General features: G+C 38.9%; 4 protein-coding genes, 2 long non-coding RNA genes and 3 pseudogenes across 23 annotated transcripts; 3 read left to right on the top strand and 6 right to left on the bottom strand.

Moving 5' to 3' along the window:
- Window positions 1–12,197: 12,197 nt before the first annotated feature.
- LOC147524285 (metal transporter Nramp2-like) lies at window positions 12,198–22,951 on the bottom strand. 7 transcript variants are annotated; one of them, XM_086602737.1, is made up of 9 exons: window positions 20,721–20,874; window positions 18,678–20,509; window positions 17,937–18,132; window positions 17,748–17,827; window positions 17,324–17,445; window positions 17,070–17,141; window positions 16,873–16,977; window positions 12,411–13,309; window positions 12,198–12,341 (listed from the first exon to the last, which is right to left on the bottom strand). In XM_086602737.1, exons 8-9 carry the CDS (start codon window positions 12,693–12,695, stop codon window positions 12,312–12,314), a joined length of 315 nt encoding a protein of 104 aa, XP_086458863.1. In that variant the 5' UTR covers window positions 12,696–13,309; window positions 16,873–16,977; window positions 17,070–17,141; window positions 17,324–17,445; window positions 17,748–17,827; window positions 17,937–18,132; window positions 18,678–20,509; window positions 20,721–20,874; the 3' UTR covers window positions 12,198–12,311. The 7 variants fall into 7 exon arrangements, with proteins under 7 accessions (XP_086458863.1, XP_086458867.1, XP_086458875.1 ...); XM_086602725.1 differs by lacking the exons at window positions 12,198–12,341; window positions 12,411–13,309; window positions 16,873–16,977; ... (2 more) ...; window positions 17,748–17,827; window positions 17,937–18,132 and adding exons at window positions 21,067–21,203; window positions 21,300–21,440; window positions 21,773–21,872; ... (2 more) ...; window positions 22,332–22,473; window positions 22,677–22,951 and having other exon boundaries at window positions 20,094–20,509; window positions 20,721–20,971; XM_086602741.1 differs by lacking the exon at window positions 17,324–17,445.
- Window positions 22,952–23,627: 676 nt separating this feature from the next.
- On the bottom strand, window positions 23,628–26,285 carry LOC147524284 (UDP-galactose/UDP-glucose transporter 3-like; annotated as a pseudogene). Its single transcript, XR_015219055.1, has 7 exons — window positions 26,032–26,285; window positions 25,858–25,955; window positions 25,638–25,768; window positions 25,445–25,475; window positions 25,238–25,341; window positions 24,974–25,094; window positions 23,628–24,276 (listed from the first exon to the last, which is right to left on the bottom strand). The product of XR_015219055.1 is annotated as a UDP-galactose/UDP-glucose transporter 3-like (transcript).
- A 42,030-nt stretch (window positions 26,286–68,315) lies between these two features.
- On the top strand, window positions 68,316–69,493 carry LOC147524283 (SEC12-like protein 1 pseudogene; annotated as a pseudogene).
- Window positions 69,494–70,681: 1,188 nt separating this feature from the next.
- LOC147524282 (protein FAR1-RELATED SEQUENCE 5-like) lies at window positions 70,682–73,232 on the top strand. Its single transcript, XM_086574136.1, has 6 exons — window positions 70,682–71,162; window positions 71,259–71,966; window positions 72,019–72,032; window positions 72,154–72,511; window positions 72,597–72,667; window positions 72,752–73,232. Exons 1-6 carry the CDS (start codon window positions 70,744–70,746, stop codon window positions 72,766–72,768), a joined length of 1,587 nt encoding a protein of 528 aa, XP_086430262.1. The 5' UTR covers window positions 70,682–70,743; the 3' UTR covers window positions 72,769–73,232.
- A 4,500-nt stretch (window positions 73,233–77,732) lies between these two features.
- LOC147524281 (ruBisCO large subunit-binding protein subunit beta-2-like) lies at window positions 77,733–82,699 on the bottom strand. 5 transcript variants are annotated; one of them, XR_015219053.1, is made up of 9 exons: window positions 82,690–82,699; window positions 82,455–82,593; window positions 82,109–82,359; window positions 79,707–81,897; window positions 79,324–79,519; window positions 79,135–79,214; window positions 78,710–78,843; window positions 78,456–78,527; window positions 77,733–78,362 (listed from the first exon to the last, which is right to left on the bottom strand). XR_015219053.1 is itself a non-coding variant. In XM_086602688.1 (7 exons), exons 5-7 carry the CDS (start codon window positions 79,198–79,200, stop codon window positions 78,234–78,236), a joined length of 267 nt encoding a protein of 88 aa, XP_086458814.1. In that variant the 5' UTR covers window positions 79,201–79,214; window positions 79,324–79,519; window positions 81,740–81,897; window positions 82,109–82,359; window positions 82,455–82,581; the 3' UTR covers window positions 77,733–78,233. The 5 variants fall into 5 exon arrangements, 4 of the variants coding, with proteins under 4 accessions (XP_086458814.1, XP_086458823.1, XP_086458795.1 ...); XM_086602688.1 differs by lacking the exons at window positions 78,710–78,843; window positions 82,690–82,699 and having other exon boundaries at window positions 81,740–81,897; window positions 82,455–82,581; XM_086602697.1 differs by lacking the exons at window positions 78,710–78,843; window positions 79,707–81,897; window positions 82,690–82,699 and having other exon boundaries at window positions 82,156–82,359; window positions 82,455–82,581.
- Window positions 82,700–85,018: 2,319 nt separating this feature from the next.
- LOC147524280 (UDP-galactose/UDP-glucose transporter 3-like) lies at window positions 85,019–87,649 on the bottom strand (annotated as a pseudogene). Its single transcript, XR_015219038.1, has 7 exons — window positions 87,423–87,649; window positions 87,249–87,346; window positions 87,029–87,159; window positions 86,835–86,866; window positions 86,628–86,731; window positions 86,366–86,487; window positions 85,019–85,667 (listed from the first exon to the last, which is right to left on the bottom strand). The product of XR_015219038.1 is annotated as a UDP-galactose/UDP-glucose transporter 3-like (transcript).
- A 2,664-nt stretch (window positions 87,650–90,313) lies between these two features.
- LOC147524279 (uncharacterized) lies at window positions 90,314–114,191 on the bottom strand. Of its 5 annotated transcripts, none has more exons than XR_015219028.1 (4): window positions 113,142–113,572; window positions 111,584–111,641; window positions 94,182–94,914; window positions 90,314–90,737 (listed from the first exon to the last, which is right to left on the bottom strand). It is a non-coding gene; the product is annotated as an uncharacterized LOC147524279 (long non-coding RNA). The 5 variants fall into 5 exon arrangements; XR_015219029.1 differs by lacking the exons at window positions 90,314–90,737; window positions 94,182–94,914 and adding exons at window positions 101,050–101,535; window positions 107,906–108,036 and having other exon boundaries at window positions 113,142–114,152; XR_015219026.1 differs by lacking the exons at window positions 90,314–90,737; window positions 94,182–94,914 and adding exons at window positions 108,237–108,506; window positions 108,594–108,652.
- A 20,446-nt stretch (window positions 114,192–134,637) lies between these two features.
- On the top strand, window positions 134,638–136,375 carry LOC147524278 (uncharacterized). The gene is made up of 2 exons (XR_015196923.1): window positions 134,638–135,597; window positions 135,893–136,375. It is a non-coding gene; the product is annotated as an uncharacterized LOC147524278 (long non-coding RNA).
- Window positions 136,376–137,891: 1,516 nt separating this feature from the next.
- On the bottom strand, window positions 137,892–140,244 carry LOC147524277 (primase-helicase Twinkle, chloroplastic/mitochondrial-like). 2 transcript variants are annotated; one of them, XM_086602620.1, is made up of 5 exons: window positions 139,946–140,244; window positions 139,765–139,859; window positions 138,567–138,622; window positions 138,392–138,449; window positions 137,892–138,297 (listed from the first exon to the last, which is right to left on the bottom strand). In XM_086602620.1, the coding sequence occupies exons 1-5, from the start codon at window positions 140,220–140,222 to the stop codon at window positions 138,121–138,123; spliced, it is 663 nt and encodes a 220-aa protein (XP_086458746.1). In that variant the 5' UTR covers window positions 140,223–140,244; the 3' UTR covers window positions 137,892–138,120. The 2 variants fall into 2 exon arrangements, with proteins under 2 accessions (XP_086458746.1, XP_086458753.1); XM_086602627.1 differs by having other exon boundaries at window positions 137,892–138,311; window positions 139,946–140,204.
- Between the last annotated feature and the right edge of the window lie 3,086 nt (window positions 140,245–143,330).

Here is a 143,330-nt window from a genome sequence, read left to right as displayed (position 1 = left end):
GCCACAGCTCATGACCGTGGCGAATACTTTCGATATTCTTGTAGTGTATTCACATCCAATGAATATCGCTGCGTGTCCAGTGTATACAAAAATACCAACCGACCTCATATCCTTGTCCTCAAAGCTCGCTTCATAGTGACTCGACTCAGGCAAGAAACCGATCTCACGTACTCGTCCCGCGAGCTCGCTTCTAAGTGACTTGAGTCGAGTAAACGATCTCACCCAGAAGCGACCTCCATAGCGCTCAATCCTCTCATCCACAACGGCTCGAAACGTATGTCTTTACTACAACCATCAAGACCGAGACTCCAGGCACGCTTAACAATCAATGTCCTTAACTCGCCATCAAGGCTCGCAAGTGACCTAAATACCTGGATTTGACCTGACAGAGGAGAGCAAGAGGCACGGGCATCTTGCCTATATAAAAAGGAGGAGGAACTACATCTGACCTGATTCAAGTCTCCCCCCAGCAGAGAGAACTTGATACGTAGGCAGTTCATCCATACGAACTCGATCAAATCCAACCACAAACACCATTTTCCCACTACACCAAAACAGTAAATTTGTGACAGCTATTTGGCGTCACTATTATTTTTATGACGCCATTTTGGCGTCAAAAATTTGGCGTCTCAATTTGTGTCACTTTTTTTTGTGACGGCACTGTGGCGTCACAAATATTTGTGACGCCATTTTGGTGTCAGTAAGTTGTGACGGCACTGTGGTGTCACTTTTTTTTTGTGACGGCATTCTGGCATCACAAATATTTGTGACGGCTTGTTGGCATCAATTATTTATGACAACCCTTTTTGACAGGCGTCACAAAATATCATTTAATTGAAAAAAAATAACTTTCGTTTTTGTTTGCCATTCTATTTTTCTTTTTTCTCCCCTTAAATCACCAGATAAATACAACCACAAAACCCCAAACACCAAAATTTGACAAAACATGTATCACAAAATGATGAACACAAAAAATATATCAAAAAATCTACCAACATACCATTTCAATTAATGTAATCACTTGACTACAACTCAAGATCACATATTAAGTATTCAAGTTCATCTATGAGCAAAAAGTAATACAAAAAATTCATCATACATTTGTTTTGTATTCATCAATTCATCATACAAAAGTAATACATTTGTTTTACCCTTTCTCGTCAGTAATAATGATATCTTTTTGTTTCTCTTCTTGTCTCCAAATATCACTGCTCTTCTCATAAGAGAAGGTTTGCACATATTCCGGGCATTAAAGCTAAAGGCGGGTAACCATTTATGGCATTAACGACTGCTGGATGGCCGCTATTTTTGTTCACACCAAACCGTATCTCAATCCGTAATCGAAAATGAGATATGACATATCCAATGAGATCAACTCGGTACATCCCAATATTTTCCGTTACGGTCAATGAAAAGCTCGGCCATGCTTTGCTTCCGGTGTAATATCATGTTCAGTAGCTGATATTCAAGAAACTTCGAGAAATGATCTGGTAGATCTTTCATAAACAAGTACCTTACAGGAGTAAAGTAGCTCATAAGTCGTTAAAAGTTCCAAGAAACAATTATTTTATCTTTGCCTCAACACCACCACAAAAGTACATATAGAAAGAAATAAATTAATTAAAAGCGTCTGATCATCCCATGGAGGATCAAAGACTTGACAATACACAAGTCCTACGTCTTTTGGGTGTCATTTTTGGAATAAATACTTTATGAATTTGTTATAGCTTTTCTCCATAGCTTATCCTTGAAAACATATAGGATTTTCAAAAGACATACAATCAATCACCAATGAGAGGAGACCACTTAAATATGATGAAGCAAATGAAAGCCTTGTTGCATGCAATTCAGAAGGAGGGATAAACAGTAGCAACTTCGTTAGTCTATGTATAGCTTTGACAAAGAGACTTGAAATTCCCTAGCTGATTTAGACAAAGGACGAGACCTCTGACAGCTGTGAGGCAAGCTATATAACAAGAATCAAGAGAGAAATTGGTAGAGATATCCACCTAGTCTACTGTAGCACACAGATATCCAATGTCGACATGCACATGCTTATACACATCTAAAGCAAAAGCAGAAGATATCTACTCCCTTTTCTTCAATTAAGCCTCCTTGAATTAGAGTTCCTTCTCTTTCTTTTTGATATCCTAATTCAAAACAAAGTATCGTATAATGAGTTCAGGTTAAAGTTTAAATAGGGCATCCTAATAAGGTAATTTGTTGTCCTGAAATTTATCTCAGCCTTTGAAGAATCAAGAGGAATATCAACTGTTGCACCAATGCCTTAGGGAGAGAGGTGAAAGCCCCGAGTTTGCAGCCAGGAGTAACACTTCTAGGATTCTAACAATCAAACCAAAATGTTAGCCCTGACATAAAGATAATACATCAAATGAATCTCATAAGCAAACAAAAGGATAAAAAGCGAAAAACTCCAAGTAATAGTAACATATATAACTAACAATTTCTGAAATTAGACATTACCTTCAAACAAAGCAAAACCCCATAGCACCATCTACTCGAATTGAATCAAAACAAGCATATCTGAAATTCCAAAGGAACTAGATACCTAGTCGAAGAAAACCCCATGGAGATCAGATGCTCGATCTAGTGGAGAAGAGAAGCTCGAGAACACCTAGGTTGATCTAATTAAGACAACCATTGCGGATGAGTTTCCCAAACCCTAGAATTGGTTTGTGCCTATCGAAAAGTTTCTTTTCTTTCTTTTCCGGTAAGGCAATGAAATAACACACGAATTCTTATATCTAAACGGAATATTCTTATATTGCAAAAAATGTAAGTGATATTATACATACTTAACTACTTAGATGGGTTGGAACTTTGTGATATAAAAGGTTGGATATAACATATCGGTTATTATGTAAACGACATGACAAAATAGCAAATGATATGAAAAAAATATAAACCGATATGAGAAATCTTGGTACAGAATATTATATTGGTTTTATTAAGAACCAATATAGGGGTATTCTTGTAACCGATATAAAATATGCTTTTTTTAGTAGTGATTCTTATCTTTGGCTCGGTTCCTTGTTGTCTTACCTTTTGGAACAAGTTCACGTGATTTAACTTGATCCTACCTTCTCTTATATAACCTAAGGTCCATGGCGGCAAAGATGCACCAAAGAAATGCACACCACCGGTAGCAAGATGCACTAGCAAAGAAGAATACACCCGATGCAGCAGAAGAAGGCACCTAGCAGCAAAGCGACGCGCACCGGCAAGCAAGCAGGCACCCAACAACAACGGCACCAGCGAAGCAAGAGACGCACCAGCGGCAAAGAATAAAACACCCAAATGGCAAAGAAGATGGAATTCACTTCTATTAAATGAAAGAGTTTGACAGGAATTGTCTTGATCGTCGGATATCCTTAAGAAGAAGAAGAAGTGTTATAGAATGATTTTCTGCAATTCTTACCAGTATGGAATGAGTAAATAATCAAGCTAAAAGTCTCGATCTATATGAAACGGGTTTCTTTTTCAGCTATCCTTACCTAAAGGCACCAGCCGGTAGGGTATCTAACCTATACTAGGAGTCTCAGACATACTTATGAAAGTCGGCGAATATAGCAGCATCTGGGGAAGCACTAACTACTAGTTAGCGGCTATTTGCGGGACTCAGACATGTACCAAGCTAACTAGGACTAGTACGGCTTCAGTACCTAGTCGTTGGTTCTCAAGTTCCAGCTGTTGGGCCTTACTTAAAAAATAGACAAGGAAAAATCCCAAGACAAGGAAGCAAGGAGAAAGAAATGGACAATCTACCCTACAAAGAGAAATCCCAAGCCTATAACTAAGAACTCCCCCATTTACAAAAAAAAATACAACTAACATCAGCTACCATCCTCCCTCGACGGGCCCTTCCATGTCATCCTCGACCTAAATCGGATGTGATCATCCTCCTCACTGTCCATGTCATTTCATGATTCCAAGCCACAAACGTAACTTTTAATTTTGATCCATCAATCTAAATATATTGAGATAATTCAGAGATTACATCAACACCTAGAATCAGGAAAAAAAATACAAAACCAAAAAGTTAATACTAAAACCAGAACTCCAGACCCAACTCCCTCACCACACACACACAATACACCCAACTAATTAACACCCAAAGTAGATAAGCAAGCTAAATAAAACAAAGCAAAAGGTAAAAAAGAAAAACAGACACAAAGCCAAATGTACAACAATAAGAATGTAATTCACGACTCTTAATCAACTAGAGAAGTATCTAGAACATTTTAGAATAACAAAAATAAAAGTGCTTAGCGCAGAACAAATGTGAAGATACCAACCGTGCCATCTGTCGACGCAGAAACTAAACTAGTGGTCATCCATGTGCCAATGGATAAGGCCGTCACTTCTCCATCGTGTTTTCCAACAAATTCGACACCATCAATCAGCTTGTTAATAGGACACTTTATTGCTTCCTTTGCAGAAAATACTTCCTTTTTTCCAACTTGAATTGTATCAATTTTCAGCACATTTTTCGATCCCAACTACCAAATATTCCTGTAAATGGTCAAGAGCAATAAAAATGGGGTTTGAAGATATGAGAAGGAGAGGAGAGGATGTGGTTAGATGATTTTTTTTTATCAAGAGAGTAGAAAAGAGAGTGGGGTTCTCACACAGATGGTTCTCGTTTCTGAATCTGATGCAAATTGGGTGGAGAAACTGTGAAATGGAGAAAACTCCATAGGAACAAGATTATAAACCCTAGAAAACGAAATCACGTTAGAAACCCCAAAAAAAAAATGAAGACAAACAAAACTTATCTTCATCGACTGTAACCTTAAAAGATCGAAAAGAGAGTACCTCTGTTTAAGACGGAGATGTTGGGATAAACAAAGTTGTCGCCTTCAATTCACTGTCGTTGAAATTAGGGGAAGGAGGTGGAATATGAAGAAGTGGGGAGGAAGAACATATTTAGGGCAAGGGGTTTCACTCTTTCAGAGAGTTAAGATCGATAAGAAACCCGATGTCTTTCGAGTTTGACGCTTGTGCGTAACACGCATACCGATTTCAACTTTTTTTTTAGCTAAAATCTCACCTATATGCCACACTAATTTTTTCCGAAATTTTCTTAAAAAATAAAATAACCTTTTGATTTATTGTGACGCTTAAAAACAAATATCGACGCTAATTGCCGTCACAAAATTTCGACGGCATTTTGGAGTCACAAAGCCTCAAAAGCCTCTGTCACAAAAATGCAGTTATGGTGTAATGTCCCCATAAACTACCTACATTTGGAAAGTTAACCAAACATAACCTTTACATTGGCACCGTCTGTGGCTCGATTTCTTGAGTTCACAACCATTCAACTAGAAAAACCTTCAAACAAATCTCAAGCCCATGAAGCATGGATAGCCTACAAGAACAAATGAAGAACATGGCCGCCTAGATGGGAACCATGAACGACAGCATCAACCTCTTACGACAGGAAAACGCATCACTCAAAAGTCAGGTGGCAACCCAGAACCCCAACGGAGTCACAGCTGAGGATGGTATTAACGAAGTGAACCAGCAAATCAACGAGTTGTCCCAGCGAATTGACCAGAGTACTATGAAGAAGGACGCCACTCAGATCGATCAGAAGATGCTGAAAACTTATCGAGCATCCTCATTCACACCGGAGGTAATCAGTAAACCCTCCCCACACGATTTCATTCAGCCACGCTTTGCGATATATGATGGCAGTACGTGTCCCGATCTACACATAGCTCACTACATCCAAAGCCTCGCACTCTACAGTGCGCAAGAGTTCGACTACTTGCAATGCTGCTTGTCTCCTGCAAGTCTGAAAGAAGGATCCCTCGACTGGTTCTACTCACTGGAACCAAACTCCATTGATAGCTTTGAGAAGCTAACCGACCAGTTCGCTAACCATTACGTCCACAACAGACGTAAGAAAACCGACGTCAACTCACTCTTCATGCTGTCTCAGAAGAAAGACGAGTCAATCCGCTCCTTCTTAGGGCGATTCAAGATAGACTTGTTGTCTATAGAAAGCGGCCTCCAAGAGTCCTTTACAACCTTAGCATTCACCAAGGCAATCCGGAAAAATACCTGGCTACACAGGTCGCTCATGAAGGAGCGTCTTGAAAAACTAGAAGACTTGTACACTCGCAGGTGTACAAATATATAAAGCTATAGGAAGCTTTAGATCACGATGATGAAACAAGAGGAAGTCGCGGCAAATCTCGGTGACGCCCCGCCCTAAAAAGTGATTCGCACCACGAGAAAACGTCGGTACCGGGGACGCACGACCACGAAGAGCGAAGTTCGGCCAGGCCGACAAGATCTCCAAGCTACATACTGGAGAAAATAAAAACAGCGGCCTATTACCGACCTGAGGGTAAAGCGCCGAAGACACACCAGAAAGCCATACCGCGCTTTCCACAAAGCAAAGTGCCATGAGACCAATGAATGCATGGATCGAAGCACTACCTCCAAGACCTCATTTACCGAGGCAGCCATATCAAGCACTATACTGATATAGCTGATGGTGACCTGCGCCATAAGCTCATGGCTTGTAGAGAGCGAAGCCGAACTCCTCCACACAACCACAACTGAGATCGCTCCCGCCCTCGAGGACGCTCTATGGACCGATCTCGTCATGATCGTCGCCAACATTTATTTGACAAAGATAACAACAAAACGATCAACATGATCACCTTCCAGGACAACTCTGTCACGTCCACATGGGAGAAAAGGAGACAGGTAGGCGCCCTCCAAGAAGTCTACCAGTTCTCCTCACAAGTGGCTCCTGCCCCACACGCAACTGCTCGTAACTCAGGAGACATCACTTTTACTGAGGCCGACCTCAACAAGGTGTCTCCCACACAATGACGCCTTGGTGGTCCATGTCAAAATCAGCGACTGGACTGTCAAGTGCATCCTGATCGACCCAGGCAGTTCGTGTGACATCCTATTCTACCGCACCCTTAAGGAGATGAACATGCCCAAGTTAGTCATGATCGATCCAATAACCACCCTATATGGCTTCAACGGATCACGAGCCGACCCAATTGGAGACATCATTCTACCTGCCTCAGTTAGGTCGCATGAATACAAGGTTAGCATCAATACGCCGCAGTTCGATGTCAACTCGTCTATAATCGCTATTTTAGGGCGCCGTTGGATCCACAAGATGCAAGCGATTATCAACACTCCATCGGTCTTACGCTTCCCGACCCAAGAGGCATGATGGAGCTCGAAGCAACCACCGATGCCCACAATTGAAATCGATCCTCTCGGTCCAACAAACCTGGCCGGGCTTCACTCAAAACAAGGGAGAGATCGCCAAAACCAAGCTGGCGGAAAACTTCATCTCTGAGGTCAAGACCTTGACCAAGACCCCATAAACGAACTTCATGAGGAGAACACCGGGGCTCGGTAAAAAACGTCCCTCCAGAAGTCCAGACCCTAGAGGTTGTCGCACCCCTTCCGGTTAAGCAGACATCGCAAAAGACCAAGACCCCAGAGATCACTCAACCCACTGAGGCGGATGCTCAGACCGAGCTGAAGGAAAAGGTCAACCTAAGAACTGAGGATGACCCCAAGTTCGTTTATGTAGGAGCTAACATTGATCCTACTCTCAAGGCACAACTTGTAAGCTTTTTATCATTAAATAAAGATGTTTTTGCTTGGTCGTATATCGATATGCCTGGAATTGATCCCAATATTGCATGCCATAAATTAAATGTTAACCCCAATTCTAAACCAGTTCGCCAACAACCTTGAAAGTTATCTTTTAGATTCCAAAAAGCAACAATGAAGAGGTCGAAAATCTCAAAAAAGTTGGTTTCACTAGGAAGGTCGATTACCCTGAATGGGTCGCTAACATAGTAGCAGTCCCAAAGAATAATGACACAGTTCGCCTTTGCGTGGACTTTACTACCCTAAATCAGGAAACTCCTAAGGATAGCTTCCCCTTACCAAGAATCGACCGACTTGTGGACCAGACCTGTGGCCACGAGCTCTTGTGTCATTCATGGATGCCTACAGTGGCTACAACCAAATCCCACTAGCAGAAGAAGACCAAGAGAAAACCTCATTCATGACAGAGCAAGGAATTTACTGTTACAACGTCCTCCCGTTTGGCCTCAAGAACGCTGGAGCGACCTACCAGCGACTCGTCACCGATATGTTCCAAGACATGTTAGGTGACACAATGGAAGTCTACATAGACGACATGGTCGTCAAAAGCAAGAAAGCTGGAGATCACTTAGATCATCTCACACAAGCGTTCTCCAAACTTCAGCGAACTTAGATGAAACTTAACCCTGAGAAATGCCTATTTGAAGCGTCCTCTGGGAAGTTTTTGGGGTATCAGGTCTCACAACGTTGGATAGAAGCAAACCTAGATCAGATTCGAGCATTCTTGGACATGCCCGACCCAAAAACAAAGAAGCAGATACAGAAACTGTCAGGAATGGTGGCAGCTCTAAGCCGATTCATATTGAGAGCATCAGACAAATGCCAACCTTTCCTACAAATTCTCAAAAAGGGCGAACAGTTCTCATGGAACGAGCAATGCCACCAAGCATTCTCTACTCTCAAGGACTATTTGACAACACCACCTGTGCTGGCAAAACCGATTGATGGTGAAATGTTGGGGCTGTACTTAGATGTGTCTCCGACTTAAGCTATCGGTTCGGTTCTTTTCAAAGAGGAACGAATACGAGAAACCGATCTACTTCACAAGCAAGACATTGTTGCGGTGAGAAGAACTACTCCCACATTGAAAAGGCAGTACTGGCACTACTTTATTCAGCAAGAAAATTCAGGCCCTACTTCCAAGCATATCCAATCAAAGTGCTCACTACTGCCACTAAAGAAGATCATCCTTAAAGTCAACAAGACAACTTCGCGATGGCGGTATGGGCGAAGAACTTCGGTGAACACCATATTGAGTTCACCCCAAGAACCTTCGGAAGGGGCGTCGTCGTTGATTTCTTAGCAGATTTCCCACCGACGACTGAAATGGGAACTAGAGGACAACACAACTTCGGCGATATGGTCACTCTTTGTGGATGGAGCTAGCAATCCAGTGGCGGTGGAGTCGAGTAGTCCCATCTTGTCACCGGATGGCTCTATGGTGGAAAAATCAGTTCGCATCGATTTCACGACCTCTAATAATGAAGCGGAGTACGAAGCCCTGATCATGGGACTCCGTATGGCGTTAGAGCTCGAAACTCAGGAGCTCAAGGTCTTTAGAGATTCACAATTGGTCGTTCGCCAGATCGCCCATGAGTATACCACCAATGAAGGTAACCTTTCTAAGTACCTTCAAGTTGTAAATCAATTACCGCCTTCTTTCAAAAAAGTCACCATACACCATTTCCTACGGGAAGAGAATCGCCACGCTGACAGCTTGGCGTACCTCGCGACCCAAACACCGAACTGTGACCCTAAGAAACTAATCATCGAAGTAGTTAATCGACCTGCTTACCAAAATGAGCACGTCCTAGAAATTGCCGACCTATGCCACTCTCTGACACTCAGATGAGTCAAATATTGATGCAACCTATCACAGATTATATCCAGCTAGGCAAATTACCAATAGATCACATCAAGGCCAGACAGGTTCAATACCAGTCAAGTCGCTACTGCCTAGTAAACGACAAACTTTTCATAAAGTCCGCCGGAGGGCCCCATCTGAGGTGCATAAGCCCAAAATAGGGTTAGATGATTTTCGCAGAGATCCACGAGGGAGAATATGGAAACCACACAGAAGGTCGCTCTTTGGCTCACAAAGCGATCTCACAAGGATACTTCTGGCCAAGAATGCAGATCGATGCCAAGAAGTATGTACTCAAATGCATTAAGTGCCAAACATTTGGCCACAACATCATCTAGCCAGCTCGCGAACTGATCAACATTGCTAGCCATTGGCCATTTCACATGTGGGGCTTGGACATCATGGGTCCATTCATTCCACAGAAAAACACAAGCTTTTGGTTCGTCCTAGCTACAACAGACTACTTCACCAAATGGGTGGAAGCGATTCCCTTGGCTCATGTCAAAGAATCTAATGTCAGAAACTTCATTTGGACCAACATCATTACCAGATTTGGCCTCCCCCACACATTGGTGATGGATAATTGCTCTTAATTCAAGGGGAAAACATTCAAAGAATTCTTGGCCAAGTGGAATATCGTTCACGCATTCTCCACTCCCCAATACGCTTAGACCAATGGTCAAGCAGAAGCTAGTAACAAAGCAATTATGGAAAACTTGACAAAGAATATCGAAAATAACAAAAGCCCGTTAAGCCAATGCGGTTAGAAAACATTTTATGGGCTTATAGAGCGGCCATTCATTCTAGTACAGGCGAGTCACCGTTCTCACTATGCTTTCAGATCGAGGCCGTCATCCCCATCTTGGTGACTATTACAACGACTTCGATCTAAGATCGTCCGAATCTGGTCGAGAACAATTCCATTCTTGCACAAAGAGGTCAACTTACTTGAAGAACGGCCGCGACCTAGCAGCCATTCGAGTAGCATCCTACCACCAAACTCTGAGGAAGACATACAACAAGCGAGTTAACCCTCGAAGTTTCCAACCTGGTGACCTAGTCTTGAAAAAGACTAAGGATGACTCGAAACTGGCACCAACATGGAAAGGCCCTTATATAGTGGAACGAGTCGTTGGCAATGGTGCATATTGGATCAAATCCCAAGATGGACAGGCACTTCCACGTCCTTGGAATACTTTCTTGTTAAAGAAATTTTATCAATAAAAAATTCCATTTCCATGAGTTCTTACTCTTAGCATTCATACACATAGTTTTTATTTTGCAAAGAATGCACGACAATCTCTCAATGTTATCAAGTCGACACACAACTTCGCTCTAAGAGAGCGTAAGCGGCTCATTCGAACTAAAACGCTTCTGGGGGCTTAAATGTTCACCACATTAAAAGGCTCACTCGATCCAGTATTACATAGCTCACGGGCTACTTAGCCTTAACACTTCTCGCTAAGTTGGAGACCTATACTTTTAGGGTCAACTATGCATAACGCCTCTCTAAGAGCAAAACATTCAAACAAACGTAAACGCTCTCCAGAGCTCAAACGCTCACTCGAGCCCAGGGCTACATAGCTCACACAATTCTCACTAGTTGGAGACCTATACTCCTAGAGTCAACTCAGTGGAGAACGCTCTCTAAGAGCAACACGCGTACTTAAGCTAAAACGTTCAATCGAGCTCAAAGGCTACTAAGCTACAACACTTCTCACTCGTTGAAGACCTACAATTCTAGGATCAACGTACTGCAGAGCGTTTTCTGTAACAATCAAAATGCTCTCCTGAGCAATACGCTCAGTCGAGTTCAAATGCTTCATGGCATCCTAAGTCTTCCTAGACAACGGGACTTATATCTCTAGGTCAAATTCCTACTGAGATGTCAAAACAACATGCAACAAGCATTCAGACAAAAGTAAGATAATACTTCAAAGCAAGCAAACATTTCATAAGTTCAAAATACGAATTACCTGAACATACTCAGGAAACCAGTTTTTTAAAACTACTGAACTGCCACTTATGTGGAAACCAGTTCGTCCAAATACCAAAATTAAAGCAAATACTAAAGGCGAACTGCCTAGGTTGCCCCAAGTTATCAACTCTTAATGTATCTGGCTCATGCCACGCAACAAAAAGAATAAGGCGAACTGCCCAGGCAAGCCCAGGAAACCAGTTCTATTGTATCACAACCACTTAAAAATTCGAAACCTCACAAAAATCTCACAATAAGAAACATAGATCAAATAACATTGGACAAAGCTTCGGTCTGCAATGGCTCCAAGTCATTAGGAATACCACTCTCAACATCAGCAGGCAGAACGGCAACAGAGTTTTCTGGAACGTCGATAGGCACCTCACTTCGTTCGTGGCAATGAACAATCTTCGATAAACGGAACATTACTAGCATCTCCAGTTACGTCAAGCACACTTATACCTCGAGCCCCACGTTCATGCTCTTCTTTCAATTGAAAGTACGTCTGCTCCAGTCTATCATAATCTTGGCACACAGCGTCATACGGCTTGTCGAGCTTTTCGAGCAATCGATTTGCGGTTCTTAGCATACTCAATGACCGTATTCAACCTTTTCCCTCAATTCGCAATCGAAGTGCCATTGTCGACCTCTCCAACACAACGCGTCATTGTACATTTTCCTTAGACCCTCCATTTCTTTCTTTTCAGCCTCTTGAACGATCTGCACGTTCACCAATTCTTCCTTAACCTTCTCCAGCTCGCCTTTCTCAGCTTCACTTATCTGGGCCGTCTATTTCAATTTCTGATACCCAGCAAGCAACTACAAAAGAAACACCAACGTTAAGTCCAACCACAAGACAGAAAGATGACAAATAAGATGAAAGCTTACCAAGTAATAAGCCATATCCATGGTCCTCAGATTCTCATCCAGATCTTTGGCATCCAGCTCCTTCCTGTCACCATCTAGAACAACTCCATCCAAGATACAACTAGTAATGGGTGCCGACCTGAAGCTGCAGTCAGATTGTTTAACTGCAAACTTCTTCCCCATCCTCTCACTAATGTAGACGAGGTTGCGATCTAGGTCATCACCCCTGCTGCTAACAGAAGCCAGTTTACCACTTTCTCTAGCAACCGCTTTTCCCTTACCTCCCACATCAACTTCCAAACTCATCCCTTTCTCAAAACTATCCAAGTCGGGTATGCTCAGATCGAGCCCGCCCCTGGACCTCGAGCTCCTAGTCGCCTTCCCGCCAGTTTGCTCGGCAAAGCACCCGACCCACTACCAGCAGAGCAGTCGGCGACCCTAGCCACCTTGGTGGCCCTAGTATCAGGTGCATCTGCCTTCCGCTTAGCCAGGATGCTTGGCGGCGAGGCACAAATCCGATCTCCTCCAGGTCTAGAGGCGAGCCCTCCCTCGACCTCTCCTGTGAAACGACCCCCACACCTTCAGTGCCACCATGGACAGGTCGCCTCAGAAACCACCACCGAACCCAGAGGTCCCAGCTCCTCCGGCAGGACGCCCATACCCAGAATAGTTCTTATTCCTTTCTTCCCTAGTAACAATCCCACTGTTTCCCCTTTCCATTGATGACTCAGTAGACGACTCACTATCAATCAGACCACGCACTCGCTTCTTTTGGTTCCTTCTCTTCAAACGTATCTGACGACCTCCCCTCTCCACAAAGTTGTTCGCTACTTCGGGCAGCCTTTTTTGTTTCTGAGCTCAACTTAGCTTAGAGAACTTCTCAATAACCCCAAGTGAACTTCCCCTGGAAACACTGACATCTGCAAAACGTCAAAGAGATGAATCAAATTCAAAACCAACTACCAAAACAGATGAGCAACAGACAACAAAGCGATACATACCAGCAAAATTACAAACCCTAGTTTCAACACTAAACCCAGGGACACAATAATTTCCAACCACCAACAACGGTCACTTTTCCTAGGGTTCGTTGCTAACCCCATCCAGGACGCTCGACTTCCCAGTCAGTGTTTGTAAACTAAAATTGTTGGCCCTGAACCGCTTCACAGCATAGTGCTCCACGATATCAGCGATACTCACCGCTCTCATTCAATAGATCAAATACCCTTAACAAATGCCAGGTATTGCCAACGAACTGGCAGGGCGCTTTCTCACAAAAGTTTAAAAACTCACAGGTTAACCAAGAGAACGGTAACCTCATTCCAGCCCTCAACTGTCCCTCACAAACCACCACCCCATAATCTCCAGGAACGAACTCTGTACTAAAAACGTTCTCTAAAGATCCCAGCTCGTATATAGCCAGTTTGCTAACCGTTATACCACAAGCTTCCCTTAAGTCTACAAAACAATTTACAACGTTCCTATCTACAATTATCGGAGGCAAACCACTAGAAGAAGAAGATGCCATAACAGAACTGGAGTTACTCGCTATAGCTATTACAGATCCTGATCTCACTTCTACCTCCTCACTCTCGAACCCTAACGACTCCTCTATTACTTCGTTAGAACGAATGTCATCTGAGTCAGACATTTTTTACTTTCTCTCTCTTTTCTCAAATAAACGACCTAAACAAGATTACAAGCAAAAAGAACCTTCAAAGCAAGAAGAGAAAACGAAAATGGAGGAAAGACTAACTTGGTTACTCTAAAACCTTTCGCAAGTTCTAAAAAATGACAAAACGATGGCTCTCCAGTTCTCCAAATGCGGTTTTGTACAAAAACCTTTCGGCTCCCAAGGCAAGTCATGATTGCACTCAAACCCTAGACGACCGCGTCCACCTTTTATAACGTCTTTTTGAATTCCACAAAAACGAGGGCGGGGAATTTCTCATTACACCTGTTTGCATCCTCATATGTACTAAACACATGTTATCGTTCTCTCTCGGCCAAAGTCGCCCTTTGCCAAAAAAGCGACTTCTATCGAGATGGGGAATATGTGAAGGAGTAATATTCACATCTAATGAATATCGCTGCGTGTCCGGTGTATACTGAGAAATACCAAACTGACCTCATATCCTCGTCCCTCAAAGCTCGCTTCATAGTGACTTGACTTCGGGCAAAGAAACCGATCTCACGTGACGTTCCCCAGCTCGCGCTTCTAAGTGACTCGAGTCGAAAGCAAATGATCTCGCCAGGCGACCTCCATAGCTTTAATCCTCTTGTTCACAATAATGGCTCAAAAGCGTCACGTCTTTACTATAGCCATCAAGACCGAGACTCGGTGCACGCTTTTTAACAATCAATGTCCTTAACTCACCATTAAGGCTCGCAAGTGACTTGAAGACCTGGATCTCGACGGCGGGAGAGAGCAAGAGGCACGGTGCAACTTGCCTATATAAAGAGGAGGAGGAACTACGGTTGACCTAATTTAAGTCTCCCCAGAGAAAGAACTTGATAATGAGGCGCGCTCTCGTCCATATGAACTTCGGTCAAATCCGACCACAAACACCATCTTTCCCCTAAACAAACCTACATTTGGAAGGTTAACCAAACATAACCTCTACATTGAAGAAGCAAAAGTTAATCTGCAATCGGGTTGTAATAACTTAGTGCCTTCTTTTGTCCAAGTTTGTTTAATCGAAAGTACGACCGAGTTGTATTCTCTGCTTGCTTTATATTAATGAAAGTCCCTAACTCCCTATATCCTATATTTCTTATATATATATATATATATATATATATATATATATATATATATATATATATATATATATATATATATATATATCGGCGGTCAGCGGTCTGCTTACCATACTTTTTATATCATAGTTTATACCACACCCCTTTACAAGATGAATTAAGTGTTAATAATTTGTGGATATGATCTACTAACCATTGATAATATCTCCACAAAAATTCATCCCATTTCGAAATCTCTAACCTAGTTAAAAATCGTTATCAATTTTGATTTTTTTTTTTTCGCGATTCAGATTTTACGATTTTGCAATCATCTTTTGACATAGTTAAACATTATCAAATTAGTTGAAATTTTGTAGAGATGATCTTCATGGTTTCTACAAAAAATTATGTTATAATTAACATTTTACAGAAAGTTGTGGGGCATGGTATAAAAAGTGTGGTAAATGGAACCCTCTTCTATATATATATATATATATATATATATATATATATATATATATATATATATATATATATATATATATATATATATAAAATATATTATATATATATATATATTATCTCGTAATCCATTTATTCTTATATTTTTTTAGCTAAATATAACCGCTTACATAAATAGATACTACTCGTTTAGTACATACATTTCTTACATCCAAGTTCAAGTTCAGAACATGTGCTAAGAGATTGGGCTGGAATGTGTTCTCAGTTCTCACACATGCAAATTTTGGTAGGAACTGTTCTTCCACATCCGCTACTGATTCCCTCTTTTTCGACTCGTTACTCATTCTTTGTCTCACTCTACGCGAAATGCCCAATTCTTTTCTGTGTTAACACCAAATGGGAGTGTCAAAGCAACCTACACCCGGAATTTGGAAATTTGTCTTTGACGTACCCGACCCAACCCAAGCTCAACATTTCAGGTTATAACAGGTTCGTATTTGAGATGCCTCACAATAGATAATGGAGCACAACAACCCCGTTATTTTCGTTAACAAGAACAACAAACCGATATAGGCCGTAAGCCCGTAACCTCTTTGTCATAAAAGAAAAAGAAACCATTGGGCAGTTATCATTATTGTTTGTTTGTTATGGAAAGGAAAATGTTTTGGAGTCCGAGGCTCAACACTCGGAATTGAACATTTTCCTTTTCTCAATTTTTGCGTAACAAACAATAATGGAAAAGGAAAAAAGAAAATAAAATTCAATAAAAAATATGTAGTTTTCTATTCCTTTTTTGACCTCAGAAGTAACCAAATGGACGCATCAAAAGAAAAATCTATTACATTATTTTCTTTTCTATTCCATAGTAGATCGCTCATTAGTTTTCCTATCCTTTCCTTAAGTTAGTAAACAAACGTAACCTAAATTGCTAAATGCAGGGGACATGAACAATAATATGTATATGTACAACCTAGACTGCCATAAAATATAACATTCAACCATTCTAAGTTGCTTTCTCCTTTTGCTAATGAATCTGCTACTAGGTTCCCTTGCCTGAGAATGTGATTATGTGAACCAGCCAAACATGGAGATCGATCGGCTCAGATGGAAATATTATGGCTAGTCTGAAGTGAACCGTATAACAATCTAGGGTATAATCTACAATAAACTTGGATAACACTTCCAAAAGTTATTCCTGAAATTCAAATTCAATAATATCTAAGGTGAAGATAAGAAAGGGAGCATAAGATTGAATGCGCTATAAGTATATGTCGACATATACCTTTTGCTCCTCATTATCAAGAGCATCCCTGATAGCATCAACCTTTGCTGCAACTCTCAACAGGGTGCACCCTCCACCAACTACAATGCCTTCCTCAACAGCCACCTGAAAACCATTGACAACACCAAATTATCGTACACATTTCTCTGTGTTCTCAGTATTCAAGTAAGACAACATTAGCATAAATCAAAAGATACCTTGGTTGCATTAAGAGCATCTTCTACACTCAGCTTCTTTTCTTTTAGCTCAGTCTCAATTTGTGCTCCGACCTAGTGAGTTAAGCAAAAAGTTCGTAGTGAGTTAAGCAAAAAGTCCAGATAAAATTATGACATAATGTGGCATATATAACTTTGTTCCAGTAGAGGTGAACAAAGAATAGCAAACAAACAAAGATATACTATGGCTGAAAAACACAATTGAGGGTCAACTGTATAGAAAATAAAATATATACCTACTAGTCAAGTACGTTATTTGATTTCTTCTAAGCACGCTACTTGTCAAACCCATTGTTGTGCTTTGTTTCCAATCAAATTAAGCTCACTACTCTACCTCTTGCAGCACCAACTCTTATCGCTTCATGAGAAACTTTAGATTAATGATTTTATCAGAATAAGAATTTTGCAAAGGAAACTAAGGTGACGCAAACCTTATAAGGAAAGACTGTGATTAACTTTCAGACTTTTAAAATTGTTACTATTTGCACAATTTTTCTGATAGTTTAGAAAAATATTACTTGAAAGACAATTAAATTTTATAAAGTTTTATTACGGTAGGAGAAGGTCAGATGATGCATGGCTCTATAATGATTTTAAAGACAAATGGAAAGAGACTTAGTTCAATATATATATAGCTATTGAAAGCAGAATCACCGTCACCTGAACTTGCTGGACAACTTCTTGCTCATCGGAATCAGCCAGTATATGCATCTGGGTGTCCTTCATAATGTTAGAGAAAACTGTACAAACGAAAATACAACGTTTATAACATTGGGCAGTAAGAAGAAAATCATAACATTTCCAACTTAAAAATCTAGGTCAAAACGTAAGCGTGTGAAGAAATCTTACATAGGTGATACTCTCCAAATCTTGGGCTAGCAATTTGTCGTCTCAAATGCTGAATGCTCTCCTACGTCGAGCGTAAGAAGAAAACAACTTTAAGGTGGGACACTGATTCTTTTGATGTTGAATCAACTATTTCTACTAAAAACACTTCTTTCTGAAGCAACTCTGATTGTGAATACACAACATTTACAATGCTAACCTGCATATTAACCAAATATAACTCTATCATATGGGTCTAATAAATCATACAGTTATAAATTGCAGGTAATTAATGAAGTCCAAGGCTTTTTTCTTGGATAATTTTAACGGCATAAATAAACAAATCATAAAAAATTATTAGAATAGAAAAACAAATCAAGATGGGGAAAGGGGAGGGTGGGTGTACCGTTTGAGAATCAACACCATTTTTGCTATGTATTCTCACACTGGTGAAATCAACACCATTTTTTGTGCTTGTATCAACGCATATGCAAACAACCATTTCTTTGTTCAATAGGGAATATAGATTAAAGCGCATCTAGTAACTCGTTATGAGAATATATGCAAATCTAAATCTCAGACTTTCAACTTACTCCACTATCTTATTCTACTTAAACAATTGATAGGACTGAGGGTAGACTATTCTCAAATCGAGTATCTGTTCAAATTAGAAAGGAAGGGAATTAATTAGAAATGAATTGAATATAACCTACCTCCTGAGCCAAAGAATTACAGAGATTCTAATCTTCAACCAGAAAAAATTACCTAGTTCCTAAGAGGCTGAGTACAAAACTAATGCTTAGTCTTCACTTTCAAAATCAATCCACACACAGATCACTTCTGTGACTTTATATCCATTCTCAGGTAGTTCTGTTGTGGGATTTGGTGCTTTGGTATTCTGAACCCCAATTTCGAAAGGATATTCCAACTTCTCTTTGACTTTCCCAGATTTTCAAGTTCTTCTTTCATGCTTGATCATTCTTTCTCTAGCTAATTGGACTTCAATTCATAATGGTAGCAATATGGTCATGGCTACCAAAGGTAGCTCCATTAGCATTTTTAAAAACGCATAATTTCCCTAATACAATAATTATTGGCACATCCGAAAGTGCAACTAAAACTGAAGTTCAGAAATCCTGGATTTTGGAAGTTCCAAAAGAAGGTTAATCAACAACCAAAGGGAGTGCTCTAGCAAACTACGGCATAAAATGTTTTATGGTTAGATAGAAAAAATGTTTCAGCAGTCTGTATGTTTCTATCCTCTCCCTCTCTTGTTGTCTCTGCATCTCAGCTGATTTCTAGTTCCACCCACAGCAAATGTCACTCTCCCACCCTCTCTACCTCCTGCTTCCACATTTGATGCGGCCATGTGGGTGAGTTCTACTTCCCCATATTCTGCTCCCGCCATTTGCTTTTTCCTCTCCCTCATCCTGCCTAAAAGTCACTCCATCACATTGCAATGCTCATAAACAAACACAAATTATATTCTAATTTTATCCACCAAACACAGGGTTGTCTGTACGTATGTGAATCCATAACCAACCTACATATTTCTTGTTAAATTAGTATTTGTTGGTAACAAATAATAATACACCATCATTAACGATAAGTGAACCTAGTATTCTTCAAATTTTTTTTTTTTTTTTTTTTTTTTTTTGGTAAGCCTGTTTTAAATGAGATCAGTAACTCTTTGATGCTGGCGGGATTCGAGCCCCAGACCTCTGGTATCATCACCCAAAGGTTTTACCGACTTTGCTAGTCGGCACCTCCAGTATTCTTTATTCCCGGTAGGTGGTACTGTTTTCTGGACATGGTAATAATTCTAGTCGTGCTAATGATTGCTATTATATACCAATTGTTAGAGAAACCAAATACATGATTATTGATAATCATATAATCATTAAGCACTCGATTATTGAAGCCAAATAGATTAAAGAAAAAAAAAATACATTACCTTATCACCTACTAAATAGAATAGTAATAGTCCCCATCTCGATGAATTTATTTAGGAGGAAAGATGCAATAGTGAATGCCTTAGCTGATGATTAGATTATAAAAGCTAGATTTCTAAAAGGGAAAAATGTGTTTACCCATTACTACTATCTAATCTATGAAATAAGGTTTGATTGAAGAGCTGTAAAAAAAAATGGTCAAAGAAAAAACATATCTAGGTGTACCTACTTTTCAGCTTCAATGGTTAATATATGTTGAACAAAATCCGAATAAGAGTTTAAAAAGAACTGAATGTTGTTAAAGGAACCTAAAACTCCTTCAGAAACAAAACAACTAATAAGAAAAATCAACCACCCACTTGATGGGATAATTACAAAGAATACTACATGTGCACATTATACCATACTGCATTGTTGCATTGATCACCTGACAAATAATATTACGGAGTAAAAGTTCTATAAAGATGTTCTAAACCATTGGTGTTACTTGGTAAGCAAGGCGCTTTCCACCTCCAGTTGGAATCGAAACAAAAGCATCATACGCACTCATTATTGCATTAATCACCTCCTTTTGATAGGGTTTCCAAAAGCTTTTTCATTATTGGACTTAAAGAGGAAAACAATCTTGTTTTTGGAGGAAGCTTTCTGCATAGAAATATTAATTGCAATTAAAGAAGGCAGTGGCTATTACAATGAATAAAAGAGAATCAAAACACCGAAACATGAAAAGGCTGAGAAAACAAAGAATGGAAATAATAATATAAACATAAGGAAAATAGAAAAATGGAAATCAAAAGCCAAATCTATTGAATGAAAATTATTTATTGGATGATGTAAACTTGTAAAGTTATCATACATTGTGGTTAACATCTGCATCAAGCCTACACTTCCAAGTAGGATTACCTGTAACCATCTCTACAACATCACACCCAATTGCACAAATATCCGAAGGCACTTCTTAATCGATTCTGGTTACATATAAAGTGGAGTGCCGTCCAAATTCTTCTTCTCATCAGGTTTTAAGAATACATTGTGGCATAATCACACAGCCAACAACCCCTACAGCTTGCCGAATTGTTCTTGAGCTTAGCTTTGGCACTAAAACACCTACATAGAGAAGACAACAGTTACAGCTACAACTTCGGAACAAAAAAAGAAACAAACTGAAATGATTGAACAATAAATAACACTACATTCGATACCTATTAGTACTTCCTTCCCACTGGGATTAGTTTCTCCAAACATCCAAGCAAACAATATAGCCATCGTCGCAATCAGAACCGTGAAAACAGCTTCCAATTTCCACACTCCATAGTTCTCAAGAAGCAGAAATATAAAACTGTACAAACACACAACATTTGATTACACTCAAAACACAAATTTAAGCCAAAAACTAAAACTGTTCACTCAAAAAGATGAAATTTTTTCTGCTTACCAATCAGTACCAGTGATGAGAACACCAGCCCAAAGTGGCAAGTAGCCATGACTCAAAATCTGAATAGCAATAGCACTACCAATAACTTCTTGAATATCAGCACCAATTAAATCCAACTCAGCCATAACCCACAACAAATACCTAGCCCAATTAAATGATTAAAACTCGTTAGTTTGAGATGAGAAAGAAAATGGAAACGATTGATTCTTCAAACATTTTCACTTGAGTAGTGTTCTTTAACCACTCAACAATTAAGGCTTCACAAAATGCTTAACTCATAACCACAACGAGGTAATCGATCCAAGATTCTCACAATTATCAGCGATTTCATAATTATTGAGTGGATCATGGAGCATGTTGAAACTGCCGCATGCTCTTGCACCTCAAGCAACTCTTTTTTCATTCAAATTTGAAAATAGCTAGTAAGCTAAGATATACAAACAATATCCATTTAAATGATACTGTGAACATACTTTTGCAAAAAAGTTGTATTGATTTTGCCTATTTGCATCTCATATTCCTTTGTCTTATATCAGGATTATTAACTATTTTCAGTTATTAATAATCGTTACCCTGCTCAATCATGAAAAGTAAGCAAAAAGATTAGCTATCACTTATCACTTATGCCTTCATAGAGGAAAAGTTGAGTTCAAAGAATAACCTATAGAGCAGCCAACTCAAGAGTCCTAGGAACTGTTATACTTGGACCTGCATTATGTCAACCAAAAGATAGATGTATAAATTGAAATTAATCGAGCAGCATCATGTACAGAAAAATAAATGTAGACTTGAAATTATAAAAATAAAAATTGGAAAAAAAGAAAGAAAGAAAAAGGATCTTATGCTTCTTAAATTTTAATTTCACGTACATGTGAACATTCAATAGTATGTCCTCGACTCTGTGCATCCTTAAGATAAAACATTATTCCCAAAAAGGAGTAATGGACATGGACTGTGGACAACAAAAGACAGTTTATTTGTCTTGTCTTAATAAACAATATAATGTAAATGATATAGACGTTAAGACTGGACCTGTAAAGTGATGTCTTTGACTGCCTTGTATGCCACTGACACATGTCCTGAGTTTTATCCTCTGATGAACAACCATAAGTTATTTATCGTCCAGTCCATGTATGATGGTGACTGCATCCTATGCAGTAGTTGCTACATCGTCCTGATTTGAGGAAATTGATCAAAGGCAATAATCAAACAATTAAAATATAAAAATATAAAAATCTAACAAAGAAAAAATTTCTAGCTTGAAGCCCAAGTGTCTTCATATGAAGTTCTCCATTTTAAGTAATTTCAAACTCAAAATCTAAGACTAAATATCTCTTTCAACACCTATTCGGTCTTTAATGTCCGAGCCATCATTACCACTGTTTCCATGAGAATATCGACTTGGGGAATCTCCTACTTCATCTGCAACACGCCGTCTGTTGTGGCCATCTAAAACTCCACGAAGGAGAATACCTAATATTCCTGTGCAGAGCTTCGGTGCTGGTTCTATTAGGTAGTGTTCTGCCCCTTGCAGCAACACAACATGCAGCTCCCATGATAACTCAAAATGTATATAGATTACAAATCTAGCCAAACAATAGAGATCACATTCACCTTCTTGCAACTATATTCCACATTCTCAAAACTATCAGGTTTCAAAGAAAGCCTCACAACCATGGTTTAGAAAGTAAAAGAGACTACTTCCCATAACGGCCCTATAATCAAGTAAAAGTAAATAACTCCGTGAAGAAATGGGCAAGTAAAAAAAAAATGATCCAATGCAAGAACAGATATAACCAAACAAATAAGGGCAACCTAACTCCATCTCTTGAATTAAACTGATGAACATATAACCCCATTCAACCAAATGCAATAATGAATATCCCACCCCAAACAAAACCAACACGTATAAGTACAATCAACCAATGAAGCTATAAACAAAATTAAGAACACCTCTACTCCAACTCCCTAACTAGACACTAGGGAAGAGTGGAGAAGAAGAGTGATGGCGGGAGAGAACAGAAGTTGGTGGGAAGTGGGAGAGAGAGTACGCAGGTATTTGGGGAGAAAATCGTGGAGGAAATACTTATTTCCTTATTGGATGATTGGGAATATGTTTAGTAACACTGAGCCACTAGGATCGCTGGTAGCTTTTACCAGCAAATATGTTGGTGAACACTAACTAGTACACCAATTAAGAATAGTACAAAAGCATATCCCCAATTAAGAATAGTACAAAAGATCATTTATACATATATCAGCAGGCTACTAGCGCAAGTGGATTATGCCAATCAATTACTGTCTTGACAATGGTGATGCATCAAAGTATAGTACAACCAGAATCACTTGTTGTTTCAGACCTACTCTTAAAATCAAATGATATTTTGGTGTTTACAACTAAGAGACACTGCTGAAATGTGAACAGATGCTTTACACCGCTTCATTTTACATTAATGATCGATTACATTTTCCTCTACTCTTGCAAAACTATCAAAACTCAAGGGAACACTAAACCTTAATGCTTAGACCCATCTATAATAATAGAAACAAAGAAGTATGACGAATTAATATCCTTCCTTACATGGATTTTCTTTTCTTCTGGAGCTTTCTCCACTTCAAATATATCTGGTATGACAGACCGGAGAAGACCATTATGACACTACTCCACTGCTTTGCCGACAGGGGATTACCACTAAGCACTGAAGAAACCACAATGCTCACAAATTTCCGAGTAGTTGTGATGGTGGTGTTGGCAAGGGAGCCAAATCTGCTGATGGTCAAAAAGATAAAGTTCTGCCCAACTGCCCCACACACACAAAAGAGAAAAATATCCCATGCTGCCTCTGGATGATCTCTACAAAACTGGACTGCCTCAAATCCACTTCCACGTGACCAGCTGAACATGTATACGATGTTGTATATGGTACCCCATAAATTCATCCCCAACATTATATCCCAAGCACTCGTTTTAGGGTACCTGTGTAACAGATTACAAACGGTTGAGCTGGGGAGCATGAAGTTATATATGCATTGATGTATTAAATGAATGTGTTTCGAGAGAGTATTCACTACATGAAAATTGATTTGCTAGTGATCTGTAACCCAGAATAGTAACTGTTTGTTATTACTTGTGAAATATCAGATTATATAAGTTTTTTTGCTTCATATAAAACATCCTCATGCTTTGTGAAGTGTAAATAGGAAGTGGGATTAAAAAGTGTTGTCCTAAAATTTGTGCAAATGCAAACATCAAAGGAGTGGTCTTTAAAAGGTTCAGGCTCAAACTTCATTTCAGTAAGTTCATAGATTGTCGTACAAGTACAATGGAGACTGAGATGAAGACCGGGTATTGCTTCACTGCCGGATGGGTAGGGCACATTAAGAACCTTCAATTCTCTCACCATACAGGACTACACAACAAGGCATTTTCTTAGGCATCACCTTTCAGGCTTGCAGTTGCTACTGAGGCTAAAATTTCCTGGCAGCTTGAGTATCAGCTACAATGGCACAAATTATGCATGATGGGCATTGGCAATGGTGATAACCACATTCTTAGTTATATCAATATATTAACAGGGGGAGGGGAGAAAATACGGATGGGAGGGATGAGGTAAATGGAATTTACATAAATTGATATGCACAGAAGTGACTACCCAATTTCTGAACATTCATACCTTGTTGAAATTGAATCCTGAGTGGCATTTGTAAATCCACAAATGCTAAGTTCAGGAAACATAGCCCATATCCAAGAGGTGCATTTGGGTGAGCCAGCTTGCTTATGGTCTTTGAGCTCGCCTATTGTTGTCAACAAAACAGAAGAAAAAATAAGAGTAAAGAGAAAAGCTAATAACTACAACGCAAAGTTTATAAACTGTAATGGAACTTCATATGGATAGTTCTTCTGCTCGTTAATTCAACTCCAAGTACACAGTCCTCACCTTAGCAAGAGCAAATGCAGACACCCCTCCAGCAACAAGGAAAGTGCACAGGTACTCAGGAAAAGTATATTTAATACCATAAACTAGTGCACCCATCAACATAACTGCATGCAGGTCAGAGATCCATCAGTCAAGTTATAAAACGTGAACCACAAATCCTACTATTGTAACAAATTCATATTCGTGGCTGCATAAAGGAATTCATACCTGGAATCATTTTTGAAGATTTAGCCAGGACCTGCAAAGGAATAATAACAATGTGAGTAAAGTTAATATGCTTTTCCATCTAATGAGAAAGCTATATGGACAGAAATGACGAAAGATTTAGTATTAAGATATCAGAGACTTAAAGACCATCACAAATGATGTAGCCTATGGTGAAAATAAAAGTATAACGTGCCTGGGCAGGGTAACTGATGTATTTTAAAGCTTGAATCCCCATAGCTGGACCAATTGTGTTTGAGATACCAGCGCTCCAATAACTCCACCATGGAGCTCCACCACTGCTACTTCTGGACCATATCTTTAGCACTGCACAAGAAAATAAGAGTAAACAAATTTGTTAAGAATAATAGATTCATAAAAAGAACGTCCAAAGGGAGAAACTAAGGAAAACTTACTCATAAAAGACCAAATTAAACAAACTACATTTTGTGCAAGGTTTAGGAATGAAAGATGCTCGAAGCGTTTCCCTTCAGGACCGAACCGCTTGGTTGATCTGAAACACAATATTATTATTATAAACACAGGTTTCAAAGATTGATTGCAATTAACAAGACAAAGAAAAAGCTTACATAGTCTCTTGAAGGACTCCTTGTGTGATATAGGATGACCAGATTCCAGCAATGCAGAATCCCAATAACAATGCTCGCCCAACTCCACTCCCATGCCTTTCCATCCCCGCCTGAAATCTCGCCGGAATTTATGGATCCTGCTGAGAATTACGCTTTTTTTCAGAATTGGAAAAATTGATTTGATTCTTCTTCGTTTCGACAAAGTTGAACTTTATAAAGTACCCGCGAAGAATCACACTGACACGTGGCGATGTTTCATTGCGTAGTTGTCGTCACTCTCTCTTCTTATTGGTCGTTGACACGCGACCAGGTTACTTGGGTTTAAAATGGTCCAAGTTTGTTAGACAAACTATGGGCCTTATGTTTAGACTTTAGACTTTGGTATGGTGGACTGTGATTGCAAAACATGCAAATCACAGCACAAAATGCACGTAGCAACTAGCAAGAAAATCTTCTAGCTTCTAGGTGCAATTTTGAGACAGACTCTTCGAAAAGGTGGTGCTTTCATAATTATTAACAAATCAAACGCCACACAGTCAATTGTCCAATAAGTCAACGACTGAACAAGTTAATTGCACTAGCCTTCTTCGTTTCCGAACCACGTACTCCTCTCATTAAATTTGTTTTTTTTTGGTGGGCCAACAAAACAGAAACCAAAAAAAAAGTCTTGTCACGAAATTAAGAAGAGACATAACGGGATAACCAATTTGCCAGCTTATTCGGCTAATTTGCCCACGCTATTTATAAGTAGTAGAGTAAAAGTGTGCTACATTTGTGCATTGTCTTTCCTGTTTCTTTGCTCACATATATAACACCGGAGAGAGAAGATGAGGAGAAAAGAAACAGCAATTCCACCTCTTCTTAGTAACTATGGATTTTCTAAGAAAAGGAAAGAAGAAGAAAAAAGAAAGATGGGTTTAGTAAGCTACCAGTTGATCTTTTCTTTGATATAATATAATATCAAATTGCCACTCAAAACTATCTCCAACCCATTTTTAAAGTATTTTAGGATTTTAGATTAACAAACAAACGCCAAAAGTCAATTGTCCAAAAGTCAAGACTGAAAAGTAATTGCACTTAGCCTTCCATAGTTTTTAAACCACGTTTGTTTACCCACTTCAAGTTTTTTTTTTTTCATACTGCCAACAAACAGGAAACCAAAAAAATATTCCAAATTAACCCCCGAAAATTTTGAAGAGAAAGCGAAAGGAAAATAGATTTGATAGCTCATTACTACTAATACACCCATGACCCAACAATACAATTATTCCTTTCCATAGCTTTTGCAAAACAAACATGATTATTCCTTTCCCAGCTTTTTCTTTGCTTTTCCATTTACCAAACACATACCATTTAAAATTATTTCCTTCCATTCCATTCCATTCCAAGAAAAGGACCAAGAAGATTTTATTTTAGTTCCTTTCCATTGAGTTAAAATTTAACAAACACACCCATGCAAATAGGTATCCAAAACATGGTACGCTTCAATCCTTAACACTCGTTTCGCCCAAATTCATTTCGATGAAACTAATAACTCTCCATGTTAGTTAGGATAATAAGGAACCGTTGAACAATGGGAACGAGGTTGAGGTACATACTCTGGGATCAAATAGCCGAGAAAGATATCCACAAATGTTCCTTATGTTCATTAGTTCATAGCAAAGAACGGTGTAGTAATGTACTTCTAAACAACTCTCTTCATTGGATAGCTAAGTATAATTATCGTCATTCCGGAGACATTCTTTCATTCGATGTTGGCAAAAAGAGGAATTGGATATAATGCAACTACCTTCTGATCTTAACAACGGCTTTTACAACTGGCTCAGATTTGATGGTGTTAGGAGAACACCTTTGCCTTATTATCGGGGTGATATGGGTAATGAAAGATTATGAAATACAGGGTTCTTGGGTGAAGGTATATAATATAGAAATGGTGAGTTCTTGTTGCTTAATGACAACGACGATCTTCAGTACTATGATTCTTACAAAGAAGCTTTTACACGTATCAAGATTCATGATGGAAACAAAGAACCACTGTTTCAAATTAAACAACCAACATTTCTATAAGGGAGCCTCTTTTCGCCAAAGAATGTTGGCTATCACAAAAGAGGTAACATTATCTAATCGTATCATTGATTTACTTTTAAAGTGGAGTTCAATTCTGGCTTATTTCTTCAATTTTGCTTGTATTATATGTATTTTAATTGGATAGTGGTATTTTACCCAAATACGTTTTGTTGATTCTTCTCCAACTTTGTTTTACTCTTCAGAAGTTGTGGCCTAATAAGACTACATAAAAAGTGAAGTAGATCTTTGTTAGGTTTTCTTTCCCAATATTGTGGTGTCAAAAATCGAAATAGTAAGGTTGACCGGGGATTTGCCTAACGGCCTAACCCTAGCCTACTTATGCCCAAAACTGTTACCTAGATTTAAAATGTTATCAAAGGCAATGACAGCGGCCCTGAGTTTTGGAGGCTCTAGACGAAGTTCCTAAAGTGTGGCTCCTACGGATAAAGATACAAAATGTATAAGCGACAAATTTTTCTATTTTTATTATTTGATAGAAAACTAAGTCCACCGGCCCAAAACAATAAAAGAGAAGAGAGAGGAGGAGACCGGAGAGTCGATTTGAGAATTTGAGAGAAAAATAGCCACTTTACTAAGTTTGTTTGTTTGTTTTTTTTTTTTTGTTTTATTTTCAAAAACATATTTATTTATATGAAAAATAAATCAAACAAATGATTTAGAAGTCAAACGCCAACAAATTGCAACGCTTAGCCCATTCTAAATAGCAAACTTTTTTTTTTTTTCGATAATAACTTATATATATATCATAGAAAACTAGATCATAACCGCACATCATTGTTTGACAAGAGACATCAGTGGTAGTTGACTCACAAAGTCAGCCGATGGTAGATCCATTTTGCAAGCTCATGTGCCTCACTATTTCCCACCCTACCGATCCAACTCAGACTTACAAAACAAAAAGGAGGAGCTTAGGTTTTTTTACATAATCCCTTAAACATGCATACGCCCAAGAACATGAAGGATCTGCTCAGAGCTTGAATGACCTCAAGATACCTCCTTCTATCAAAGACTTCCTTCCACCCCTTTAGCTTTTTGCTAGCAAAATAGCCACCTCTCACGCCTCCATTTCAGCTTCCAGCTGACCTAGCTTTATATCTTCTATCACGCTGCTTTACCACCTTGCCTTCATTGTCCCATCTTGGTGGTGCCACCAGTTCCATCTAGTTGTAGCCTTGTAGGAAGCATCAAACCCATGATAATGTAGTCATTAGGGATGATAGGAAATAGTGTATCTAGAGAAGAATTCTTATCTTGCTTTAAAGAGAAACTAGGGAGAGTTGGGATCTTGTTCTCCGTGACATTCTCAAGAGCCCACCCCGCATAGCATTTCTCCTCCATATCACTTTTTTCTTATAGTTCTTTCTCTATTAGGCCTCTTATGTTCAAACTTAGCTTGCTCCTTTGTTATCCATATGTTGTACATTAGATAACAAGTTTTGATGCCAGCCTACACTTCCACTTGGTCCTTTGTTGACACCACCGATGAATTTTGTGACCCAAGCTCTCATTGCCATTATTCCCTTGGTTCTCCATTCTCAGCAAGAGTCGAGTCGAGGTGAACCACATGGCTCTGTAGACCACTCACATTCAAAAACAAGTGTATATCATTCTCATTTGTCTTAAAACACAGAGGCCAATCAAAGCCCCTTCATTCTTCTTCCTATTTCCAAAGATGTTCCCCATAGGTAAGACATACATATATGCCTTCCACAGAACAATTGAACATTTGTCGGTAGTTTGGTTTTCCAGAGGAGCTTAATGGTCCGAATTGAAGCTAGAGCTATGCCTACCTCTTTTCTCCTTTGTGATAAATTTGTAAGCAAATTTTATCAAAAACTTTCCATCCTTGTCCTCACTCCACACCATCTTGTCCTTGCCAAGGCCCAAAGGTCTCACAATAATGTCTTTATTCTTATAACTAGATGGGGTGAGACAGCCGCAAGCTTATCCTCATCCCACCTGCATCTATCCTCTTTAAACAACTCACCACATGGAGATTATTTAGGTTGAATTTTCCACTCCTAACTCCCTTAGAGTCCTGGGTTTGCCATTCATACAAACCCAAGGATCATTCAGGATAGAAGTGGAGGTTCCACTATGTATCCCCCAGATCAAGCCTCCACTTATTATATTAAAGGTTTTATGTATGCCTTTCCAAAAGTAGGAGGCATATCCAGGAGGTCTCCAAATGTCCCCAATCCAGTTTTTTCCATATATGCTAGCTAGAGTTTTTGTCCAAATGGAGTGTATGTCAGTAGCTGCTTTCCAAGGCAGCTTGGATAGCATAGCAAGGTTCATATCTTTCATCTTCCTGAACCCCAATCCTCCTTGAGACTTGGGTTTACATAAGTTGTCCCACCCAATGGTATGGACACTTTTTTATTCCTTAGTGCCATGCCAAAAGAAATCCCTACATGCTCTGTCTATCTTTTGACCCCTACATGCTCTGTCTATCTTTTGACAAGTAGACTCAGGGAGCATGTAGGTGGCCATAGCATACAAGGGAGTGGCTTGCACCACAGATTGTATCATGGTAGCTCTACCAGCTTGTGAGAGGACCTTAGCCTTCCACCCTTTGATCTTACTGTGTATTTTATCCACCAAATAATCAAAGTCCTCAGCCTTTTTTTGTGAAAGCATGATAGGAATCCCTGTGTACTTGTGTTTTTCGGGTCAAAAGCCCTCATCCTCCAAAAACTTTTTCAACTTTATTTTATTTCTAAAATTAATATTTCTACTAAAAACATACTAGACTTTTTTCTAAATTAATGCTCACTGTAAGCATCACAAGATTTTTTGAAGAATCTTTCTTGAGGTGGCCTCCATCCTCAAGATTGCCTTTTAGTAAAGAATCGATCATCCTCGCGATATAGCAGATGAGTAATAGAAGGAGAGGACCTTCTAATCTTGATCCCATGGATCTTCTTTCCAACTCAGCTTTGGCAATCATCCCGACAAGGCCTCCCACATGATAATAAAAGGTGGGACAGGGGGTCCCTTGTGTCGAGGGCTCCTCCGGGTAGGACTCCATTTTGTTGAGAGGTCTACCATTAAGAAGAACTTGAAAGGTCACAAGAGACAAGCATCACTGATCATGCTTCCCATTTAACATTAAAACCCAAATTCTCAAAAAAATACTCACAATAAGAGACCACTCAAATTTATATCATAGACTTTTGCCATGTCCATTTTCAAAGCTACCCAACATTTATTCCTAGCCTTCATGTGTTTCATTTGATGGAACAATTCACAGGCCAAACCAGTGTTATCCCCAATGTTTCTCCCTTTTATGAAAGCCCCCTGGAAAGGGGAGACTATCTTATTCAGGTGACCTTTAAGCCTATTAGCCAGGATTTTAGAAATCACCTTATAGCTGAAGTTACAGAGGCTAATGGGTCTAAAGTTAGCCACAGCCTCAGGGTTGCTCATCTTGGGAATGAGAGCAATGAAGGTTTCATTGAAAGTAGGATTCAAAATCCCTTTAATGAAGAAGTCCTTCACAAAGGCAGAGATACTAGGCCCTACTATCTCCCAAGCCTGTTGATAGAAGCACCCTTGAAACCCATCAGGCCCAGGAGCCTTCGTGACAACCCATCTTCCCCGACTACTCTCCGTGATGTCATCATTGGTTGGCACACCAAATAATGTTATTCTCCTCCTCGTGAGATGCATGGGTGAAACAGATTGAGAATTCTTTCATTCTTGGTGGGATGGTCGAGCTAAAGAGCTCCCCCAGTAACTATTGATGTTTTCCCCACATCAAAGACTACCCATACTCCAAATGCCATCGCTCACAGTAATTTCTCTATCCTGCTCTTCCGCCTCCTATATATAGTAGACAAATGAAAGAATCTAGTGTTTCTTCCTCCTTCTTGCAACCAATGGGTGGTGGATTTTGTTTCCGTAAGCTCTTCCTTATTCAAATAAAAAGGTCGATTTTAAATCCTTTTGTTTCTTCATAGTTGGTTCGAGAAAAGGGTTTTTTCAAAACCTCCTCCAAATCTTTTATTCACTTTTTTTCACATTGGTGAAGATGTTTCCAAACACTTTTTATTCCAAATCCCAAGGTGTTGTTGAGTCATCTTATGCTTAAGAATAACATTCATGTCCCAGATGTCATGGAGTGATAGAGTTCCGTGCAAAGGTCAATGATGCATGCAGACTTATCCGAAACCACATATTAAAAATCTAAAGGGTTTATCATGCTCGACTTGTTAGCATCATTTGTATTGAGATTAATATTAATGGAGAGATGATCGAGGTAGCATTCACTACATTATTGACTTGCATATGAGGGAAACAAAAGAAGCCAAGCATCATTAGCCATGGCTCTATCTAGCCTTTCATAAATATGGTCCCGGTGGCCTCAATTGTTACTCCAAGTAAACTTAGGCCCTTTAAAACCCATATATCAATAAGCCCCGTGTCATCAATCGATTGTTGAACTCGACCATACTTTTAGTAAAACCGCTTCTACCCCCTATCTTTTCATCCAAAGATGTAATAGCATTAAAATCCCCAAACAAACACACCAAGCCCTGTGGATCAAAGAAGCTACATCCCTAAGCTCGCACCAAACTCTATGTATATTGCAAGCTAAAGGTTCTCCATACACAAAGGAGAAAACCAGACTCATTACTAAGATAATTATTTAGTTTACCCGTCACCGGTTCCGAAGCTCCCATGATGATCAAGTCCACATCCTCCTTCCAGAGTACGACCAAATTTCACCACTACCTCCCATCGGCTGACATCAAAACACCCTTTGTAATTTAACCATTCTACCTATCCTACTAATTCTATCAATGCCTTACTTTAGTTTCGTAAAAGACAAACAATATATGGGTCATATCTCCTATCAAGTCCTTAGTTGTCAATCGCCGGAGGAACTTATTCCCCAAGAATTCCAGCGCGAATCATTTCTAACTAGGTCATTTAGGGACAAATGCCATGAACCCCCTCGAGGAGGACCACACACTTCCACCGCCAGTAGACTCCCCACTAACACTACTAGCACTAACATCCCCAAAGCATCTACTAGTCAGCTTTTTGACCATTTCCTTTCACTCAAGCCGTGATCTCGTTTGTCCCTTGCTTTTCTACTCACCACCGTGAGAGTCATCTATAGCCAAAGGCGCTGGTTGTAAGACCGTGAGGCAAGAGATACTATCCTCGACTCATAAACACATATTCGTAGAATCGGTTGTCATCACATTAATGTCTAATATTTTCTCGCACCCTCCTAATTAAACAACTCAACCGTGATCTCCGTGCCAAAACCAAATAATGTATCAAATGCAAACGATACTATGCGATAGTTAGCCCCATGCACATAACGCCCATGCATTCATCCTCGCTTCCAGAATTCCAAAATGCATCCTAAAAATGAAAAGGAAGCATAAGTATTAAAAGTCAAGTAAATTGAGAAGTCAAATAAATTAGGTCAATTTTGGCGAAAAACATCTAAAAATCCGCTAGGACTTCAAAAAGCAATTTACAAGTAACAATTGAGAAATGAGTAATATAGGCAAAGAAAGAAATGTATATGAAAACATTGAAATCATTTGATGGTCGCTACATTAACCTAATTCTAGTACATGTATGAAGACCAAGATTCTAAGATGTCCATTAAGATTTAATTTAAGGGACTGATGTTTAAGATAAACCGCACCTACCGCCCAAAGGAATATCAAGACTAAAATGTAAAATGATAAGAGGCTAAGAGCCGCCCTTTAAAGAATGTTTAGATCTTAAAAAGATTCATTCTCTCGGGTGGCAAACTGTGGTGTGAAATTGAAGAGAGAGGAATTCAAAGGTTATCTACAACTTGGTCTCATCAGAGCAATGAACGAACTCACCGATTTTCAACCGATTCCATATCGATTTTCAACCGAAGTTCACACCGATTTTTGTATTTCTCGACGGATTCAAAATCGAATTGCACTACTAGCTCATTGTTAGAGAAGTGGCGAAGGAGATCCAATCTCGGGTCTACTTATAAACTCTTGTCACTCAAGAGGAAGAACAAAAACTATCTAATCCTCAACTTAGCTTCAAGGGTTTATTTCTCGAAGAGTATCACATTAATCCAATTTGGATTTGCTTCAAAGAAGATGATTGTGTTGTTGTTGGAAAGAAGACACTTTTGGGAAAGTTGTTGGTGGATAGTAGCTCAAAATCCCTACATCATTCGCCATCATAGATATCTTCATCTATACAAAAATAAATCACTCATTGATTACCAAGACAAGATTGGTTATTTTATTTGATTGTTTCAATCGAAAAGATCCTCACAAGGCTAGTTCCTGGTATTGTTGGTCTTGGTTATCTTCCTACCTTCCTAAAAAGTATTTTGTAGTGGTTTGATTGAGATTTGATTGAGATTAACAAGGGTTAATCCGCAAGAAGAGGACATCGGCGTGAAATAGTGAAGAGGTCTAGGCCATTGTTTAGATATATATATGTTGATCGAGGAGTCGGGTCTCAAAGAGTGCTAAATTTAAAATCTTTTTTTCTATTTCCAATCTTTTTTGTTATTTGTTTGATGGCAGTGTCTGCCTAAGGTGGTAGTATATGCCAAAGTTACGGCAGATCAAAACAATTTCTTTATTTGGGTATTGGTCTTGGTATTCTGTGCTGAGATGAGGAGTTTGTAATAGGTTTTTGATAGCCGTCCGTGAGTCTTTTTGGTGCTAATAGTCGAAAGGGGTTTGTGTTTGATACTGTGTTTTGGGTTTAACAATTTGACAATTTAGTGAATTTGTGATAAGTGTTACTTTGTGAAATCTGAAGCATAGATTGATATCATGTGTGTGTCTTGTTCTGCTGGGTTGTTAGTGTTACTTGATTAGTTTTATTGCCTAGTGTCTTGTTCTAATTTACTCCATCGCTATGATGATGGCTGTGAATTGCCGAGGTATGTGTAATCTTCGATGGTTCAAGTAATACGTGATATCTCGCCGGTGCACATCAACTAGATATCCGATAAAACGCAAATTTACACACGCTTATTGATTTCTAGCCATTTATTTCTAAGTCCGAGGTCCATACCCAAAGTCCGAGGTCCATACCCAAGTCCAAAGTCCAAAGTCCAACGCCCTCGATATAGTCGTGACGCTTTAGTCAAGTTACCTTTACTCACGGGATCGGTAGATAGGTCGAGTAAGGGATCGCCCAAACCTTGTGGGCACCTGGATAGGTTCACAACCGAGTTACAACTTTAGGTGAGTAGATTTTAGGTTTCTTTTAGTTGGTTTTAATTAAAATAACTTTAATGCAAATAATATAAATTACTACCGACATTATGTAGGTAAATAAAAGTAGAGAAACAGGGAGAGAAGTTAATCATACTCATGCAAGAATCATTTTTCAACAGCTTTTATTACTAAATCACTACATCTCTAGTTCGCCTCGCTTCGAGACGACGCCGAGTATTGATCCCTAGTGCATGCCCACATCTCTAGGTCGATTTCACTAGCATAAGGAGTTTCGATAATACCTCATTCATCTCCGTATATTATTTCGCCCGCATTGTCTTCACATCACCGACGATTGAGAGTCAGTTCGACACTGCAGTCGCCAGACATTTTTTCGGTCGCCGCTACAGACCCCCGAGCATCAAGATCTAACTTTGTTGGCCCTCACCCATTTTGGGACCGGATGTTAATTCTATGTCTAATTCCTAAGGTGATTCTAGAATATTAACGAAGTCAATCCGATTTTACACGAAGCAAAGATAACCCTCCCCGGGGGATTAGCTCATCATCATAGAGGAATAATAAAACTTGTCAGATACATTAAGTAAATAAAATGCAGATGTAAATTAAACAAGAAAAGAAACGACCAAGTATTAAGCAAAATAACTTCATCGTATTAAGTACCAAATAAAATGACGTTGCATGTAAAGACCGAAAGAAACCAAATCAGCCAGCTAAAGCGATTTAAAATGCCGGCGTTCTAACGGCGCTAAGCCTTCATATTTATAGCATCATAGATGACCATCCGCGGACCGATTTAATTTGCTTTTGGCCCATGCTAATTGATGGTTCAAACTTTGAGAATCAAAGTTTTGTTTTAATTGTTTTAACTTTTCGCCTTTTGCCGCTTTCTTTCAGGAATATTTCAATTCAAACCACCGGGTTTGAATTGATAATGCGTCTTCTCAGTGGTATCAATTTGAAAACCATCATTTGCCACCGCCTATCTTGGGTAATCTTATAAATTACACAAGTATTATGCATCAAATATTGTTCTCATTTTTGTATCTATTCTACTTCCTATGATAATTGCTTTCAATTTGCTGATTTTATTTCTTTTTCTTCTAGCCTTTTGAAGTCATCCAAAAGTTGAAAAGATTATCTTCAAAGGAAATATCAAGATGCTGCAGCGATGTCGATTCGATTCAGGAGGACACAAATGGAAAAGATATGCGATGTTATAGATGGAAATGTACGCAAATTCCTGATGTTCTTGCTTGAGAATATTTGCAGGTGTTAATATTTTAGATTTTAAAGTTAAATATAAATATGTGTTTTCTAAGACAATCACTATATATAAACTGATTTCTCGCTTATTATTCTTAAATGCGTTGCAGCATAAAGTTTGGTTTACACTAACAAGTAACAACTCTCTATGTAGGAATTGAAGCGATTAAAGGAAATGAACCACCTAAATGTTACCCAATATCAATACCCACAACTTATGTGAAGGCATATATCAATGGACGGCAAGTATCTCAAGTATACTATCGTCTGGGCTCTCCATAACATTTTTAGATGGATTTGCTTACCTTATTGTTTGTTGTGATACCGGATATACGGTGATAGAACCAAGTACAACTGCGAGCACTAATGACCACGATGTTCAATTCAGTCAAAATTCTGATCCAAAGAAAAGTATTGTGAAGAACTGTATGGACCTCTCAACCATCCCGCTTGTAGTGTTCATTGAAGCCTGAAAATTTATTGAAAAGTTATGGGAGTGATGCGGGGACTTGAAGCCTGAAAATTTCTTACTAGTGAACGGGGTGAGGATTCTCCTCTTAAGGCCATCGATTTTTGGAGTCGGTGTTCATTGAAGAAGGTTAGTTTCTATCAAGCTGTGTTTGGCATTGCAAAGTCTAGAATAACTTATGATATGTTGAATGAGATAATTGATGTACATATCTTTTATGCCATCGTTTCGTTTCAAAATGATTGTCAGGCAAAGTTTATCGTGACATTGTAGGAAGTGCTTATTATGGCACACGAGGTATTGGGTGAGAGCTATGGGAAGGATATAGATGTATGGAGTGCGGGTAATTTTATATATTCTCTTGGCAGTGTTTTTTGCACCAAGCACTACCTCAGTTTAGTTAGTGTCATGTCTCCGGTTGTTGAAATCAATGCTCCACAACAATATTGACCGTTTTACTCGGACACTTAAATGAATGAACTGAACGAGACGAGAGGAAAGGGGATATTTGAAGCCATCTTTGAAGGTAAGATTGACATCGAAGTGCACCTTGGCCTTCTATATCGGACGCTGCGAAGGATCTTGTAAAAGAAGATGCTAACATGGGACCCTAAGAAACGGATTAATGCTGCCCAAGCCCTTGGTGATTACCATGGAAAAATGATAGAAGCTCTAATTCATTTACTTTATAGTCCTCCTATTACATCGATCTCATTCTATGAAAACTCAGGTGCTTGTTTCCAAAGTATTAATAATAACTAATAGAGCTATATAAAGTACAGACTTGAAACTTCACTCATATTACATTACTTGATGATCTTCATCCCGGACTCCGCGGTGCCGGTATAATTGCAGATAAAGAGTTGGGACCCTTTGCCAATCTGATCCGTCCGATCCCACTCTTAAGCACTTTTGCACCCCTTGGAATCCGATCGATTGGAATGCAGGCGCGATTTTGTGATATCGTCGATTACTTACATGTTATCGAGAGCCTCTTGGAGCAAAGTTCGTCTTATTTGAAAGATGAAGGAATTCTTTGGTAGTGGGAGCTTTAGTAACATATCTAAGGTTATCCTTAAGGGAAAGGTTTAAGAACTTCAATGTCAGCCTTTGAAGAAATATATAAGGTCCAATCAACTTGGGAAAGTTCGGATCCTCAATTGCGTGATGAACCGGATCTCTATATCGGAAGAGTCATTCCACTTACGCTCATTTATGGGGAGGTTCGGGGAGCCATCTCGAGAGTGGATGACATCTTTGGTAAATACATAAAGTACACGCAGAGGACATAGAGAACCATTTGTCCGATCTATTTGAAGGATCACCGGGAATTTCGGGGAACATAAGGAGAAAATTGAACACATAGCGGCCAGTTTATTTTTTTTGACGGTGAGTCCTCTACTCTTTTGAGGACACGCAATTTTGAATCTAAATGTCTTCTTCTGTTTTTTTTTTTTTTTTGGTAGTTAGTGCTTTTTGTATGTCATTATAGGCAGGATAGAAGAGGAACCATCTTGACCTCTTTCCGGTATACACAATAATTATATACATGTATATCTTACTTATATTAAAACCTTTTTCGGCTAAGTAGGCTTTATGTATTTAAAGTAATGATCACAAGATTACAATAATTTTTTATGGGTGGGGGCATCATTGTGAATGTATGCGATCTGATTAAATTGGACTCTTACACCTCCACCAATCGTTTGCAGAAAACCCAAAATTAGATACTCAAATTTGAGCGTTGTATATGGATAGTGGAGTGTGCCATTTTCCTTGAAGCGGTATTGTGTTTTTGGGCATAAATATGCGGATAGGAAGCTGATTCTTGGGAGAAATTTTGTTTGTTTGTCTCTTTTGCTAAAGTTATAAAAGGGTCCTTAGCAATAGTTCAACTGTTTTACATCTTCACATTCACCTTGGTAGTTCTCTGATTTCCAACAATTAAATTCTCATTTCAGACTTTGAGAGAGCATTGAGGAAGTTAATCGATTATTAGAAGCAAAGGAAAATGCTCTTGATGGGTTGCAACACTCTCTTTTGAGAAAGAACGGTTTGGACATTCAAACATCTTTTGAAATACTTGGGTAATGCTTGCTTCGAGAATTTGTGGGTTCATCTTGTTATACAATTATTATCCCCATCACACTACTTATGTGGGGGTGTGTCATCAAAGAGTCGATTAATGAAGGCGAACAACAAAAAGAAATATATTATTAGTTTTATGACATATTTCACATATTTTGGCGGGGGACAAACATAATGCGGGTGGTGCTACAAGTTTTGGGAGACTTCGGTTGGATCGTTTAGCTACCAAAGATCAAACTTACCAAGTACATCACTAGCCTGAACCTCTTTCCCGTAAGAGCCCGACTTACGATGTTAAAGGTCCGACCACGAGCCTCTCCAACTGTGTAGATTGCTGCATGAGCAATTTCACAATGAACCGATAGGACTAGTAGTGTGATTTGCAATGGTCACAAAGATGATTTGATTTGCCTGTTCCTGCACCATCTTAAGAAAAACAACAACTATAAGTGAAAGATGAAAAACCGAGAAACTTGAGGTTTTGTGGTGATGGACTTCAACCGAGGAGATCGGCATGCTCCATGCCAAGTGCTCATGTCGTTTAACGTTACGTAACTTATTTTCACATTTTGTTCAAGATGAGATGATTGACACCCAGCGATTGTTACGTGATGTTTGGTTTGGCTAGCTATTCAGATTGTTGTTGATTTCCCCTAAATTTGCACGATGTTACTTTCTTTCGGCAATTGGAGGTTGAAATCCTTGGAGCGAATTCTATATATCGTGGTGAGTTCCTTTACATGATTATATGGGATAAATGTATACTATTGTGTAGACCTTTAGGCATTTAAAAGAATACTATTACGATGTAGACTTTGGCGGGGATTAATTAGAACAACATTCCATATGTAATGGTTAGTACTTTCTCCTTCATTTGATATTTGTTATATTAGATGATTTTCATTTCTAATGATTGCTTTTAAATATTGTAGAAATATCTTCAAAGCCTACTCTAAAAGGCGAGGATCATGAAGAGGTACAAATGAGGAATATCGTCATCGAGTTTAGGCACTATATCACGATGATGTTTTCATTTTTTTTCTTAAGAGTCATTCTAAATAGTGTTTAAAATTTTAAAGAGTGTTATATTTGTTCTTTAATGTAAGTTAGGATGCCTAATGGGATCTATGTTGTAAAAAAAACCTTATGCCAAGTACATATTGAGTATGAAATATTGAATTGTGGATAATTAAGATTCTTGTGGGTTTGATTGGAATGATAGAATTTTGTATGAACGGCAGGTGATGCGAATTGTATGAATTTTGTATGGTGCTAGAATCAAAAATTTTATCCAACAAAAGACATTTGCCACGCCATAAAGCGTGGCGAAATTTTAGATACACTCCACAAAAGACATTTGCCACGGCCTAAACCTGTTGCCAAATTATAGATCCCAGTCTACAAAAGACATTGGGCACGGGTCGTGTGAGGAATGGCTACGGTTTAGTGCTGTGGCAAAAGGAGACATTGACCACAGCCCTTGTAACGATTTATATCCGTGGCAAAAAATGAAGCTATACCCACAGTCTTTAGCCGTGGCCAAAGATTAGCCACAAAGATTGGCTCTGATCTTGCAGCAGCTATAAGCCGTGGCTAAAGGTCTTTTGCCACAGCTCATGACCGTGGCGAATACTCGATATTCTTGTAGTGTATTCACATCCAATGAATATCGCACACGTGTCCAGTGTATACAAAAATACCAACCGACCTCATATCCTTGTCCTCAAAGCTCGCTTCATAGTGACTCGACTCAGGCAAGAAACCGATCTCACGTACTTGTCCCGCAAGCTCGCTTCTAAGTGACTTGAGTCGAGTAAACGATCTCACCCAGAAGCGACCTCCATAGCGCTCAATCCTCTCATCCACAACGGCTCGAAACGTATGTCTTTACTACAACCATCAAGACCGAGACTCCAGGCACGCTTAACAATCAATGTCCTTAACTCGCCATCAAGGCTCGCAAGTGACCTAAATACCTGGATTTGACCTGATAGAGGAGAGCAAGAGGCACGGGCATCTTGCCTATATAAAAAGGAGGAGGAACTACATCTGACCTGATTCAAGTCTCCCCCCAGCAGAGAGAACTTGATACGTAGGCAGTTCATCCATACGAACTCGATCAAATCCAACCACAAACACCATTTTCCCACTACACCAAAACAGTAAATTTGTGACGGCTATTTGGCGTCACAATTATTTTTTGTGACGCCATTTTGGCGTCAAAAATTTGGCGTCTCAATTTGTGTCACTTTTTTTTGTGACAGCACTGTGGCGTCACAAATATTTGTGACGCCATTTTGGTGTCAGTAAGTTGTGACGGCACTGTGGTGTCACTTTTTTTTGGTGACGGCATTCTGGCATCACAAATATTTGTGACGGCTTGTTGGCATCAATTATTTATGACAACCCTTTTTGACAGGCGTCACAAAATATCATTTAATTGAAAAAAAAAAATAACTTTCGTTTTTGTTTGCCATTCTATTTTTCTTTTTTCTCCCCCTTAAATCACCTGTATAAATACAACCACAAAAACCCCAAACACCAAAATTTGACAAAACATGTATCACAAAATGATGAACACAAAAAATATATCAAAAAATCTACCAACATACCATTTCAATTAATGTAATCACTTGACTACAACTCAAGATCACATATTAAGTATTCAAGTTCATCTATGAGCAAAAAGTAATACAAAAAAATTCATCATACATTTGTTTTGTATTCATCAATTCATCATACAAAAAGTAATACATTTGTTTTACCCTTCTCTGTCGTAATAATGATATCCTTTTGTTTCTCTTCTTGTCTCCAAATATCACTGCTCTTCTCATAAGAGAAGGTTTGCACATATTCCAGGCATTAAAGCTAAAGGCGGGTAACCATTTATGGCATTAACAGCCTGCGGATGGCCGCTATTTTTGTTCACACCAAACCGGTATCTCAATCCAGAATCAGAAATGAGATATGACATATCCAATGAGATCAACTCTGGTACATCCCAATATTTTCCGTTACGGTCAATGAAAAGCTCAGGCCATGCTGCTTCCAGTGTAATATCATGTTCGGGTAGTCTGCATATTCAAGAAACTTCGAGAAATGATCGGTAGATCTTTCATAAACAAGTACCTTACGGGGAGTAAAGTAGCTCATAAGTCGTTAAAAGTTCCAAGAAACAATTATTTTATCTTTGCCTCAACACCACCACAAAAGTACATATAGAAAGAAATAAATTAATTAAAAGCGTCGATCATCCCATGGAGGATCAAAGACTTGACAATACACAAGTCCTACGTCTTTTTGGGTGTCATTTTGGAATAAATACTTTATGAATTTGTTATAGCTTTTCTCCATAGCTTATCCTTGAAAACATATAGGATTTTCAAAAGACATACAATCAATCACCAAGGAGAGGAGACCACTTAAATATGATGAAGCAAATGAAAGCCTTGTTGCATGCAATTCAGAAGGAGGGATAAACAAGAGCAACCGTTAGTCTATGTATAGCTTTGACAAAGAGACTTGAAATTCCTAGCTGATTTAGACAAAGGGGTGAGACCTCGACGGCTGTGAGGCAAGCTATATAACAAGAATCAAGAGAGAAATTGGTAGAGATATCCACCTAGTCTACTGTAGCACACAGATATCCAATGTCGACATGCACATGCTTATACACATCTAAAGCAAAAGCAGAAGATATCTACTCCCTTTTCTTCAATTAAGCCTCCTTGAATTAGAGTTCCTTCTCTTTCTTTTTGATATCCTAATTCAAAACAAAGTATCGTATAATGAGTTCAGGTTAAAGTTTAAATAGGGCATCCTAATAAGGTAATTTGTTGTCCTGAAATTTATCTCGCCTTTGAAGAATCAAGAGGAATATCAACTGTTGCACCATGTTCAGGAGGGAGAGGTGAAAGCCCTGAGTTTGCGGCAGGAGTAACACTTCTAGGATTCTAACAATCAAACCAAAATGTTAGCGATCTGACATAATACATCAAATGAATCTCATAAGCAAACAAAAGGATAAAAAAGCTTAAAAACTCCAAGTAATAGTAACATATATAACTAACAATTTCTGAAATTAGACATTACCTTCAAACAAAGCAAAACCCCATAGCACCATCTACTCGAATTGAATCAAAACAAGCATATCTGAAATTCCAGTGAACTAGATACCTAGTCAGCAAAACCCCATGGAGATCAGATGCTCGATCTAGTGGAGAAGAGAAGCTCGAGAACACCTAGGTTGATCTAATTAAGACAACCATTGCGGATGAGTTTCCCAAACCCTAGAATTGGTTTGTGCCTATTGAAAAGTTTCTTTTCTTTCTTTTCCGGTAAGGCAATGAAATAACACACGAATTCTTATATCTAAACGGAATATTCTTATATTGCAAAAAATGTAAGTGATATTATACATACTTAACTACTTAGATGGGTTGGAACTTTGTGATATAAAAGGTTGGATATAACATATCAGTTATTATGTAAACGACATGACAAAATAGCAACCGATATGAAAAAATATAAACCGATATGAGAAATCTTGGTACAGAATATTATATTGGTTTTATTAAGAACCAATATAGGGGTATTCTTGTAACCGATATAAAATATGCTTTTTTTAGTAGTGATTCTTATCTTTGGCTCGGTTCCTTGTTGTCTTACCTTTTGGAACAAGTTCACGTATTTAACTTGGATCCTACCTTCTCTTATATAACCTAAGGTCCATGGCGAAAGATGCACCAAATAGCCGGCACCCGGTGATAGCGATGCGCACTAGCAGCGGCAACACCCGATAGAAGCAAAGAGAAGCGGGCACCTAGCAAAGAAGAAGAAGACGCAGCACCAGCAGCAACTTAGCACCAACAACGGCGGCACCAAGCAAAGAAGAAGCACCGGCGGCAGCCAGGGCACCAGCACCCGGCAGAGCATGGAATTCACTTCTATTAAATGAAAGAGTTTGACAGGAATTGTCTTGATCGTCGGATATCCTTAAGAAGAAGAAGTGTTATAGAATGATTTTCTGCAATTCTTACCAGTATGGAATGAGTAAATAATCAAGCTAAAAGTCTCGATCTATATGAAACGGGTTTCTTTTTCAGCTATCCTTACCTAAAGGCACCAGCCGGTAGGGTATCTAACCTATACTAGGAGTCTCAGACATACTTATGAAAGTCGGCGAATATAGCAGCATATGGGGAAGCACTAACTACTAGTTAGCGGCTATTTGCGGGACTCAGACATGTACCAAGCTAACTAGGACTAGTACGGCTTCAGTACCTAGTCGTTGGTTCTCAACTTCCAGCTATTGGGCCTTACTTAAAAAATAGACAAGGAAAAATCCCAAGACAAGGAAGCAAGGAGAAAGAAATGGACAATCTACCCTACAAAGAGAAATCCCAAGCCTATAACTAAGAACTCCCCCATTTACAAAAAAAAATACAACTAACATCAGCTACCATCCTCCCCTGATCAGGCCCCTTCCATGTCATCCTCGACCTAAATCGGATGTGATCATCCTCCTCATTGTCCATGTCATTTCATGATTCCAAGCCACAAATGTAACTTTTAATTTTGATCCATCAATCTAAATATATTGAGATAATTCAGAGATTACATCAACACCTAGAATCAGGAAAAAAAATACAAAACCAAAAAGTTAATACTAAAACCAGAACTCCAGACCCAACTCCCTCACCACACACACACAATACACCCAACTAATTAACACCCAAAGCAGATAAGCAAGCTAAATAAAACAAAGCAAAAGGTAAAAAGAAAAAACATTACACAAAGCCAAATGTACAACAATAAGAATTTAATTCGACTCTTAATCAACTAGAGAAGTATCTAGAACATTTTAGAATAACAAAATAAAAAAGTGCTTAGCTTGAGAACAAATGTGAAGATACCAACCGTGCCATCCGTCGGCCGACGACCTTGAGAAACTAAACTAGTGGTCATCCATGTGCCAATGGATAAGGCCGTCACTTCTCCATCGTGTTTTCCAACAAATTTGACACCATCAATCAGGTTGTTAATAGGACACTTTATTGCTTCCTTTGCAGAAAATACTTCCTTTTTTCCAACTTGAATTGTATCAATTTTCAGCACATTTTCCGATCCCAACTACCAAATATTCCTGTAAATGGTCAAGAGCAATAAAAATGGGGTTTGAAGATATGAGAAGGAGAGGAGATGATGTGGTTAGATGATTTTTTTTTATCAAGAGAGTAGAAAAGAGAGTGGGGTTCTCACACAGATGGTTCTCGTTTCTGAATCTGATGCAAATTGGGTGGAGAAACTGTGAAATGGAGAAAACTCCATAGGAACAAGATTATAAACCCTAGAAAATGAAATCACGTTAGAAACCCCAAAAAAAAATGAAGACAAACAAAACTTATCTTCATCGACTGTAACCTTAAAAGATCGAAAAGAGAGTACCTCTGTTTAAGACGGAGATGTTGGGATAAACAAAGTTGTCGCCTTCAATTCACTGTCGTTGAAATTAGGGGAAGGAGGTGGAATATGAAGAAGTGGGGAGGAAGAACATATTTAGGGCAAGGGGTTTCACTCTTTCAGAGAGTTAAGATCGATAAGAAACCCGATGTCTTTCGAGTTTGACGCTTGTGCAGAACACGTGCGCTGATTTCAACTTTTTTTTAGCTAAAATCTCACGCCTATATGCCGTCACCAATTTTTTCCAGAATTTTCTTAAAAAAATAAAATAACCTTTTGATTTATTGTGATGCTAAAAAACAAATACTGACGCCTAATTGCCGTCACAAAATTTCTGACGGCATTTTGGAGTCACAAAGCCTCAAAAGCCTCTGTCACAAAAATGCAGTTATGGTGTAATGTCCCCATAAACTACCTACATTTGGAAAGTTAACCAAACATAACCTTTACATTGGCACCGTCTGTGGCTCGATTTCTTGAGTTCACAACCATTCAACTAGAAAAACCTTCAAACAAATCTCAAGCCCATGAAGCATGGATAGCCTACAAGAACAAATGAAGAACATGGCCGCCTAGATGGGAACCATGAACGACAGCATCAACCTCTTACGACAGGAAAACGCATCACTCAAAAGTCAGGTGGCAACCCAGAACCCCAACGGAGTTGATAAGAGCCCAAAACTGTAGTTTTAACCCCTTAATAATCATACTGTTAGACCAATTATGTGAATAATAAGTAAGAGTTAATACTGATTAAGTGTTTTTTATGCATTTCAGGCTTCAAAGTCCATTATGTGCAGAAATGTGCCACTTTAGCGAGATAAAGGAGCAAAAGTCAGCAGAACTTCCGAATGCCATATCTTTGGACTCAGACCTCGGATTGAGGCCTACCTTATGTCAAAACGACCGGCTCGGAAAGAGCTTTGCAATGGTCTAAGCCTTGACCCAATCAGAGGAGCAGAAGTGGACGAAAAGTTTGTAGAAGCCAACTGCAGCTGAAGAGGCCTTTTTGGACTGAAAGAATTGGGTTTTGGGCCTGATTCTCTGGCCCAAACCATAGCTCCAAGCCCATGCACGATTTTTGGATCTGAATGTATAAAAACAAAAGCTTAATTCTTTGTTAATGGTAGATTAGATAGTAGAGAATTAGGGTAGATAGCTTAGAATAGAAAGTAGCCATTAAAATAGTTTCTAGATCTAGTTTTATTTAATTGTTTTTGATTAAGCTTAGTTTCAAATCTAATTCATTTTATTAGATTAAACCTTGAATCTTGTTCCTCATTTGATTAGATCAATAAAGAAGTATTATTCAATTTCGGTTTTGTCATTTCCAATTCTAGATCTAATTTCAATTCATGTCCTTATTTCAATTTAGTCATTAAATTAGATTTCATTATTGTTTAATTAAGTAAATTTCCATGCTTTATATTATGTTTAGTTTTAATATAAATGGAAATGATTGCGGAATGATTCAAGGCTAAACCTCCATTAGAGGGGGTTGTGAAGCCTTGATGAAAGCTTGAGTCCGATTATCGTAGAGTCGTCGTATTTTCTATTCCACTCTAGAAATGATTAGTTCACCATGAGAATGGGTTTAATTGTTCACATGCTAGTTATGATTGGTAGAAATGCCATGTATAATTAGGGATTAGGAATAACCAATTGTTACGTGAAGCGATTCAATTCGGATTTGACGACGATTCGTCGTTAGTGGATTAAGTTGAGTTAAGGTGGAATCAATCCCCCTCTAACTCCGTATCATAGAATCAACGTAGCCTTCCCATAATTATTTAGATAATCGACTAGTTGCATCTTGTGGGTAGTTGCATCGTAGTATAATTCCCTTCGTAAAACTCTCATAGACTTAAAAACGACTAGTTAGATTAGAAAACATCCATGCTAGAGCACTAGGAGTGGAACGAACTTATCTACTCCACTATATCTCATAGGATTGAGAGTAGAAATCTTTAATAACTCAAGCACGTAAAAGAGTAAAGTTTAGTTTACTTACGTTGTGAATTCATAGTTCATTTCGTAGGTAGACTATTCAATTTCACTCTTATCAAATGGCGCCGCTGCCATCTTAGTTGCACTTTAGCATTGTTTTCATAATAGAATTAGTAATTTTTAAGTCCCATTTCACCCACCCACCCTTGTTTGATTCATACTGTGGTTGCCGTTTCAGTTTTGGAAAAATTCATGAGAAAATATAACGACCGGCGCAAGAGGAGAGCGACCACCGCTATATGTTACTGGAATTTGATCAATACACCGGCGCCAGCGCAAAGAGCGCGACCAGCTAAGTTCTTGGACTTCGAATTTACATAGAAGCGCCAGCGCGCCTTCTCTGAAATTTCAGGATTTCCACAGTTTGATTCGAACTTCGAGTTGTCAAGTTTTTCAGTGTTCTATTCTCTTATAAACGAACTGAACACGCGTGATACAAGGCGCTATTCATAAGCGAAGCAAGGGCCTTAATCAGGTATTCCTTTCTTCCACACCCGCGCATCCTGTTAGAGGTTTATACTAGTACATCGAGAATTGTTTGGAGTGTTGCATGTTTAGTTAAGCTCGACTTAGCCTTGCATGAGATTAAGGTGCGGCGAACAAAACACCTAACGTAAATACACAACAACATCAACAAACAAGTCTATCTAGTATACCACAAACTACACCTCTAGCTACTATATCACACACACTACCCGATATAATGGGGAAGAAAAGAGACTCCTCTCGGACTTCTACAAAGCCTTGAGCGATAGCCCCAAATCTTGCATCGTTCTAGCGGACCCGGTAAATGGGATTTTAGAATCCCTCCAAATATTTTTAATTTGTTACCCGTTTTTCATGGTTTAGACCATGAAAAACCTTATCAAAGACATCGCGTAGGATTGAACAAGTCCTAACAACATTCCACCATCCTACGGTTGGTGCGGAACAAATTAAATTTAAAGGGTATTCCCTTTCACCTTAGCCGATAAAGGCGTCTTGGTTAAGCCTTGGCGCCTAATTCGTGGACTCATGGGCTAAACTTGTTCATTTGTTTATGGAACATTTTTACCCACCCCTAAAGACGGATGAGATGCTTTCCAAGATTCATTTTTTTTCGACAAAATCCTCATGAAACATTTTCGGAGAGGCTTGGAATCGTTTCACCGATCTGCTTATAGAGTGTCCACATCATAACTTAGCGAAAAGACCGCGTTAGTTCGTGCCTTTTTTCAAAGGACTTCTACACCACCATAAAGAAGTCCTAGACATAATGAATGGGGGTAGTTTCTTAAACAAAGGAGCCTCGGAGGCTTATAAATTTTTAGAGGATCAAACTAAGCGAAATAACAACTGGGGGGGTAGTGACGATTACTCCCGCTCCGCTAGTTCTTCTTCTACAGTTAAGGCTACCAGTATGTTTGAGGTTAAATCAGATCCTGAGCTTAAAACTCTAATTGAATCCCTCACTAAAAGGTAGATGCCATTTACGTACAACAAAAGCCAATCCCGTCATGAATGTAAATTCAAATCCATGTAGTTTCATTTGGAGCCACGAGCATCCCGAATCACTGTCTTGTCTATTGCATATGAACAATCTTGTTCCATTAATAGTGAACCTAGCGCCCCTTGGAGACAAAATCCCAACGGATGGAGAAATAACCAAAAGCGTCACACATCAAGGGTACAATAATCAATATGTTAGGCCCTCCACGCAAAGCTTTAACCAAGCCCCACTAAGACAAGGACAGGGTCAGGGTAATTTTAATAATTATAACAACCAAGTGCAAACTCGACAAGGTCAAGCACAAGGTCAAGGTAATTATACTAATTATAATGCTAATAGAGGTATCGTTCCGGTAAATAATAACTATCAAAATCCACCTATAAATAATTCACGGGAAATAGTTCCAGTCACACCACCTGTGACTACTACACCCACACAACCGGATCGGCTCGACACCTTTATACAAGTGAGCCAAAAACTTTTCCAAACCATGGATCAATCTAACCAACAGCTTCTACAATCCGTTACTAATTTAACCCAACAGTTGGCTCAAGATAAAGCCCAACCCAAAGGTGTGTTTCTAGGTAACGCAATACCTAATCCTAAAACAACAAACACAGCCTTTGAGGTCACCGATAATACTAGTAATGAATATGAAAATGTAGGTGAGATAAATGCCATCACCACTCTCCGTTCTGGCAGAGTGGTTGATAACAAGGTAACTATGCCTATAGTTACCCCACCAGTAGCCCCTACACCTACTCTTTTACTAGATACCGAAATAGAAACTGAAGAGCCTACCACTGTAGAGGTACCAGTTACAACACAACCTAAGAAACATAAAGCCACGGTTAAACATCCAAGTGATACCATTGCTAAATATCGACAGAAACCACCGTTTCCACAAAAATTAGCCATGTTAACTAGAGATACAAATTACGAGGAGATTAGGGACGTTTTCAAGAATCTAACTATAAACCTTCCTTTCCTCGAAGCTATAAAAAGCTACCACACCATGCTAAGTTTCTTAAGGAATTGTGTACTACTAGGCGTAAGACAAATATACCAAAAGGCGCTTTTTACCGCAGAACAATTCCCAACCTTATCTGAACATAATGGAATTGTTAAGTACAAGGACCACCGGTAGATCCCTCTTGCACAATGCACCTTAGGAGATTCCTATCGACCACGGCGTTATTAGACACGGGGGCTAGTGTTAACTTACTCCCATTTTATTTGTATAGACAAATAGGTCTAGACAAGATGCAACCCACTAAAATGGCGTTGCAATTAGGCTGATCGGTCTATTAAGTATCCTAAGGGTGTAGTCGAAAATGTGTTGGTAAAAGTTCAGGATTTCTACTATCCGGCTGATTTTGTAGTCCTCGATCTGAGGAAGTTAAGCGACTCTGTCTCGATTATTTTAGAAGCGTCCTTTCTTGGCAACCGCCAATCGCTCATTAATTGCGTGATGGTTCAATGTCCATGTCTTTTGGCCATCTTCTTTGTTGAAGTCAATGTTTTAAAACAAGGACACAGTTACCCGATTCGTCTCATGGATGGAGAGGTTAGCATGATCGAGAGCTTTGCTCGAGATTATTTCAACAACACGTTCCCGATAGTCATATGCCCAAAATTCTTTCCTTTGGAAAGTCGGACTCAACATTTTCATCCCTACACTAGTCGATACACATATTATTGATGAGGGCCGGGATAGATGACTTTTCAAAGATGTAGAGAACTACCATAGTAATGTGGATATGACCAATCTAGATGGGGAATTTGATGAGTTTTTTTCGAGTAGGTGAAAATTCACCCTATCAAGAACTAACTTGCACAACATCCACCTCGATTCCCCTCCTTCCACCCTTTCAAAGGAATATCGAGTTTGCACTTTCGATCCTTTTGTTTCTCTGTGCTTCATAATTTTTTAAATCCTCCTAGCAAAAGCGGATCTTGAAGGACAAACTATTTGACACCTTCATTTTCAGAATTGAGACAGTCCCTACACACACAATGAATGAGTTCAGTGCCAAAACCACATCCTCATTGTGCACAGGCTGTCTTTCTAAAACTTATCCATATCCACCATATCCTCCACAACCATTCACTTTTCCACACTTATTTACTAAAACACCCACGCATTCAAAAATGAAAAAGAAGGTGCATGATAGGTTACACAATAGGGTTATCCGACTTCGTTTGGATTCCACTAGGCTGCGTCGTAGGAAATCTTGGTGCTTGATTGTGTTTGGATATGTTTTCTGTGGTATTTATTTATGGAATGATCCACAACTATTTCGGTTGTTGATATATGATCAACTGCATGTTCATACATATGTTTTAGATAAAGTCTTGAGTATCGACTATAAGCGACTCAAATTTCTGTGTTGGTGCATTTTCTTTCATTCCAATATATTGGTGAGTGCACCATTAAGGTAACGGGCCCTCCTATGGAGTGTGTGGCTGTAAATCTTTGGATCCTAAGTCCACGGTTCACATAGTTCACGTTTTCCACTCTTGCATGTTTTCTCGGATTTTTTAGTCATGTTTCTCTATGGTGTGAATTATGTCTTTATTGCTTATTTTTTTTCCTTCTAAAACTAAAATAAAAATAAAAAATAAAATAAACATAGTAATCTAGGAAGTCTCGGGAATCGACTTTAAAAGACCCTTTGCTAAAACAAATTTTCTAAGCCGTTGTAAAAATTTGTTTGGGGGTGGGGTGTTAAATGTTTCCATACTAAAATGTTTTATGTCCCATTAGAGTTGCTTAGGCCGTTTTATTGTATTACGATTCGGATTGACATGATCTATTCATTTAGATTTCATTCGTTCACATAACTTCGTCATGCCGCACTTCGAGGCGTTTTCCACTATCTCGTATGTCATCCGAAGTCGGAATAGAGTGTTTTATGGATCATTGGATAGGAAATTCTCTCCTGATCATTTCCATATCTCATTCGCTTAAAAATCGGACCCGATAGCGAAGCGGGAATTTTGATTTGAAATTAGCGAAAAAAAAAATTGAAAAATCAAAAATTTCGATTTTGGGCTTGGGCCCAAACCAGCGCCATGGATGCTGGCCTTCGGCGCTCTTACCTTCTCCGCGAACAGTTCATCGCGTTCTTCATCTTCCACGCCATTAGCGCCAAGCTTAAAGTTCCAAACCCTAGCAAAAATAAAATTAAAAAGAAAATCCAATAAACCAGCGATATCAAATCCTAACCCAAATCTTCTCTACAACCAAACCACCACAACCCCACCGATTTTAAGCACTAAAACCACGAAATTTATAAAAATTGGTCTTTGCGCCACCACTCCATCACCACCACTGTTCTTTAGGTCGGTCAAGCTAATCCACCACCACCACATCATATTTAGACCCTCACTCCATTCAAACACTAGATGGCTCAGCGCCGAATCATACCGGAACAAGTTTTTCCTTTGCCGACCATTTTCGGCGCCGTTTTCACGGTGACGAAATGGCTAGTAAAACTGGAATAGTCTGCGGTACTTTCGACCAAGACTTCTACCATGAAGACTTGGTCGGCGGTTCTACAACACCGGGGAGTTGGAGGGGTAGGATTTTTTGTGATGGTCGGGGAAGAAGGGAGTTATCACGGGCTGTTGGTTGAGATTCTAGGCATTCGCCTAGAATCAATCTGAATGCCACTTTACGGGATCCCGGTTTGTGACGGGGTAGAGCCGTTGATGGCGTTCTTGTCATCAATGGGAGTTACAATCCAAACTCCCATTGTGTTCGCATGAGCATCCACCGGGACCAACCAGCTTTCTCTTTCGATTGGATTGGTCGAATGTCCTAAGGCAAGGACAAGGTCGATTGACATCGGTCGACCTGCCTCCCGTCCTATGGGTACTCGGGGGGCGAAGTATGATTTCTGCATCCTGCAGGTTTTCTTGAACATTATTAGGGGTTGGGAAGGTCTTTGGCACCTCTCCACGTGCTTATTACTAAGATCATCTTTGAAGATGAAAGCAACTCCCGCATCACGAGGAGGATTTACATTACCACCGCACCGTAACCAGCGTATCTATAGGGAGTGTGCCCAACAAGTTATGGAGGGCTGAGGATAGAGAGGAAGAAGAAGAGGAAGGCTGGGGGACGGCCGAGGATGATTGAGGAGGAGGATGAGGAGGATGGGACTTGCTTTGATACGGATGCCTTCCGAGGTGTTGGTGCGATCTTTGGCGCATGACTATGCTTCATAGGGGCATCGTTCACTCAACACTCTCTGTGCAGACCTCGGACTCGACGGCGACCATTCATCACAACCGAGATCCGCACCCGGAGGAGGAGGATGAGAGATGGGAGCGGCGAGGGCTGAGATGGAATGGAAGCCCCGGTTTAGAGTGGATATGCTATGCGCTTCCCACCTCATCTGGACTCGCCTCGAGGACACACTACGAGGCATGGCGTCGTCGGCGAAGGGCGACTGCTTGCTGGACCTTCACGGAGCCCGGGAGCCACCACTAGAGAGCTGTGCCCTCGGCCACCCGCTGGCGAGGTGTTTAGAAGGATGAGGAGTGATAGTGGTAGTTATTTTTGTTTTATAAGTTGTTGTTTTATTTACTTTTTGTTGTTTTATTGTAATGTAACTTTTATTTCCGTAATTTGAATTTTGTAAGTGAAAGGACCTCGAATCAAAATTTTAATATAAGGGGTTATTTTCAGTTAGTGTGCTTGTTTCATTTTGACCCCACCTTCCCAACTTGTTTGGGGGTGGTTTTATCATTCAAGCTGTATTTTTATAAAAACCCTAGTGTTAGAATTCTTTGCGGAGTAAGGTGAAAATATGGAGTTTAGGCCTATCTATGATTGAGAATCATTGTAGGATGAAATCTAGATTAAATAGGTACATTCAATCATAAAATCCAAATAAGAATCTTGGGTTTGAATAGAATCCGGGATATGAGTTGTTTCCGTTTTGAAGTTTGGAAATTTTAGGATTTCCGAGCTGCCGTAATTAGTTTTGGCAACTTTCCGATCCATTCTAGCAACTTTAAACCTATATAAACTTGATACAATCTACCCTCACAACTCACACTACACCTAAACTCCATCACTCACCCTTCACACCCAGCGATTCCCGTTTTCGTCTCCATTTTCACAAAAGCTGCACCTTTCGGCGCCAGCCCTAGTTGGCGACTCTTTACTACACTTCTGTCGAGAAAAATTTGCTTTCGAGGCGCCAGCGCTAAAGTCAGACCGACCAGCTAAGTTCTTGGAATTCTAAAATACAAAAAATACTGGCGGCGCCACGACTTCGGGACCAAAAATTCCAGTTTTTAGCGTTGTGCCGGTCGTTTTGCAACTATTCCATAAGCGTAGTTTTGAGATGACATCTCCCATAATAATACGGAACAGTCTTTGAAGATTTGTTCCAAAGCACTACTTACGGTGCTTGGTTTTGAGGTGATCACATCGTTGGCTGGGAACCTCTTATGGTAAGACCGGTGAACTTTATTCTCCGGCACTTGCATCTTATTTTTATAATAACTGCATTTTCTTTGAGAGACCGGATGGAGAACAAGTGTTCTCCATCACCATTAACGATGAACCAATGGAAATTACCAGGTTCTTGCTAGCATTTGTTCTTGGACTTGCTATGCCCGCTGAGATACAAGACCCGTGGTGCTATTGGGTCGATAATATGCATGTCTATACTTATGAGTCTTTGCACGAGGCTTATGGGGCAGGCATTTTTCCGTATTGAGGACCAAAGGGGACTATAGCGTTGCCCTTGGTAGCTTTGTCCATGAACATAGGAACTGTTATGTTTTGGATTATGCTAAACATTTTAGGGAATGGCGTTTTTCTTACGTGAATGGCGCCACTTTGCGTTTTTCCTTGCTTTAGCCAATGGGCCTTGGTTCTATGACCTTCCAGGACTTTGATGTCTAGTTTAGCACGCCCATACCATGAGGCATAAGTACCTTCTTATGCTGTTTCTAATTCCGCGTATTATGCTATGTTTCTTTCCTTTTTTGTACACGTTTCGCGGATTGGATTAAAGGTAGACGCGGTCGCGACCCACCAATAGTATTATTCGATCTTTCCGTGCAATGACTTGGCATGGGTGGCGGATACAACCTCACCAGGTTGCACCCCTACACCCCATCGGACCAAGTGGCACTTAATAGGTTAGCAACCATAGATGATAAATGGCGTGAAGCACGGCAAATTATCATAGCATGGCAAGGCGAAGGAACCTCACTTCTTTATAGAAGTAGAGGATGGCGAAGATGACGAATAACAACGGAGTGGAGGTAAGTTTTAGTTACTGTTGAGTAATGCTTATGTCCCAAGCAATTTAATTATGTTAACCCCATAATGGGTAGAACTCTTATAGAGTTGTGTCGGTTTTTATTTCCTATATTAGATGCGTTCTAACTTTGTTTTGCAGATGTTCACGAATTTCCGCAGCGTTTCAATGGTATTTTTCCTACCCTCTTTATTTAAATGCTTTGAGGACAAAGCATGCTTTTTTGTTTGGGGCATAGAAACCGCGTGTAATTAAGACATCTATTACGATATAGATAGACATAATATGCATTTGTTTTCTAGTTAAAATTTCAAAATGTTAAAAATATAAATAAATAAGTCATGCTATACACTTAGGAATATTGGTATTGTTTCTTTCTCCATGCTTTTAACAATCTAGAAGTCTCACATAACATTTGCATCGAGAATAATTGTTAGAAACTTAGGTTATCGTAGGTAATAATCTTTGCATCTATCTATAAATATATTACATGAGTATCTATGATTGTTAGCGATAAGTTTTCACGAAATCTAGGCTAGAGTACTTATTCTACAAATCTGTGAGAATATAGCCTAAAGCCTTATATGAGCGAAACATTTGAGAAATGACACAAGGGAGAAGTAAAATCGGATAGAGAAATCACACGTCCACTTGCTTGATCACTAAACCATATCCTAAGTGAGAATTTAGGCGCTCTTTGGATCGATATAGCCAGAAATTCAAACCTATGAATTATTTTCGCTAGTCGCCACTCTGAGCCTTTCATTAGCCCTTCCATAAACCACAATTCCTTTACCTGTTACAAAAAACAAAAAAAAACAAAATAAAAAAACAAAAAAAAAAAAAAGAGAATAAATCAACCTACCCAATTTAGAATAAGTCCGGGAATAGAATGAGTGAAGAAAGAAGAAGAGAAAAACACGTGTAAACAAAAAATTGTTAGTTGCTTGAGGAAAATAAAGAAAAGAAGTTTCCATCCAAAGAAAAAAAAATAGAAATAAAATAAAAGCTCAAAAAAAATAGAATAAAAAGGGAGTCAAAAGCCAAAGAAAAGAAAAAGAAAAATATGGCTAAGGATGGAAACAAAGTATAGAAGCAAAAAAAATAACAAGGTTTTCTCTAAGTTACATATCTGAAGACTCTATTATCTCGGACTTGTCCTTTTGAATATCCATTTCCTTCCTTCTTAAACCACCTCCTAATCCCGTAACACCTAATAAAGACCTCTAGCTCGATTAGGAATAGGTTAGTGTGAAGTAAAGTGGCGGATGTGTTTGATCGACCGGCTTCCTTGTTGTCATTGAGATTGTAAGGTAAAGTGTACCCATTGTACCTTTGGAGTAGCCAAACTTGAGTGGAAAAATCAGAGTGTTGTTTCTTGACTATTATTGTGAGAAGAACTTAAGGGCCGCTATTCGAAGTTCTCGAAACAAACCCGCTAAACATTTGATAGTACTACTCATTGTATATATGTTTATTGTAGATGATTGATTATTACGCATATATTAACTTAGGGTTTTGACTGGTTATTCTTGTGTAATTGCTAGAGATGTATAGATAGTTGAGCATGAATAAAGGAAACAATAGTTTTATTTTCTTAGTCGTTGTAGTATAGATGAAGTTTTTGTGAGTACCTTCTTTGGAAAACTCTCACGAGGCTATAACTTCGTCCACTAGGGAATTCCTAGTGGTTTAAGGCCTTGTTGCATATGGTCAATGCAATGCGCACTCAAATAAAGCGAGATTAGGTAGAACTCCATTTTTGGTCACTTATTCTAATTTCTCATCTTTGCTTGAGGACAAGCAAAATCTTTGTTTGGGGTGGTTTGATAAGAGCCCAAAACTGTAGTTTTAACCCCTTAATAATCATCTTTGTTAGACCAATTATGTGAATAATAAGTAAGAGTTAATACTTGATTAAGTGTTTTTATGCATTTCGGGCTTCAAAGTCCATTATGTAATGCGAGAAATGTGCCACTTTAGCGAGATAAAGGAGCAAAAGTCGTGAGAACTTCGAATGCCATATCTTTGGACTTAGACCTCGGATTGAGGCCTACCTTATGTCAAAACGACCGGCTCGGAAAGAGCTTTGCAATGGTCTAAGCCTTGACCCAATCAGAGGAGAAAAAGTGGACGAAAAGTCTGTGGAAGCCAACTGCAGCTGAAGAGGCCTTTTTTGGTGAAAGAATTGGGTTTTGGCACGATTCTCACGGCCCAAACCATGGCTCAAGCCCATGCACGATTTTTGGATCTGAATGTATAAAAACAAAAGCTTAATTCTTTGTTAATGGTAGATTAGATAGTAGAGAATTAGGGTAGATAGCTTAGAATAGAAAGTAGCCATTAAAATAGTTTCTAGATCTAGTTTTATTTAATTGTTTTTGATTAAGCTTAGTTTCAAATCTAATTCATTTTATTAGATTAAACCTTGAATCTTGTTCCTCATTTGATTAGATCAATAAAGAAGTATTATTCAATTTCGGTTTTGTCATTTCCAATTCTAGATCTAATTTCAATTCATGTCCTTATTTCAATTTAGTCATTAAATTAGATTTCATTATTGTTTAATTAAGTAAATTTCCATGCTTTATATTATGTTTAGTTTTAATATAAATGGAAATGATTGCGGAATGATTCAAGGCTAAACCTCCATTAGAGGGGGTTGTGAAGCCTTGATGAAAGCTTGAGTCCGATTATCGTAAAAGTCGTAGTATTTTCTATTCCACTCTAGAAATGATTAGTTCACCATGAGAATGGGTTTAATTGTTCACATGCTAGTTATGATTGGTAGAAATGCCATGTATAATTAGGGATTAGAAATAACCAATTGTTCTGCGAAGCAGTTCAATTCGGATTACGACGATTCGTCGTTAGTGGATTAAGTTGAGTTAAGGTGGAATCAATCCCCCTCTAACTCCGTATCATAGAATCAGCGTAGCCTTCCCATAATTATTTAGATATGTCGACTAGTTGCATCTTGTGGGTAGTTGCATCGTAGTATAATTCCCTTAAGTAAAACTCTCATAGACTTAAAAGCGACTAGTTAGATTAGAAAACATCCATGCTAGAGCACTAGGAGTGGAACGAACTTATCTACTCCACTATATCTCATAGGATTGAGAGTAGAAATCTTTGATAACTCAAGCACGTAAAAGAGTAAAGTTTAGTTTACTTACGTTGTGAATTCATAGTTCATTTCGTAGGTAGACTATTCAATTTCACTCTTATCAGGAGTCACAGCTGAGGATGGTATTAACGAAGTGAACCAGCAAATCAACGAGTTGTCCCAGCGAATTGACCAGAGTACTATGAAGAAGGACGCCACTCAGATCGATCAGAAGATGCTGAAAACTTATCGAGCATCCCCATTCACACCGGAGGTAATCAGTAAACCCTCCCCACACGATTTCATTCAGCCACGCTTTGCGATATATGATGGCAGTACGTGTCCCGATCTACACATAGCTCACTACATCCAAAGCCTCGCGCGACTCTACGGTCGCTAAGAGTTCGACTACTTGCAATTTGCTTGTCTCTGCGAAGTCACGAAAAGAAGGATCCTCGACTGGTTCTACTCACTTTGGGAACCAAACTCCATTGATAGCTTTGAGAAGCTAACCGACCGGTTCGCTAACCATTTCGCCCACGGGGCGTAAGAAAACCGGCGTCAACTCACTCTTCATGCTGTCTCAGAAGAAAGACGAGTCAATCCGCTCCTTCTTAGGGCGATTCAAGATAGACTTGCTGTCTATAGAAAGCGGCCTCCAAGAGTCCTTTACAACCTTAGCATTCACCAAGGCAATCCGGAAAAATACCTGGCTACACAGGTCGCTCATGAAGGAGCGTCTTGAAAAACTAGAAGACTTGTACACTCGTGTGTACAAATATATAAAGCTATAGGAAGCTTTAGATCACGATGGTGAACAAGAGGAAGTCGCAGCAATCTCAGACGCTGCCCCGTCCTAAAAAAAGTGATTCAGACCACGAGAGAAGAAGTCGGTACCGGGGGCACACGGCCTTGAGTTAAGTGGCGACAAGATCTCCAAGCTACATACTGGAGAAAATAAAAACAGCGACCTATTACCGACCTGAGGTAAAGCGGCCAGAAGACACACCAGGAAAGCCATACTGCGCTTTCCACAAAGCAAAGTGCCATGAGACCAATGAATGCTGCGGACTGAAGCACTACCTCCAAGACCTCATTGAGGCAGGCCATATCAAGCACTATACTGATATAGCTGATGGTGACCTACGCCATAAGCTCATGGCTTGTAGAGAGAGAAGCCGAACTCCTCCACACAACCACAACTGAGATCGCTCCCGCCCTCGAGGACGCTCTATGGACCGATCTCGTCATGATCGTCGCCAACATTTATTTGACAAAGATAACAACAAAACGATCAACATGATCACCTTCCAGGACAACTCTGTCACGTCCACATGGGAGAAAAGGAGGTAGGCGCCTCCAAGAAGTCTACCAGTTCTCCTCAGTGGTGGCTCCCCCCACGCCTTGCTTTCGTAACTTCGGGGAGACATCACTTTTACTGAGGCCGACCTCAACAAGGTGTCTCCCACACAATGACGCCTTGGTGGTCCATGTCAAAATCAGCGACTGGACTGTCAAGTGCATCCTGATCGACCCAGGCAGTTCGTGCGACATCCTATTCTACCGCACCCTTAAGGAGATGAACATGCCCAAGTTAGTCATGATCGATCCAATAACCACCCTATATGGCTTCAACGGATCACGAGCCGACCCAATTGGAGACATCATTCTACCTGCCTCAGTTAGGTCGCACGAAGACAAGGTTAGCATCAATACGCGCTTCAGCGTTCTGGATGTCAACTCGTCCTATACTGCTATTTTAGGGCGCCGTTGGATCCACAAGATGCAAGCAGTGCCATCAACACTCCATCAGGTCTTACGCTTCCCTGACCCAAGAGGCATGATGGAGCTCAGAAGCAACTAGCTCGATGCCCACAATTGAAATCAGATCCTCTCAGTCAACAAACCTGCTGGGGCTTCACTCAAAAACAAGGGAGAGATCGCCAAAACCAAGCTGGCGGAAAACTTCATCTCTGAGGTCAAGACCTTGACCAAGACCCCCCGCAACGAACTCGCAAAGGAGAACACTGGGGGCTCGGTAAAAAACGTCCCTCCAGAAGTCCAGACCCTAGAGGTTGCCGCACCCCTTCCGATTAAGCAGACATCGCAAAAGACCAAGACCCCAGAGATCGCTCAACCCACTGAGGCGGATGCTCAGACCGAGCTGAAGGAAAAGGTCAACCTAAGAACTGAGGATGACCCCAAGTTCGTTTATGTAGGAGCTAACATTGATCCTACTCTCAAGGCACAACTTGTAAGCTTTTTATCATTAAATAAAGATGTTTTTGCTTGGTCGTATATCGATATGCCTGGAATTGATCCCAATATTGCATGCCATAAATTAAATGTTAACCCCAATTCTAAACCAGTTCGCCAACAACCTTGAAAGTTATCTTTTAGATTCCAAAAAGCAACAATGAAGAGGTCGAAAATCTCAAAAAAGTTGGTTTCACTAGGAAGGTCGATTACCCTGAATGGGTCGCTAACATAGTAGCAGTCCCAAAGAATAACGACACAGTTCGCCTTTGCGTGGACTTTACTAACCTAAATCAGGAAACTCCTAAGGATAGCTTCCCCTTACCAAGAATCGACCGACTTGTGGACCAGACCTGTGGCCACGAGCTCTTGTCATTCATGGATGCCTACAGTGGCTACAACCAAATCCCACTAGCAGAAGAAGACCAAGAGAAAACCTCATTCATGAATGAGCAAAGGAATTTATTATTCTGGCGTCCTCCCATTTGGCCTCAAGCATTTGGAGCGACCTACCGGCGACTTCGTCACCGATATGTTCCAAGACATGTTAGGTGACACAATGGAAGTCTACATAGACGACATGGTCGTCAAAAGCAAGAAAGCTGGAGATCACTTAGATCATCTCACACAAGCGTTCTCCAAACTTTAGCGAACTTAGATGAAACTTAACCCTGAGAAATGCCTATTTGAAGCGTCCTCTGGGAAGTTTTTGGGGTATCAGGTCTCACAACGTTGGATAGAAGCAAACCTAGATCAGATTCGAGCATTCTTGGACATGCCCGACCCAAAAACAAAGAAGCAGATACAGAAACTGTCAGGAATGGTGGCAGCTCTAAGCCGATTCATATTGAGAGCATCAGACAAATGCCAACCTTTCCTACAAATTCTCAAGAAGGGCGAACAGTTCTCATGGAACGAGCAATGCCACCAAGCATTCTCTACTCTCAAGGACTATTTGACAACACCACCTGTGCTGGCAAAACCGATTGATGGTGAAATGCTGGGGCTGTACTTAGATGTGACTGACTTCGCTATCAGTTCAGTTCTTTTCAAAGAGGAACAGAACACAGAGAAACTGATCTACTTCACAAGCAAGACATTGTTGCCAGCTGAGAAGAACTACTCCCACATTGAAAAGGCAGTACTGGCACTACTTTATTCAGCAAGAAAATTCAGCCCCTACTTCCAAGCACATCCAATCAAAGTGCTCACTGCTGCCACTAAAGAAGATCATCCTTAAAGTCAACAAGACAACTCGCATGGCAGTATGGGCAGAAGAACTCGGTGAACACCATATTGAGTTCACCCCAAGAACCTCTCAGAAGGGCCAGGTCGTCGTTGATTTCTTAGCAGATTTCCCAATTGACGACCTGAAATGGGAACTAGAGGACAACACAACTCGGCGATATGGTCACTCTTTGTGGATGGAGCTAGCAATCCAGGTGGCAGTGGAGTCAGAGTAGTCCTACTGTCACCAGATGGCTCTATGGTGGAAAAATCAGTTCGCATCGATTTCACGACCTCTAATAATGAAGCGGAGTACGAAGCCCTGATCATGGGACTCCGTATGGCGTTAGAGCTCGAAACTCAGGAGCTCAAGGTCTTTAGAGATTCACAATTGGTCGTTCGCCAGATCGCCCATGAGTATACCACCAATGAAGGTAACCTTTCTAAGTACCTTCAAGTTGTAAATCAATTACCGCCTTCTTTCAAAAAAGTCACCATACACCATTTCCTACGGGAAGAGAATCGCCACGCTGACAGCTTGGCGTACCTCGCGACCCAAACACCGAACTGTGACCCTAAGAAACTAATCATCGAAGTAGTTAATCGACCTACTTACCAAAATGAGCACGTCCTAGAAATTGCCGACCTATGCCACTCTCTGACACTCAGATGAGTCAAATATTGATGCAACCTATCACAAATTATATCCAGCTAGGCAAATTACCAATAGATCACATCAAGGCCAGACAGGTTCAATACCAGTCAAGTCGCTACTGCCTAGTAAATGACAAACTTTTCATAAAGTCCGCCGGAGGGCCCCATCTGAGGTGCATAAGCCCAAAATAGGGTTAGATGATTTTCGCAGAGATCCACGAGGGAGAATACGGAAACCACACAGAAGGTCGCTCTTTGGCTCACAAAGCGATCTCACAAGGATACTCGCCAAGAATGCAGATCGATGCCAAGAAGTATGTACGCAAATGCATTAAGTGCCAAACATTTGGCCACAACATCATCTAGCCAGCTCGCGAACTGATCAACATTGCTAGCCATTGGCCATTTCACATGTGGGGCTTGGACATCATGGGTCCATTCATTCCACAAAAAAACACAAGCTTTTGGTTCTAGCTACAACAGACTACTTCACCAAATGGGTGGAAGCGATTCCTTTGGCTCATGTCAAAGAATCTAATGTCAGAAACTTCATTTGGACCAACATCATTACCAGATTTGGCCTCCCCCACACATTGGTGATGGATAATTGCTCTTAATTCAAGGGGAAAACATTCAAAGAATTCTTGGCCAAGTGGAATATCGTTCACGCATTCTCCACTCCCCAATACGCTTAGACCAATGGTCAAGCAGAAGCTAGTAACAAAGCAATTATGGAAAACTTGACAAAGAATATCGAAAATAACAAAAGCCAGTGGCCAATGCAGTTAGAAAACATTTTATGGGCTTATAGAACGACAGCTCATTCTAGTACAGGCAAGTCACCGTTCTCACTATGCTACGGTACTGAGGCCGTCATCCCTACTGAGCTGACTATTACAACGACTCGATCTAAGATCGTCGAATCTGGTCAGAACAATTCCATTCTTGCACAAGAGGTCAACTTACTTGAAGAACTACGCGACCTAGCAGCCATTCGAGTAGCATCCTACCACCAAACTCTGAGGAAGACATACAACAAGCGAGTTAACCCTCGAAGTTTCCAACCTGGTGACCTAGTCTTGAAAAAGACTAAGGATGACTCGAAACTGGCACCAACATGGAAAGGCCCTTATATAGTAGAACGAGTCGTTGGCAATGGTGCATATTGGATCAAATCCCAAGATGGACAGGCACTTCCACGTCCTTGGAATACTTTCTTGTTAAAGAAATTTTATCAATAAAAAATTCCATTTCCATGAGTTCTTACTCTTAGCATTCATACACATAGTTTTTATTTTGCAGCAATGCACGACAATCTCTCAATGTTATCAAGTCGACACACAACTCGCTCTCTAAGAGCAGAACGCTCATTCGAACTAAAACGCTCTACAGGGCTTAAATGTTCACCACATTAAAAGGCTCACTCGATCCAGGGCTACATAGCTCACAGGCTACTTAGCCTTAACACTTCTCGCTAAGTTGGAGACCTATACTTTTAGGGTCAACTAAGTGCATAACGCTCTCTAAGAGCAAAACATTCAAACAAACTTAAACGCTCTCCAGAGCTCAAACGTTCTCTATGATCAAACGCTCACTCGAGCCCAGGGCTACATAGCTCACACAATTCTCACTAGTTGGAGACCTATACTCCTAGAGTCAACTCAGTGGAGAACGCTCTCTAAGAGCAACACGCGTACTTAAGCTAAAACGTTCAATCGAGCTCAAAGGCTACTAAGCTACAACACTTCTCACTCGTTGAAGACCTACAATTCTAGGATCAACGTACTGCAGAGCGTTTTCTGTAACAATCAAAATGCTCTCCTGAGCAATACGCTCAGTCGAGTTCAAATGCTTCATGGCATCCTAAGTCTTCCTAGACAACGGGACTTATATCTCTAGGTCAAATTCCTACTGAGATGTCAAAACAACATGCAACAAGCATTCAGACAAAAGTAAGATAATACTTCAAAGCAAGCAAACATTTCATAAGTTCAAAATACGAATTGCCTGAACATACTCAGGAAACCAGTTTTTTAAAACTACCGAACTGCCACTTATGTGGAAACCAGTTCGTCCAAATACCAAAATTAAAGCAAATACTAAAGGCGAACTGCCTAGATTGCCCCAAGTTATCAACTCTTAATGTATCTGGCTCATGCCACGCAACAAAAAGAATAAGGCGAACTGCCCAGGCAAGCCCAGGAAACCAGTTCTATTGTATCACAACCACTTAAAAAATTCAGAAACCTCACAAATCTCACAATAAGAAACATAGATCAAATAACATTGGACAAAGCTTCGGTCTGCAATGGCTCCAAGTCATTAGGAATACCACTCTCAACATCAGCAGGCAGAACGGCAACAGAGTTTTCTGGAACGTCGATAGGCACCTCAGTTCGTTCAGCAACAGCAACAATACTGATAAACGGAACATTACTAGCATCTCCAGGTACGTCAAGCACACTTATACCTCGAGCCCCACGTTCATGCTCTTCTTTCAATTGAAAGTACGTCTGCTCCAGTCCATCATAATCTTGGCACACAGCGTCATACGCTTGTCGAGCTTTCTGAGCAATCGATTTGCAGTTCTTAGCATACTCAATGACCGTACCAACCTTTTCCTACAATTCGGCAATCGAGCTGGCCATTGTCGACCTCTCCAACACAACGTCATTGTACATTTTCCTTAGACCCTCCATTTCTTTCTTTTTAGCCTCTTGAACGATCTGCACGTTCACCAATTCTTCCTTAACCTTCTCCAGCTCGCCTTTCTCAGCTTCACTTATCTGGGCCGTCTGTTTCAATTTCTGATACCCAGCAAGCAACTACAAAAGAAACACCAACGTTAAGTCCAACCACAAGACAGAAAGATGACAAATAAGATGAAAGCTTACCAAGTAATAAGCCATATCCATGGTCCTCAGATTCTCATCCAGATCTTTGGCATCCAGCTCCTTCCTGTCACCATCTAGAACAACTCCATCCAAGATACAACTAGTAATGGGTGCCGACTGAAGCCGCGGTGATTGTTTTAGCGCAAACTTCTTCCCCGTCCTCTCACTAATGTAGGCGAGGTTGCGATCTAGGTCATCACCCCCGCCGCTGAAACCCGGTTTACCACTTTCTCTAGCAACCTTTTTCTTTACCTCCCACATCAACTTCCAAACTCATCCCTTTCTCAAAACTATCCAAGTCGGGTATGCTCAGATCGAGCCCGCCCCTGGACCTCGAGCTCCTGGTCGCCTTCCCGCCAGTTTGCTCGGCAAAGCACCCGACCCACTACCAGCAGAGCAGTCGGCGACCCTAGCCACCTTGGTGGCCCTAGTATCAGGTGCATCTGCCTTCCGCTTAGCCAGGATGCTTGGCCGGCGAGGCACAAATCCGATCTCCTCCAGGTCTAGAGGCGAGCCCTCCCTCGACCTCTCTGCGGAAAGAAACCCCCGCGACCGCCCGGTGCCACCATGGACAGGTCGCCTCAGAAACCACCACCGAACCCAGAGGTCCCAGCTCCTCCGGCAGGACGCCCATACCCAGAATAGTTCTTATTCCTTTCTTCCCTAGTAACAATCCCACTGTTTCCCCTTTCCATTAATGACTCAGTAGACGACTCACTATCAATCAGACCACGCACTCGCTTCTTTTGGTTCCTTCTCTTCAAACGTATCTGACGACCTCCCCTCTCCACAAAGTTGTTCGCTACTTCGGGCAGCCTTTTTTGTTTCTGAGCTCAACTTAGCTTAGAGAACTTCTCAATAACCCCAAGTGAACTTCCCCTGGAAACACTGACATCTGCAAAACGTCAAAGAGATGAATCAAATTCAAAACCAACTACCAAAACAGATGAGCAACAGACAACAAAGCGATACATACCAGCAAAATTACAAACCCTAGTTTCAACACTAAACCCAGGGACACAATAATTTCCAACCACCAACAACAGTCACTTTTCCTAGGGTTCGTTGCTAACCCCATCCAGGACGCTCGACTTCCCAGTCAGTGTTTGGAAACTAAAATTGTTGGCCCTGAACCGCTTCACAGCATAGTGCTCCACGATATCAGCGATACTCACCGCTCTCATTCAACAGATCAAATACCCTTAACAAATGCCAGGTATTGCCAACGAACTGGCAGGGCGCTTTCTCACAAAAGTTTAAAAACTCACAGGTTAACCAAGAGAACGGTAACCTCATTCCAGCCCTCAACTGTCCCTCACAAACCACCACCCCATAATCTCCAGGAACGAACTCTGTACTAAAAGCGTTCTCTAAAGATCCCAGCTCGTATATAGCCAGTTTGCTAACCGTTATACCACAAGCTTCCCTTAAGTCTACAAAACAATTTACAGCGTTCCTATCTACAATTATCGGAGGCAAACCACTAGAAGAAGAAGATGCCATAACAGAACTGGAGTTACTCGCTATAGCTATTACAGATCCTGATCTCACTTCTACCTCCTCACTCTCGAACCCTAACGACTCCTCTATTACTTCGTTAGAACGAATGTCATCTGAGTCAGACATTTTTTACTTTCTCTCTCTCTTTTCTCACAACACAACGACCTAAACAAGATTACAAGCAAAGAACCTTCAAAGCAAGAAGAGAAAACGAAAATGGAGGAAAGACTAAATTGGTTACTCTAAAACCTTTCGCAAGTTCTAAAAAATGACAAAACGATGGCTCTCCAGTTCTCCAAATGCGGTTTTGTACAAAAAAACCTTTCAGTTCCCAAGGCAAGTCATGATTGCACTCAAACCCTAGACGACACGTCACCTTTTATAACGTCTTTTTGAATTCCACAAAACGAGGCGGTAGGAATTTCTCATTACACCTGTTTGCATCCTCATATGTGCTAAACACATGCTATCGTTCTCTCTCAGCAAGTCGCTCCTTTGCCAAAAAGCGACTTACTGAGATGGGGCTATGTGAGGGAGTAATATTCACATCTAATGAATATCGCACACGTGTCCAGTGTATACAGAAATACCAACTGACCTCATATCCTCGTCCTCAAAGCTCGCTTCATAGTGACTTGACTCAGGCAAGAAACCGATCTCACGTACTCGTCCCGCAAGCTCGCTTCTAAGTGACTCGAGTCGAGCAAATGATCTCGCCCAGAAGCGACTTCCATAGCGCTTAATCCTCTTGTTCACAATAATGGCTCAAAACGTACGTCTTTACTATAGCCATCAAGACCGAGACTCCAGGCACGCTTAACAATCAATGTCCTTAACTCACCATTAAGGCTCGCAAGTGACTTGAAGACCTGGATCTGACCTGACAGAGGAGAGCAAGAGGCACAGGCAACTTGCCTATATAAAGAGGAGGAGGAACTACGGTTGACCTGATTTAAGTCTCCCCCCAGCAGAAAGAACTTGATATGTAGGCAGTTCGTCCATATGAACTCGGTCAAATCCGACCACAAACACCATCTTTCCCCTAAACAGCCTACATTTGGAAGGTTAACCAAACATAACCTCTACATTGAAGAAGCAAAAGTTAATCTGCAATCGGGTTGTAATAACTTAGTGCCTTCTTTTGTCCAAGTTTGTTTAATCGAGTACAGACTGAGTTGTATTCTCTGTTTGCTTTATATTAATGAAAGTCCCTAACTCCCTATATCCTATATTTCTTATATATATATATATCAGCCCCGCTCTTAAGCGGATGTACTTAAACGGACTTTATCTAAATATTGAAATTTCACGAAATAAAATCCACGGTCTTTCAAAACCCAAAATCTCTCTCTCGATCTCTCTCTCTCTTATTCTCTCTCCCATCTCTTTCGTTAGAACATTCCTCTCTCCCTCCTAGCACTCTCTTTCTCTTTATATCTCCTGTTTTTCTGTTTCTCTCCTTCTCATCTTATAGCAAGTCCTAAACAAAAAAAAAGAGAAGCACAACACAAGTTTTATCGCCAGATTGTGATAGGAGAGTCGCAATTTTTATGCGCTGCACAGGTAACATTACATATGTGATCATTTACTAAATTGTATGTGCTCGTTGTCATTTCCTTAACTATTATGTTTATTATAAGTTATGTCATCTCTTCGTGCAACATCACTAATAAATCATCACAACAGCGATAGTTTGTACATGAAGGCCAAAACAATAATAAAGCACTTAGCATAAAATATATTGGTGGGATGCCCAGTGTAGGTGTTTGAATGACCATTGGTGGGGAGGATGGGCATCTCAGAATATTTGAATGGCCAAGCCTGCGTATTCTTCTTGACGTACTTAAAGAACACAAATCTGTCAGAGACATTGATTTTAGCCTAGACACAGAGTTCTTAGCTTCGACCTCTACTGACGGTTCTACACGAGTATGGAAGATAGATGATGGTGTTCCATTGACATCTTTGACTCGCAACTCAGATGAGAAGATTGAATGTTGTCGTTTCTTAAAGGATGGGAGCAAGCCATTCCTATTTTGCACCGTTCAAAAGGGTGACAAAGTAGTAAGTGCAGTTTGGGATATCAATACTTGGAACAGAATTGGGCACAAGAGGCTACTTAGAAAGCCTGCTGCTATCCTATCCATCACCTGGGACGGGAAATATCTTGCATTGGGTAGCAAAGATGGTGATTTATTTGTTGTTGAAGTAAAGAAGATGGAAATCTCCCACTGTAGTAAGAGGCTTCACCCTGGTACTTGCATACCATCACTTGAATTTTGTCCCTAGTGAAAGACTAATGCTTTCCACTTCTAGTCAATGGGGAGGCATGGTGACCAAATTAAGTGTACCTGCTGACCGGAAAGAGTGGCAGATTTATATGGTGTTGTTGGGACTCTTTCAAGGTCGGCTATCTTGTTTTATATTTTCTTCGAATTTAGACTCATTTTGAAATTTCCCTCTTGGACATCAATCTACTAGACCCAAGTTTGAAGTGTTTTTGTTGATCTCCATTCGAGGAGGATCGAGAATGTTTGGGGGCCTTTGGACCTTTAGATATCGACATTAAACAAAGATTGAAACTATTGCGGTGATCCCCGTTTTTGGTGGATCCGAATTATCGTGTCGGTGGGTGGTTAGATTTTTAGATTTGTAACATTTACACAAGTTCTGGGGGCTAATGTTTGATTTTAGGATCCATAACTTGGATGAGAGGCGAGAGTTATGGTATAAAAAGATATCTTCTTTGCATGGAAAAAAAAAGTGTAGGTGTTTGACGTCCATGTCATATGGCTACCACATGAGTAGTCGGATGCTGCATCATTACCCCTGGATCAGGAAGAGCTCGTCTTTGTGATAGGTCCGCGAAACGAGTGTGGTGCTGTCTTGGTGCTTCTTACATGATATTCAATTTTACAGATAAAAAAACTATCGCTGTATTAGCTTTACATATTGGTCCTGTCATTTTCGGTCATGTAATTATTCTATTCCTACATTGTTTTATGCATTGCTTGTCGATGTCGACAATTTTTTTTATAATTTCAATTGTTCTGTTATTCCGCTTATTCAAATTTGGGTTTGTTATATATTTTTTTTCTAGGCTATATTGAGATGGAAAATGAGGATTTCGAAATTGAGAGTGGGAGTGTATGTGGGAAACCCAATCACATTTACAATCCCCAAGTATCATATGATACCAAACCTAGAAAAGAACAGGAGTTTGAATCACTTGATGATGTCTACAGTTTCTACAATAATTATGCCAAAGCCCATTTGGATTGAGGTGTTAAGTAGTTGGTCTGAAAGGAAGAAAGATGGTGAATGTGTAAGAAAGGAATATGTGTGTTACAAGCAAGGAAAAAGTTCAGAAATAGCGGACGTTGATACAAAAAGGCGTCGGGGCAATGTAAAAGAAGATTGTAAAGCAAAAGTTGCTGTGATGAAGTCAAACTCTGGTACATTTGTTGTTACTGTATTTGTTGAAGGGCATTCTCACCCGTTGTCGACCCCGCGAAGAGTACATCTTCTAAGATCTCACCGTGGTGTTTCCAGTGCCCAAAAATGTTTAACACAACAACTTGGCATGGTAAACATACCACAACATCAGCAGTTCAGTCTTCTTGGAGTTGGTCGGGAGGGATAGAAAATATTGGTTTCACACAGAAAGATTTAAATAACCAGGAAAGGGACAAGCGTAATAAGATGAAAGGCCATGATGGAGATATGTTTTATGAGTTTTTAGAATTGGAACAAGGGAGGAATCCTTCTTTCATTTTTAAAATTGAGACAAACGATGAACAGAGAATTACACGTTGTTTTTGGGCTGATGCAACCTCGAGACGAGCATACAAATTTTATGGAGATGTGGTTATCTTTGATACTACCTACAACACTAATCGATATGGCTTGATTCTTGCACCGCTGTTTGGGGTTAATAATCATGGTCAGACAGTTGTTTTTGCTTGTTCATTTTTATGTGATGAGACCACAGAATCATTTATTTGGTTGTTCAACCAATTTTTAGAAGCTATGCCAGGCAATCCCCCAAAGATGATTATTACAGATCAAGATCCAGCAATGACAAAAGCCATTTCTCAAACTCTTCCAACCACTTTTCACAGGTTTCTTATTTATTTATTTATTTTTATAATTAATTTGCAGATGTTTTTTTTTTTTATTTGTTTTACATGCTAAAGTTTTGGGTACTCTGTCAACAGGTATTGCAGTTGGCACATACTGATGAAATTTTCGATGAAAATAGATTCAGTTATATATAGTAAGTACTACACTGAGTTTTCAAACTGCATTTGGGGATCTGAGATGAAAGATGAGTTTGACTTGAAGTGGAATGGTATTCTTCAGAAGAGTGGTTTACATGAGAACAAGTGGTTGGAGTCGATGTACGAAATCCGATCACAATGGGTGCCCGCACATGTGAATCACATCTTCTCTGCAGGTATGTCAAGTAGTCAACGAGCGGAAAGCGCTCATTCATTTTTCAAAATGTATGTTTCAAAAGAAAATTCTTTGGTAGATTTTATGGTTCAGTTTGGTAGGGGACTTGTGCGCCAACGTCATGAAGAATTAATGGCAGATAACAAAGATATGATTGAGAAACCAAAAATGAAAATGCCCCATAGCTTTTTGGTACACATGGTTGATGTTTATACACATGAGTTATTCTTTAAATTTCAAGATGAGTTATGGGAGAGCTTGAATTATAGATTTGTACTTGTTAGTGAGAATGAGAAGTGTTGCGTTTATAAGGTTCATAGAAAAATGGCGGCCGAAAAGTCTAGAGTGCGGGAAATTTCTTATCAAAAAGATCTAGATTTTGCTTCATGCACTTGTAAAAAGTTTGAGAGCTTAGGGGTCCCTTGTAGGCATATTTTAGCTTATTTGAATAAGATGCATGATTTTGATAAGTTGCGAATCAATACATTTTGAAGAGATGGTGTAAAACTGCAAAGTCAAAAGGATCATTGATGATGGTGGAATGGAGGTTCAAGATGATAAATTATACATCATGAAGCGGAATGAATTGATTCAAATGTCAACACTTGTAGTTGATAAATCCCTCGAAAGTGAAGAAGCAACTAAAGTGTTTCTGAGATGCTTTAAGTGGTGCACTTGAAAAAATTAATAAGTTGGTTGGTTGTGATACAAGTGTAGCAACACCACATGAGAAAAGTAGTCAAGCGTTTGGTTGTGATACAAGTGTAGGAGTTTCTGGAGCAAAGAGTTCTAATTTGGCAATTAATTATCATGAACCGAGTCAAGCAAGACCAAAAGGATGTGGAAAAAGACTTAAAGGAGATAAAGAGAAAGCACTCAAAAAGGCACAAAAATATAAAAGGAGACGGTGCAATGGATGTAATATGGTTGGAGTGTCACACGATAAAAGGAATTGTCCGGAGCTTAAAAAGAAGGGTAAAGAAGAGCTAAACAATGAAGAAGAGCTAAACAATGGGTAAGAAATGCAAAATTTTACTTTCTTTCTTTTTATTCCTATTAGAGTATTCACAAATTCTTTTCTTATGTTAATTGACTTGCAGTGAAAAAACTTGCTTGTACGACAAGGACGCAACTTACTCTACCACAGATGATGATTCTTATTCATCTTCGGGTAAATATACATTTTTAATTATTTTTTTATATGTATGCTTATTGTATTTTCATAGCTTTGAATATTCATATGTTTTTGCTGTAGGAATGTCACTTGATTAAAAAAAGTTGCACATAATTAGATTTTGAAGGTCGCATTGCAAAGGTTACTGCCATTTCCTGGGTACTTTAGGTTTGGATTATATGGAGGGGTGTATGTCAGAGAACAGATGTGGAATTGTGGAATAGGGGAGGATCATAAGAGATCCTGATGGCAGAGTAGTGTTAGCTTACACTAGAGCTAGTGGTCCAAGGTCTGTCATATATCAGGAACTTCTGGTCTGCGAGGGTGTCAGAAGCTACAACTACTGAAGGTGGAAGTGGCGTTGGATTCTATGAGGGCTGTTAACATCTTGAAGAAACAAGAAAGGGAATTATAGGACTGCAGACTGCTCATGCGTTACATATTGCTGTTAACATTTTTTTATTTTTTGTAATCCAATGTATTTACTGCAAACATTTCAACCATTTTATACTTGTATAGTTGCAGCGCCATTTTGGGTATTTGGAACGTCTTAATTATTCAATCGATCCCTATGGAGACGCTTCGTGTTTCAAAGAGCGCCAAAGGTCAATTTTTCTCAATCACCGATGACATACTCAGATTCTCGTACTTAAATGTGTACAAAGACAATTTGGAAAGCTGTCATGATCATGGTTAAGTAGTCTCATAGGCCCGACAAAGTTGTATTACAATTTTGTCACAACAACTACGCAAGACCGAGTATCATACCTCGGCCCATTTTGTTATCATCCTTTCCTTCCACACCGTGTTTCTCATAAAAATATCATGTGGTTTGACATACAAGTTGCAAACCGTTATCCGTGAAAGAAAAGTGTGAATGAAATGATGGTTTTAATTGACAACAAGAATCTTAACATCTTGCCGAACTCCCCAATTCAACCCAAACCAAACCAATTTGCGTTACATGAAATTCTCAGAGAAATAATAATAGAAGAATACCCTTTGATTCCTGGGGCATAACCATGTTTAAGAGGAAAAGGTAGAAAAAGAAAAAGGAAACTAAACCAAAAATAAAACAAACAATTTTCCAGGACTAAGGAAGTTAAGTTGTCCTTCATCCATTTGCTACCGGTGCATCATTAGAAGCACTTCCTATGAACAATTGATGGCCCGTGATTCATCATACTCGGCTTTTGCAATCCACATCCGCAAGAAATTCAACATTTACTAGTAAAACACCGTCCACCAAGAGTCGTGATGTAAAAATGAAAGAGATTACTCTTTGGAAAGTGCCGAGAGATGCCAAAATAGAACCTCCAATCCCACACTGTACTTCCTTCCTCGTGAGGAGCCACAACCTTGATCTTCATGCTGCTTGGAGCAACGCCAATCCAAGCACACTCGAGCTTTTCCTGTTAGACCATCAGTAACTGTTCTTCAATCGTTTCCTTCTGAACTTCAGATCGATAACTAAGACATTACACTGCTAAACCATAGACATAACATAGAGAATGACACAAGCAATCGATTTAGTTGCTTACCAGTTGTCCGACCACCGGCATAAAGAGAAACAACAGCCTGGATAGCAACATACATGGCAAGAGCATTGAAAGTCTCAAACATGATTTGGGTCATCTTTCCACTAATAATGTTTGATTATCAATCAAAACAAATTACAGGAACCCCACCTCCATGCAGCATTCAACCATATTCTGGCTGAAATGCCGGTATAGTCTAGCACATGTCCAACTATCACATATGTTGCTAGTTGACACTCTTATGAAAGTCCCAATTCACCCTCAACCTTCTGATAAGTGACTCAACATTATACTTCTTTAATCACTAATCCAGATTACCAGGAAAAAGAAAAAAAGCTTGATCCCACATTCCCACTTCTCTAAATATGCTATTCTAGATGATCATAGCCATACAATATTGAATATTTGGAGATTAACAAAAGCTCAAATAATGTTTAAAGTGTAAGTGGGCAATATATTTTAATGTCCCATATTTAAAAATGAGGTAAACTTAACAATCTTAGGCTCTAAGCTCGGTGAAATCCAATAGATTTTCAACGATCCACAAATGCTAGTACAGGTTAGAAGAAAATCAAGGGACAACAAAGACATGATCATTTTGTTTTCTTTATAGTGGATGGGGATTAATGTAAACTTATGTCATTACAATTATATTTGTCTTCCCTCCACCAATCTCTCACTCGGACCCATAAGCTAGCTAAGCTTCCTCCTAGATTTGAGAGAGTGAGAGATGGCGTTCTTGGGATCACAAAGTGCCAACTGTTTTTGTACGATCAAGTTACTAGTCTTGCTTCAAATCAAAGTCATTTCCTACCAATACAAAGTTGGAGATTTAGATGCTTGGGGCATTCCCACTTCAGCCAATAAAAATGTCTACACTATTTGGCCCAAGAAACATAACTTCGGCTTGGAGATTCACCATGTAAGTTCTCACTCTTTAGCTACCCCTAAGAGAATCAAAGAAATACTAAGGGACAAAGATACCACATTGAGTTCACACAAACAACCGTGAGTTAATCGAGACTATCTTGAACTACGGATTGCCAGACATTGTAATAAATTTGACGAGTGTATTAATCGGGGATAAAAAAAATGATAGGCAAATACGACCTAATTGAAATTGATCAATGAGAATGATGTGTTTCCATTCACCCAAGGAAGCAGACCCTTTGAAAAACACGATCTCTTGCCGAGTGACAACTGGTTCTGGAATCATATTCAGAAGCAATATTACACAGCAATAAAGCAAAAAGCATACCTTCAAATTGTTGAAATGATTGATATTAATCTTGATGATGCTACTTCTGTGAATTTACTCCTATCAACCATCAGTTATGCCGACAACAAATTTGAAGGTTTCGCAAAGTAAGAAATGCACTAGAAATAGTTAAGAAATCAATACTTAAGGATAGGATCAAGCAACACCAAGTTTCCGCAAAAAGATAAGTGGTTTCACATTGGAAAGTCTTAGGAGATTGTTTGGTCAAGTCTTCGATTTCCCACTCTTAGTGCCATGTGATTTGATTTGTCGTGTTCGAAACTGCTAATTGTGCAATAATTCTTGCAAGCGGATCTCCAATTTCTGCAAACGGCTGATACACACTGGCAATCGATGAAATCAAGGTGCCATAGAATGTCCTGTTGGAGTAATGAGAAGGCTTACTTCATGGAAAAAGTTGTACCGTTTCGTATATGCATAATTGACACTAAAATACACAAGATCAGTTGAACTAGCAAAATATTTCAAAAGCAACTGCAGGCTCAAGTTCAGGGGAGCAATAACCAACTTAAGCCTCCAATGGTTCCAGACGGTAAAAGAAGACAGAAAATCATAACTAGTGATTGATACATACACTTGAAAAAAAAAGGGGAGAGAATTTTGGGAGTGCTCTTGGGAAACCACCTATCATGTTGTTTTCAAGCGAAGAATCATAGAAAGGAAACGGATTTGGTGGCTTCGAGTTGTATTTCACCACGAGCATCTTCACCCACATTTGCTCATGTCGGGTCTATTTTGGTGCTTTAGTTGAGTACACCATAACGCAACTTTACATAATTTCTCTACATTTGCTTTATCTTTTTCGCCGATACTACATTCCTATAATAATTTGGTTTTTTTTTGGGTAAAACCACTATATATCCTTTGCTTCTTTTACGATTGTAGGTTTCAGTTGGAGTGAAGATGGAAGAAGAGAAGTTAGTTTATGTGGAAAGAGATGGGATAGAGAATAAGAGAGAGAGAGAGATTTTGGGTTTTGAAAGGCCGTGGATTTTATTTCGTGAAATTTCAATATTTAGATAAAGTCCGTTTAAGTACATCCGCTTAAGAGCGGGGCTGATATATATATATATATATATATATATATATATATATATATATATATATATATATATCGCATTCTCATTTTACCATACTTTTTATATCATAGTTTATACCACACTCCCTTACAAGATGAATTAAGTGTTAATAATTTGTGGATATGATCTACTAACCATTGATAACATCTCCACAAAAATTCATCCCATTTCGAAATCTCTAACCTAGTTAAAAATCGTTATCAATTTTGATTTTTTTTTAAACAGTTCAGATTTTACGATTTTGCAATCATCTTTTGACATAGTTAAATATTATCAAATTAGTTGAAATTTTGTAGAGATGATCTTCATGGTTTCTACAAAAAATTATGTTATAATTAACATTTTACAGAAAGTTGTGGGGCATGGTATAAAAAGTGTGGTAAATGGAACCTGCTCGTATATATATATATATATATTATCTCGTAATCCATTTATTCTTATATTTTTTTAGCTAAATATAACCGCTTACATAAATAGATACTACTCGTTTAGTACATACATTTCTTACATCCAAGTTCAAGTTCAGAACATGTGCTAAGAGATTGGGCTGGAATGTGTTCTCAGTTCTCACACATGCAAATTTTGGTAGGAACTGTTCTTCCACATCCGCTACTGATTCCCTCTTTTTCGACTCGTTACTCATTCTTTGTCTCACTCTACGCGAAATGCCCAATTCTTTTCTGTGTTAACACCAAATGGGAGTGTCAAAGCAACCTACACCCGGAATTTGGAAATTTGTCTTTGACGTACCCGACCCAACCCAAGCTCAACATTTCAGGTTATAACAGGTTCGTATTTGAGATGCCTCACAATAGATAATGGAGCACAACAACCCCGTTATTTTCGTTAACAAGAACAACAAACCGATATAGGCCGTAAGCCCGTAACCTCTTTGTCATAAAAGAAAAAGAAACCATTGGGCAGTTATCATTCCTTGAAAACTTATATAGACCGTAATCTTAGAGAACATGATATGATGAAAACTTAAGGATGGAAAGGAAAGGTAAAGTCTAATGTGGTCCACATTTTATATAAGTTTGGTGTGTTTGTTTGTTATGGAAAGGAAAATGTTTTGGAGTCCGAGGCTCAACACTCAGAATTGAACATTTTCCTTTTCTCAATTTTTGCGTAACAAACAATAATGGAAAAGGAAAATGAAAATAAAATTCAATAAAAAAAATATGTAGTTTTCTATTCCTTTTTGGCCTCAGAAGTAACCAAATGGACGCATCAAAAAGAAAAATCTATTACATTATTTTCTTTTCTATTCCATAGTAGATCGCTCATTAGTTTTCCTATCCTTTCCTTAAGTTAGTAAACAAACGTAACCTAAATTGCTAAATGCAGGGGACATGAACAATAATATGTATATGTACAACCTAGACTGCCATAAAATATAACATTCAACCATTCTAAGTTGCTTTCTCCTTTTGCTAATGAATCTGCTACTAGGTTCCCTTGCCTGAGAATGTGATTATGTGAACCAGCCAAACATGGAGATCGATCGGCTCAGATGGAAATATTATGGCTAGTCTGAAGTGAACCGTATAACAATCTAGGGTATAATCTACAATAAACTTGGATAACACTTCCAAAAGTTATTCCTGAAATTCAAATTCAATAATATCTAAGGTGAAGATAAGAAAGGGAGCATAAGATTGAATGCGCTATAAGTATATGTCGACATATAGCTTTTGCTCCTCATTATCAAGAGCATCCCTGATAGCATCAACCTTTGCTGCAACTCTCAACAGGGTGCACCCTCCACCAACTACAATGCCTTCCTCAACAGCCACCTGAAAAACCATTGACAACACCAAATTATCGTACACATTTCTCTGTGTTCTCAGTATTCAAGTAAGACAACATTAGCATAAATCAAAAGATACCTTGGTTGCATTAAGAGCATCTTCTACACTCAGCTTCTTTTCTTTTAGCTCAGTCTCAATTTGTGCTCCGACCTAGTGAGTTAAGCAAAAAGTTCGTAGTGAGTTAAGCAAAAAGTCCAGATCAAATTATGACATAATGTGGCATATATAACTTTGTTCCAGTAGAGGTGAACAAAGAATAGCAAACAAACAAAGATATACTATGGCTGAAAAACACAATTGAGGGTCAACTGTATAGAAAATAAAATATATACCTACTAGTCAAGTACGTTATTTGATTTCTTCTAAGCACGCTACTTGTCAAACCCATTGTTGTGCTTTGTTTCCAATCAAATTAAGCTCACTACTCTACCTCTTGCAGCACCAACTCTTATCGCTTCATGAGAAACTTTAGATTAATGATTTTATCGAATAAGAATTTTGCAAAGGAAACTAAGGTGACGCAAACCTTATAAGGAAAGACTGTGATTAACTTTTCAGACTTTTAAAATTGTTACTATTTGCACAATTTTTCTGATAGTTTAGAAAAAATATTACTTGAAAGACAATTAAATTTTATAAAGTTTTATTACGGTGGGAGAAGGTCAGATGATGCATGGCTCTATAATGATTTTAAAGACAAATGGAAAGAGACTTAGTTCAATATATATATAGCTATTGAAAGCAGAATCACCGTCACCTGAACTTGCTGGACAACTTCTTGCTCATCGGAATCAGCCAGTATATGCATCTGGGTGTCCTTCATAATGTTAGAGAAAACTGTATAAACGAAAATACAACGTTTATAACATTGGGCAGTAAGAAGAAAATCATAACATTTCCAACTTAAAAATCTAGGTCAAAACGTAAGCGTGTGAAGAAATCTTACATAGGTGATACTCTCCAAATCTTGGGCTAGCAATTTGTTGTCTCAAATGCTGAATGCTCTCCTACGTCGAGCGTAAGAAGAAAACAACTTTAAGGTGGGACACTGATTCTTTTGATGTTGAATCAACTATTTCTACTAAAAACACTTCTTTCTGAAGCAACTCTGATTGTGAATACACAACATTTACAATGCTAACCTGCATATTAACCAAATATAACTCTTATCATATGGGTCTAATAAATCATACAGTTATAAATTGCAGGTAATTAATGAAGTCCAAGGCTTTTTTCTTGGATAATTTTAACGGCATAAATAAACAAATCATAAAAAATTATTAGAATAGAAAAACAAATCAAGATGGGGAAAGGGGAGGGTGGGTGTACCGTTTGAGAATCAACACCATTTTTGCTATGTATTCTCACACTGGTGAAATCAACACCATTTTTTGTGCTTGTATCAACGCATATGCAAACAACCATTTCTTTGTTCAATAGGGAATATAGATTAAAGAGCATCTAGTAACTCGTTATGAGAATATATGCAAATCTAAATCTCAGACTTTCAACTTACTCCACTATCTTATTCTACTTAAACAATTGATAGGACTGAGGGTAGACTATTCTCAAATCGAGTATCTGTTCAAATTAGAAAGGAAGGGAATTAATTAGAAATGAATTGAATATAACCTACCTCCTGAGCCAAAGAATTACAGAGATTCTAATCTTCAACCAGAAAAAATTACCTAGTTCCTAAGAGGCTGAGTACAAAACTAATGCTTAGTCTTCACTTTCAAAATCAATCCACACACAGATCACTTCTGTGACTTTATATCCATTCTCAGGTAGTTCTGTTGTGGGATTTGGTGCTTTGGTATTCTGAACCCCAATTTCGAAAGGATATTCCAACTTCTCTTTGACTTTCCCAGATTTTCAAGTTCTTCTTTCATGCTTGATCATTCTTTCTCTAGCTAATTGGACTTCAATTCATAATGGTAGCAATATGGTCATGGCTACCAAAGGTAGCTCCATTAGCATTTTTAAAAACGCATAATTTCCCTAATACAATAATTATTGGCACATCCGAAAGTGCAACTAAAACTGAAGTTCAGAAATCCTGGATTTTGGAAGTTCCAAAAGAAGGTTAATCAACAACCAAAGGGAGTGCTCTAGCAAACTACGGCATAAAATGTTGTATGGTTAGATAGAAAAAATGTTTCAGCAGTCTGTATGTTTCTATCCTCTCCCTCTCTTGTTGTCTCTGCATCTCAGCTGATTTATAGTTCCACCCACAGCAAATGTCACTCTCCCACCCTCTCTACCTCCTGCTTCCACATTTGATGCGGCCATGTGGGTGAGTTCTACTTCCCCATATTCTGCTCCCGCCATTTGCTTTTTCCTCTCCCTCATCCTGCCTAAAAGTCACTCCATCACATTGCAATGCTCATAAACAAACACAAATTATATTCTAATTTTATCCACCAAACACAGGGTTGTCTGTACGTATGTGAATCCATAACCAACCTACATATTTCTTGTTAAATTAGTATTTGTTGGTAACAAATAATAATACACCATCATTAACGATAAGTGAACCTAGTATTCTTCAATTTTTTTTTTTTTTTTTTTTTTTTTTTTGGTAAGCCTGTTTTAAATGAGATCAGTAACTCTTTGATGCTGGCTGGATTCGAGCCCCAGACCTCTGGTATAATCACCCAAAGGTTTTACCGACTTTGCTAGTCGGCACCTCCAGTATTCTTTATTCCCTGTAGGTGGTACTGTTTTCTAGACATGGTAATAATTCTAGTCGTGCTAATGATTGCTATTATATACCAATTGTTAGAGAAACCAAATACATGATTATTGATAATCATATAATCATTAAGCACTCGATTATTGAAGCCAAATAGATTAAAGAAAAAAAAAATACATTACCTTATCACCTACTAAATAGAATAGTAATAGTCCCCATCTCGATGAATTTATTTAGGAGGAAAGATGCAATAGTGAATGCCTTAGCTGATGATTAGATTATAAAAGCTAGATTTCTAAAAGGGAAAAATGTGTTTACCCATTACTACTATCTAATCTATGAAATAAGGTTTGATTGAAGAGCTGTAAAAAAAAATGGTCAAAGAAAAAACATATCTAGGTGTACCTACTTTTCAGCTTCAATGGTTAATATATGTTGAACAAAATCCGAATAAGAGTTTAAAAAGAACTGAATGTTGTTAAAGGAACCTAAAACTCCTTCAGAAACAAAACAACTAATAAGAAAAATCAACCACCCACTTGATGGGATAATTACAAAGAATACTACATGTGCACATTATACCATACTGCATTGTTGCATTGATCACCTGACAAATAATATTACGGAGTAAAAGTTCTATAAAGATGTTCTAAACCATTGGTGTTACTTGGTAAGCAAGGCGCTTTCCACCTCCAGTTGGAATCGAAACAAAAGCATCATACGCACTCATTATTGCATTAATCACCTCCTTTTGATAGGGTTTCCAAAAGCTTTTTCATTATTGGACTTAAAGAGGAAAACAATCTTGTTTTTGGAGGAAGCTTTCTGCATAGAAATATTAATTGCAATTAAAGAAGGCAGTGGCTATTACAATGAATAAAAGAGAATCAAAACACCGAAACATGAAAAGGCAGAGAAAACAAAGAATGGAAATAATAATATAAACATAAGGAAAATAGAAAAATGGAAATCAAAAGCCAAATCTATTGAATGAAAATTATTTATTGGATGATGTAAACTTGTAAAGTTATCATACATTGTGGTTAACATCTGCATCAAGCCTACACTTCCAAGTAGGATTACCTGTAACCATCTCTACAACATCACACCCAATTGCACAAATATCCGAAGGCACTTCTTAATCGATTCTGGTTACATATAAAGTGGAGTGCCGTCCAAATTCTTCTTCTCATCAGGTTTTAAGAATACATTGTGGCATAATCACACAGCCAACAACCCCTACAGCTTGCCGAATTGTTCTTGAGCTTAGCTTTGGCACTAAAACACCTACATAGAGAAGACAACAGTTACAGCTACAACTTCGGAACAAAAAAAGAAACAAACTGAAATGATTGAACAATAAATAACACTACATTCGATACCTATTAGTACTTCCTTCCCACTGGGATTAGTTTCTCCAAACATCCAAGCAAACAATATAGCCATAAATGCTTAATCAGAACCGTGAAAACAGCTTCCAATTTCCACACTCCATAGTTCTCAAGAAGCAGAAATATAAAACTGTACAAACACACAACATTTGATTACACTCAAAACAGAAATTTAAGCCAAAAACTAAAACTGTTCACTCAAAAAGATGAAATTTTTTCTGCTTACCAATCAGTACCAGTGATGAGAACACCAGCCCAAAGTGGCAAGTAGCCATGACTCAAAATCTGAATAGCAATAGCACTACCAATAACTTCTTGAATATCAGCACCAATTAAATCCAACTCAGCCATGACCCACAACAAATACCTAGCCCAATTAAATGATTAAAACTCGTTAGTTTGAGATGAGAAAGAAAATGGAAACGATTGATTCTTCAAACATTTTCACTTGAGTAGTGTTCTTTAACCACTCAACAATTAAGGCTTCACAAAATGCTTAACTCATAACCACAACGAGGTAATCGATCCAAGATTCTCACAATTATCAGCGATTTCATAATTATTGAGTGGATCATGGAGCATGTTGAAACTGCCGCATGCTCTTGCACCTCAAGCAACTCTTTTTTCATTCAAATTTGAAAATAGCTAGTAAGCTAAGATATACAAACAATATCCATTTAAATGATACTGTGAACATACTTTTGCAAAAAGTTGTATTGATTTTGCCTATTTGCATCTCATATTCCTTTGTCTTATATCAGGATTATTAACTATTTTCAGTTATTAATAATCGTTACCCTGCTCAATCATGAAAAGTAAGCAAAAAGATTAGCTATCACTTATCACTTATGCCTTCATAGAGGAAAAGTTGAGTTCAAAGAATAACCTATAGAGCAGCCAACTCAAGAGTCCTAGGAACTGTTATACTTGGACCTGCATTATGTCAACCAAAAGATAGATGTATAAATTGAAATTAATCGAGCAGCATCATGTACAGAAAAATAAATGTAGACTTGAAATTATAAAAATAAAAATTGGAAAAAAAGAAAGAAAGAAAAAAGGATCTTATGCTTCTTAAATTTTAATTTCACGTACATGTGAACATTCAATAGTATGTCCTCGACTCTGTGCATCCTTAAGATAAAACATTATTCCCAAAAAGGAGTAATGGACATGGACTGTGGACAACAAAAGACAGTTTATTTGTCTTGTCTTAATAAACAATATAATGTAAATGATATAGACGTTAAGACTGGACCTGTAAAGTGATGTCTTTGACTGCCTTGTATGCCACTGACACATGTCCTGAGTTTTATCCTCTGATGAACAACCATAAGTTATTTATCGTCCAGTCCATGTATGATGGTGACTGCATCCTATGCAGTAGTTGCTACATCGTCCTGATTTGAGGAAATTGATCAAAGGCAATAATCAAACAATTAAAATATAAAAATATAAAAATCTAACAAAGAAAAAATTTCTAGCTTGAAGCCCAAGTGTCTTCATATGAAGTTCTCCATTTTAAGTAATTTCAAACTCAAAATCTAAGACTAAATATCTCTTTCAACACCTATTCGGTCTTTAATGTCCGAGCCATCATTACCACTGTTTCCATGAGAATATCGACTTGGGGAATCTCCTACTTCATCTGCAACACCGTCTGTTGTGGCCATCTAAAACTCCACGAAGGAGAATACCTAATATTCCTGTGCAGAGCTTAGGTGCTGGTTCTATTAGGTAGTGTTCTGCCCCCTTGCAGCAACACAACATGCAGCTCCCATGATAACTCAAAATGTATATAGATTACAAATCTAGCCAAACAATAGAGATCACATTCACCTTCTTGCAACTATATTCCACATTCTCAAAACTATCAGGTTTCAAAGAAAGCCTCACAACCATGGTTTAGAAAGTAAAAGAGACTACTTCCCATAACGGCCCTATAATCAAGTAAAAGTAAATAACTCCGTGAAGAAATGGGCAAAAAAAAAAAAAAATGATCCAATGCAAGAACAGATATAACCAAACAAATAAGGGCAACCTAACTCCATCTCTTGAATTAAACTGATGAACATATAACCCCATTCAACCAAATGCAATAATGAATATCCCACCCCAAACAAAACCAACACGTATAAGTACAATCAACCAATGAAGCTATAAACAAAATTAAGAACACCTCTACTCCAACTCCTAACTAGACACTAGGGAAGAGTGGAGAAGAAGAGTGATGGATGGGAGAGAACAGAAGTTGGTGGGAAGTGGGAGAGAGAGTGCATGAGGTATTTGGGGAGAAAATCGTGGAGGAAATACTTATTTCCTTATTGGATGATTGGGAATATGTTTAGTAACACTGAGCCACTAGGATCGCTGGTAGCTTTTACCAGCAAATATGTTGGTGAACACTAACTAGTACACCAATTAAGAATAGTACAAAAGCATATCCCCAATTAAGAATAGTACAAAAGATCATTTATACATATATCAGCAGGCTACTAGCGCAAGTGGATTATGCCAATCAATTACTGTCTTGACAATGGTGATGCATCAAAGTATAGTACAACCAGAATCACTTGTTGTTTCAGACCTACTCTTAAAATCAAATGATATTTTGGTGTTTACAACTAAGAGACACTGCTGAAATGTGAACAGATGCTTTACACCGCTTCATTTTACATTAATGATCGATTACATTTTCCTCTACTCTTGCAAAACTATCAAAACTCAAGGGAACACTAAACCTTAATGCTTAGACCCATCTATAATAATAGAAACAAAGAAGTATGACGAATTAATATCCTTCCTTACATGGATTTTCTTTTCTTCTGGAGCTTTCTCCACTTCAAATATATCTGGTATGACAGACCGGAGAAGACCATTATGACACTACTCCACTGCTTTGCCGACAGGGGATTACCACTAAGCACTGAAGAAACCACAATGCTCACAAATTTCCGAGTAGTTGTGATGGTGGTGTTGGCAAGGGAGCCAAATCTGCTGATGGTCAAAAAGATAAAGTTCTGCCCAACTGCCCCACACACACAAAAGAGAAAAATATCCCATGCTGCCTCTGGATGATCTCTACAAAACTGGACTGCCTCAAATCCACTTCCACGTGACCAGCTGAACATGTATACGATGTTGTATATGGTACCCCATAAATTCATCCCCAACATTATATCCCAAGCACTCGTTTTAGGGTACCTGTGTAACAGATTACAAACGGTTGAGCTGGGGAGCATGAAGTTATATATGCATTGATGTATTAAATGAATGTGTTTCGAGAGAGTATTCACTACATGAAAATTGATTTGCTAGTGATCTGTAACCCAGAGTAGTAACTGTTTGTTATTACTTGTGAAATATCAGATTATATAAGTTTTTTTGCTTCATATAAAACATCCTCATGCGCTTGTGAAGTGTAAATAGGAAGTGGGATTAAAAAGTGTTGTCCTAAAATTTGTGCAAATGCAAACATCAAAGGAGTGGTCTTTAAAAGGTTCAGGCTCAAACTTCATTTCAGTAAGTTCATAGATTGTCGTACAAGTACAATGGAGACTGAGATGAAGACCGGGTATTGCTTCACTGCCGGATGGGTAGGGCACATTAAGAACCTTCAATTCTCTCACCATACAGGACTACACAACAAGGCATTTTCTTAGGCATCACCTTTCAGGCTTGCAGTTGCTACTGAGGCTAAAATTTCCTGGCAGCTTGAGTATCAGCTACAATGGCACAAATTATGCATGATGGGCATTGGCAATGGTGATAACCACATTCTTAGTTATATCAATATATTAACAGGGGGAGGGGAGAAAATACGGATGGGAGGGATGAGGTAAATGGAATTTACATAAATTGATATGCACAGAAGTGACTACCCAATTTCTGAACATTCATACCTTGTTGAAATTGAATCCTGAGTGGCATTTGTAAATCCGTCAAATGCTAAGTTCAGGAAACATAGCCCATATCCAAGAGGTGCATTTGGGTGAGCCAGCTTGCTTATGGTCTTTGAGCTCGTCTATTGTCAACAAAACAGAAGAAAAAATAAGAGTAAAGAGAAAAGCTAATAACTACAACGCAAAGTTTATAAACTGTAATGGAACTTCATATGGATAGTTCTTCTGCTCGTTAATTCAACTCCAAGTACACAGTCCTCACCTTAGCAAGAGCAAATGCAGACACCCCTCCAGCAACAAGGAAAGTGCACAGGTACTCAGGAAAAGTATATTTAATACCATAAACTAGTGCACCCATCAACATAACTGCATGCAGGTCAGAGATCCATCAGTCAAGTTATAAAACGTGAACCACAAATCCTACTATTGTAACAAATTCATATTCGTGGCTGCATAAAGGAATTCATACCTGGAATCATTTTTTGAAGATTTAGCCAGGACCTGCAAAGGAATAATAACAATGTGAGTAAAGTTAATATGCTTTTCCATCTAATGAGAAAGCTATATGGACAGAAATGACGAAAGATTTAGTATTAAGATATCAGAGACTTAAAGACCATCACAAATGATGTAGCCTATGGTGAAAATAAAAGTATAACGTGCCTGGGCAGGGTAACTGATGTATTTTAAAGCTTGAATCCCCATAGCTGGACCAATTGTGTTTGAGATACCAGCGCTCCAATAACTCCACCATGGAGCTCCACCACTGCTACTTCTGGACCATATCTTTAGCACTGCACAAGAAAATAAGAGTAAACAAATTTGTTAAGAATAATAGATTCATAAAAAGAACGTCCAAAGGGAGAAACTAAGGAAAACTTACTCATAAAAGACCAAATTAAACAAACTACATTTTGTGCAAGGTTTAGGAATGAAAGATGCTCGAAGCGTTTCCCTTCAGGACCGAACCGCTTGGTTGATCTGAAACACAATATTATTATTATAAACACAGGTTTCAAAGATTGATTGCAATTAACAAGACAAAGAAAAAGCTTACATAGTCTCTTGAAGGACTCCTTGTGTGATATAGGATGACCAGATTCCAGCAATGCAGAATCCCAATAACAATGCTCGCCCAACTCCACTCCCATGCCTTTCCATCCCCGCCTGAAATCTCGCCGGAATTTATGGATCCTGCTGAGAATTACGCTTTTTTTCAGAATTGGAAAAATTGATTTGATTCTTCTTCGTTTCGACAAAGTTGAACTTTATAAAGTACCCGCGAAGAATCACACTGACACGTGGCGATGTTTCATTGCGTAGTTGTCGTCACTCTCTCTTCTTATTGGTCGTTGACACGCGACCAGGTTACTTGGGTTTAAAATGGTCCAAGTTTGTTAGACAAACTATGGGCCTTATGTTTAGACTTTGGTATAGTGGACTGTGATTGCAAAACATGCAAATCACAGCACAAAATGCACGTAGCAAGAAAATCTTCTAGCTTCTAGGTGCAATTTTGAGACAGACTCTTCGAAAAGGTGGTGCTTTCATAATTACTAGAATGGTGTACGTGCTATGCACGTTTTTTTTTCCTCTCTTCATCCAACCATATTTTTCTCTCTTTTATGCCTAACAACTGTTCTCTCTCTCTTTTAAATAGGATAAATTAGGTAAATATCAAAAAATAGATGGGCAAATAACAAATAACCAAGTAACCAAGAGATACATTAAAAAAATAATAAAATACTATTGCCCCACTGTACATAAGAGGCGTAATCTTTAAAGTACTAGCATGATGCATGTGCTCTGCACATGATGTTTAGTAGTTGATATGTGGTGTGGAAAAAGTGTGTTAAGTCTAAATGACATAATTGTCTTTATTATTATTACAAATTTACTTTAATATTTTGATGGGATATTTTGTAATTTAATCAAATGGATATAGGCAGTTCCGTCCAAATAAAATGGTTGAAGAGACCAAGAGTTATCTAAAAAAATATTAAAGTACTGTTGCGGGACTGTAGATAACAACCGCATTCTTTAAAGTATTTTAGATTTTAGATTAACAAATCAAACGCCACACAGTCAATTGTCCAATAAGTCAACGACTGAACAAGTTAATTGCACTAGCCTTCTTCGTTTCCGAACCACGTACTCCTCTCTCATTTCACGTTTTTTTTTTGTGGTGGGCCAACAAAACAGAAACCAAAAAAAAAGTCTTGTCACGAAATTAAGAAGAGACATAACGGGATAACCAATTTGCCAGCTCATTCGGCTAATTTGCCCACGCTATTTATAAGTAGTAGAGATGAACAAGAATAGTAAAAGTGTGCTACATTTGTGCATTGTCTTTCCTGTTTCTTTGCTCACATATATAACACCAGAGAGAGAAGATGAGGAGAAAAGAAACAGCAATTCCACCTCTTCTTAGTAACTATGGATTTTCTAAGAAAAGGAAAGAAGAAGAAAAAGAAGATGGGTTTAGTAAGCTACCAGTTGACCTTTTCTTTGATATAATATCAAGATTGCCACTCAAAACTATCTCTGGCCATGCAAATAGGTATCCAAAACATGGTACGCTTCAATCCTTAACACTCGTTTCGCCCAAATTCATTTCGATGAAACTAATAACTCTCCATGTTAGTTAGGATAATAAGGAATCCGTTGAACAATGGGAACGAGGTTGAGGTACATACTCTGGGATCAAATAGCTGGAGAAAGATATCCACAAATGTTCCTTATGTTCATAGCAGTGAACGGTGTAGTAATGTACTTCTAAACAACTCTCTTCATTGGATAGCTAAGTATAATTATCGTCATTCCGGAGACATTCTTTCATTCGATGTTGGCAAAGAGGAATTCGATATAATGCAACTACCTTCTGATCTTAACAACGGCTTTTACAACTGGGCTCTGTATTTGATGGTGTTAGGAGAACACCTTTGCCTTATTGAGGGTGATATGGGTAATGAAAGATTATGAAATACAGGGTTCTTGGGTGAAGGTATATAATATAGAAATGGTGAGTTCTTGTTGCTTAATGACAACGACGATCTTCAGTACTATGATTCTTACAAAGAAGCTTTTACACGTATCAAGATTCATGATGGAAACAAAGAACCACTGTTTCAAATTAAACAACCAACATTTCTATAAGGGAGCCTCTTTTCGCCAAAGAATGTTGGCTATCACAAAAGAGGTAACATTATCTAATCGTATCATTGATTTACTTTTAAAGTGGAGTTCAATTCTGGCTTATTTCTTCAATTTTGCTTGTATTATATGTATTTTAATTGGATAGTGGTATTTTACCCAAATACGTTTTGTTGATTCTTCTCCAACTTTGTTTTACTCTTCAGAAGTTGTGGCCTAATAAGACTACATAAAAAGTGAAGTAGATCTTTGTTAGGTTTTCTTTCCCAATATTGTGGTGTCAAAAATCGAAATAGTAAGGTTGACCGGGGATTTGCCTAACGGCCTAACCCTAGCCTACTTATGCCCAAAACTGTTACCTAGATTTAAAATGTTATCAAAGGCAATGACAGCGGCCCTGAGTTTTGGAGGCTCTAGACGAGTTCCTAAAGTGTGGCTCCTACGGATAAAGATACAAAAATGTATAAGCGACAATTTTTCTCTATTTTTTATTATTTGATAGAAAACTAAGTCCACCGTCCAAAACAATAAAAGAGAAGAGAGAGGAGTGGAGACTGGAGAGCTGGATTTGGAGAATTTGAGAGAAAAATAGCCAGTTTACTAAGTTTGTTTGTTTGTTTGTTTTTTTTTTTTTTTTTTTTATTTTCAAAAAACATATTTATTTATATGAAAAATAAATCAAACAAATGATTTAGAAGTCAAACGCTCTACAAATTGCAACGCTAGCCCATTCTAAATAGCAAACTTTTTTTTTTCGATAATAACTTATATATATATCATAGAAAACTAGATCATAACCGGCACATCATTGTTTGACAGTAGACATTGTGGTAGTTGACTTACAAGCTGCTGATGGTAGATCCATTTTGCAAGCTCATGTGCCTCACTATTTCCCACCCTACTGATCCAACTGTACTTACAAAACAAAAAGGAGGAGCTTAGGTTTTTTACATAATCCCTTAAACATGCATACGTCCAAGAACATGAAGGACTGTTCAGAGCTTGAATGACCTCAGCACAGTCTCCTTCTATCAGCACTTCCTTCCACCCTTTAGCTTTTGCTAGCAAAATAGCCACCTCTGCTGCCTCCATTTCAGCTTCTGTTGCAGACCTAGCTTTATATCTTCTTACTGCTGCGCCTACCACCTTGCCTTCATTGTCCCACGCAATGGTGCCAGCTGCAGCCCATCCAGTTGTAGCCTTGTAGGAAGCATCAAACCTGATGATAATGCAGTCATTAGGGATGATAGGAAATAGTGTATCTAGAGAAGAATTCTTATCTTGCTTTAAAGAGAAACTAGGGAGAGTTGGGATCTTGTTCTCCAGACATTCTGCAGCCACTCCTGCATAGCATTTCTCTGCCTCCATATCACTTTTTCTTATAGTTCTTTTCTCTATTAGGCCTCTTATGTTCAAACTTAGCCGTTCCTTGTTATCCATATGTTGTACATTAGATAACAAGTTTTGATCTGACCTACACTTCCACTTGGTCCTTCTTTGTGACACCACGATGAATTTTGTGACCCAAGCTCTGTTTGTCATTATTCCCTTGGTTCTCCATTCTCAGCCCAAGAGCTGAGGTGAACCACATGGCTCTAGACCACTCACATTCAAAAAACAAGTGTATATCATTCTCTGTTGTCTTAAAACAGAGAGGGCAATCAAAGTCCCCCTTCATTCTTCTCATTTCCAGCATGTTCCCCATAGGTAAGACATACATATATGCCTTCCACAGGAACAATTGAACATTTGCTGGTAGTTTGGTTTTCCAGAGGAGCTTAATGGTCTGGGAATTGAAGCTAGAGCTATGCCCTACCTCTTTCTCCTTTGTGATAAATTTGTAAGCAAATTTTACTGAAAACTTTCCATCCTTGTCCTCACTCCACACCATCTTGTCCTTGCCAAGGCCCAAAGGTCTCACAATAATGTCTTTTATTCTTATAACTAGATGGGGTGAGAGACAGGCTGCAAGCTTATCCTCATCCCACCCAGACCCATCCTCTTTAAACAACTCAGCCACATGGAGATTATTTAGGTTGGAATTTTCCACTCCTAACTCCCTTAGAGTCCTGGGTTTGCCATTCATACAGACCCAAGGATCATTCAGGATAGAAGTGGAGGTTCCACTATGTATCCCCCAGATCAAGCCTCCACTTATTATATTAAAGGTTTTATGTATGCCTTTCCAAAAGTAGGAGGCATATCCAGGAGGTCTCCAAATGTCCCCAATCCAGTTTTTTCCATATATGCTAGCTAGAGTTTTTGTCCAAATGGAGTGTATGTCAGTAGCTGCTTTCCAAGGCAGCTTGGATAGCATAGCAAGGTTCATATCTTTCATCTTCCTGAACCCCAATCCTCCTTGAGACTTGGGTTTACATAAGTTGTCCCACCCAATGGTATGGACACTTTTTGATTCCTTAGTGTCATGCCAAAAGAAATCCCTACATGCTCTGTCTATCTTTTGACAAGTAGACTCAGGGAGCATGTAGGTGGCCATAGCATACAAGGGAGTGGCTTGCACCACAGATTGTATCATGGTAGCTCTACCAGCTTGTGAGAGGACCTTAGCCTTCCACCCTTTGATCTTACTGTGTATTTTATCCACCAAATAATCAAAGTCCTCAGCCTTTTTTTGTGAAAGCATGATAGGAATCCCCAGGTACTTGTCTTTTGGGTCAAAAGCCCTCATCCTCCAAAACTTTTTCAACTTTATTTTATTTCTAAAATTAATATTTCTACTAAAAAACATACTAGACTTTTCTAAATTAATGCTCTGACCAGAAGCATCACAGTACTCTTGAAGAATCTTCTTGAGGTGGCCTCCATCCTCAAGATTGCCTTTAGTAAAAAGAATCAGATCATCCGCATATAGCAGATGAGTAATAGAAGGAGAGGACCTTCTAATCTTGATCCCATGGATCTTCTCTTCCAACTCAGCCTTGGCAATCATCCTGGACAAGGCCTCAGACATGATAATAAAAAGGTAAAGGGACGGGGTCCCCATGCGAACCTCTGGTAGGGTGATTTTGTTGAGAGGTCTACCATTAAGAAGAACTTGAAAGGTCACGAGAGACAAGCATTCTTTGAATCATGCTTCTCCATTTAACATTAAAACCCAGCCTCTCAAAAATACTGTCAATAAGAGACCACTCAGCCCTATCATAGGCTTTTGCCATGTCCATTTTCAAAGCTACCCAACCTTTATTCCTAGCCTTCATGTGTTTCATTTGATGGAACAATTCACAGGCCAAACCAGTGTTATCCCCAATGTTTCTCCCTTTTATGAAAGCCCCCTGGAAAGGGGAGACTATCTTATTCAGGTGACCTTTAAGCCTATTAGCCAGGATTTTAGAAATCACCTTATAGCTGAAGTTACAGAGGCTAATGGGTCTAAAGTTAGCCACAGCCTCAGGGTTGCTCATCTTGGGAATGAGAGCAATGAAGGTTTCATTGAAGGTAGGATTCAAAATCCCTTTAATGAAGAAGTCCTTCACAAAGGCAGAGATACTAGACCCTACTATCTCCCAAGCTTTGTTGATAGAAGCACCCTTGAAACCCATCGGGCCGGGGGAGCCTTGGACGACCCATCTTTCGACTACTCTCCGGATGTCATCATTGGTTGCACACCCGGTCGAATGTTATTCTCCTCTCGAGGAGATGCATGGGTGAAACAGATTGAGAATTCTTTCATTCTTGGTGGGATGGTCAGAGCTAAAGAGCTCCCTGAAGTAACTATTGATGTTTTCCCCCACATCAGCACTACCCATACTCCAGCTGCCATCAGGTTTGAGTAATTTCTCTATCCTGTTCTTCCGTCTCCTATATATAGTAGACAAATGAAAGAATCTAGTGTTTCTTCCTCCTTCTTGCAACCAATGGGTGGTGGATTTTTGTTTCCAGAAGCTCTCTTCCTTATTGACCCGATCCAAAAAGGTCAGATTTTAAATCCTTTGCTCTCTCATAGTTGGCTGGAGAAAAGGGTTTTTTCAAAACCTCCTCCAGCTCTTTATTCACTCTTTTCACATTGGCGAAGATGTTTTCAAACACTTTTTTATTCCAAATCCCAAGGTGTTGTTGAGTCATCTTATGCTTAAGAATAACATTCATGTCCGGCATGTTGTGAGTGATAGAGTTCAGGCGTGTGTCAATGGCGGGCATGCGGGACTTATCGAGAACCACATATTAAAAAATCTAAAGGGTTTATCATGCTCAGACTTGTTAGCATCATTTGTATTGAGATTAATATTAATGGAGAGATGATCAGAGATAGCATTCACTACATTATTGACTTGCATATGAGGAAACAAAAGAAGCCAAGCATCATTAGCCATGGCTCTATCTAGCCTTTCATAAATATAGTCCTGTGGGCCTCTATTGTTACTCCAAGTAAACTTAGGCCCCTTAAACCCCATATCAATAAGCCCCAGGTCATCAATCAGATTGTTGAACTCGACCATACTTTTAGTAAAACTGCTTCTACCCCCTATCTTTTCATCCAAAGATGTAATAGCATTAAAATCCCCAAACAAACACCAAGGCCCAGGGATCAAAGAAGCTACATCCCTAAGCTCAGACCAAACTCTATGTCTATTGCAAGCTAAAGGTTCTCCATACACAAAGGAGAAAAACCAGGACTCATTACTAAGATAATTATTTAGTTTACCTGTCACCTGGTTCCGAGAAGCTCCCATGATGATCAAGTCCACATCCTCCTTCCAGAGTACAGCCAGCCCACCACTACGCCCCACTGCTGGGACACTGAAACACCCCTTGTACTTAACCATTCTACCTATCCTACTAATTCTATCACTGCCTACTTTAGTTTCAGAAAGACAAACAATATCTGGGTCATATCTCCCTATCAAGTCCTTTAGTTGTTGAATCGCCGTGGAGGAACTTATTCCCCGGCAATTCCAGGCGTGAATCATTTCTAACTAGGCTGCTGTTTGGGGACAGCTGCCGCGAACCCTGGAGGAGGACCACACAGACCTCCACTGCTTGTAGACTCCCCACTAACACTACTAGCACTAACATCCCCACAGTACCCACTAGCTGCTGCTTTTTGACCATTTCCCTCTTCACTCAAGCGTATCTGTTTGTCCCTTGCCTGTTTTCTACTCACCACCAGAGAGTCATCTATAGCCAAAGGCGTTGGTTGTAAGATCAGAGGCAAAGAGATACTATCATCAGACTCATAAACACATATTCGTAGAATCAGTTGTCATCACATTAATGTCTAATATTTTCTGCACCCTCCTAATTAAACAACTCAACCGTATCTGGTGCCAAAAAACCAAATAATGTATCAAATGCAAACGATACTATGCAGTGCTAGTTAGCCCCATGCACATAACTGCCCATGCATTCATCCTCTGCTCGTAATTCCAAAATGCATCCTAAAAATGAAAAGGAAGCATAAGTATTAAAAGTCAAGTAAATTGAGAAGTCAAATAAATTAGGTTGGGCCGCTGGGCAGAAACATCTAAAATCCGGCTAGGACTTCAAAAGCAATTTACAAGTAACAATTGAGAAATAGAGTAATATAGGCAAAGAAAGAAATGTATATGAAAACATTGGAAATCATTTGATGGTCGTCACATTAACCTAATTCTAGTACATGTATGAAGACCAAGATTCTAAGATGTCTATTAAGATTTAATTTAAGGGGACTGATGTTTAAGACAACTGCACCGGCTCGTCCAAAGGAATATCAAGACTAAAATGTGCAGCATAAGAGGCTAAGAGCGTCCTTTAAGAATGTTTAGATCTTAAAAAGATTCATTCTCTGTGTGGCAAACTGTGGTGTGAAATTGAAGAGAGAGGAATTCAGAGGTTATCTACAACTTGGTCTACTGTAGCAATGAACGTAACTCACCGATTTTCAACTGATTCCATATCGATTTTCAACTGAGTTCACACCGATTTTTGTATTTCTGACGGATTCAGCCTGAATTGCACTACTAGCTCATTGTTAGAGAAGTGGTGAAGGAGATCCAATCTCAGGGTCTACTTATAAACTCTTGTCACTCAAGAGGAAGAACAAAAAACTATCTAATCCTCAACTTAGCTTCTTGCGGGTTTATTTCTGGAAGAGTATCACATTAATCCAATTTGGATTTGCTTCAATAAGATGATTGTGTTGTTGTTGGGAAAGAAGACACTTTTTGGGAAAGTTGTTGGTGGATAGTAGCTCAAAATCCCTACATCATTCTGGCCATCATAGATATCTTCATCTATACAGGTACAAATCACTCATTGATTACCAAGACAAGATTGGTTATTTTATTTGATTGTTTCACCGGAAAAGATCTGATTAGTGCTAGTTCTGGGTATTGTTGGTCTTGGTTATCTTCCTACCTTCTGAAAAAGTATTTTGTAGTGGGTTTGATTGAGATTTGATTGAGATTAACAAGGGTTAATCTGGCAGTGAAGAGGATATCGGCGGTGAAATAGTGAAGAGGTCTAGGTGATTGTTTAGATATATATCTGTTGATTGAGGAGTTGGGTTCAGTAGTGCTAAATTTAAAATCTTTTTCTATTTCCAATCTTTTTTGTTATTTGTTTGATGGCAGTGTCTGCCTAAGGTGGTAGTATATGCCAAAGTTACGGCAGATCAAAACAATTTCTTTATTTGGGTATTGGTCTTGGTATTCGTCTTTGATGATGATGAGTAATTGGATGAAAATTGTAATAGGTTTTTGATAGCCGTCCGTGAGTCTTTTTGGTGCTAATAGTCGAAAGGGGTTTGTGTTTGATACTGTGTTTTGGGTTTAACAATTTGACAATTTAGTGAATTTGTGCTAAGTGTTACTTTGTGAAATCTGAAGCATAGATTGATATCATGTGTGCGTCTTGTTCTGCTGGGTTGTTAGTGTTACTTGATTAGTTTTATTGCCTAGTGTCTTGTTCTAATTTACTCCATCGCTATGATGATGGCTGTGAATTGCCGAGGTATGTGTACGAATTCGATGGTTCAAGTAATACAGGATATCTCGTCGGTGCACATCAACTAGACATCCTATGCTTCTCTGAGACAAAAGCAACTGAACAAAAGATGACCGCAGTTCGGAAAGAGCTAAGAAACCAAGGAAATTTTATTCTACCTGCTGAAGGAATAAAGGGTGGATTGGCAATACCGTGGAAAGAAGGTATTCAATTGGAGATACTTGGAGCTACCCAAAACCACATATCAGGTAAATTTACTAATTTTGGTGCTATTGATGTCTGGTACTTTACGTTTGTCTATGGGGAACCTGCTTCGTGTAGAAAAAAGCGGGTGTGGGATGAATTAAGGGATTTTGCTCCCTATGTTCCTGGACCTTGGGTCCTATTTGGGGATTTTAATGCTACTACTAGCTTAAATGATAAACATGGTGGCAATGGAACTATCAATAAAAGCATGATAGATTTTAATAATTTTATCAGTGACTTAGGGTTGATTAACTTGGGTGTTAGGGGTCCTAAATTCACTTGGTCAAATAATAGGTCTTATAGCAGTCATATCCTAGAAAGATTAGATCGTGCACTTGCCTCTGTGTCTTGGTTAGATTGTTTTCCTCATGCTACTATAAAAACTATACCAAATGTGTCTTCTAACCACTTAGCTCTATCCATTAATCTCAGTACTATTGAACCATCCCCTAAAAAACCTTTTAGATTTTGTGAGATGTGGCTGAGAAAGACTTCTAGTAAAGAAGTCATTAAAAGTGTGTGGGGCTCTGAGGCGCATAATGATGTTTGAGGTGATATGGTAACAAATTAAGAAAATGAATGTAACGAGAGATAAGTTACAGGACTGGAACAGGAAGTGTTTAGTAATGTGGGCTCTAAGATAAAAAGAGTAAAGAAGGAGTTAGAAAAAATGATGATGGGGAAGTAAACAAATGGAAGTATAAAAAAACATTAGGGTTGAAGGATAGACTAGAGGAACTCTTAATTAGATAAGCAAGCATTGGAGTTAAAGGATAGACTAGAGGAACTTTTAATTTAACTAAACTCAAAGATGATGAAGCTAATTGGATGAAAGGGAGAATCAAGGTGGGGGAGACTTAATAATTTTTTTAGTGACCTTTTTAGTACAACCAACCCTAAACCTGATAATGACATTTTAAATCTTTTTTATCCTAGTATAACTGATAGGGAGAATAACATTCTAATTGCTACCCAGTCTTATGAAGAGATTTGGAATGTAGTTAAGAAAATGGACTCTTTAAAAGCCCCGGTCCAGATGGATTCCAGGGGGTCTTTTTTCAAAATTGTTGGGATATTATTGGGGATACAATAGCTGACACGGTGAAGAGTTTTTTTTATGTTTGGTGTTTTGGCCCCTTCACTTAATGAAACTTTCATTTCACTCATACTTAAAATTTCAAATCCGGACCATATAGCCAAATTTAGATCCATAAGCTTATGCAACTTCACTTATAAAATCATTTCTAAGTTTTTAGCCAACAAACTTAAAACTCATCTCCATAAAATAGTCTCCTCCTTTCAGGGGGCATTATTCGTGAAGGGGAAATGTATTGGTGACAATATAGGGTTGACAAGTGAAATATTTCATAACATGCATGAAAAGGATGAAAAAGAGAAAACAAGGGTGGATGGCGGTTATATTAAGTTAGACATGAAGAAAGCATATGATCACGTGGAGTGGAGTTTCTTGTATCAAATCATGAAGAAGTTGGGATTTGGAGATAAGTGGATTGAGCTAATAAGGAAATGTTTGGAAATTGTATCTTTTAGGGTGTTGTTAAATGGGGCTCCTTTACATAGTTTCTCACCTTATATGGGTCTAAGACAAGGGGATCCTCTATCCCCGTATCTTTTCATTTTGGTCACTGAAACACTTTTGAGATTATTGCATATGGGAGAAAGAGATAACAACATTAGTGGAATTAAGGTTAGACGGAACTCACCACCTATTAGTCATCTGCTGCTCTATGCGGATGATCTAATCATCTTTAATAAGACTAGTTTGGAGGAGGCAGTGAATATGAAGAATATAGTGAATCAGTATTGTAAAGCATCGGGACAAGAAGTCAGTGTCGGAAAATCTAGGCTTACTTTAGCACTAATGTACATCATAAACATCAAAAGTTGCTAATAAGGATTTGGAGGGTGAGAAATTAAGTTTGATGAAAGGGAAAAATACCTTGGAGTTCCTATACTCTTGACTAAGAAGAAGAGTGAGAATTTTGAGTACCTAGTGGATAACTTACAAAGAAAGGTAACAGGTTGGAAGGCAAAAGTGTTATCCTAGGTTGCTAGAACTACTTTGGTTAAAACAATTGGGCAAGTTGTCCCAATTTATGCCATGAGTACATACGTGTTACCTAACAAGACCACATATAAGTTGGACCATATATATAGGAATTTTTGGTGGCATGGGACTTTAGAAACTAATGTTACTCATACTTTAAGCTGGGATAAGCTTTGCAAATCAAAAAGTGAGGGGGGACTAGGGTTCAGAAAGGCTAAAGAGATGAACTTAGCCATGATATCAAAACATTGTTGGAGACTTTTACGAGATGAGAATTCCATTTGGTCTAAGACTTTCAAAAGCATTTACAAATGGAGTGGTTTTAAAGCTTGCAAACAGAAAAGTCCTTGTTCTTATTTCTGGAAAGGTATCAAAAGATCTATGGAAGCTATTAGAGGAGGGTTTATTTGGATATTAGGGGATGGTTCAAATGTCCCTATCTATACACAACCTTGGTTATCCTTCATTAATCAACCCACATGTCTTAAAGAGGTAGTAGCCCCAATTTACAACATTAATTCCAACTATATATACTCATGTTAACCACCTCATTGATCAAGATACACATAATTGGAATCAAATTAGATTAGGAGAGTTGTTTCCTTCACCTGTCATTAGTTGTATAAACCAAATAGTCATCAACCCTAACATTGTTAATAAAATTATTTGGTCGAGTCATGCTAAAGGTATTCCTACTGTTAAATCTGTGTATGCTCATCTCACTGTAAATGTGAACATGGCGGAAAGCTCTAGTACTAATGTAAAGGCAATGAGAGGTCTATGGAAAACAAAGTTGGAAGCTAGTGTCCAATTGTTTATGTGGAAAGTTTTTAATGGTGGTATACTTATTGGTGATGTACTCAGACAACAAAAATTTAAAGGATATACTTCATGCATTTTGTGTCAAAAAAAGATAGAAACATATGACCATCTATTTCTTCAATGTGAGTGGACCAAATGCCAATGGTTTGGGTCAGACTTGAATATTAGAATGGAGGAGCATGGTGGTAAGAGTATCAAAGATTGGATTGATTGGGGAGGCTATGTGTTGGAATAGTTCAACGGAAACAGAAGTTGAAGTGTATGCTAGTACCTACTTCTTGACCATGGAGAATGAGATTTGGTTATGTAGAAACAAATTCAGGTTTGAGAAAATCCAGCCTATCATGGGGCAGATGCTCACACGAGTTAGGAGAAGAACAAATAGTACTATAGAAGCATACAAGAAGGAAGAAAAGGTAATTACCAGAGATGACAGAAGTAATGCCAATTCAATAGATTACCATGTATCGTTGAAAAGTTTAGGCATTAATTACTATATAAATTGGAATAAGATAACTTTCGATGGTGCCTTTGATAGACTGACAAGTAGAGGAGCTACAACAGCCGTATGTAGAGACTCGGAAGGGAAGCTTTTGGGAACTATGTACAGAAGATGCAGGGTGCGAACTCCTTTTGAAGTCGAATGTCATGGAGCAGTTAGCAGCCATTCTTCTAAACGAATTGAAGCTGCGAGATACTGTTATCCTTAGTGACTGTATGGAGTTGATGCTAAACATAGGCACTGGAGTGGAAGAGAGCTGGGAGCATAAAGACTTTCTTGATAGGATTTCTGGTTTGTTCAGTGATTATTCTATAAGTTCTTATTGTAATATCTTGTATTTCTGGTTTAAGAGAGTTCATAACAGGGAGGCTCATGAACTTGGTAAGTGGGCACTAAAATATACAGCTATTAGTCCACCTCCCTATTGGACTCTAGACAGTGTGTATTCTCTCTTTTCATGTTAAGAGTAATAGATGGGTAATTATCGAAAAAAAGAAGAAGAAAGAACGTCCTTTAAGGACACCCCTTGATTTACATCACCCCTACCATAGAAGTGCAGTTGTTCAACCCCAGAGTATATATCTCGACTCAATTCCCATTTTCGATGTATTCCTTAAGTCCGAACCACCAACTACTAATTATTGACTGAATCAAAATTAAACCCAAACGCAATCAAAACAATAGTGTTCCAAAAAATTGTTTTTGCGAGTATGTGCTTTATAGTGCAATTGCGATATTGTTGGGTGTGTCGTCAAAATGGCTAGACTCAGGCCAGAAACAAATCAAGCAATGGACAAAAAAATCCATGACAGTTATTGTCAAGTGTGCAGCACAATTTTCTCGGATATCCTTAAACTCAAGATGGTAGGCTGTTGCAGATGTCACTAGAATTTGAAATATCTCTATTATCACAAATCATAAGTTCATAACAGATCAGGACGCCCAACAAATCTAAAGCACCATTGTGTTTCATAATGAAGTTATCCTGAATGGGAATGTCTTACTCTCATATATTCACCATAAAATATTACTAGAACCACAAACGACAAGAATTTAATCAAGTTAAAATAACATCGTCCTAGAACCACACATACCATAAGAATTTAATCAAGTAAAACAACATCTCTATTCGTAATTGATACAAAAGAGCTAGAGCTTCACTCTTAAAGTCTTCATGGAATCATGCATACTTCTTTTCCGCCACTATCACCTTTGACTATTTTTTATAACTACGTAGAACTTTTGCTGGGCAAGGCAGGGTTAGGAAAATCCCTTCTAGACCATATTAACCATCAGGAAATAATTAGTTCAGAATAGCTTAACCTTGTTGAGGATGATCCCAACCAAATTAAATAAATTTATTGTTTCGACAATCGCCCACAGCTTTGGGGGAAAAAACCCCAACAAACTGTTAGAGAACTTTGTAAAATACACCTGAAAAAGAAGAAACTTAATGTAGTATTACGCAACAGCTTCTTAAAATATAAAAAAGAACTTGGCAGAGAAAAAATATGAAAATCAAAGACTGAAAAAAGCATTGTCAGTTCAAAAAAGACTGAAAGACATATACTATGAGGAACAATACGAAATTCACAACCACAAAAAGAAGAATTACGAATATTGAACTCCGTAATAAAAGTACTAATAATACAATCAGATGAGGTTACCCGTTTACTGATAGCTAACATTCTTGGGTGAAAAGAGGCTCTCTTGAAAAAATATAGGTAGGTCAATTTTAACTACTAGTTCTTTGTTTTGATCTTGAATCATGATAGGCGTAAAAGGTTTCTTATAAAATTTGTAATCCCGAAGTAATACAAAGGCATCAACTAACAAGGGCTCATCATAATCATAATCGAGATATCCGTTCCCCACAGTTTGTTTCTCATTAACCAAGAAAAGCATACCATGCATACCTTCCTTCATTAATCTCATGACCACCGTGTATATTCCCAAAAACATTTTCTTTTTCTAGAACAAATTCCTTCACCCAGGATCCCTGTATTCCATAATCTTTCATCACCCATATCTCATGGTCTCCATTGTCATCAATAAGGCAAAGGTGTTCTCTAAACACCATCAAACCCCTAATTCCGTCAAAGCCCTTGTCATTGTTAACACTCAAAGGCAGTTGCATTATACTAAATTCTTCTTTAGCCAACTGGAATGAAAGAATAGAATAACTTTGGAATGATGAGACTCGACACCCTAGCTATCCAATGTAGATAGTTTCTTAGAAGCACAGTACACCGCAAAGTATAACTTATGCAGTGCGATAGAATCAAATAGCACTCAACACTCACAACAATGAAACAAAACCTTCTCTATTCCGATTATAATTCTAAATAAAAAAACTAATTGTTCCAAAACCCTAACAAGCCTTTATATAGGCAGCCTAAAATGCATGCGAGAAATTAAAGACTGGACTCGTGCTTTGCAACACTTGCAAAGCCCAAAAACCTAATGAAATGAAATAACTACTTGCGATATAACCCAAGGGGCGCCCGCCCTCCCTCTGCACACGTCCAACTCATCCCTTACTTATACTGCATCAGTCCCCCCTTCTTGTGAGAAATTCGACCTCGAATTTGGAGCGTCATCACCTGAAGAATCAGAAGAATCAGCATCATGAAAAGGAATGAGGTGCTTCACATTGAAGACATCTGAAGTGCAGATATGGCTTGGCGGCTGCAACTTGTAGGCGTTCGAATTGATCTTGTGAATCACTTCAAAAGGTCCAATCTTACGAGGACCCAACTTATTGTACTCTCCAGCAGGAACACGATCCTTAGTAAGGACAGCCCACACAAAATCACCAACTTCAAAATTAACAACCCGACGGTGTTTATCAGCAGCCAACTTATACTTGGAAGTAGAAGCAACTAAATGTTTATGCGCCTCGCTCTGGATGTCATGAATCCGTGTAATAAACTCTTCAGCTTTCCCATGAACACGATTTAAATCCGGAACAGGAGCAAGCTCAACAGGCGAGCGAGGATTAAAGCCATACACAATCTGAAAGGGGCTATAACATGTACTGCGGTTCACAGAACGATTAAAAACGAATTCAGCCTGAAACAATTCCTGATCCCATTTCTTCCCACTAGTACCAGTCAAACTACGGAGGAGATTGCCCAAAGAACGGTTCACAACTTCAGTCTGCCCATCGGTCTGAGGATGATGGGCACTGCTGAAACGAAGCTGAGTATGGACTAGTTTCCACAGACTCCGCCAAAAATGGCTTAAAAACTTAGTATCCCTGTCAGACACAATAGATTCAGGAAGACCATGATGCCGATAGACATCCCGAAAGAAAAGTTGAGCCACTTTCACAGCATCGGTTGTCTTTTTACAAGTAATAAAATGCGCCATTTTTGAAAATATGTCAACCACCACAAAACACGGAATCCATACCCCGTTGAGTGCGAGGTAATCCCACCACAAAATCCATACTGATATCAGTCCAAGGTCGAGTAGGAACAGACAAAGGCATATATAACCCAGCATTAGTCGGCTGACCCTTAGACACCTGACAGATACGACAACGATCCACAAACCTATGCACATCTTTAGTCATACTTGGCCAGAAATAAGAATCAGAGATAATCTTATATGATTTATCACGACCAAAGTGCTCCTCTGTATGGATCTCCTGAATGATCTTCAAGCGAAGGCTACAGTCCGGAACACATAAGCGCCGACCATTGAACAAAAACCCATCATGCAGAAGGTAATCTGACCGCTCACCAGCCTGCATAGCAGCCAATATAGGCGAAAAGAAAGGGTCATCCACTAGAAGCTCACGGAAACTATCAAAACCCACCACTTGTGTCCTCATAGTAACCAACAAAGAAACACGCCTACTGAGTGCATCTGCAACCCTATTCTGAGCACCAGATGTATGTTTCAGAACAAACGTAAAATCCAGCAGATAACTGGACCAACGAAGTTGTCGAGCACTAACTTTATCCTGATTACCAATATGTTTCAATGCTTCATGATCTGTATGTAGGACAAATTCATTATGAATCAAGTAGTGGCGCCAATGTTTAAGCGTCTAAAAAATAGCATAAAACTCCAGATCATAAGCACTATAGTTTTGCCGATCCCGTCAACTTCTCGCTAAAATAAGCCACAGGCCTTCCATTGTAGTTAGCTCCAGATTTATGTCGCCGATTGTTACGTCTTCGTCGTCTGGGGATCTTCATTTACCATCTTCCAAGCACGCTACGTTGAATTCTTCGGCGTCTAATAACCATCATCATAATCAGCAAAGGTCACATTCTGCGCAGAGAAGAGAGTCGCAGTCAACGGAGGGGTCTATGTATGGAGACGAGAATAGAAATGAGATGATGATTAGTAGTTCTGATACTCCTTTGGGATCGTTTAACAGACAAGTAAACACAATGCACCAGCAACAGCAGCGGAAGGGTGTGAGGCTTTTTAAGGAGAATGGAGGTAGTGTAGACCAGCAGAATTGTAATAACAAGATTCCGATGAGAAGTGGTAATCTTGCGCATCGAGGCCAGATACTCCAGTAGCACAATTGAGGTCATTGGTTAATTTTTCTGTCACTGCAGCAGCGTCCACGGCTGCTGCGAAGCTAGTACAGATGAGTGGGATGGGTACTTGTAATAAAATTGGGAATCGGGTTTCTGATTTCGAGGTTGTGAGTGAAAACATGTTAGTCTGATGTTGGGTGTGCAGAGAATGTTGGTAACGTTTCGCTATCAAGTGTTTCTTCTGAGGGCAAAACATTCTCTATTACTGATCAGGAGGGTAGATACAGTAGTCCTGTTCGAGTTCAAAGTTCCAAGATGCGGTCCCTTCCAGATTTCCGGTCTTCTATGCCAGAGACAGATCTGTTGCCGAATATAGCCTCTAAGTTTCTGGCACATAACAGGGATACTCCTAAGGTTAATGCATTTTCTTGCTACCGTTCTTTGAATTCACCATTGCCGAGTTGTGAACAATCCTTTTTGGGGTTGGAAAGTCTGTCCATAGACCATCAAATGGTGTTTCTTTGCCGCCACAACCTTCAAATGCAAAGGTTGGGATAGAAGGGAGGAAAGCAAAGGTTTCTAATCATCTGGAACAAGTCCATGCTCTACGTATGCTTCAAAACCATTATTTGCAATGGGGATATGCTAACGCAAAAGCTGAGGCTGCGATGAATGCTCAGTCAACTGCAGCTAACAGATCACTTTATGCTCTTGCCGAAAGAATAACCGATCTGCATGATTCTGTCAATAAGAAGCATGTTGAACTTAGACAGCTGAAGAAGGAGAGAACTTTATCGAGCATACTTGAAGCTCAATTGCCATATTTGGATGAATGGTCTACTTTGGAAGATGATTATTCAACTTCTCTAGGAGGGGCAATCAAAGCATTGCAGGACATATCACTTTGACTTCCAGTTACTGGGAATGTGAGGGCCGACAATGAAGAGGTGGGAAGAGCTCTGAACTCAGCCTCAAACGTGATGGAACTTATGTCTTCCTTTGTTAAAAGTTTTTTACCGAAGGGTGAAGACATGGATAATATGATTTCAGAACTTTCGGTGGTGATCAGCAGAGAAAGAACTTTAATTGAGGAACGTGGGGATGTATTGAGTAGAACACATATTCTACAGGTGCAGGAGTGCAGCTTAAGAAGCCAATTACTTCAACTAAAACTGAGCAGTCCTCTTCAAAAAAAGACCAATAAATAAGTGCATATTCCCTTTTACTGGTCTCTCTCCTCATCTCTTTTTTGTTGGTCAATCATATTGGTGTTCCTTCAATGCTAGCATAGATTCACAACTGTTGCAATTCGTTGGTTGCAACACTTGATAGGTGACAAGGGCGGATAAGTGAGTGAAACACAAGCACTGTGAATCTGTGATTTGGCACAATGCTCATTAGAGAGCCAAAATTCTCTGGTGATGACTGATGAGCCAATGAAGAGAAAAAGATGCAGAATGGCCTCATCCGCCTGCCCTCTGAATAGACACATGTTAGTAATTTTTATAACCCTCTCTTAAAGGCAATAAGGCATTAGGCATTAGTTGCATTTTGTTATTTTCTGTTTACATGGAAAAGTATCCTCATTCTTATTTGTTATAGAACTAGTTTAAGTGGTTTTAATTGCCTCCGCTAATATATGGCAAAAGGTTGTACATTGTAATTTTTTCTTGGTTAGTTAAGACAGGAATCAGGATGAACTTGTGGTGTTTCTTTTTTCTTTCTGTCTTTGCAACTACAGAACACATCAAAAGCAATTAACGAGGTTATGTGTCCCTTTTCTCTTTTCCTGTTCTTCCTGAGCATCTTTGTATCTGCTTGGATTAAAGGAAATTGCAGAATATATGTTCTTATTAATGGTCATTGGTTTCCTAAGGTGATTTTAAGATGAGTCAAATTAGATCCATCTTAAAATGGGCTAGAAATAAACGAAATTGTTGGCGAGATATGACACAAATTTATTCTGAAAATTGCTCAAGTCTTTCACTGGAAGTTTTCATTCTTTTTTGTTCTAGTTTATCTTGCTCCTAACAATGTCTACATCTAGCATCTTACCACACCTGTTAGTGGTGGTGCTTTTGTTAAATAGTCAAGATCTCCCATTATAAAGTATTCATTGTTAATACAGATGTACAGTCATGGAGTAACCAGAGCTTGCAGGAGGTGGAAGAGTAATTCGAGTAATGGAGGTCAGGTTCTATTTGTTACGTTCTCTCCTCTTTTTTGGGGTAGGGTGCTATCTACAACTTTGGCTGAAACCTTTGTTCTCTTTCAAGGTATTCCGTCTGTATTGAATCTGAATGTCAGAAAGTTCATTTTGGAATTATGCTCCAAGTTAATCTTTAGATTGTTATCACAGTTTAATTTAGCTACACTTTGGCATTCAAAAACAAATTTGTTGAGGTGGCGTGTTCATTGATGATTCCATGGTTTGGCGCTTTCAGGGAAAGCAAACTAGTAGCAGCAGATTCATTAGCGCAAGGAGCAAGCTTCTGCTCTTCCACAAGGGACAGGATATGCCATCTTTTTTTCGTAAGGTTGGTGGTCTAGGTTGATCAGGAGTTAAGTTGCTGTCATTCATATAGCCATCAAGTTTGCTTGTTCATATGAGGGATAAGGTCTTAGGAGTAAGTTTTGCTCTTATTCTTTGGAGTAGGTTAAAACCTGATTATCCTGCCATTAGGAGATTAATAGAATTTGAGAAGGGTGGACGTTTTATGTTCTTGGTCGAATGGAGGAAGCCTCAGACCTCTTAGAACAAGCTTATGCTGGGAAAGCAAGCTAGTAGCAGATTCATTAGCACAAGGAACAAGCATCTGCTCTTCCACAAGGGACAGGATATGCCATCTTTTTTCCTAAGGTTGGTGGTCTAGGTTGATCAGGAGTCAAGTTAATGTCATTCATATAGCCATCTAGTTTGCTTGTTCGTTTGTTCGTATGAGGGGTAAGGTCTTAGGAGTAACACTGGAGCATTTTTTTTTTGATCGGGTAACACTGGAGCATTGTTAACCCAGTGATGCAGATGCAGAACAAGAAGACTTGGTGAAGCTTTTAGACGCTTGAAAAGGAGAATTTTAGTTTATGGAAAATTTACTTGAGCAGTTGTTTTAATAATAATGTGTTGTTTATCGAAAAAAATAAAATTTACTTGAGCAGTTGTTGTTTGAGTTGTTTTAATAATCATTATCGAAAAAATAATAATAATAATGTGTTTCATGGTCATCCTGATTGAAAAGAAAAAAAGGAAAAAAGATGTTGCAGACACATATCCTTAAGGTAAATGCTTCATCAATCTAGCTTACCCAAGCATGAAGCAACATAGACTTCTCTTCAAAGAATTGAAGTTGCAGTCCAAAGATGGTTACATCTTTGGGTGGGATCAGATTCCAAGGCAGCAGTCATTTCTTTTAGCACAGGCGCAATCCCATGGAAACTAAAATTGGGCATGGATTCACATATCAACACTTCGTTCAATTTGACTGAATACAAATTATGCTATGGATTTATAAATCCAAAAAAAAAACCTCTGGTTGGATAGGCATACTTCCATTTTTTTAGTTTTTATTTTATTTATTTTGTTATTATTTTTTTAAAGAAAAGGAAAAGAGAAAAAAGAAACTCAAACGCCAAACAAACAACTAAACTTCTTTTTTGAGAAAAAAGAAAATTGAACATCAAACAAACAACTAAACTTATTTCCACTATGCCCTACCAATGCCTAATGCCTAGATCAAGAAGGAGCTCATTTTGAAGCAAGCAGAACAATTCTTAGTGCGAGATCCACAGGAACAAGGCAAACGCTAAACTTCCAGCTAAAGACTTGAATAATAAGAAACAAATTTCAGATATGAGCGGATCACCCCCACAAATGCACATCCCCTAATAAGACCAGCAGAAACCGTCCTGCCCAAAATCACCTATCAGCACTCGAGAATGCCATTTCAAAGAAGCAAATGCACAGCTGTAAAAGTTGATGACAGCACGCTATACCTTATAATGCTGTAAAGAAGGAATATCCATGGGAGAGTGTTGAACAAATGCTCTTGATTCTATGGTGGGAGAAATACAGACACAAAATTTCAGTCCGTGGTAAAAGTTGATAGGCCAAATGAATGATCTACACGACACGACATTCATCAAGATCACAACTTTAATCTGACAACTATATGTCAACCTAGGTATCCCAATTCAAGCTAAGAATTGCGAAACAATTCGAACCCAAGGTTTTTTTTTTTCCCTGAATTCTTGAAACCGTTATTCGAGATCGATAATTAGTATGGTTTTTTTGGATTCTAATTGTAATTACATAGGGGAGGCACATCTAATTTAATATAAGAGATAATTATGTTATTTAAGTGATATTAGGGAGTTTTTTTTCTAAATTATTAATAAAAGAGGACTTGTTCTAAATTCAGAGAAAAAAATAGAGAATAATTATATAATTTAAGTTACATTATGGGGGTTCTTCTAAATTATTAATAAAATGGGGTTCTAATTTTTGTGAGGAAGGTGTTTATAAATTGAGCAAATAGGGAAATTTCAATTTGCGGCTATCATTTAGTGTAGAGATGTCAACAGTTTCTTAGAAGCACGGTGTCCAGTACACCGCAAAGTATGTACCTCAACTTCAACTCCATTTCTCCACCCAGCCCCCAATATCCAAACAACCTTGTACTCATTACTAACCGAATCAAATTCAAACCTAGACGCAATAGGAATAATATCATTCTTAGGAGATTTACATACTCTTTAGTAATGGGATTACATTTATAATAGGGCGACTAATTAAAGAACATAACATGATTCACCGGGAAGAAACAAATCTGAGCCCACAACTTCGTAACAACTAATAGTGCTGCCTGCACTCAATATGATACATTGCTGCCAACGTGTCCAAATTATCGAAACATTCATTACCTATCAAGTGAAACTTATTGTACCGCCCGTGAATTAAAATAGTACACATGGAGAGTTGTTAGTTTGGATTGACTTAGCGAAATGAATTTGGGCAAAACGAGGGTGAAGGATTAAATAGTTTTGAGTGGTAACTTTGATATAATGTTTGGTAGCTTAGAAAATCCATCTAAGAATCTAGAAACTTCTTTTTCCTCTATAGCTACCACTTCCGAATTCTTGTGCTTCTTTTTCTCCCGAATATCACTCATCTTTTCTCCCTCTCAGAAGGGTGCACTACAGACTACAGAAGTACAGAGGTCGTTGGATTCTAGAAACTTAATTTGCAAGTCCCATTTCCCGTGTGGATTCTAGAAAGCTATATAACCATCTGGATTTTGGGTACGTGCCCAAGCTCGAGAATGGTATCAATTGGGTCGGTTCTGGTTCACGTATTTTATGTGTGTGTGTTGGGGGCAAAACTTAAGCTAAAACAGCTAGTTTAACCCTCTAAAGTCTATACGCGGTGTGTCTGAACATAGAGACGAAGGAGCCCAAGGGATGATAAAAGAAAAAAGAGAAGACAAAATGGCTGTATAACGGAATTTGTGGGCGCCTTCACGAACTAAGCTTTCAATTCCTTCGATAGTAATCCAAATTACCATCAATACAAGTGGGAAAAATAATTGTGATATAACTTGCACTGCAAAGTCCTTTGTATTTTTATTTTATTTAGTTTTCCGTTAAACACCACTACAATTTCTGCAAAGTCCTTTGTATGATCTCAAGTCTCGACACCATGGAGAACGTCATACCTCAACAATCAACATTGCCAAAAGAGGCTGACAATATCCGTTGAGATCTGTGAAAAATGGAGACATGCCTATCCAACCTGAGAAATTCTTTTCTTGGGTATAAATTCTTTACGTAATTCATTCTTACATGCACTTATTCATAGGTTAAAATGGGGGGACTCCAACGTCAAATAGACAACTAAATTTATTGCCACTGCCACCAACTGCTAGCAATGCCTAGTTAAGTGTTTTGAAGCTGTATCTGCCAAAGAACAAGGTGTTTCCAGTGGGAAAGGTGGGAGTTAATCAGGGCTTAGCCTCTGAGTTGCCCCTCAACCACCTATCATGCTCAATATAATCTCCTAAGAAGACAATGGTGTGTCGCCAGCATATAAAAGATGAGGAATGCACACATCCTCCCTACCAACTCTAAAACCTTAACAAAACACCCATATAGTTCACCCCAGATATCATCCTACTCAAAACCTGCCACTACTCCAATAGAAGAGAGCGAGAATAGAGGCCCAAGACCTATAGTACTTTTAAAGAAACCATTTGGAGACCCATTCACAAGCACATAAAAGGGAGGCAGTAAAGTCGTAAAGACACACTTCCTACCTCAACCTCTCCATGTGGAATTAAATATTGTGTGCCTACTTCATTCTCTCATTGTTAGTCTAGGAATTACTAAATTCAAGATCAAGAAGAATTCTGAAGCAAGCAAAATAACTAAAGCCAACAGTTAACTTCTAGGTAAAGACTTGAATTTTATAAGGAAAATAGGAAATAACAAAGAAACTTCACATATAAGCAGATTACCACAAAAAATTCCCCTTCCCTAAGGTCAGTAAAAGGTCTCCTGCCCAAAATCAACTATAAACACCTAAGATGCTATCTCAAAGAAGCAAATGCACAGCAGTAAAAGTCAATGACAGCACGAATTATATTACTGTAAAAGAAGGAATATCCATGAAATGAGTACAACAGATGCTATTGACTCTATGGTGGCAGAAATACAGGCACAAAGTTTCAAAGTCATTGCACACCACAATAAAAGTTGATACGCAGTATGAATGACCCACACAACATTTATCAAGATCATAGTTTTAATCTGACAATTATATGTCAACCTACGTATTCCAATTCAAGCAGTGAATTCCAAAATAACAACATGGCAATTTCTTATATCTGATCAGATTGTATACAGCCAAAAAGTCACAACATTACCAAAAAAAAAACAACTGAAGACAAACTCAGAAATGACATTTGCCAGACATGCTCCTGAACACATACCTAGATAGGATTTCCATGCTGCAATTCCCATCCGCTTCCCATAATTCTCATATCCCCCCTGAAAATGAAAAAGAACCAGATAAGCATGAAAGTTCAAGTAAATTGAGAAGTCAAATAAATAAGGCTAGGAAATACCATTGAAAATCCATGACTTGTAAAAGTAATTTACAAGCAACAAGTGAGAAATATAATAATATAGGGAAAATGAGGATTGTAATATCAATTGAAGTAGCAAACCACAGATGGAATTATGGAAAGAAAGTAAGAAACTTTTAACTCCAGAAAATATTGGAACTGGTTTTATTGTCACCATATTAAGCAAGTTCTACTAAATGTATGAAGACTAAGAAACTTGGATGTCAATTGAGATTTAATATTTAGGACTGGTGTTTAAAACTATTCCAATTAAAATAACAATAACTGGATATAAGTACAGGATTTTATTTTAGAGAGAAAGCAGTATTTGCAGTCTAAAACAACTTCACCGGCTCATCCAAGGGCATGTCAAGACTAAAATGTCCAGCAAAAGAATGTCCCTCAAGATTTGCAAATGTTCAACCCCAGAGTATCTATCTCGACCTCATTCCCATTTTTCGATGAATTTTCCTCAAGTTCAAATCACTTTGTACTGATCATTTAAATGAATCAAAACCAAACCTAGATGCAGGGCCATAAAACCAATATTGTTCAAAAGAAATGTTAGGTATATAAAGAAATCACAAATATTGTTGGGTGTGCCGTCAAAATAATGGTTAGACTCAGGCAGAAACAAATCAAGCCATTATCTTAAATTCATGACAATTATGGTCAAATGTGCAGTAAGCTTTCTCTGAAATCCTTTCAAGAGGAAATGCTGTTGCAGATGTGACCAGAATTTGAATTGTCTCTAAAATTGCATATCTTATTAGATGCAGACACTGAGATAGATCGAAGACACCATTGGGTTTCATGATATTAAGTTTTCCTGAATGGAATGTCTTACTCTGATATATTCACCATATAATATTACTAGAACCACCGACCATAAGAATTTTATCAAGTAAAATAACATTCCTTGGGATTCCCTCTTAAATTCTTAATGGAATCATGCACACTTAATTTACGACATTATCACCTTTCACTATTTTTCAAAACTAGGTACAACTTTGGCTGGACAAGCTAGGGTTAGGCAAATGCAAATCCCTTCTACGCCTTACTAACAATCAAGAATTACTAGGTAAAACTTCTTGGAATATTCCAAAAAAATTAAATGTAATCACCACAGCGTTGGGGGCTCTTGCCCCAGGTTAGTGACCGAATTACTCCGTGTTCGGAAGGGGGGAAATAAAACCCAACAAAAAATTTACAGAACACACCAAAAAAGAAGAAACTTAATGTAGTATTAGGCAACCGCATCTAAAATATAAATAATAACACTTAACGGGGAATCACCAAAAGAAATAGCAACAAAATACATTTAGCAAAAAAACATTCAGTTCAAAGACATATACTTCGAGGAATATGAAATATACTACTACAAAAAGAACTATAAAAACTGAACTCCGTAAGACGAGGATACCTGTTTAGTGACAGCAAACATTCTTGGGTGAAACGAGGCTCCCTTGAAAAAATATAAGTAGATGACTACTGGTTTTTTGTTTTGATCTCGAATCTTGATAGGCGTAAAAGTCTTCCTATAAGATTTATACCCCAAATTATTCGCGAGTCTTTAACCAACATTAGCTCATCATAACCCCTATACCGTTGTCACTTCTAACAAGTAGGAGCTCACCATTATTTAGTTTTATAGGTTGACGAAGACCATAGTGAGGATATTTCTTGCAGACCAACAAGGGGTGACCATACCCGAGAGTTATTAAATAGCAAGAGCTTATGATTCCTTCCTTCAATAATCTCATGACCACCCTGTATAACCCCACAAACATTTTCCCTTTCCAGAACAAATTCCTTCACCCAAGATATCTCTACTCCATAATCTTTCATCATCCATAATTAAAAGACCATCCATAAGGCAAAGACATTCTCTTCTTCACATTGGAATAGCTACCCAATGCAGACTGTTTCTGAAGACGAGGAGCAATCACCTCAAAGTATGTACCTCGACCCAGAGTCAATAATAGGCTCAATGTGATTGGTAGGAGACTTGGGAGGTATCACATAGTCTTCGGTGAAATAACCATCCTTATCCACAGGGCAGAAACAAATCAACCCACAACTTCGTAACTTGCTGTTGCTGACGTGTCAAAATTATCGAAACATTCGTTATCTATCAAGTGGAATTTATCATATACGCGAAACAGTCAAGATGGAGAGTTGTTAGCTTGGATTGACTTGGCGAAATGAATTTGGGCGAAACGTGGGTTAAGGATTAAAGCATACCATGTTTTGGACACCCATTTGCATGCACAGATTGTTTTGAGTGGTAATCTTGATATAATGTCCAAAACTATGTCGCTTGGTAGCTTTGAAAATCCATTTAAGAAAACTTCTTTTTTCTCCCGAGTATCACTCATCTTTGTTTTTCTCTCTCTGATGCGTAGTTTTTTGTTTTGGTAATTCTGTCAAGAGTAGGTTTGGGTTCTATGAAAATTGATTTGTAAGTCAAGCCATCTGGATTTTGGGTACGTCCCAAAAGCCCAAGCCCAAATCCGTAGGTAAGACTTGTGATACAACCAGTGTTCTAAAAAACGTTAGGCGGCGGGAGAGCACCTAGCGCTTAGGCCTTCTAGACAGTGCCTAGCTAGAAGCCTAGGCGCTAGGCAGTTTTTTTTCATATATATATAGTAATATACACCTATACTACTAGAAATGAAGAAAATCATTTGTCATAACTCAAAAAATAAGCACAAACAAAGATATTCATTACAAATATGCGTAATAGTTAAAGAATATCGACTTCATATAAAAACATACTCTTTGTTATAGTCACATATAATTTACATTAGACTTTAGTCTTTTAAACTCATTCAAATCTTAAGCCTACAAGGGCTTTTAATTTTCGACATTTAATCATTCCAAAAAAAAAAAGTTGACTGGACTGCCTAGAGGCCACCTAGACCGCCTAATAAGTTCGCCTAGTCGGTCCACCGATTTTTTAAACGACTTGGGCCTAGGCGAGTCAGTTGGGCACCGCCTAGCGCCTAGACCGATTTTTAGAACAGTGGATACAACTTGCGCTGTGAGTCCTTTGTATGATCACCAATCTCGACACCATGGAGAACATCATACCTCAACAGTGCCAAAAGAGGCATGTCATACCATCAATTAATTTTCCGTATAGCAAATAGCTCATGCTTAATTTTCTACGTTTGGAGCCTTGGAGGTCATAACCAATTTGCGAATCAGAGAGTGACTATCAAGGAAAAAACAATCGCTAAAATCACTCACAAAACCAAGTTTTTTTTTATAATTAGCCACAAGGACAGGGATGTGGAAAGTTCAAGTATACCCTTTTCAAAAAAAAAAAAAAAAAAACAATAGCCCACCATCACTTCCGTGTTCTTCATAAACCCAGACTTCCAAAAAAAACGAGGCCATAACTCAAAACCCCAAATCTTTACAAAAAAAAAATGTAAAGATTAAAAAAAAAAAAAACGTCCAAAAAAGCAAGAGCACAACCCAAAATACTGAAAAACACCTTAATTTGGTGCCGAAACGTTTGATCTCAAAATTGATTATCAAGAACCTACGAGTTCTATATGTTCAATCCAACAAGTTTAGCACAATTGCATTATAACTCAAGAATATGGGTTTTAGTCCTTCAATTAAGGTGGTCGTTTGTGGATTACATATGCTTGTGGGGATAAAGAAGCCTATATATACGGGACTTGAATTGGAGGCTTATATGAGTTTTGGCTGGTCAGAAGAAGAAGTTATTTCCATGTTCAAGAAGCTCCGTTATGGAGGTTTCGGTGAAGAAGATCAATTTAGCACTAGATTTCTTTTTGAAAATCCTAAATTGGACTAGAGATGATTTTGCCAAGAACTTAGGAACATGTTTTTTTATTAATCTAAGCTTTGAAAAGAGAGTTTTTCCAATATGTTATCTTCTTCAAATGCTTATGCTAATCTACTATTTATGTGTCATTATTTTTGTTATACAAAGTCTTGTATTTGTACTGATTATATGTTATGGTTTTGCATGAGGTACTTCAGCTCTCAATATCATGAGGTTTCAAGTTTTAAGTGAATGTAGTAACGTTATTGATTGTTCATACCTCAATAACATGAGAAATGATCGGTGAGAATACTTATTGGACTATGAACAATCATTGTTCATACCCTTATTGGACTATAAACAATCATTGTTCATACCCCTATTTATTCATACCCCTATTGGACTATGAACAATGATTGTTAGCATCTCTTTGTTTATACTCCTATTATACTATGAACAATGATTGTTCAAACTGAACAATCATTGTTCATACCCGTATTGGACTATGGACAATCATTGTTCATACCTCAACAACATGAGAAATCATCAATGAGAACACATATTGGACTATACCCATATTGGATTATGAACAATGATTGTTCATTGTTCATAGTCCAATAATGATTGTTTATACCTCAACAATATTGGACTATACCCAATAATGGACTATGAACAATGATTGTTTATACCTCAACAATATAAACAATGATTGTTTGTACCCATATTGGACTATGAACAATCATTGTTCATACTGAACAATCATTGTGCATATCCATATTAGACTATGAACAATGATTGTTTATACCTTAACAACATATGAAATGATCAATGAGAACACCTATTGGCCTATGAACAATCATTGTTCATACCTCAACAACATGAGTAATGATCAGTGAGAACATATATTGGACTATGAACAATCATTGTTCATACTGAACAACTGATGTTCATGCCCCAATTGGATTATAAACGATAATTGTTAATACCTCTACAACATGAGGAATGATCAGTGAGAACACCTATTAGACTATGAACTTCGTTTGGAACTTCTTTTGATTCTGGCTTGGGTTTGGCATAGGTGGCCTGGTGACTATCCCCTCTCAGCAACAATTATGTCGGAGTATCCCAACAAGAATACCCCATGGTGCATTCATTGCTGCAATGTTTGCTTTGTAGGTACTATATATTGAAAATTGATCACATTACACACCCGATTCCCTATTTGATTAACATTAAAATTTTAGAGGATCTCGGTGGATTTGAACCACCATCACCTTTAGATATCTCCAAAGTGCTCGTCCATTTAAGCTATAGATCCACTTACTTTGTAGATGTATTCATTGTTAGAATTAGGATTTCCAGTTGAGCATTAATGTTTGTTTAACAAAATAATTAATTTAAAGAAAACGATCGACCCCCTGACGAATCAGTAAAAACTTGATAGGAATCACTTACAAGCGGTATTTTATCGAGCACCTTTTGAAAGCTTGAACGAAAAACGTTTGGACTGGAGAGCACCTATCTTGTGTCTGTATACTCAAAAGATATTGCAAAAAACATGTCTATATAGCCATCTATATATACTGAAAATACAAAGCTATCATGAATGGCATGTTTTCTGACGAATAAGATTGTCACCAACATACGGAAAATTTGAAAGAGAAATGCAGAGTATAATATCAACATCAACAGGATAATAGAGCAATACAGATTTTCACCAAAAATAAATGGAAAAACCTCTACTTGAGACAGAGAGAATCTGAAGAAAATACTGGGAAGATCGGATGGTATGTAGTGCATATAAAATTAACACCATCAGAGCCATAAGCAAAGCAATTATAGTAGAAAAAAATAAATTTCACCTAGCCTGGTGCCGTCATCTCTGGCTTTGTTTGATAATTAGTCATTGACATTATTACATACAAGCTTTTCATTATGACACCGTGTAAGCTTAAGATCATATATAAATAGAATTAATGGAACCCAAAGTGAAGTTTGACTCCTCTTCGAAAGTGAAGTTTGACTCCTATTCAATTCATCGCTATGGATTAATGAATTACAGAGTGACGTACTAGTTCGCTTAGTGACTGCGCACACCCGACTTGTCAACTTCCATAACACAATCCAATGAATCGGGAGCTTTATTTTCTTTGTAATCGATTAGTTCTTCTTTGCAAGGAGGTGATATTATTGTTTAAAAATGGGTTTGTTCGGTTGGAGATGAAGGGTTTTGTTTCTCTCTCGTAATTTTGTTTTATTCTCTTAACCGAATCAAATAAGGGTTAAGAGTAGAACGGGAAATAAAATAGAAAATAAAAAACCGGGCCAACTTATTTTGTCCTTGGGAGTGATTTTAATTCAAACCCTGGGTTCGTGGGCTATTAAAACTTGGATTTTAGTTTTGTGAGTCATTTCTGAAAATCATTGTCCTACTAAGTTATTTTCACACGAAACTGGGGCTTGTGCCCAATTTCTTGTTTGCAAATATAACCTTCTCAGTAAACAATGAATCCACCTGACCTTAGTTTCAACAATCTAAGACATGTCATACAACCATCTGTTATTCCTATAAATAACTTCATTTTATTTGAATCTACATATCTCACATTATTTGTTGAGATCCGTGAAAAATGGTGCCATGCGCCCATGCCTATCCAATCTCAGAAATACTTTTCTTGGGTATAAATTCATGCACTTATTCGACAGTTAAAAAGGGGGAGAAGGCACTCAAGCATCAAATAGACAGCTAAATTTATTGACACTGCCACTGAGTGCTAGCAATGCCTAGTTAAATAAACAAAAGTATAGGAATTACTCAATTCAAGATCAAGAAGAAGTTGCAATCTGAAGCAAACAAAATAACTACTAGCGTTAGATCGACATAAACAAACTTTAATACCATGTTAAATTGTCAATTTCTCTAAAAGTTTGAACTTATGAAACTTGACAAAGTCAATGAAATTGTCTAGTAAATATTAATTAGGGTACTCTATTAATTAACAAGGTCCAGACTCCACACCATGTAGGTGTGAACTTGTGGCAACTTGTAGGAAGTCGGCCTTCTACAAACCCGACAAAACTGCTTGGAGCCTTGGTTAGTGTGTGGACCACTACCGGCACTGCGTACCAAATGCCCACAATCAAAATACAAAGAAATATCAATACCTTTCAAACAAAATTCTGACATTCCAGACTTTCCAGTGTTCTCTAACATTATTTAACACACCGCGTGAGAAAAGAAGTGTGCATGATTCTATTATGAGTGAAGAAATAAGGATTGTACTTTGGTAGTTCTAGAACCTGCCCGTTATATGAACTCCATGTGAGTTGGAGTAATATTCACATCCAATAAATACTACACACGTGTCTAGCATATACATAACTAACAACAGACCTCGTATTCTCGTCCTTAGAGCTCGCTTCATAGTGACTCGACTCAGGCAAGCAACCTATTCAACTCTCGCCAAGAGTGATGTCACCACCAACCAATCTCTAATACTCGACCTGCGACCTCGCTTCAAAGTGACTCGAGTCGAGTAGACGTACGATCTTACCAAGAAGCGACCTCCATAGCGTTCTCTCCTCTCGCTCTACAACAGCTTGTAACGTAAGCCTTTATTACAATCATCAAGACCGAAGCTTCAAGCACGCAACTCATTGACCCGTCATAACTCGTCATCATGGCTCATAAATGACCTGAAGATCTAGATCTAACCTGAAGCGGGAGAGCATGAGGCGCGTGCATCTTACCTATATAAAGAGGATGAGGAACTACTATACGTCTGACCTAATTCACGTTCCCCCCTCCCCCCCCCCCTCCCCAGAGAGAGAGAACTTGATACGTAGGCAGTTCGTCCATACGAACTCAGTCAAACCCAATTAACCAATCCATCCCCCCCAAATTACCTACTCCAGTAAGGTTAGACGAAACATAACCTTTACATTGGCGCTGTTTGTGGATCGAATTTCTTAAAAATTCATCTACTCAAAATTTCCATTACTTCCAACCATCTTCTTAGAATTGCTAATTTTCAAGCCCACGAAGCATGGAAGGCCTCCAAGATCAATTGAAGATTATGGCCCAGATGGAAGCCATGAATGGTAGCATCACCCAGGTCGAGTCCCAGACCCGAACAGAGTTACCGCTGAGGACGGGATCAATGAGGTCAACCAGCAGATCAACAACCTCTCCCAGCGGATCGAACAAAACACTGGGAAGAAGGACGCCACTCAGGTCATCCATAAGATGTTGAAGATGTACCGGGCATCACCTTTCACACTCGAGGTACTCAATAAATCCTCCCCCCATGATTTCATTCAGCCTCGGTTCGCAATGTACGACGACAGCACGTGCCCTGGTCAGCACGTAGTTCGCTACATTCAGAGCCTTGAACTCTACAATGCGCAGGAGTTCAACCATCTGCAATGCCGCTTGTTCCCAGCAAGTTTAAAGGATGGCACTCTCGATTGGTTCTACTAGCTAGGACCAAACTCAATCGACAACTTCGAAAAGCTCACTGACCAGTTCGCCAGCCAGTACGTCCCCAACAGACGTAAGATAACCGACCTCAATTCACTCTTCCAATTGTCTCAGAAGAGTGACGAACCAATTCGCACCTTCCTGGGATGTTTCAAGACAGAGCTATTGTCCATGGAGAGCGGCCTCAATGAGTCATTCGCCACAGTAGTCTTCTCCAATGCGATCAGGAAAAACATCGACTGGTCTGTGTCAATTTCATGAAAGAAGCGACTGAAATCTTCGGGCCGAATCAGATGCACGCGTGGAGAAGTACATGAAGCTTGCTAAAGGCCTCGAAAAAGAAAGGCTGAAGGCAGCAGGTGAAGTCGCTGCGATCTCAGATAACACCCCATCTTCCAACAAGCAACCCAGGCAACAGGGTCAGCAGACTAGCACCCGAAACCAAACAAAAAGAGAGTTCGCTGTGCTTACAAGATCTCTAAGTTACATACTGGAGAAAATAAAAAACACTGCCTATTACCGACCTGAGATAAAACGGCTAGAGGACACACCAGGGAAGCTGATAAGAGCCCAAAACTGTCAAAGCTAAAAAGTCCTTTTAAAGCCCGGTCAAAGCTGAAAAGTCAAAGTCAACGCAGGCAGAAATAGCCCAGAAAAGCCAGCAGAACTTTCAAAGTCCGTATCTTTGGACTCAGACCTCAGAATTGGGCCTACCTTATGTCAAAACGACCGTCTCGGAAAGAGCTTTCCAATGGTTCAAGCTTTGACCAAATCAGAGGAGCAGAAGTGGGCGAAAAGTCCATGGAAGTCAAATCAAGCTGAAAAGGCCTCTGTGAACTGAAGAAATTGGGTTTTGGGCTCGATTTTCCGGCCCAAAACATGACTCCTCAGCCCATGCACGAAAAAGTGGATCTGGTCTCCTCCATTTGTATGAAGAAGACTTAGCTCTTAAGCATACCTAGATCTAGATTAGAAAATTAGGTTAGACTCCTCTGACAGAGACATCAACAGAACCATCAACATGATCACCTTTCAGGACGACTCTATCACATCCTCCAGAGAGAAAAGGAGATGAGTAGGCGCCCCCCAAGAAGTTTACCAATTCTCCTCACAAGCGGCCCCCATCCCATGCACAAATGGCCACAGCTCAAGAGACGTCACCTTCAATGAAGCCGACCACAACAAGGTATGCCTCCTACATAATGATGCCTTGGTAGTCCACATCAAAATTAGCAACTAAACTATCAAACGCATCCTGATCGATCCAGGCAGTTTGTGTGATATCCTATTCTATCGAACTCTGAAGGAGTTGAACTTGCCCAAGTCAGTCATGGTCGATCCAATAGCCCCCCTCTATGGCTTCAATGGATCACAAGCCAACCCAATAGGTGACATCATTTTACCTGTCTTAGTGGGGTCACATGAAAACAAGGTAATCATCAACACACGCTTCAGCGTTCTGGATGTTAACTCGTCCTATACTGCTATTTTAGGACGCCGTTGGATCAACAAGATGCAAGCAATTCCATCAATACTTCATCAAGTGTTACGTTTCCCGCCCCCGTGAGGTATGATGATGGAGCTACTGAAGAAACAACCATTTCGGGCGCTCACAATTGTAATCGATCCTCTCAATCAAATCGACGACTTCATCTCTAAGGTCAAGACCTTGCCTAAAACCCCCCGCAGCGAACTCGTAAAGGAGAATCTTTGGGGGGGGTTTCACTCTAGGAAAACAAAGGAGAAAAGATCTAGGCCAAAAACTCAAGGTACAACTTGTAAGTTTTTATAATTAAATAAATATGTTTTTGCTTTTCATCTCTGGAATTGATCAAGACCTTGCCCTAAAAACCCCCGCGAAAAGTTAAGGTTCCATAAAGCAATCAATGAAGAGTCGAAAATCTCAAAAATGGTTTCATTAGGAAGGGGGCTCGAATGGGTCTAATAAGACCCAAAAAGAGAAAACTTCAACCTAAATCATGAAAGCTAAGGATAGGCGACCAAGAGAAAACTTCATTTTGAGGATTTATTCGTTACGCGTCCCAGATTCACCTCAAGAACGCTAGAACGACCTACCAACGACTCATCACTGATATGTTCCAAGACATGTTAGGTGACACCATGAAAGTCTATATAGACGACATAGTCGTCAAAAGAAGGAAAGTTGGAGATCACTTAGATCATCTCACGCAAGCGTTCTCCAGACTTCGACGAACTCAGATGAAGCTTAACCCTAAGAAATGTCTCTATGGAGCGTCCTCTGGGAAATTTTTGGGGTATCAAGTCTCATATCGTGGGATTGAAGCAAACCCTTACCAGATTCGAGCATTCTTGGACATGCTAGACCCAAAAACAAAGCAGCAAATACATAAACTGTCAGGAATGGTGGCCACTCTAAACCGATTCATATCGAGAGCATCAGACAAGTGCCGACCTTTCCTACAAATCCCCAAGAAAGGTGAACAATTCTCATGGAATGGCCAATGACACCAAGCGTTCTCTACTCTCAAGGACTATTTGACAACACCACCTGTGCTGGCAAAACCGATTGATGGCAAAACGCTGGGGCTATACTTAGTTGTGTCTGACTTCACTATCAGTTCAGTTCTCTTCAAAGAGGATCAGGACGCAGAGAAACTGATCTATTTCATAAGCAAGACATTATTGCCAGCTGAGAAGAACTACTCACACATTGAAAAAGCAGTACTGGTACTACTTTATTCAGCAAAAAAATTCAGGCCCTACTTTCAAGCACATCCAATCAAAGTGCTCACCGACCTGCCACTTAAGAAGATCATTCTCAAAGCTAACATGACAACTCGCATGGCAGTATAGGCAGAAGAACTCGGTGAACACCACATTAATCTAGTTCACCCCAAGAACCTCTCAGAAGGGTCAGGTCGTTGTTGATTTCTTAGCAGATTTCCTAGTTGACGGCCTGAACTGGGAACCAGAAGATAACACTGTCACACCCCTAATTTCGACAAAATCGGAAAAACAATATTTGTTCCCGACTCTTGATTTTCGAGGTGTGATGCACTCTCAACTTCCAAAAACCCATTATCCATTTAACTATTCCAATAATTTGAAACCAATAAATTTTTTTGAATAAACAAAAGTCCTCTTCGTTACAAAAATTCTCAAATATGATTAAGATACAAATCTTCTTTCAACAACTCTTTAATTATAATTACATCTAAAAATACAAAACAACATTTGTCTCAACTAAAATCTATTACACCTTAAGGGAAAACAAAACATATCCTGAATGCGACGCTAACGCAAACCACAAGCAGCAACCAACCTTCTTCAATACTAATCCTGTCAAGATTTATCAACTATGTTCATTTAATGAACACACCTGATAAGCAAACATGCAAATCGGGTCAGCATTATAAACAATGCTGGTGTGAGTAGCCCTAAAATACAACATATACTTATACATATATATACACAATCCATAAGGCAGTTAGTTCCTCCACCAAGGTGTCTTAACTTTCAACAACTAATACAATATCCTTAAGTACAATAATTAAGGTAGGTAGTTCCTCCACTGAGGCCCCTTAGCTTCCAATTCAATAATAATAAGACATTTAGTTCCTTCACTGAAGCGCCTTAACTTCAAACCGTACTAGATCAACTGTATCTAATAATAGAATAACAAACTAAAACTTACTCTATACTTATACTGGTGTAAGCCAAATCACAGAGTGGGTCATACCTGCATAAATAATCAATTCAACCCACCCTTCTGCAAAACCTTTGTGAATGTAACATAAATTACAATAAACCAAACATATCATATACATAATTCCAATCATCTCATTGAACCAATTTCACAACCACCATCAATCATTTATTATAGATTTAACGTACACTTTGATATATCATCACAATTATTGTTTAGAGTTTCTTCAAATGTCTCTAGAATCACGTCGTCTCTATATATTACCTAGTTTCCCTGGCTACCACAATCGCTTCCCACGCTGAACATGTACATCCACATGCCTCCCCTCACATAATGAACCACTCCGTGCATAATTACCCTAAGCGGGATATCGCATACCAGGTAACCCCCACACGAACACTATTATGTGAGTACTGCCACTATTCGGTATAAAATATCGCGCATCTCGTTCTAATTTTTGCGAACGGAATAATCAAGCCACTATTAGGCTACACCAGAAGGGCCATTCAGATTCACTGAAATGCCAAAAGGGCCAATCATATCACATATGCCCATCACAAGGGCCAAATCACATGAGTTGTGGTAGCTAGGTTCTAGGATTTTCGTTACATAATTTATTGAGGTGTCATACATTTGTATCTCATAACGATCTCACTTTATCACGTGTCAAATAAATTATTTCACTAAGCCAAAAATATTTAGAATTATCTCAATACATCTCATAACAACTTTCATTCTTTCACGTGCCAATATATTATTGCACTAAGCCACAATTCCATGGGAAATATCCACAATTACTATCATACCTCATAGTAGCATCTCACAGATAAAATAATGGAGCGTTTACATTTATTTCTCCAAAAATATTGCATTTAATAGATATCCTAACATATCATCTCATTTAACAGAACAACAATTTCACCATTCCACATAATATCACAAATTTTTCCAAACGTACCGCATAACATTTTTATAGCGTTTTAGAAATATTATATCTCCTAAAATATCAATCTCGTCACGTGTCAATAATTGCACAATATCAACGTCAAATCTTTCTTAGATAATGACAAACCATTTATACAGGCTTCCACCACATGCCACCATTCGATTAGTCCATAAAATTTACAACATAAAAAGTAACATAATTAAACAGTCAATAGTCCACAATCAAAGTCCAAAACTAAACCCATGTTTAAAACAGTTCAGCCCATTGTCCTAATCCAATTAAACAAGCCAAGCCCCAAAAACCAAGGCCCAAAAGTCTAAACCCTTAAAGACTCACCTTGACCCATTTTAAGTCAAATGGGTCAGCCCAAAATAAAAATAGAAACTGACCCAAACCAAAAACAGAAATGAAATTAAACTGGCCCAAAGCTTTAATTGGTTCGGCCCACAGAACTTAAACTAAACCGGCCCAAAGAAAACTAATGTGGTCTGACCCAAAAATAAAATAGAAACTGGCCCAACCCAACTAATAGATTTCGGCCCAAGGCCCAACCAACCAAACAGGTCGTCTCCCTCACCTCTAGCGCCAGCAGGCAGCAGCTCTCCTCCACCACTCGTCAGCCACCCTCATCCCAGCGGTTTTGACCCTCCTTAAAAACCCGATTCCCCTCACCTCCAAAACTCGACCCCAACCGCCATTAACACCTATTCAAGCTTTTTCTAAGCTTCAACAACACCCCCCCTCCAGCACTAAATCAACCCAACATCTACCCTTAATCAACCAAACATCATTCAACCATACCACAACAAAAAAAGAGTTCAAACAATAATCCGGACGATTTCTTTCTTTGGCTGGGCGACGCCATTAACGGCCTTTCAAGCTCCAACAGCCCACCCAATCAAACCTCAATAACCAAACATAAATTAACCAACACATAATACCAAATAACAGTTCAAAAGAAAAATCCACACCACCACAGTATCACAGTATCACCGTTCAAAAGTATAAAGGAGAGGACGGTGTTTGGGGCATGCGCCTCCATGAACAATCACTTAAGAGTTTTCAACAACCCAACAATCTAACCGGTTTTAACAATAACAAGCCGAATAATCATAAACGAGAAATAGCAGAAAAATAAGCAGAAACATTGTACTACAGTAAAGTTGTTATCTCTGTATAGACTATAGACGAGAAAAAAAAAGAAAGCTAAACTACTCACCTTTATGTTATCGCGAAAAAGAATATAGAAGAAAACTATGCGAGAAAACAGATTCCCAAGCTTGCTCGCACAATCCCTCATAGTCCAAATCATTGCGCTCCAACTTTCTAGCAAGCAAGTTTTTTTTTTCTCCGCCTCCATTTTATTTTATTTTTATCCAAAAAACCCTATTCTCTGGGAAAAATATGAATATATATACCTGGGTTTGAAACCTAAGCCCAACACAGACTCGGGCCCAGAAATCAGGCCCACATATCCCAAATCCAATCTAACAAATTTTAAATAAATTAATTAATTAATAAATAAATAAATACAAATTACCAATACGGGCGTTACAAACACCCTGACCTCTAAACAACTAGACCCGTCAGTATAGTCACTCTTTGTAAACGGAGCTAGCAATCCAGGGGGCAGTAGAGTCGGAGTAGTCCTAGTGTCACTAAATGGTTTTATAATGGAAAAGTCAGTTTGCATCGATTTTGCGACTTCCAACAATGAAGCGGAGTATGAAACCCTGATCATGGGACTCCGTATGGCGTTATAGCTCGATGTTTAGGAGCTCAAGGTCTTTAGCGATTCACAACTAGTTGTTCGTCAGGTCGCCTGTGAGTATACCACCAATGAAGGTAACATTTCTAAGTATCTTCAAGTTGTAGATCAATTATTACCGTCTTTCAAAAAAGTCACCATACAACATTTCTTACGGGAAGAGAATCGCCACGCAGACAGCTTGGCGTACCTCGCGACACAAACACCCAACTGTGACCCCAGGAAGCTACTCAACGAAGTAGTCGATCGACCTGCTTACTAAAATAAGCACGTCCTAGAAGTTACCGACCTATGCCCACTCTCTGACACTAAGATGAGTCAAACATGGATGCAGCCTATCATAGATTATATCCAGCTCGACAAAGCACCAGCAGATTGAACAAAGGCCAGACAAGTTCAATATCAGTCAGGTCGCTACTGCCTAGTAAACGACAAACTTTTCAGAAAATCAGCCGGAGGAACCCATCTGAGGTGCATAAGCCTAGAACAAGGTCAGACGATTTTCGCAGAAATCCACGAGGGAGAATGCGGAAACCACGCAGGAGGTCACTCTCTGGCTCACAAAGCGATCTCACAAGGATACTTTTGGCCATTAATGGAAATCGATGCCAAGAAATATGTACTCTAATGCATTAAGTGCCAAACATTTGGCCACAACATCATTCAGCCAGCTCGCGAACTGATCAATATTGCCAGCCCTTGGCCATTTCACATGTGGGGCTTGGACATCATGGGTCCATTCATTCCACAGAAAAGCACAGGCTTTCGGTTCGTCCTAGCTGCAACAGACTACTTCACCTAATGGGTGGAAGCGATTCCATTGGCACATGTCAAAGAGGCTAATATCAGAAACTTTATTTGGACCAACATCATTACCAGATTTGGCCTCCCCCACACATTGGTGGTGGACAATGGCTCTCAGTTCAAGGGAAAAATAGTCAAAGAATTCTTGGCTAAGTGGAAGATCATTCACGCATTCTCCACTCCCCAGTACGCTCAGAGCAATGGTCAAGCAGAAGCTAGTAACAAAGCAATTCTAGAAAACTTGAAAAAGAAGATCAAAAAGAACAAAAGCCAGTGGCCAATGCAGCTAGAAAGCATCATATGGGCTCATAGAACGACAGCTCGTTCTAGCACAGGTGAATCACCATTCTCACTATGCTACGGTACTGAGGTCGTCATCCCTACTGAGCTGACAATTACAACGACTCGATTTGAGATCATTGAATCTGGTCAGAATGACTCCATTCTTGCTCGAGAGGTCGACTTACTTGAAGAACGGCGCGACCTAGCAGCCATTCAAGTGGCATCCTACCACCAAACTCTGAGGAAGATGTACAACAAGTGAGTTAACCCTCGCAGTTTCCAACCAGGAGACCTAGTCTTGAAAAAAACTAAGAGTGACTCGAAACTGGCACCAACATGGGAAGGCCCTTACATAGTGGAACGAGTCGTTGGCAATGGAGCATATTGGATCAAAACCCAAGATGGATAACCACTTCCACGTCCTTGGAATACTTTCTTGTTAAAGAAATTTTATCAGTAAGAATTCTGTTTCCTTGAGTCTTACTCTTAGCATTTATACACATAATTGTTAATTTGTATCAAGCACCACAATCTCTCAACGCTATCAGTCGACGCATAGCTCGCTCTCTAAGAGCAAAACGCTCACTCGAACTAAAACACTATACAGGCCTTAAACATTCTCCACATCACAACACTCACTTGAGCTCAGGGCTACATAGCTCATAGGCTATTTAGCCTCAACACTGCTCGTTAGTTGGAGACCTATACTTCTAGGGGCAACTAAGTGCAAAATGTTCTCAAAGAGAAAAACATTCAAACGAACTTAAACGCTCTCCAAAGCTCAAACGTTCTGAATGACTAAACGCTCACTCGAGCTCAGGGCTACATAGCTCACACACCTCTCACTAGTTCAAAACCTACATTGCTAGGATTAACTTAGTGAAGACTGCTCTTTAAGAGCAACACGCTTACTTAAGCTACAACGCTCACTCGAGCTCAAGGGCTTCATAGCTCCAGCACTTCTCACTAGTTAATAACATCGAACTCTGGGATCAACTTAGTGCAGAACGTTCTCTAGAACAGTCAAAATGCTCTCCTGAGAAGTACACTCAAACGCTTCATAGCATCCTATGTCTTCCTAGACAACGGGATATATATTTCTAGGTCAAATTTCTACAAAAATATATGCAATAAGCATTCAGATGAAAGTAAACATCATGCGTTCCATAATGTGCATAACAAACAAACTGCCTGAACACACTCAGGAAACCAGTTCTTCAAAATAACCGAACGGCCACTTATGTGGACACTAGTTCGCTATGTTGTCAATAACACGAACTGCCCAGGTTTCCCCAGGATATCAGCTCTTAATGTATCTGGGCCACGCCCCAACCATTTCAAAAGCAAACTGCTCAGGCAAACCCAGGAAACCAATTATATTGTTTTACAACCACTTACAACTCTGAAATTAGAGAAACATTAAAAAAACCTCACCAAAGAAGAAGAAATGTAGAAGCAATGGTCAAGCACCAGGAGTAACATGCTTATCATCAGCAGGTACGATAGCTCGATCAGCAGGAACAGTACTGGTAGACGGAGTGTTACTAGCATCTCCAGGTATGACAAACACACTTGCACCTAGAGCCCCACGTTCACGCTCTTATTTCAATTGAAAGTACGTCTCCTCCATAAACGCATAATCTTGGCACACTCGGTCATATACTTGCTGAGCATGTCGTGCAACCAACTTGCATTGCTTGGTATACTTAGTTACTGCTCCAAGTCTTTCTTGCAAGTCAACCATCGAACTGACCAGTAACGACATCTCAGATACAGCATCTTGATGCAGTTTCCTCAAATCCTCCAGTCCTTCTTCTCAGCCTCTTAAGTGAGCTGCAAGCTCAACAGGTCCTTCTTTATCTTGCCCACATCATTTTCCATAGCTTCCATAACTTGGTCCGTGTGCTTCAACTTATGATACCCAGCAAGAAACTACAAATAGAAACATCATTGTTACTCTCGCCAATAAGACAAAAAGGGACAATAGAATATTAAAAGCTTACCAAACAGCAAGCCATATCCTTGGTCTCCAAAGTCTTGTCCAAATCTTGGATGTTCAACTCTTCCTTATCACCTTCCAAGACAATCCCTTCCAAGAGACAATTAGCTATGGGTGCCGACCCAAAGCTGCAGTCAGATCATTTCATTGCACGCTTCTTCCCCGTCTTCCCAGTATAGACGAAGTCGCTTCCCAGGTCACCACCCCACCTCCCCAATGCACCAGCCTTAGAGCTTTCTCCAGCAACAGCTTTTCCCTTACTCGCCATAGCACGGTCGTGAGCGCCCAGGTCGAAATATGTCCCGGTCCGAAAGTTTTGTATTCCTAGATCTAAAGCAATACGACCATTATTATCTTCATGCTCTAGCTGTTTTCCCTTAATTTAAAATAGGGATGTAATCTTATTTGATTAATACGTTATGGTTACTAATGCTATGTTATGGATAGCAGAGAGCCATTAATGTTTATGAAGTAGTGGGCTTAGTTAATTGCTTGTTTTTGTTTCTCCCCCAACTTTAACTATTAGTTTAAACGATCACCCTACAATATCTGCATTTATGTTACAAAGTGCATAATGGCTCCTAAGTTTTCTTAGAACAACATTGATCCTATTGCATACAGGGTTGGCTTTTATTTACTTAATACAAGTCAAGGTGATGCGGAATTGAGGAATTCATTGAAAAATGGGATTAAGGGCAAAATATACTCTTATGCTGGCAACCCTATGGTTAGGGGTGTCCTTGAAGGGAGTTCACATTTTAGTCTTGATCTCCCTTAGGCTGAGTCCAATGGTGCATCCACCCTCTATCTCCAATCCACCAAAAAACAGTGTTTTGAAGATGGAGAGTCAATTTTGGTGTCCAATGGTTCGGACCATTCTATGCCACTTCAAGTGGCACCGTTTGGGTTGGTGAGGACACAAAATAATTTTGGTCATAATTAGTTTCTAACTTTGTAGGGATACAAAACAATTGACTCCATTCCACGCAACTTCAAGTGGCGCCGTTTTGGTTTTTAGGGCGTTATTTCAAGTGGCGTGGAATGCACTCTGTATTCCTCAATAACACTCTCTATATATGTGGGAAAAACCACAGCCACTCCCTCCGCTTTTGAGGGAACGTGGAGCCATTGCACCCAACCTTAGGCTGAGCCGATAAAGTTGTCTTTGACTGCATATTTTGCTTTCTCTTTACCATTGAGTGCTTTTGTTAGATTCTGTCATTACTTTTTTACTAGTAATGGACTTAAACACCTATCCATAATATCGAATCTCTGCTGACATCATAATCTAGTATTTGTACTAGAACTTGACAAGTATGAAAATAAGACCGGGTCCAATATTTTTTCTAGAGTTGAAAGGTTTTTGCTATCTGTAGTTTACTACTACAAGTAAATAAACATTCCATTTTCCCCTCTATAACTCCATTTGTCACTTTTTACTTATACAGTTGTTTTTGAAGCCATGGACTTTAAATGATAATGCTATTACCCAACCTCTTTTACCTTAGTTATATGACTTCCCAATTTACTCAACCCAATTTACTCAACCTTTCGTACTTAGAGCAAGTCCAATGGAGGGCTATATAGGCTACTAAAGGCAAATATAGTACCCCAACCACAAAAATGTCATTCCAATGGGGCTGCTAAAAGGGTCTTAAATTTGGAAGGAGTCAAAAACCCAGCCAAAGTTAAGACCTTCGCTATTAGCTGTCATAATAAGTTCCGAGATACAGACGACATAATTTCTGCCGTCTGTTGGTTATTTATATACAGACGGCAGAAACTATGTCGTCTGTCTCTCGTTTTAATTAAATGTTTCTGCTGTCTGTACCTGGGAGACGCAAAAACTGATAAATCTTGTTCTTCTTTTCATATACAAATTCATATCCATTCCACTCAATTCATTTCATTCCACTCACTCCACAATCCATTACCATTCATTCCACAACTCAACAATCCACACATCCATTCAACTAACCAAAATTCATTCATTAAACAAATATGATTCAATTCATTCAACTAAACAAAATCCATAGAAGTAAATCAAAACACACATAAAAACAAATTCTAAACTAATTTCCGCTCGAACCCTCACCAACTTGCCTCTTCTTTTATTTACTCGCTCGCCGTGATTCTTGCAATGTCAGTTCTAGCACCTACGCTTCTAACTCCGCGACTCTATCATGTGTCTTTTTCTTCTCTTCTCGCTCGGCCACCAAATAATGATAGTATTCGTCGGATGTAGTCATAAACGAATCGCGCATCCCATGCATCATTAGTTGCAACTCGGCATATCGCGTTCTAAGTGTAGCCTACAAAAAAAATCAATAACTTTAAGAAAAATCATCACTATAAACCAAATATAATTCAAGTTTCAAAATATAAACCAAATACTAACCTCATCTAGAGTGTCAAAATTTGGGACAAGGTTCGGAAGATAACTTTGAGCAACATGAGGTATAGGTATGGCGACATGCATTCCTTGAGATGTAACTATGTCATAGCTCCATGGGTTATCCGGATCGAAGGAGCTGGAACAAAAGCCTCGTAAAGATCTTGAGATGAAGAGTAGGGCTCAGCAGGGGATACGCAAATCACTTCTAATAGCCTTATGTCCCACAAAGTCCATGTTAGCAACTTTGTATATGTTAGCAGGCAATATAGAACCCCTTGAGACGCGATCCCAGTAACTATCGTAGTCACCATTCACATCTAAATATAGAGAAGCTTGTGGCCACAAGTCTTCATGCATTCTAAGATAGGACCTCCACTAACTGGCTCTTCCCAATAGGCACATATTTTCCGGAGGAGGGTATGGGATGTAAGGTGTCCCAACGATTTGGTGCTAACACATATCGCCCAGGTACCACACGATGATACCTCCAAACTCAAAGACGATTTGGCGCATTATAAGATTATACAAATGACATACATGGTGAATCGCCTCACGTAACCAAACATCATCCATCGTATCTCCCTCCACATCATCAACATTTAATTGCATATATCAAGTATGAAACCATGGTGTCCACTGTATCGCCAATGCCGTCCTAGTTTCGAGTTGATTACGATCTAAGTGAATGTTGTGGCGTCTTTGACCACTTCGGCAATCTTTAAAGTCATTCATCCATGCTCTAATCCGTGGGACGATATCACAGTCCATGTTCGGTCTCAGAAGAGTAGCCATGGTAGGTACGTACTCATGCCACCAATACTATCATAAAAAAAATCAAAATCAAACTTGTACGTAATTTAAAAATTATAATACTATCATAAAGTTATAATACTAAAAATTTAAAACTTACTTGTAAAAGAGGGGTGAAGCCACCACATTGACCATACGCAACATTAGCTGTGACTCGGCACGCTTGATCCAACGCTTAAATCAAAGCTCCAAACATAGCACCACCCCAATCATACTGATGCATGTATTCTAACCATGACAAACACTCTATTCAACCTAATCTCAGTGAACTATCACCCGTGGGGAAGAAACACTGCGTGATTAAGTAAAAGTAGAATGCTCCCAAATATCTCTCCTGATCTGTACCCGTCGAGCACCAACCTTCGTCACTCTCTTTCGTCTTCTCCATGAACTCATTCACAAAAAGAGTTGATACCCCCTTTAGCCCAATGCTCTGGCCTTATATTCGGCCAACACTGTTGTGCATAATCAAAAGTCGCGAACCGACCTTCTCCAAACGTAACAGCCTTTCCTCTTCCTACGCTCATTCCCGTGAGCATAGTAACATCCATTGGAGTAATGTCTATCTCGCCTTGTGGAAAGTGGAAAGTGTGAGTTGTATCCCACCACCGCTCGATCAAAACATATATCAAACTACAGTCGGCGTTTTGATAACCACATCGAAACAATGACCCAAACGGAGATTGTAAAATTTTATTTCTTATGTCTTCTAACAATTATTCACGGATGCCCAACAGCACCGCAATTTCATCTCCCCCCCCCCCCTCCCTAAATATTTATTCAAAACATTTATTCATTAAAATTAAAGAAAATGCAAATTATGATGTTAAAGAAATCAAATTTAACGATAAAATGCTTACCATATTTACACGATGAGATATGTGAGTTTTCTAGTTTCTAGCCAATGTAGCATGTGTTAGTGGATCGACTGGGTCCGGAAATTCAATGACTGGAGGGTTTTACAAATTATAGACTTCATTGATGTTTTCATCCTTATTGACGTTTAGTACTGACGTCGACTCTTAGCTTGTGTCAATCTACTACCTGATTTTCGACCGAAAAATCTTTTACCCTTGTTACTTATTTTGCGTGGCACCTGCAATTCAATCAATTCTAAAATTCAACATTCTAACATCAATTCAATTCAATTATAACATCAATTCAATTCAATATTCAATTCCAATAGTCAACATTCAATCAAAATAACCTCAATCAAAATTAAACTAATCAAAATAACCTCACAATTAATCAAAATAAACTCAATAAAATCGAATTTCAAAGTTATAATAATTCATACCTGGTGAATGTATATCAAAATGTAAAACAGAAATTGAGGTGAGAGAGAGGAGTAGGGCAGGGAATCAGGTCGGGTAAACCCGAATCCGACCCAACCTGATTACCGAATACATCGGGTTTGGATGCATTTTCATATATGTTTATTTATTTGGGTTGGGTTCGGGTTCGGGTATGTCGGATTCAGGTTTGGATATAATTTTTGGGCTATTTTTGAATTTTTAGTGTTATCCGATCGGGTTTGGATATTAAATTTCGGTTTTATTCGGATTCGGGTTCGGATATTGTCAAACTATTCGGGTTCGGATTCGAATATAACTATATCCGACCCAAACCCAACATGTTCCCTACCTTATAGAGGAGGCCGCGAGAACGAAAGAGAAGAGAGAAATGGAGAAGAAAAAGAAATTCGCGTTTTTAGTAACTGCTCTATACAGACGGTATAGTCTTTGCCGTATGTTGCAATTTAATAGATAGACGGCAGAGTTTTTTAGTTTTTTGGTTATGTCGTCTGTCTCCCGAACTTAACAACGGCTAAAATGTGTGATTGGAATGGTTTTTTGGTTATGGCATGCTAAATATGGTTGGGCCTGCTAAAAGTTCTATGCTGCCCCTTTTAGCAGCCCTCCCTTAGACTTGCTATTATCATGGCCCAAAATATCGCCGAGATATCCGATATCTCGCCGATATATCTCGGTAAATTGGTACACCGATATTGATATTTTCGACATATATCCACCGAATATTGAACCCTTTTTTTTCCGAGATATATTGGAATTTCCGATATGAAAGTTTATATCGCCGATATAATCGATATTTCCGAGATAATCGATATATATCAGTTGACTTTTTGACCAATTGTTAATAACTTAATATTGAAATTTCCGAAATATCCGAAATATCTAAGATATATCGGCGAGATATCCGAGATATATCGGTGAGATATCCGATATTTTAGAAACTTTAGACTGGTCACCAAAAAAACCGAGATATTCGATATATCCGAGATATCCGATATATCTCAGTTTTTGAGTACACCGATATATTAACCGATATCGAAATTTTGGGCCTTGGCTATTATCGGGGTTCTGTATTCATTTTCAGCAGGCATAGAAGAATTAAGAACCGAGATTAATACATGGGAATCCTATCTAGGCGTACGTCTGAAAAAAAACAAACCTTTTCTCTCAGATTGTCTCCAGTTGTTCTTTATGTCATGTTGTGACTCATTTTTTTGCCTCATTATTGTTTGGCAATACCAGAGCTTGAATTGGCCTAGGTAGGTTGACTTATAATTGTCAGATTTAGAGCTCTGATTTTGATAAATGTCGTTGTGCATCTGCCACTGTTCAGATTGCATGTGGGTATGTATTTGATTTCATGAGTATGCGGAGATTCAGATTCAAGAAATTTATGAAAAGATGGGAATGAGGTCCAGATGTATACTGAGCAGTCCCTTATTGGTGTCCTTGAAGACTTTTCTATGCCTGGACATATTAGTCTTGATGCCCCTTGGGATGAATCAATAGCTCTCTCTAAAACTCTAAAAGTCTAGTGCTTTAATTATATTCAAGCCATTGCTTTTTCACTAGTAATGATCATAAACACTAATGTAAGTAATACCAAATCTTAAATGACATGTTAATTTTGCGTATGTACTAGAACTTGATTTGTTTGATAAGAAGAGCAATTTTAATATGTTCCAATTTCTATAAAAGTTTCTTGCTCATCTGGAGATTGCTACTATAATATATTTGTGTTCTTCCCTTTCCTCTGTAACTCCTGTTTTTCCACTTGCTTTTTTTTTTCCCCAAGTCATGAGTTTAGATTCTATCGCCCAACCTCAATTATTGACTTCTCAATTTTCTGGATGTTTTGTACTTATCTCATTCTTTACTCTTTTACAGGAAGCATATAAGGATTACAAGAAGGTGAATGTATGGGGATTTGCAGCATGGAAATCTTTTCTAAGTCTGTGAGAATGTTGTTCAAATCACAAATGTTCTTCACTGAATTTGCGTGAGTTGCTGTTTTGTCATGTTGTCACTCTTCCCATGTATATCAAGCAATCGGGGTCTAAAAGCTGGACATGTCTTTGTTTTGCAATCTACGACTTCAAGTGGGATAGATAGGTTGATAGACAATCATAGAATTTGGAGCTATGATCTTGATATATGTGATGTAGTCAATTCTTATGGCCTGTCAACTTGTACACTGGTCCTTGCATTCAAATTTTATGTCTGTATTTTCTGCCCCCATAGAAATCAGTTGCATTTGTTGGTTCACCTAGGCATTCTAGACTTTTGTGATATAAGTTTAGTTTTTTTACTTGCTTTTTTGTTTTTCATATGCATTACTAATGAAAATATGCAGGAGTTGTCTTATGGATTTATGGCATGTCTTGTTACAGTAAGAAATTTAAAGTTTTACAGATGGCTTGCATATTCACCAAAAAAAAAAGGTTATTGCTTGGCGGGCAAAGAAGATGAGTAGAAAGCAGGAAGTAGAGGAAGAGATTTGGGTGAAAAAAGGTCGATGGTTTCCGAAGAAGTAGATCTAGATAATATCACCATACAAACAAAAGAAAGCATCCAAATCATCAACGAAGAGGAGGATAGATAGATTTTTTAGTAAGCTACCAGTCGATTTTTTCTTTGATAATGTATCAAGATTACCGCTCAAAACAATCTCAAATTGCAAATGGGTATGCAAAACATGGTATGCTCTAATCCTTAACACTCTTTATGCCAAAATTCATTATTCTAGATCAATTAAAACGAACTCTCCATGTATATTTTTTTGTGGAGTGTACAAGAAACTTCACTTAATTGATGACTTTGCAACCTTAGTAACAGCATACCAACTTGAATTCAAATAACAACGTTATGGAGTAGTTGGTTAGTATTTAACAGCATACCAACTTGAATTCAAATAACTTTTAAAAGTGGATTTATAGTGACTTTGATTACGTTATAGTAGATCCCAGGAAATCTTTTATGGAGTAGTTGGTTCAGTTAATGGTTTGATTTGTTATGAAAATTACTATAATGAATCGCCTTGCTATATATGCAATCCCATTACATAGGAGTATGTAATTCTGCCGAAATGACCCATTCACTATGATGATGCTATTGCAACTGGTTTTGGTTTGCTGGAAATCTTGGGCTTTGAGAGATAAATGCAGGATATGCAGTCAAACTGAACGCAAGTTATTCACAGCACAAACGGATGGTTGTATGGGATGTCTTGTACGGTTGTACTGTTGAAACTTTAGGTTGATCCATCGTTTATGGAGAACTTCACACTAGACGAGCTTAACAACGAATACATCATTGGCAAAAAAAACAACGAATACATCATTGGCAAGGTTAAAAAAAAGGTTATTCTCTTACGAAAAATGCTCAAGACCTCCCAGTAGATGAAGTTCAAGTATGAGCTGTTATAGAGCATCCATGATTACAGGAATTGGAAAATACTCAGAGATGCTTAACTTTCAAGTATCCCTTACATTGGAAGCTAAAAGAATTTTACCGGGTATTTCTGATGATATCATTGAAACTTGAATTTCAGAAACAACTTTAGGAAGTGTTATCCAGGTTGATTGTAGATTGCTACACGGTTTAGTTCAGACTACCCATAATATTACCACCTGAGTCGATCCCCATGTTTGGCTGATTCATACTTACAGATAAGGGAACCTAATAGCAGATTCATTATCAAAAAGAGCAAGCCACTTAGGATGGCTGAACTTTATACTGTATGCGGTCTAGGTTATGTACATATTGTACATATCGCCTGCATTTAGCAATTTACTTTTCATCATTTTATGGTAACTTTGAGGTTATGGTCTAGCCGTCTAGGTACAAAGTCGTTCAGATACCGCAAGAAATGGAAATGAAGCTGAAGTAGAAGAAATAGTACGTGCAATAAAAGTGTGCTTAATCCAAATGAAAAAGGTTACATGTGATGCAGCATTATTTTGATGAAAATAACACAAAACCCAGGTTGCCAACCTGATGTAACAAACTCTCAATAAGTGCAGCCAGTTTCTACCACTTGAGGTGCCCACTATTATGGTTCTTGATGCTCACCCTGCTTTTTCTCCAACATTATATCCTGCTTTTGGTAATTGTATTTAAATATTGCGTGCGCTCCTCATCCAATTGCGATATACATCTAGAGTTCCAGAGGGATGGGAAAGCTTCCATTTAAGCAAACTCTGTTTCATTTCCTTTAGGTTAGCAATCTTTCTATCCATTCCTTTAGCACCTTCTTCTGGGTTACCATATGTGGCCTTGCCACTTTCAAAGGCCTAAGCACAACCAACTATAACTCAGCAAGCTACAAGATTTTTTCAGACGTTGAACCACTAAGTTCTAAAAAAATCAAATAACAACAAATCATACCTTAACATTGCCACTCCAACCACACTCTGCTCTGTAACAGTGCCACGTAGCATGGTTCCTACGGCACTCAAGAATAAGGAAAAATGAAATAGATGAACGGAGGGGAAAGAGGAGGGCTGGAAGATCAGGAAAAGGGACATAACATGAAATGACAAAAGCTAAAAGAAAAACTTACGCATCTAGAGAAATAAACAGTGAGAAGGTCTTCTCCTTAGTATCTCCACCATCACACTAAGGAATCGAAAAATAAGAAAAAGGCAGGTGTTCAGGTCAGTTCCACTTTTAACAAATTAAATAATTTTATTAAGATACTAGGAATCCAAAAATAATCCACATCCAGAATGCCGAACCACCTAGTTCTTTAACTAAAATCGGACAGTCTAAACCATTTACTGAACGCAGACCCTAACTGTATACAATGGAATCAATTGTTGGAATCTCTATGAGTATTTTGAAATACTAGTGTGTGTGTGTGCAAAATGGAGATGAACAGAGTGTGTTCTCTCCACTTTAGTGCATTGTGGATAGTCCCACATTGGTTAACCACCACTAGCAAGTGAGGTATATGAGGAATTCCTCTACCATAAGGGCGTGCCCTTAGGGTACAAATGTTTTTGTGTTAGGAGGGAGGACTCACCCAAAGCCACACGCCCGCCTGCACCACACCAAGCCGAGTCGCGTCGTGTCGGGTCGGGTTTGGGCATGGGCTTACTGTCTAGTAGGTAGTGGCTAACCAAAAGCCTAAACAATTATTTTGCTGTGAGATCGGTTTCAGTGTCCTAGTATGAGTTGGTCTCTTGACCGACCATGTCCTTGGGTGAGTTGGGACTGCTGTGACTGACCTACCTCTATAAATACAGGGGCTGTGGCCCTTAGCAGATACAATTATACAATTTATAAGAAACCCATCTCAGAGAAACAGAACTCGATCCTATCCTATTCTTCTTCTCTTCTTCCTCTCAGCCGCCAGAGAGAGTTATATTGCTGTTCTAGAGGGTAGTCTGTTCTAGTGCAAAGTCAGACTGCTCTTAACCATTGAATCATGTGAGGAAGACGCCACTGCTGCCTTTCTGCACCATTGGAAGGGACGAAATCTTTCCTTAAAGACAGCCTAATCCGTGCCTTGGTTATTACCTATAATTTTGTCCTTGTCTCATTATTGTTTTCTTTATTCACATCCAACATCAATTACCGCAAGATTAAAGAAGTGAATAAATAAAACCACTTAATTTGGCTACATTCAACCAGTCAATGTTGGCTCATTATCACTGATTACTTAAAAATAGAATCGCACAAATCTATTTAAGTACACAAACAAGAAGAGAGTAATACTGCCTATCTATAAATGTAAAACAGTACTAAATATATTTTACCTTTGGGCATATCAAATTATTGTTCTCTCCAAGATTAAATGTATCACAATTAATCCCAGCACCTTCCAGTTTCTTCTTCAAATTTTCATATGGTGCTGTTTCAAGATTCACCAAAATAAAATAAATACCCACACAACAAAACACCCAAAAACGTAATGAGAAATGGTTGTACAGTAGTTACCTGGTTTTGAGTCCTTTTGATAAGCAGCAAAGCTTATAGCAGAAAAGAGTTCAGGTGGGTGATGTGTATGAAGCGAAGACGAAGGAGGAGAATAAGGAGAAACACATTGTGTGAGTTTAAGTGTGTGGTTAGAAGAGTTGATCAACAAGTTAAGTTTGTGTAATGGACGACGGGGTGAAATGAGACGTAGCATTTTTTTTGGCTGGGGTTTAACGAAGGTATGCGATCTGACTCCAGAGGAGTAAACTGTAAACGATGAGGTATTACAGGGTTTCATACTTTCATACAACGAAATATTATGGAATGCTTGGGCATATCAAATGTCGGCATCTTCTATTTTTTCTCTGAAATTTATGCGGCACCTAGTTTTGAGACACCTATACATTTGAGAACCCAACTACTCCCTCCCTATATCTGTATGTGATAATATCGATAAAGTGTGTAGAGAGTTCTGGTGGCATGGACATGAGGAATTAAAGAGTATCCACACTATTGAGTAAGATAAACTTTGTAAGCCTAACTCTCTAGGGGGATTAGGTTTCAGAAAGTTCTCAAATATGAATAAGACTCTCTTGATTAAGCAAAGTTGGAGAGCATTAAATGACAAAAGCTCTATATGTTACCAAACTTTCAATGTTGTTTATGGTAGGAGAGGTATGGGAAAAGAACAAAAATCTACCCTCCAATGGTTCCTATTTTTGGAAAAGGGTAAATAAGAGTTTCGATCTTGTGAACAAAGAGTCCATATGGACGAAAGGAGATGGAGCTCATACTTCAGTCTTCTCTGATCCTTGGTTGATGTTTAATGATAAAACTATCCTACTACAGGACTTGCACCCACCTGTGGGGGCTAAAAAATATTGGAAAGTCAAACATCTTATGACGGCAGATGGAACTGGGTGGAATGACCAGTTAATAGATGAAGTTTTTGACCCTGTAGTGGCTGGGCTTATCAAAAGGACACATATCAGACCCCAAGAAGGAGGGGATGATGAGTTAACTTGGTGGCATGACTCTAAGGGTAAATTCTCTGTTAAATCTTCCCACAACATGCTAAAAGCTAAGGATTGGGAAGTTTGTGACTCAACTTTCCAACCTAAAACTATTAAAAGAATTTAGAGAGCAAAGGTAGTAGCTAGAGAACAAGTGTTCATGTGGAAGATGTATATGAATATTTTGCCTACTGGAGAGAAAATACAGAAGAGGATAAGGAATACATATACCATGTGTGGATTCTGTTTTAGAAAGGAAGAAACCCATTAACACATTTTCTTTGAGTGTGACTAGGCTAAAGCTCTGTGGTTTGCTTCACCACTAGGGTTAAGAACATAGGTTTATCATGGATGGAGTTCAAGGAGATGGGTGGATGAAATTATGGAATGGTGTGAAAACAAAGACATTGATATAGCAAACCTGGGGGTGTATGCTTGCACCTTGTTACAAGCTATGTGGGACAACATAAACTTAGAAAAGTTTGACAAAGGGGCTATGGACAGAGATGCAATCCTGACAGGCACTAAAATCAAATGGGATAGAAGACTTAAAGCCTTTGAAAGGGAAACTCTTAACCCTAGCTCTAATTCTGTAAATAGAAATAGCAATAATCACATTAACGTGCAAGCTATAGCTTCTATAAGTGGTAATAATACTAATTTGGCTGTTAGTAGGTGTCAACCAGCTCACTTAGTTGATTATGTAACTGTCAGGTTTGATGCGGCTTTCAATATAAGAGGACTCTGTCAGGTGCTACTGCTGCCATGGCATGGAATGAGGAGGGATCTCTAGTAGCTACTGCAATAAGGAGATTTCAGGCAAAATCAACTAAAGAGAGTGAACTTCTAGCAGTTGAGGTAGCAATGCAGCTGGCAAAACATTTAGGGGGGCGAAATTTTGTGTTTGAATGCGATAACACCAATGTCATCAACAACTTGAAGGCCCAGGAGTCCAGTTTGGCTTGGTCGTTACACATCATAGCTAAATCCATTATTATAGTTTCTAGTAAATTTAATTATTCATGTTTTAGTTAGTTAAGAAGATGTTTTAATGGAGAGGCTCATGATCTTGCAAAATGGGCGCTTAGCTCATCTAATATGGGTACTCTTCCAAAATGTTGTTTGGATTCTAAGTGTATTCCTATATTATTATTATTATTATGATATATATATATATATATATATATATGTTAAGCAAAAAAAAAATATGGATTTTCAGAGCAACCAATCGACATAGTTTTGGACATTATATCAAAATTACTACTCAAAACAATCTCTGCATGCAAATAGGTGTCCAAAACATGTTATGCTTTAATCCTTCACTCACGTTTAGCCCAAATTCATTTCGCTAAGTCAGTTCAAACTAACAACTCTCCATCTGTACTGTTTCGCGAATGGTACAAGAAATTCCACTTGATAGATAATGAATGTTTTGATAATGCCGCCTAAGTCTCCTAAGAATGATATTATTCCCATTGGCATGGGCAGACCCAGTGTATAACCAGAGTATTCAAGTGAATACCCTCAAGTTTGCCCAAAAAAAAAGAAAGTAGTAGGCTTAAATGCTTAATATTTAACTTGGCCAATTAGTAGTTAATATCCACGCACTTGGTATATCGTGTCGTCACCCAGATGATACCATAGAACCACCTGTTTTGATGGAGAGTGGAGAACTCACATGTGTCATTGTGGGTATACTGCAGCCACCTTTTAAGCCCAACACTACGGATCTTACACTCACGACACACAGGGGTGACGGTGATACCCCTTATCCGCTTGGTGTTGCTTCGCATCTTGATGAGACATTACTTGATAGTGCATTCCGTTTACCTTTTCGTACTGCGAAAAGTATACCACGTGCTTGTTGTTTGGCTTTTTCTAGTGCACTTAAATCTGCTCTCTGGGATATTACGGTTGATCCTGGTTCAGTTATGTCTTGGGTTCGTCTCCTTCTGCTGCCACGTTGTACTCTGCAAGTTTTTCAACCATAGAATTGTCAGGAACACCGTTCTGGTACTAGAAAAAATCTTCAGCAGAAACAGATTCTCCATGCTTTTGGCATGGAATGAGCTTGGTGGGATGTTTCACCTCTTAGAGTCTGTAATAGAGCCTCCTTCAATCCAGTCAACCAATAAATCCATCCCCACTTAGAATGTGTGTCAATGCTTACAGAAAATTGCCAATGGATATTTTGCTACAGCGGTACAAGTGTTATCATCATCAGGGGTTGCCTCCAATACTGCATAGACTGTGCATGCATTAAAGGAGAAACACCCGATGCGATAACCACCTATAAGACCAACTGTTTCTTTTTATTAGTAGAGAGAGACACATTATTGTCATGTATTAAGTCGTTTTCGAAAGGTACTTCTTGTGGTTGTGATGGTCTCCGT

The sequence above is a fragment of the Coptis chinensis genome, chromosome 1 (genome assembly GCF_015680905.1).
Source record: "Coptis chinensis isolate HL-2020 chromosome 1, ASM1568090v1, whole genome shotgun sequence".
Classification (NCBI taxonomy): Eukaryota; Viridiplantae; Streptophyta; class Magnoliopsida; order Ranunculales; family Ranunculaceae; genus Coptis; species Coptis chinensis.
The sequence above is the reverse complement of the archived record's forward strand: the minus strand, read 5'-3'. Positions and strand labels throughout refer to the sequence as shown.

What these genes read in the sequence shown, in the direction of transcription:
- LOC147524282 (XM_086574136.1), top strand. Translation starts at nt 70,744, where the DNA reads ATGAAAGGCCATGATGGAGATATGTTTTATGAGTTTTTAGAATTGGAA. An exon ending in CTTCCAACCACTTTTCACAG is followed by an intron (nt 71,163 to 71,258) that starts GTTTCTTATTTA and finishes CTCTGTCAACAG; the next exon opens with GTATTGCAGTTGGCACATAC. An exon ending in GAAGAAGAGCTAAACAATGG is followed by an intron (nt 72,512 to 72,596) that starts GTAAGAAATGCA and finishes ATTGACTTGCAG; the next exon opens with TGAAAAAACTTGCTTGTACG.
- LOC147524281 (XM_086602688.1), bottom strand. Translation starts at nt 79,200, where the DNA reads ATGAAGGACACCCAGATGCATATACTGGCTGATTCCGATGAGCAAGAA. An exon ending in AAGTTGTCCAGCAAGTTCAG is followed by an intron (nt 78,528 to 79,134) that starts GTGACGGTGATT and finishes TTAACTCACTAG; the next exon opens with GTCGGAGCACAAATTGAGAC. An exon ending in ATGCTCTTAATGCAACCAAG is followed by an intron (nt 78,363 to 78,455) that starts GTATCTTTTGAT and finishes ATGGTTTTTCAG; the next exon opens with GTGGCTGTTGAGGAAGGCAT.
- LOC147524285 (XM_086602725.1), bottom strand. Translation starts at nt 21,810, where the DNA reads ATGCAAATAGGCAAAATCAATACAACTTTTTTGCAAAA. An exon ending in AATACAACTTTTTTGCAAAA is followed by an intron (nt 21,441 to 21,772) that starts GTATGTTCACAG and finishes TAATTGGGCTAG; the next exon opens with GTATTTGTTGTGGGTTATGG. An exon ending in CTCATCACTGGTACTGATTG is followed by an intron (nt 21,204 to 21,299) that starts GTAAGCAGAAAA and finishes GTGTTTGTACAG; the next exon opens with TTTTATATTTCTGCTTCTTG.
- LOC147524277 (XM_086602620.1), bottom strand. Translation starts at nt 140,222, where the DNA reads ATGAAACCCTGTAATACCTCATCGTTTACAGTTTACTCCTCTGGAGTC. An exon ending in ATAATTTGATATGCCCAAAG is followed by an intron (nt 138,623 to 139,764) that starts GTAAAATATATT and finishes TCGATTCCTTAG; the next exon opens with TGTGATGGTGGAGATACTAA. An exon ending in GTTGGAGTGGCAATGTTAAG is followed by an intron (nt 138,298 to 138,391) that starts GTATGATTTGTT and finishes GGTTGTGCTTAG; the next exon opens with GCCTTTGAAAGTGGCAAGGC.